We start from the raw sequence: 144,179 nt of genomic DNA, 5'->3' as shown, positions 1-144,179 counted from the left end.
CTGAAGTCGATGAGTTAGAAAAGGTAAAACAATGAGGGGCTAAGTTAAAGTAATGAACTGGCAAACAAAACAAGTCTTTTTAAAGCACCAAAAGAGAAACAGAATTCCAAAATCTTTGTTGCAGTGAGGGCCCCACAAAGGCTGGGTACAGCTGAGTTCTCTTAGTTCTGATTGACTTGACCTTTTGCAGAAGTGCTGATTGCTGTAAGTGAAAAAGAGTGGCAGTAGTAAGTGCTGATAATGCATTGTCACCTGTCGTCCATAGCAGATAATTAAGTGGGTCTTCACAAATATATGTTCCTTATATCTTATATCTTCCTATTTATCCCTTATTGATATTTCAAAGGTATTTTTGAACTGATTGGTTTTTTTTGTATTGATAATAACACAGTCAACTGCAATCTTTAGGGTTGTATGGAGCCCCAAAAATTCAGTTTGCTGCCATTTGGTAAAATTGTGGCACAAGAGCCAGAAATCGCTGGAAATTTTATTTCAATTTGGTCCTAATTCCTCCTTGACCTCAATACCAGTAATCATTTCACATTATAGTATATTAAATACATTTTTCAGAAGAAATAAGAAAATAAGATATTATTTTATAATAGGCTTAAATGGGAAATATGGGAGCAGAACATTTTAGGATTTTTTTCATTTAAGATGTTTTTGTTTCGTAAAAACAATGTCACATATAAAAATAATTTTGAGGTTTAGTGCTTTAAAAGAAAAATATCACAGAGAACAAAATTTATTTGTGAAATTCTGAAAAAAATAAAGAATTGGTCTAGGGTCTGAATACTTTGCAAGGCGCTGTAAACATATTTCTAGCATAATATGTTCCGTTTACTAATCCGGGTGAGACTGTAAACATTGTTGTCAGGTTTTACTGTTAACAGGTCATCCTAATTATCTTAGTTTAAGGACTGACTTCACAGTTGTTCTACTGTTTCAAAACAAAAGTGAGCTCTAGCTCCGCAGACACAATTGAGATGCAATAGATGCACTGCTAGCTGAACCACAGGAAGCTTTACATTTCCTTTGTAATAGCATCCTTATCTAGTATAGTACAAATCCTGCTGAAACAGGATTGAATAGTCTAAATTGAAATTGTATAAATGTCCCAAGGTCTTGAAATGATAATATCTTCTCCCCATATTCTCGTTTTACAAAGATTTATTATTTGATTACTGTGCGGAAACAGTGGCTCTAAACAGAGCACTATTCACATAGGAAAACCACTGAGTATTACATCTGATACTCAGAGTTTATCATTTTCAGCAATAACACAAGCAGTACATTCTATTTAAATTGAAATCAGTGGCAGGGACTACAACATATTGGAAATTATACATAACAATTAGCACTGTGGGTAGACTAAAAGGATCAGGTTATATGTAAGGCATGATAATATATAGGGAAAATATTATTAGGCCAGAAGATCATTTTTTGCTGAATTTATTCACAAATCTTTCCTATTTATACAGGAAAACTTTAAAAAGACTTATTGAGGGCTATAAAATAGTTGTTTATAATGTCAGTTCCTTCAATTTTTTATTACTGACATTTTTACACTTACATGTCTAGTACCGAAGTCCAATATGCAATTTGATCTCGACTAGAGAATCAGTCCAATTCTGCCAAAATTCAAAACCCTGCAAAATTGTTTGTTCATCTATAGCAGTGGTTCTCAAACCTGGTCCTCAGGACGCTTAACAGTGCATGTTTTCCAAATCTCCTTGCTTTAGCACAGGAGCATTCATTACTGACTGACATATTGTAACAGATCCACAGGTGGTAGAATTATTTCCCTTGTCGTCTGGAAAACCTGCACTGTTAGGGGTCCCGAGGACATTGATCTATAGTAATATTATTTTCTTGCATGTGTCAAACGGTGTCTCAGATAAATGGCTTAACATGTTAGGCTGGAATTCATTGGTTATAAGATTTAACCAAAGCATGTTTGCCAAAACTTTAGTTAAATTTGGTTGTTCTTCTATTTGTGTACTACTGCTTGGAATGGCAAAGAATTGTCAGATTAAGAAGTTTCGTATTCCGATGCCTCTGTAATGTCATCTAGCCCCAGTGAAGGCAGTTGAGGTCACTAGTAGGGCTGTTGAAGGAGGGAGGCATTGTGTAATCAGGCTCTGTTGACGTGAGCTATCTTTAATCGGACTGTTGCCTCATGATAGACACAGCCCTGACTTCACTTCTGTATATAAGTGATAGTATGCACAATAAGTATGTTATTATCTGCATTTATTAGTTTACATCTATGTATTTGCTGTTTTTTGATTTAGTAAATGTTATTTCTATATAGATTATATCTGAGTTTTTATTTAAAATGATAATGGCTTAAGAAAATCATGAATAAAGTTAAGAGATTGCTTTTATCTTTCACATGTTAAATTACTTTACAGTACAGCATTAATTCAACTTTCACACATGGAACACATTACCTATAACTCATTAAAAACTAACACAGACACATGACATGGATGCAAACTGGTCACAGCATTTGTTGATTAAATCAATATACTGTATAAAGCAGCATATATTATCTGACTTAATTGACCTAATTCCAAGTATTTTCTCATCCATCCCAAACCAAGTGCTCCAAGTATGTGGAGACTCTGAAGGTCAATAATCATCACCATAAACTGTTGCACATACCGAATGCCTGGATTCCACCTGGGCCTCCTCCCTTTCGGAGCCTGTCTGTGGTCCACAGATGCTCCCAAATGATCTCCACTGAGAGAGCTCCAAATGCTGCCCTAAACCCACCTGGGGGTGACAGATTGAGGTACTCCAGCAGCCTTAACCATCTAGCATGTGGTGAGGGATCCACCTGACTTGACCAGCTGACATCATGTAAAGCTCTGTAGCATGGTCTGAAGCCACCCTACATCTCATTCAAGTGAAGTAAACCTTAGCTGACAAGCCATAGTTGACCAAATGCTAGTGCCCCCAGTTGTTGCAAAATAATCGCTACCATCACTACGCTCCTTCACCAGCACCTGGAACTGCTTACTTCTGAATGTGAGTGGCTGCTGCAATATGCAATATGCTGGCAGTAGGGAAATCCTGTATCCTTTCCCTTTAACTAGTCCATATTATTATTATTATTATTATTATCGTTTATTTGTAGGGCGCCACAAGGTTTCTGCAGCGCCGCACACAGTACAAACAAAAGACTATACAGTAGACTATACAGGGTAGAACAGTACAGAACAATAAACACAAAGTACCAGTACTTCAGAAACTCCGGGCGGGCAAATACAGTAGAGATGGAGCAGAAGAACAGGTATGTAGACAGGAAAGCTCTGTCCACACACTGCCAGGTTCAAGAGCAGCTCAAGCCTCTCTCCACCATGCACCACTAAGTCTAGGCTGGGTAATGTATCTTTAAATCTCTGACCCAAAGTATCTTCCAGGAGACCTGCTCCTGGATCTAGAACCCTAAACTGGCTCCAGAGTGATGGTAGCCAGACCCCGGGGTAGCAGTTTTCCTCATAGCTCTTTCTGCTCTGCTTTGTAGATTTGCTCCCAGGAGCATCCAGGGGGCAATGCACCAACAGGATTCATTAGAATAAATTTTTACCCGTTTACTAAGGCTTGTATTGGGCACAAATAGAATTATTTGTAAGTCATAGATAGTAATGTACAATAATGTGCAATAAAGCAATTCTCTTTTTAAATGTGAATCCAACCACCATATAATTGTTGCTTGAAAGCACAGCTTTTAGTTAATGTAATACAACACTTTACGGTCACATTATTGCTGGGTTGTGGTTAAACTATTTACTCCTGATAATGGTAGATTGCACTTAATAATTTCCTCTAAGTAATGTGTAGTTTGCATGCAGCTATTGAAGTGGATACAGTTTCCTTAATGTAATAGTATTAAAATCACTGAAATAAAACAGATGTAATTGTAAAAAAAAAGTGAGCAGATATTTCACTAAAAAAAAATCGCTGCGTAGTGTCTCACAGCTGTTCCAGGACAAAACGTATTCTGGTGAAACGAGGTATTAATATCATCTCAACCAGTCTACACCTCGTTTCTCACAAACTGTGGACTATAAAATCATATACTTTTTCTAGCCCTCTGGTTTCCAATATTTGTCAATCATATTTAAACTTGTATATATATTCTATTTGTTAAAATGTCGACAGCATGGTTTTCTTATCTTGCAGACTAGTCCATTGTTTCAGCCTAGGAAAAAGGATTATTGTCCATCAGTCCTATATGAATGTGCATCACACCAGGAGGTCTCATGTATTAAGATAGGGAAAAGGTCCACAGACAGAGCTCTATATTTAATTACAGAGGACTGCATTGTGTATTTACATGTAATGTGTCTGGATTGTTACCTCACTTACTTAAACAACTTCTGCTGTATAGCCACAGAACAATACCTATCCTTAATTATATCAAGAGTGTCTCATCTGCTATCCCTATGTCTGCATGTTTACCTGTGAAAAGGTAAACACAGAAAAGGACCAATTGGGCAGGTCCTGAAACTCCTAAGGGGGTCATTTTTGCCTTTAAAAACCAGCTCCAAAAACAGCAAAGGGGATTCAACTACCAAGTGATAGCTGAAGTCAAGCTGGCATTGAGATCTAGATCTCTGCACCTAACAGGAAAAGGACAATCGGTCCGTGTAGTACTGACTTGGACCTTATCTATCTCTCCAGGTTCTGGGAAGCTGTGTGTCCGCCAAAAGCGGAGTGACAGTGACTCAGGACCACTGACTTACTGGTAGCCTCAAAGGAGAGAGGAGGAGAAGCATGGATGGATACACTGCAGTCCCTGAAAGTGACAAGGATACTGGTGATGTGCTTTAAACCCTGTACGTTTTCTGTGCCAGATTGTATTTATTAAATAAACTTATTTATTTTATTTTGGATATTTGTCTGAGTGATTTTGAACCTTTGATAGGTACCAGGTATAGCAGCTGTGCGGCGCAGAAGGTTACATTAAACCCGGTATCATCACACATATAAACGGAACATCAGGACTAATTGATTCTTCCCCATTGTGTGGTGTCCATTGCAAACTGTAAATGGAAGTATAAGTATACCAGAACTAATTGCCAATGCTGCTCCTTCTATTCCCCAGGGCATATATTTTTCCCAAAGAGAGAGCAGAAACCACAATCATTGAGATTACCACTCCTTATTTGTCGACTCACAAAATCCTCCGCCGCCATTTTAACCTGGTGAACTTAAAAGTGGTGCCTGTTATTTATTACAGAAATTGAGGACTCAATGTTTCCTTCCCCTCCCAGGAGCCCTTGGGGCTGCTTCATGTATCTGTATTTCCAGTGGCTCCAGGGAGGGGAAGGAGCAGTTGATAAACATTGAAAGTGTAGATGTGTGTATAGAAAGATTGGAGTGACAATTTTCAGGAGTGGAACATAATATGTTTACATAGTATACCATGCATAACAATAATGCAGAACGGAGAACCAGAACTTCCCAGCATGCCTAGCCAACAGCCTCATTTAATGCCAGGCTCTGATAGTTCATACATTTACATCCTTCCCCTCAAGGTAAAGATAATGGGTTAAGCATAAAGTGTCAGAGGGGTAGGATATGGCAGCAAGCTAATGGGAGAAAAGGCCATGGAAGAATTACCACTAGGTTACAAAGTCCTGGAATTTCGGGTTAGGCTTAGACACCTGACCAGACCTTGTGATGATAGGAAGCGTCACTGGTTGATAGTTTCCCAAAAGTCCACCTGAGCATTCAGGCATCTCAAGTGATAGTCTAGAGTCTGAAGGTATGGTTGTGGGCCCATCATATCTTGACTCCTGTGAAGAGTGAATGAGTTCTGGGTCTACCATAGATGAATTGGTTGCTGGTGGAACTTCCTCAAACACACTCAGCAGGTAGCGACGGTTACACTCATACGTTTGACCCTTGGCTTGTACCACGCAACTGTTGGGACAAGTAGATTCTGGGAGGATGATGACAGGTCTATCATAGCCACAAGGAGTTTCTATTCGGGTAGCTTGGCCTGAAACCAGATGTGGAAGATGATGTGCTGCTCAGTCATAACTTCTTTTGTTGAACATCCACTTTGAGGTAAGTACTGTTTGTACTCGTGTTTGTACTTGCTGTTGCAATTGCTGCTTTGTAACATGGATGAGCGCCCTGGTGCAGCATATCAATTACCGCTGGCAGGTGATGTTAAACCATCTTGTGGTGTGTTTTTGAGGTTAAGCAAAGCTGCACAGATGTCAGTATTATCAAGTGTGCATTTTTCCATCAGGTGTTTGGCTGAGAGGATAGCTCTATCTGCTAGTCCATTGGATTGAGAATAGTGGTCGGAGTGTTAAAAGTCCCAAGTATTTGCAAACTCTCTGAACTCTCTACTCATGAATTACATGGCATTGTCCATGATGACCTATTGTGGAATGCCATCTGTAGCAAAGTGTCTCTTGTTAACATGTCTCTTAATTTTGTAACTGCAGCCTGCTGTGGCTTTTGCCAGCACCATTCTGTATCTTGGTGTAGGAGCTGTCTTAGTGGTGCAGTTGTCTCGCTGTAGTTAGGAAGAGATTTCGACAAGAAGTTTGTCATTCCCAGGAATTGTTGAAGATTGAACTTATCCTCAGGGAACAGCATTTGCGGAATGTCCGCCTCTTTTTCAGGGTCTTGTTTGATCCCCTTGTCAGTGAGGAGGTAGCCCACATATAGAACTTCCGACACCCGGAACTTGCATTTGTCTGGGTTCATTATATGTTGGCTGTGAAAAAGTCCTCAAAGAGGGGAAAAACGCGTATATTATCAACAGTTCTACCTGTGAAGTAGACGAACCTCTTTTATTAGAAAGAATTTTGCTGGATTGAATAGACATTGTATCCAAGCGGAACATTTGTTGGATACTTTTGCTGCTATCTGGAATCCTGAGAGGTGCGCACTTCATCTTCCACGGGGTACTCAGCTGAGAGAAGCAGAGACGGAGCAAGGAGTTTGACACTCCCTACATGGAATTCGAAAATGCAAGTATTTTGATAACATCCACAGATTCATGTTTAAAAGCTGAATGGCAGTGGAGAAGGAGATATGGCTGGATATTGACTTTTGGAGATTGTAAGTGAGAACTGCTTGCTAATACTCCTGTCTAGCAGTTATTGCAGTGGAGTGGTCACCTTAGACTTGCTGATATTATATAAGATTGATTTCCCCGGAATAGTATTACTCTATGAATCAAAAACATATCCATTGACTTTATATGATATGTGTATTACTAACTTTTGGATCCAAATGTTCTGATTATACTTAGCCATCATATTAGATCTGTCCTACAAGGTCAATACCAATATTATCATCAATTGGTGTCAACATTTTTATGCAATTCTTATCTGTGCAATTAATTATGTATATATATATCATTTTTTTTGTTTGTTTGTATTTAATTGTTTTTATGTTTTTATTGATTAAATATTTATAGATGTTTTTGCAATCGCTATGGATCTGGCATCCTGATTATCTCTCCACCTAGTTATCCTCTTCCCTATACTTTTTTACCCCCTGTGTGCCTCTCTTCTGCGCTATATATATCTTTATGTGTGGTTGTCAGTTTTTGGGAGAGTGACACTATCCCAATACAGAAGCATCTAGAGCCACTACAGAGGGGGATTATATTTATGCCAGGTAATTTTTCCTTATTTATGTCATTTTTAGGGTTTGGCATTGACTCTCTTGTCAGTGAGGAGGTAGCCCACAAATAGAACTTCCGACACCCGGAACTTGCATTTGTCTGGGTTGAGCTTTCATTTTATGGATTCTTTCCAACACCTGACGGAGACACTCATGTGTTCTTGCATGTTGCAACCCCAGATGAGGATGTCATTGATACTGATTTCACACGGATACCCTGCAAACAGCTCTTCCATGCATCGTAGGAAAACTTCTCTGCCGGTGGTCAGGCCATAAGGCATACGCAAAAAGGCATATCATCCAGCAGGTGTCAGAAACGGAGTGAGTCTGGACGACTCTTTGTCCAAAGATATCTGTCAAAATTCACATTCAGCATCTAGGGTGCTGAAGATTTTTGCCTCATGCATATCAGCAATAACTTGTTTGACCATTCTTAATGGGTGTCGAGGCCTCAGCAGTGCTTTGTTTAGGTGCACGGAATCTATTCATATTCTGACTGATCTGTCTTTTTCCACTGCAGGTACCAGGGCTGAGACCAACTATGTTGCTTCCTCCATTAGGGTAATTATACCAAACCTTGTCATGGAGTCTAGTTCAGCAAGAACTTCATGGCAATAGGGATGCACTGAGATGCACAGATTGTGAGGACAATTGATTCACCCAGTTACATGTGGTAAATGACAGGGAGTTTACTAATGGTATCACAGTCAAACAGATCTTTGAATTCCTTGAGTTCTGGACTTTCTGGATGTACCATATGGACTTCAACTCCCAGGTGTATCAAGCCCAGTTTAACGCTATCAGGCAGTCCTAATAGTGGTCTGACGTCACGATCAACAATGTGAAACTGTAATGACGCACATGTACAGGAGAGTCTTTGACATGATGTTGCAATTGGCACCATCGTCAAATTTTTATTTTCAGTATGTTTCCGTTGTGTTTGACACAGAGGCTAGTAAAGATTTCTCCATATCTACACTCTCACAATATATTGCATTGACGGGTTTTGACATGGAATCAGTCTCCACATTATTGACTCTATGCAACTGGCTTTTCCTCAGTGTTTCACGTGGCATGCTAGTCGCCATTGTGTATTTGGATCTGCAGCATTTTGCAAAATGGTTTCATCCATTACAGAAGTTTCAGCGTTTATTAAAAGCCGGGCACTTTTACCAGTTAGGTGGGTGGTGCCCACCACAGTTTTTGCATTGCATGTATTGCTGTAGTGTGCTCTGTATAATACATACTTCTGCCTCCTTCCTTAATTCCCTTGTACTTCTCTCAGACTGTTCATTAAGCATGCAGATGTGACTGGCAGTTTATAAAGTCAAATTCTTCTCACTTAACAACTGCATACAGTATCATTATAACTATCACAAACAATTCTGTGTCTGATTAGTTCATTGGTGATGGTGACAAAATCACATTTCTTGCTAGTATCTTTAATGTTGAGACATATGAATGCACATTTTCATCACGCTTTTGGTTTGTGGTATTAAATTTATGTCTGTCCATTATTATATTCTTTACGGGTAAACATATCTCCTCAACATTTTTTGAAGCACTTAGTGGACCTCATTATCCTCATAGACAAATGTGACTGCTTTATCTACTGCCAGAGTTAGCAAAGTATATGCTTGTACCTTTTTTGACTTCTCAGATAGCCCAGAGATGCAGTACACTTTCCATTTTTTCCAGAGACCTTCAGCCATGTCTGATAACTTCTGACCCAATGTAGTTGTGGGTGTAGAAAGACTGGAGTGACAATTCTTAGAAGTGAAACATTACATGTTTGCTCAGGATAACATACATAACAAGGATGCAGAACAGAGAATTGGAACTTCCCAGCATGCCTAGTCACCAACCTCACTTCCTGCCAGGCTCTGGCAGGTCATACATTTACAGAAAGATTAGGTAGTAATGTACCTTTAAATAAGGGTATACATTTTATAAACTATATCCTCCTTACTGCCTCATACAATTGAGTTACTTATAGTGAGCAACACTATTTGAGTGATCCAGATAGCCAATGACAGCTCCAGGTTCTAGTGGTATGGCCAGGAAGTTTTGTATGTTTCCAGTCTACTCTCTCTATCTTTATCGTACATGGCAAATACAGAAAATCATATTGCTTCATTCCTACATATGTTGCTTGAAATAGGGAAATCATAATAAGGCAAATTCATTACTGAATACAGACATTAATTGTTGGGGTATAATACAAGTTGTGCAATTTCCATTTTTTTAAGTCACATGTAATACACGGCACCTGTGACTACACAACACAGATTTCTAACATCTTTCTATGCAACCTTTAATGTTTGTTACCCACAGACAGGCAGGCTCCACAGTTATGCTGATGCATCCCAGCTTGAAGTTTGTGAGAGACACAGGCAGTTTAATTTTTTGACTGGCCCAAACCACAGATCACACATCTCTTAACAAATACATTAAGTAAGCCATCATTATAAGTCAATTGCTATATCAGCACAAATTTATAATCAACCACATAAGTGTGTAAAAGTAGCCAGGAATCTGTTTCCTGTTCGAAAGTGTCACTCTTATTTCATTCCTTCCTGGCTGGTTTTCTATATTTGAATGGGGAAGAGGAGAGGTGTAATTTGAACAAAGACAATATGGCTGCCATTAGACACATGTGGTTGGCGGAGAGGAGAGGTGTTATTTACATATCTAGGTAAAAGTCCTTTAACATTGTTTATCTAGATGCACCAATAATCTGTATTCTATGATAGTACACTGTTCGGATTACAGTGTAGCTGCCATCTGTACACAATGGAGGTATCAGTTTTGTGAGTTGACCCAGTGTACAGCCTATCATTTTGCTATGAAATAGTGACATCACTGAGGCACTGCCTGACTAATATTTATGAGGCCTGACTTATAATTATGAGGTACTGATTAAATGATAGGCTACATGCTCATAAATTCTAGTTTAGCCAACATAATGACTACCCCAAGTAAGTAGGTGACAGGTCCACAATAATGGCTTTGTGTGTATTCCAAAAGCTAAATAAAACAGGACTTTTCCATTAAAACGTGGACATTTGGTGGCATCTGGCACATCAAATTTAAATTCTATCAGTGGATTTATTAACAGGAAGTATAAAGTAAATTCAGATTTGACCTACCAGTAAGAAAAAAATGGAGGTCAGTAGCAATCCGGATCTTTTTTTCGCTCCCTTAATTCGAGTGGCAGCTCTCCTTAATTGCACCCCAAAATTCAATAGATTCAAGATTATGTTACTGATAGGGTAAAATCCTGGTTTTAGTGAAATCCTTGGATTTAGTCATCCAACTGGGGTCCAAAACTTTGAAAGGCGCCGGAAATGTCTCAAAATCAATCTTAGGTTTGCTAATAAAACTAATGAGAGATGGTAGAAGGTCAAATTAAATAAAGAGAATTCTGAATAGGAGAAAAAAATATGCTTTTAAGAGGATAATGATATTGGTTTAGAGAGAATATTCCGTAATGAAATAGATTTGTGAACTTTAATAAGTTGAATAGCGAGGGGGATTTTTTTTTATCACCAAACCCATTTATAGGCAAAACAGATCTATTACAGGAAAGGGTGAGGGTAGCACATCCCCTAAAACTGAGCAAAACAGGCATAGATCCAGGTCTCCAAAATTAAATCATTAGGAAATTCTACTGGAATCAGCACACAGGGTGGTTTTTATCTTATCTAGTCATGTGGTATTCAAAGCAGGAACAATATTTATTTAATAAAGGATCATAATTTGCTCTTACTAGTAAACTAAATGCATTTCAAATGTTTATTAACTTGAATAAATGTATTAGAAAACTCACACTTAAAAGGCATTTTTTAAGCCATATTTAGGGAATACTCCTGCTTATACTTTTTCCTCCAAATTGGGTTTAAAACCTACGTCTAAGTTTTACTCAATGAATCAAAAAGTAGCTTCATTGATATTTTCTATGAGAAAGTAGAAAAGCATCTGTGTGTTATTAATCATGGCTTGAATATTAGAGAGAAATGAAATTTAACTACTCTACAAAAAACTTAAGAAATTTGATAAAAATTGACAAAGGAGTTATTAAACATGGTGAAAAATAGGAGTTTGTCTTGCTTGACAAATAAGATTATTTAAAGGAGGATGTTGGCGGATGAATAAACTCTCTTATGGACTATGTATTTCGTCTTCAGGTAAGTCTTAAAATCGAGACGCATAGTTTGGTTTGGGAGAGGATTTCTTACTATGCACGGATGAAGATTGATGACATGCGATCAGAGCAATTGGTGGTCAGTGGAAAGCAACAGGCAGTGAATCATAAGGCTTCCTGTTGCTGCATGGATTCTCACAATGATGTGCACTCGGACAGGAGGGTTTTACTTCCTGTCTGTCTGATCTGAGCAGTGAGGAGCGGTGCTGCAGAATGGCGCCGGCAGCCGCAAGGTAAGTGAGAGGCTGCACATATAAAACTATAGTGAGGGGGCCTTAGTGAGAAGTCTAGGGGGCGTCTGCAATGAGAGCTAGACAGCAACAATGATAGACATGAAGAGGGGCAAATGAAGAGTAATGGAGAGGTGCAAAAGGAGAGACGTGTCATGGGGGGTCAATGGGAGAGAGACTGGGGTGGCAATGGGAGAGAGACGGAGGGGGCAATGGGAGAGACATGAAGGGGGCAATGGGAGAGATATGGAGGGGGCAATGAGAGAGATATGGAGGGGGCAATGAGATAGATATATATATATATATATATATATATATATATATATATATATATATATATGAATAACATTTTTCCTCTTTCTTTTTTTGGGAATTTTTTCCAGGGCCCCTGTTCCTTTCTCACTGACTGTCAGGAAGACGTCATCACGTCCAGCCTTTTTTAATAAAGAGCGGTACAGATAAGAGTCTGAAGTTAAGTTTGAAGAAAAAAAAAAAACAAACAGAAGAAGGCAAAGTAAAAAGGTAAGTTAAGAAACGGAGGGGCAGTATGATAAAGGGAATCTGATGAAGGAGAAACAGTATGATGCTGAAGGGGCACAGTGTGATACGGAAGGGGCACAGTGTGATACGGAAGGGGCACAGTGTGATACGGAAGGGGCACACAGTGATTCTGAAGGGGAACAAAATGTTATTGAAATAAAAGAAAGTTTTGTTATGGGGAAGAGTGGATTGTTCATAGCTTTATGTTATATATTTATATTTCTTATCTTGAAATTTGAAGTAAACAATACAAGAAAATACCATATGTTTTTTTTGTGTGTGTGTGTGTAGGGGGGGGGGGGGGCAAAGTAAATGTATGCACCTGGGCTCACAACATGCTAATTCTGCCTCTGAGTAAGGCTATATTGCTAAAATGTTTTATTATATTAGATTATTTTTTCTATTAGTTTAGCGCCAACAGTAGGTTTGTTGTTTGGTTCCATTATTAGAACAAGGGAGGGTTGATCCCCTGTTTCCTAGTGAGGTTGCTTTATGTGGAGTTGAGGACCTGAGGTTTGTTTAGTTTTTTTGCAACATCTATGGTATATTTATTAGAATACATTTGCGGTTAAAAATATGTTGCTTTGATTCAATGTAATTTAAATAAAAAAAACATATTAGAAGCTTTAAAAATTGAAAAATATAGAGTGTTTTCCCATTCATGGTACTCCCAGGCTATCAAACATATGATTATGTGGGACAGAGGTGGTGACTTAGAGAATAGGCTTTTGGTAAGCTGTTGTTCCACGAATAAGGTATATAGTAAAATAGCAAAATAATATTTCTGGTAAGTATTTATCCCTTGTGTAAAATCATGATAATCTATATGCAGGATAATTATAAAAGTAAGCATTTAGATTTTAGCTCTTACAGAAACATTGGAGCTGATCCACAGTTGGCCGCAATTGCGCCGTAAATCGGAGAAGCATATTGCATATTGCATTCACATTTGTTTTGTTTGCAAAATACATTTTCACAACTAGGCATTAATACAACTTCAAACACCTCTCTAAAACAGGAGAAAGAACTCCCTGTCTCGCATATGTACAAAAATAAAGACATTTGCGTAAACACGCACACAAAAGAAGAAAGCATCAATCAGTGTCAGCAGAGCATTTGCAAGTAGCCAATCACAAGCGGTTCTGCTGGTGATCATCATCATCATCTATTATTTGCACCTGTCCATGGTCACCTGTAAATAATGTGGCTTGGGCAGGCATATATGATTATGTGTCTCGGTATGCATCTGTTTACAATTGTGCGAACATGCCCTTACTGTAGTCAGTCAAAGTTAGAATGCCTCTTTCCTCCCTGATCCCACCACTCCAGGCACAAGGTGTAGATTCCAGAATCTGCATAGGTGCATATATATGCGGTCCTTTTCCTGGCAGGTGCAGATTGATATTATTTACTGTGCACCATTATGTAGTGCCTCACAAATACATAGTAGCAAAAGTGGTGACCTTATTGTAGCAATGAATGATTAAATATAAATTATTGCAAATAGAGTTACATTTAATGACTTGTATATTGATTTTGCATATATAGAAAGAACTGTGTTTTACTATAGAGTTGTACCACTAATGGCAGTGCAGGAGTTAAGTAAGGATTGCCTGTGCATATTTTCAGGTGGACACGAACCCCCTATACAATGGTATTGAGCTCTCCACTGAGCCTCCTCTCACAATCAATAAGAAGAAGCAGCTTGCGACATGGAGGGTTCAAAGTGAGCGGAAATTAGTTAGAAGAGGGAAATGTAATAATGGCTTACAAAGCAAACAATGTAAAACTATTTAATTGTAGGGGCAAATCCTTTTGGTACATTGTTGCAGTTCCACATCTTGCTTCTTGGAAACAAAGTGTGGGTCCTGGTATCCTGGCATCCTTCCCACTTAACACCTGTATGAGTGATGAGCACTGATATGGGCCTCCACCTGGGTACCAAGAAGAAGAACTTTCTGTGGTTCACCTCCACAAACACCATACAGCTGTTTGGTCTTGTTCCTTAATCAATGCAGCTTGCACCTGTGAATGAGAAAACCTTAATACATGTGATCAGGGTCTTGTAATAATTCAGGATCAGTCCATTGAAGGTCATAGCTAGGAGAAAGGTATAGGGGAGATGATGGCAATTTCATTGGTCTTCCCCCTTACTATTTCATGTGTGCAAAATCTACTCTTTCTGTTGGTAATAGATCTCAAGAGTGTAAGTGGGAGTACATTAAGGTCACTTAACTGTAACTGCAACTTTTGTTTTTCAAGAATCAGTTCTGTCTTTCTTCCTAACCAGAAAAGTGTTGATTTGTGAGTACAGTGTAATTTTTGTTTTATGCCCAACACCTTACACATTTCTTTTGTTGCCTGGCCAGAAAAATGGGTACCTCATTCTAAGTTGCTGATCAAAGGTATAGCAAACCATATAATAATATCAACTTTTGACTGTGAATAATAGTGCACACATGAAAATAATGTTGAGGAACAGAATTTGGGGCAAACCAATCCTGGTTAACCGATTAAATAATCCCTCCTTTATTCCCATGTGCTATTAGATGTCTACACCAGACAGAGACATAAGCTAAATGGCCACATTCAATTACTTCATACTGTGAACAGACAGCATATCCTGCAACTAATGACTCTGTGTCAGATAAGACTATAAAAGTGAAATAACTGATTGTCCAATCCTGAACCACAATCCAAAAGTGTCAAACGTTTTATTAAAAAAATAGAAGCCCAACATATAAATTGCACAATGCCACTGGTCTCAGTTCATAGGAACATCTAAAAGAGCGCTCACTACCTCATCTCAGAGATCAGGTCTTTCTAAAGAAAAATGAATACATACACATACAGTTTGTGATACACCACTACATCAGTAATACATTAAACATCTCAGGCGCTAGTATTATTGGTGTCATCACAGGACTGAGATAAGTGTATCGCATAAAAACACCCTGACGTTCACATTTATTAATTAGGGACATTATAAAATCCTATACTCTATCATCTTTGCTACAGTACGACTATCAGGAGGAATCCTATCACACATTTGGTCAGAAATACACTCTCCGTCCTCATGTTGCTCAATTTGCTGCCCCCTTTCATAAAGAGACATTCACCGTCAAGTGCACCATTAATATACTTTATGATAGATTGCTACAAGAAATGCAACTTAGAGTAACGTATTACAATCCATAAATTATTTTCTCAATTTGAATCTGGATAGTCAGACCAAACAAAAGTCATATATATTTAAATATAAATAACTACCTCTAAACACACCCACACACCACACACCTCCGCAACTGTGTAAATTAGCAGGATTTGGCATTTAAAGGCATTCAAAAGTTATACAAAAGGATCAAAGCTGTGGCTGTAATACATCAATTATATTTTTTGCTGTGTCTATAAAGCTATTTATTATAGGATAAGCGTATGAGTTTAGAGTGTAAAACAAAAATATGTTTAAATGAATTCTTTCAAAACATGCATCTTATATGCTGCAGGGATGTCATGCCTACTGTATATTTAATATATTTTTCTATACAATTTCTTAAAATAACATGGCACACTGTGAATAAGTATATGATAAAGATGAAGTATGTATTCAACATATGTTTCCAGCATTCATGTGAATTTATGTATACAATTTAAATGTATTAAATGTCAAGTACTGCTTTCTGACTTTGTCAGCATAATCCTCCCACATTCATCTGTTCTCTGTGTCCATGTGACATACAGGTGGTTTTGCTGTAAGTAACAACAGAGGAGAAGGACCAGCAGCTGCAGCAAAGATTCAGGATGAGGCACAAGGGACGCACACATAGGCAAAGCATAAGACTCTTTGGTATTTGTGGCACAGAGGTGATAAACCGATTCATGCTACCACCTCATGTCATCCTGAAAACTCTGAAGATTGTGCAGTGATCTTGAGCCTTTGATAAACATCCACATTACATTTTTGGCTGTGCTACATTTCTGTGCATCTGGGTCATTCTAGGACAAGTAATGCTAGGTACACACTACAGGTTTTTCACCCGATTATTGTGCCAATCACACGATAAATGACTGTTATGTCCGATAGTGCATCAGTGTTAATGCTCCAAAGATTATGTTTTATCATTCCAAAGCACATTTTTGTCGTTTTATTTGATTTTATAACCAGACTAAAAATCTCTATAAACGATGGAATGATGTTGGGTAAATTTTGAAGTGTGTACATACTCATGACCATATGTCCGACAATTTTGCCATATTTCCTCCAACAGCGATGCCTCTCTGGGCCTGCCTATTTCAATTTATGATGTTGTCTCTTACGTCTCCCACGTGCTGTGTTGTCTAAACGGGAAGCACATGGAAATAGTGATCTTTTCATAGCGAATCAATAATAAAGGTTTTTACATATTCAATTGTTAGCGTTACACTGAAAAGTAACGCGTAGGGCACACTATTACCGTCATTACGGTAATAGTGCGCATAAATACCATTATTACGGTACCTTTCACGCTGGATTTCAGCTCGTGGCTCAGGGAGCTGCGAGCTGAAATCCGGCTTAGTATTACCATAATAACGGTAATACTTTTAACACTGCGGGGAATTCAAACAATTGAATTTGCCCCTATATGTCATTTATATGTTCCGATATGCAGGTGTACACAACATGAATCTTTAACACATGTGAAAATATATATTCTATATTATCTACCTATATTTAATTCTCCTGCTACAGGTGTAAAATAAATATATATATATATATATATATATATATATATATATATATATATATATATATATAGCTTTATTTTGTACCTCTTAGATGTGGAGGTAATTAAACGTGCCAGAAATACTCCCTGTCCGTTAGATGGTAAGTCGATATTTTCAAGTTGTCGCTGTTATAATCATCTGTATTTTTTCATCATGGTAAAGTGTGCCGGCATTGTGAGTGCCGAGTAAATAACTACCACCGCAGCAGATGTGGCTGGTGTCTCACTGTCATTTTCACCCATTCCCTAAATTTGGCCAAGATGGATATAAGCCATTGCAGACATTTTTACAGGTGTGGGTCCTGATTCATCAAGGGATATAAATGGTGATTTTATGCTTATAATCCGCAAAATCACTCTGCGCAAGTGCAGAACCGAAGCATTTGCCACAGAATGCAGCCAGGTTCAATTCCTCTTCAGAAGCAAAGCACACTTACTAGAGCCTATATTTCAGGGAAGGAATAGGGTAGGGAAGGGACATTTGCTAGTAGTCAATGTACAGTAGGGGGGTGTCAATCGCGAGCGTACGCAGCAGTGTCAGATTCAAGCTCTGGGCATCTCTCATATACTTGTTTTTCAGTCGTATCTCTTGCTCCAGCTACAGGGCCCGTCTAAGTCTTGATTATTAGTGATGACAGTCGTGTATGCATGCTATAACATGTGTTTGCAACCAGGAGCAACTGTAAAAATGTATATTATGTTCAGTAAATATTATGAACACCCTAATAAATGTATTTTGTGGAAAAATCAATTTAAAGAAACATTTTTTTTTATTTTTTTTTTAACTTTTATTATTAATCCTATATTATAAACAGGTGACATTAATTTAATTATTTTGCAAATTTATATTCCACATAGATATTGGACGTATCCTGCAGTGTCTTGTGTAGTAGAGCAGAGCAGACCTACTTGGGAATTCATCAACGCACGTATTTTAGATCTTTAGATCTGCTCCTTGTTTATTTCGGTCATGCGTATGTCTGAATTCCGCGCCTTTTAAACCAAGCGCAGCTTGCGTTCAATGTGCCTTGATGAATCAGGCCCATAGTGTTTCTAAATACCACAGATTTTTCGGCATTAAATCCCTATAGTCAGGCATTCCTATGTAAACAAACAATTTCATGTAGGTCTACACATATGTTATTTCTGCTAGACTTGATCTCTGTGATCTTACACATTCTTTATTGTTAAGCTGAAAATGTTCCTATATTGCACTATATTGTTGATGGCCTTGTGATATTGCATTATCACAAGGTCAACTATAAAGGTCAACCCTTAACTCCATTTCAAAAAGTTTTAAAACTAATAGTTCAACATTCTTTTTTTATTATAAAGTTAGGCTCACAGGAATTTAGCATACACATCTCTTGCATCAATTCTGACTTAGTACACATTATCACAGGTACAGTCTTTGTGCTTGTTGAAGAACTTCGTTTCCGCATCAGCCCTGTTACACAAGCATTTTGACATCATCACACGCTCCATCAACAAGTGTGAACCGTGTGCACTTAGGACAATGAGGAGGAGACTAGCAGGAGGTATGCAAGACATACTTTCATATCAATAGTGATGATTGCTGTTCACCAGTTATAAAAAAAAATGTTCTCATAAAACACATGCTAATTGTTACTTTATTAAAAACAAATCATATTATAATGAAGAAATAATAGAATTTTGGATGACACATGGATAATGAATATAAATGTAATATTGAATTTGAAATTGGGGTGAAAGTTTACATTAGTTTATGTATAAAAAGCTTACAGAATGTAAGGAACTAATTTTATAAACTATATAACATATGACATGAAATGTTAAATTGTTTTTATATTATGTTACAAAGAACCACTAGTCAGAGAATATACCGCAGACGAGGCAGCAGCTCTGGAGGAGATGTAGGGTGTACAGCTAGCGGGGGTGAATTAGGAGGCAGATTTGATGGAGGAGGTGGAAGTTGTGGAGGTTGAGGTGGATATGAGGAGTTGAAAGAGGAGGAGCCGGTAGCAGGGGATGACATCAAACTTGCCATCTTTAAAAATCTTCCGTAGCTAAATAGTTAATTCTTCTCATTCTGTTATCTAAAGAGTTAATCCCACCAAGCAATCTGTCTCTTCTAAACAGGCAATGGATTAGTTTAGAGCAATAAGGACAGAACTATTAAATTTTAGATTTAATATACAAAAAGTACAATGCTTACAGATAATAAAAACAATTACATAAAGCTTTGACATACAAATTAAAAAAAATGGCAAACAGTTATAAAAACAAAAGAGATAACAGTACAGAGCATAACTCACTTATAATCTGTATGCCTGGGGCAGGCAGAGAAGATGGACAGTCCTTTAATTAGATTGATTCCCCAAGAAGCTGACAGTTTGTTCCTTCAGAAAACAGGTTTTTAAGCAAAATGAAATGGGATGGTCTTCACAGGGGCAGGGTTTAATGCTAATAGGGAGTTGTGGCCTGTGACACTTTTTTAATGACCATTTGCATGTTGCCTGATTTACTAACCAATCCTACTATGTGATATAACTTTTTTGTACAGCGTGACATCGATCCCATTTTATCATAAATAAATCCCTTATGACTCTGTCCATCTTTTGATACCAAACATGATGACCTTTGACAATGTGACAAACCTTTTTGAAAGATACGTGATTTCAGCTGGTCACAGATACCGCCTGTACCTTTCATTCCCAACCCTGGTGTGATTTCTGCTCCTCAGTATGTAGTGGCACCCAGATTTCACAAAATATGAAACATGAATTAATTTCCTTTTAAGTTCATATTTCTATATAGCTGCATAAAGACCATAAAGGTTTTATACAAGAGTCTCCAAGATTCTCACCTAGGCATATGGCTCTCCAAGTTACACCTAGTGGTTAGTTTGTGTTTACAACCCTATTGAAAGAAAGCCAATTAGCTATGGAAATACATGATCAAATACAATGGATGTCTGTGATCTGCATATCTTCAGCTGGTCTCTTCACAAAGGGTTTGCCTAACTTAATTACCTCCTACTGGGCTCATTGTTTCATTTTAAAAATAAGACATTTAGTCACACATTTGAAGATCAGGTTCATTTGTATGTATCAGGTTCATTTGTATGTAGCCTTGCAAAGTTTTATTTGGGCCCTGACATTCAATATTCTATTTCATCATATCAGATTTATGCTCTCATCCTGACATGACAATAGATTCAATATAATAAAATGCTTATTTAAAATTGAATCAATAATCTGATCAAATTAGATTGCAACTTTCATACAAAAGAATAAGAGTGTTCACTATAATTGTCCAATTGAAGTGTAAAAACGTACAACCAGTGGTGGAAGTGGGCTGGTATACGGTGGTATGCCATAATTCTCTTACTGCCAAATTCCATTCACTTACACTTTCCATACTGCCACTTCTAAACTTACATACTGCCACTGATAAATTTCCACTTTGACCACTACCTACCACTGTATTGCATTGTGAATGCTCCAATGGGGCAGGGACTGATGTGAGCGAGTTCTCTGTACAGTGCTGCGGAATTAGTGGTGCTATATAAATAGCTGATGATGTTGATGATGATGATGATGATGAACGCACTGCAAATGTATTTCTGCTCTGCCATATCAAAATGTTGATGTGTGTGAAATAATCACTTGTTTTTTGTGGGCAGCTTAATTCTCAGTCTGTAACTTCCCACTTGCCATCATTCACCTCCTCAAATCACGACACGCCCCTACTACATTCAGCCCTTTCCTTACTAATACCCTTTTCTCACCAAAATCCTGGGTCAGACACAGGGTTCTGTACATGAATTCAACCCACGTTGTAGCTCTTCACAGTGCACTTTGGTCCCGGATAGATCACACTGGACCAATGTCTGCCCTGCATTATCAAGTTAAGTCATTAAAAGGGGACAGCAGAGGCTCCTATAGATGATGTAGCAGATGCTCTTATAGATGAGTCATAAAAAGTGGGTAGTGACTGCATAGCTTAAATCATGGCTGACGAGAGATATCAGCAGCTACTGTGCAGTATGGAGTTCCTGCATTATTGTGGATTCCCTATGTTTCTGGATGCAAATGACAGCTTAATGCAGCTAGATACTGTCTGTAATCTGGCACAGTTTTAGTTCTGGAGGAGAAGGGAGGACTTTGTGGCTGAAAGGGCTAAAACTCGTTGCCAATACTTACACAGGAGGAGAGCTTTTATGTTGTCCACAATTGGAACCATAGTCAAATTCAGCACTGCAACAAAGAAGAATGTGGGTCAGAGAACAGCGTCATGGATAAGCTTTCCGGTCTATTGGAAGGTTTTGATGGCGAGCAGAGTATGGCACACTGTCGCATATCGTGTACAACATTTGACTATTTGCTAGAACTCATCACCCCTGTTCTAGCAAAATAAACGACAAACTACAGAAAACCCATTGAACCATGTAGGAAAATAGCCATTGTGTTGTGGCGGTATACAACCCCGGGAGAATACCACACAATTTTATGTTCAGAGTAGGGATATCCACAGTGTGCTGGTGCCTTAGATGGGACACACATCCCAATTATAGTTCCCACAGACAACCCGGCAGACTACTACAACCAAAAAGGCTGACATTCAGTTATTCTACAGGCTGTAGTTCACCACAATTTCTGGTAAGGAAAATATGTTCTTGATGTTTTGGTAAAAAAATAGCTAATATGTAATATATCTCCTCTACTTTTATATATTATGTATACTAACTAAAATGAATTATTTTCAGTTTCAACGTTGTTTACATTGGCTGACCTGGTCATGCACATGATGCCAAAATTCTTTCCAATTCTGACTTCTTCCAAACTGCAGAGCAGCAACACGATTGGTGGCTTTTCCCCAGACATGTAAGAATTTATATTTTGTTTAAAAAGATCTGAAACTGAAAGTATTGGATGCTTCACGTTATATTTAACCTACACTGCTGGTCATGAAAATGTAGTATTTTTAGTCCTACTAGTTTTAGAATTTAACAACACGGATGGTGTCATGGTTACAGCGCTAAAGTCTTCTATTTAGACATCAAAAGCAACTGTGTTGTGATTGTATATTCCCCCGGTGCTTGCAAGGAATCTCTACAGATGCTACGGCTAGTAATAATTGTGTACACAGATAATGCAGTGTTTTCCAGTGCATATTTTGGACAAACACATTCCCATATTTGTACCTTCTTTACTGTTTTATTAAAACTGTTTCATTGCTTTTCAGAAATCCAAGATGATCCAGGGACTGGAGATCCTAGTCCATATTATTGGCGATGCTGCGCATCCATTGAGGCGATGGTTAATGAAGGGATATAACCAGCATCATCAACTTTCACCTGACCAGATTCACCTAACGCATACCTTTAACTCTGCCAGGACGGTGGTTGAAAATACATTTGGATGACGAAAAGGCGTTGGTGTTGTTTGTTAAAAAGGAATGACATTGACATCAACCATTGTAGTTGATGATTGTTGTATTGTACATAATATATGTGAAATACAAAAAGAACAGTTTTTTCCAGAGTGGACTATAGAGGAGCCTGAACTGCCTGACAGTCAGGTAGATGCAGTCATCTATGAGAGAGAGTGACCTAACAGTGCTGAACTCATCCGGAAGATCATTCTGCCAATATAAAAGAAATGCTAGACACATAGACACCATTAGGAATGATTGTATTAAAGACACATTGTTTAGAATTTGCTTTTTTAATTTTAATTGCAATCTAGTCACACCTGTGCAAAATTGTTCTTCACGTTGGTATTAACCATTTAGAGTAACAAATGTTACTTGAAAAACAGTAACAGTAATGTTTTCAAATGTAAATATGGTTCCATATACAATAGCCTGTGTGCCTTGTGTTTCAAGTAAAGAAAAGTTTTTAAAAAACAAAACATTTGTCATGATTTTAGCAATAACAAACCAATAATATTTTTAAAAAAACACAACTAGAATGTAAACAAACAATACAACTATTGCAACTGCCTGTACATCTTTAATGCAGAATTAGGAGAAGTGTCCATTGTGCTGGGTTCAAAATAAGTTGGACCTCCATCGTAATTGGAATAATTTCCCACAGAATAGTGTTGGGAAGGGTGTGGATGTGGTGCGGGGCCTTGCAATCTAGTAATCAAATGATCTAGGATAGACATCTGACTCTCTCGATTTTCTCTGCTGATACGCTCATGCATGGTCATAAAACTGCTTTTTTACTCCCATTCATTCTCCAAGAACGCGTCTGTATTGCCGAATCCATCTCCCTCAGCTGCTCCACCAATATGGTAGACATGGCTTTAGTGGCTTGTTTCATCTTTGTTTTCTTCTTTTTCCTTGGTGAAACAGTATAAACTATAAAAAAAATGAAAACAGAAGTAATATTAATAACAATAACACATACAAATTTGCAATAAGGCTAGGGAGGCATGGGCAGAGTAAGGTTTCAGGCCTCCAAAATACGTTGGACGCAACTTGCAGGGACAGCTGCTAACACTGATAAGTTTTTTTCATTATGAAAATATCCAGTTCAAAACATATCGCAAGTAAAGTGCAGCAGTGAAGAAATGATTGACACATAGGCCCCAAAGGTAGTTAACTTACTGTTTGACTTAAACATAAAGACTGAGTACCAGTCTGGTCCGCTGCTTCTTCTATGCTACTTCCTAGGTCTTCATTAATAGATGAATCATAATTGCTATTGGCTGCCGTGTCTTCAGCCACCATCTGTGACGAGGGCGAGCCAGAGTGGCTGCTTTCAGGGGTAAATTATTGTTAGCACAGCTTGAAAAAGAAAGACGAATGGGGTTGGCACAGCTTATTTCCAGCTTCCAGCATTGAAGCATGACAATGTTTGGATCTCAGATTGAAGATTAGGAATTATGGAATCCAAAAACAACTGGCTAATCTTGACCTTTTTTACACTGTGCTGAATCCCTTCAGTCCTCATTTTGGAACTACAAATGATAGAATACCATATGGCTCTCATGTTTTCCGTATGCAGGATATGGCTTCAGTTGATGCCTGTAGAAAGGAAGTGCAAGTGGAAAATATGAGAGGATGAAAGAGTTAAATGGTATGTTTTTCTTTTCTTCTTATAATTCTAAAAGTGTACCGCAGCGGAGTATTGAAATGATTTTGCCTAATAATACTCAAGTGCCTATCAAATCAGGTTCAACACTGGAGTGAAAGCCTTCTTAATAAAATTAATTAATGTGGCTGTTGAAAGTTATATAAATGTATAAATAGTTAATCCTAAAAACAAACAGAAAGCAAAATGAAATGTTAACATTTATTTATTTATTTTATTAATTATTTAATTTTCACAATTAACTATAAAATGGAAACTGTCAAAAATACCACTCATTAGATTTACAGTATATGACGTCATTGAGTTTAGCAAACAATTTACAAAATGCTGTAGTTAAAGTAGACAAATATAGCAAATTGCTGAGAAATGATGTAAAAGGACGATTAGGTTCCATGGGAAAATATTGCTAAAGATAAAATAGCTGCAGTTTATTGATTTTATCACTTTGGGAACTCTTAGAAATAAAAGTTTACATTTGATTAGATTTTTTGCCATTCTAATTCATAGGGGTATGCACCGGGCACTTTTAGTGTTTTGGGTTTTGGGTTCTGATTAGCTTGAGGTTTTGGGTTCTGATTTGTTTTGCCAAAACACCTGACGAAAGGTTTTGGTTCTGATTTAGGGTTTTGGGTTCTGATTTATTTTTAAAAAAGCATAAAAAGCGCTAAAATCCATTTTTTGTTTTTTTTTACACTCCTACGCTATTATTAATCTCAATAACATTCAATAACAATCATTTCCACTAATTTCCAGTCTATTCTGAACACCTCACACCTCACAATATTCTTTTTAGTCCAAAACGTTGCACCGAGGTAGCTTTCTGGACTGCGTAGTGGAGTGGGCCCGGTACCCAATTTGGTACCGGGGCCACAATATATCACCCTCAACTGGTCTGAATTCCACTGCACAGCTGCCTGCTCCTCCATCCTCTGCAGCATATAGAGGGTGTAGTTCGAGCACGTCAATACCTCTTGTTTTTGACGATGACAGGTCATTTTCATTAACTTTGGATTTGCCCCCAACACTGAATGTAGTTTAATATCTGATACGCATCTATCTGGACTGCGTAGTGCAGTGGCCCCGGTACCCAATTTTGTACCTGGGCCACAATATATCACCCTCAACTGGTCTGAATTCCACTGCACAGCTGCCTGCTCCTACATCCTCTGCAGCATATACAGGGTGTAGTTCGAGCGCGTCAATACCTCTTGTTTTTGACGATGACAGGTCATTTTCATTAATTTTGGATTTGGCCCCAACACTGAATGTAGTTGATACGCATCTATCTGGACTGCGTAGTGGAGTGGGCCCGGTACCCAATTTGGTACCGGGGCCACAATATATCACCCTCAACTGGTCTGAATTCCACTGCACAGATAAAAACAAAGAACATAGTATTAAAAATGGCAGTTCCCCTTTTTTGGAACTACAGAAACAAAGAACGTAGTAATAGAAATGGCAGTTCCTCTTTTTTGGAACTATAAAAACAAAGAACATAGTAATAGAAATGGCAGTTCCCCTTTTTTGGAACTACAGAAACAAAGAACGTAGTAATAGAAATGGCAGCTCCTCTTTTTTGGAACTATAAAAACAAAGAACATAGTAATAGAACTGGCAGTTCCCCTTTTTTGGAACTACACAAACAATGACCGTAGTAATAGAACTGGCAGTTCCTATTTTTTGGAACTACACAAACAATGACCGTAGTAATAGAACTGGCAGTTCCTATTTTTTGGAACTACACAAACAATAACCGTAGTAATAGAACTGGCAGTTCCTATTTTTTGGAACTACACAAACAATGACCGTAGTAATAGAACTGGCAGTTCCTATTTTTTGGAACTACACAAACAATGACCGTAGTAATAGAACTGGCAGTTCCTATTTTTTGGAACTACACAAACAATGACCGTAGTAATAGAACTGGCAGTTCCTATTTTTTGGAACTACACAAACAATGACCGTAGTAATAGAACTGGCAGTTCCTATTTTTTGGAACTACACAAACAATGACCGTAGTAATAGAACTGGCAGTTCCTATTTTTTGGAACTACACAAACAATGACTGTAGTAATAGAACTGGCAGTTCCTATTTTTTGGAACTACACAAACAATGACCGTAGTAATAGAACTGGCAGCTCCTATTTTTTGGAACTACACAAACAATGACCGTAGTAATAGAACTGGCAGTTCCTATTTTTTGGAACTACACAATGACTGTAGTAATAGAAGTGGCAGTTCCTATTTTTTGGAACTACAGAAATAATGAACAGTATATAAATAAATAAATAGTAAATAGCAGTACCTATTATTTTTGGTACAGCAGCAACAGTGAACGTAGTTTGACTTTTAAATAGCAGTACCTATTATTTTTTGGTACAGCCGCAACAGTAAACATAGTTTGATTTTAAATAGCAGTACCTAGTATTTTTTAACTAATTTTCTTATCTTTTTTTTCAATTATTTTTTTATAATTTTTTTATAATTTTTTTTAATTATTTTTGTATAAGTTTTTTTAAATTTTTTTTTTTATAACTTTTGAATAATTTATAAATGACAATGCCCTTAGCAGAACAGAGCACAGGACACAGGCAGCACCACTGGACTCAGCAGGACAGAGCACAGGACACAGCACCACTGGATTCAGCAGGACAGAGCACAGGACAAAAGCACCACTGCACTCAGCAGGACAGAGCACTGGAAAAAATAACCACTGGACTGATCAGCAGGACAGAGCACAGGACCAAGTAACCACTGGATATTAAGCAGGACAGAGTGACAGGACACAGGACGGAGCACCACTAAACCTATAACCTCCCTCTTCAATGATCTGAGCCCGACTGAAGATGCCGGGAGCGAGCGGGGAATTTATGCAATCCGAGTCTCGCGAGGTCCAACGCGAGACTAGGACGTCAGAGCCTCGGTTTCATTTTTTTTGGCGCCGGAAATACCCGAACAGTGCTCGGATCCCGTTGGATCCGCACTGTTCGGGTGGGCTCGGATTAGAGAAATCCGAGCCCGCTCATCCTTACTAATTCACAGATATTTTTACTTTTATAATATTTATTAATATGCTCTGAAATGTTGAAGGAGCAATTCTTATTGGAGGTAAATCATTTAAATAATGCACATATTTAGGTTTTATTTGATGGTGTGTTCTGCTCTCATAGGTCTCATTCTTGTAAATGAAACCTTTAGCTGAACCTAAGATTCACTAAATCTATATCAGCTGAACCTTATCATAGATAATAAAAACATAAATCAGTTTCAAAATGATAATACCCTTTTTATTGTAGATATGTTCTTCACCATTAAATATTCAGTTTTAGCAATTTTTACTCACTCATTCATCCAGCTAGAAAGCCCTGTATTCTCATTTGTCATGTGCCTATTACCAAGTAGTGAAAAGCACTGAATCACTTGGTTTAAATTGATCAATGAATGCCAAAGTCTGCTTTTTATGACATTCACTGATCAGCGAATGACATAAAAAGCAGGCTTTCTCCCAGGTTGTCAGTTGCTTGCACTGAGAGGCAAGGGAGACTGTCATTGTCTTTGAGGTGCATATATAAGTGTTTGACTATCTTATTCTATTACATTTTCAATGCCATCAGTTTTGAAGTGGGAAGAGATATAACTAGAGATGCTCACTGACCCCCGTGAACTGGTTTTGGTTTTGGTTTTGGATCTGGATTAGCTTCGTGTTTTGGTTTTGGCAAAACCACCCTCGTGTGTTTTGGTTTTGGTTTTGGATTTTTTAGGAAAAATCTTAAAATATGCTAAAATCACATATTTTTGCTATTTTTTTTTGCTCCTACATTATTATTAACCTCAATAACACTAATTTCAAGTCATTTGCAGTTAATTTTGACCACCTCACAGGTCACAATATTATTTTCATACACTTTCAGACAAATACTGCAGTGACCTGGCTGGATGCTAAGCGACAGAGCAATAACACAAACACATAGTAGTTCCTAGCACATCTAGGGCACATTGGCACACAGCAGTGGCAGAAAAGAAAAATTGTGCAAGATGGAATTGTCCTTGGGCCCGCCCTCCCTCCCAGGAATTGTCCTTGGGCCTGACCTCCCTCCCATCTCCTGCTATGTTGGATTTTAAAAAGGAATTCAAAACGCGCGAGATCCGACGACGTAACTATGACATTTCGCCTCGTTTTCTATTCCGAGGGCGCGCGAGAGTACCGAGTCGGCTCGGTATTCGGATCCCCTAGATTCTGGTGTGTTCGGTTCTCGAGGAACAGAGCCTAAGCATTTCTAAAGCATTTCAAAACAACTTGTTCCTAGGTACATGTTTTAATGTTTGTTTCAGAGCTTTTATTTATTGGTGTTATAGCTATTATTTTACCATGCATTATGAAGTCATAAATCATAAGCCAAAGATCCAAATGTGAGCTTCTTTATGCAGGCAGGCAAGCATGAGTGTAGCATTCTAATAAGAATCTAAACAATAAGGAATGCATTTACACAGTCTTATATACCTTTCTTGCTACTGGGCAGATTTTAGTAACACACCCTGGGCCTGATTCATTAAGGATCTTAAATGAAGAGGATCCTTATTTCAGTCTCCTGGACAAAACCATGTTACATTGCAAGGGGTGCAAATGAGTGTTCTGTTTTGCACATAAGTTAAATACTGCCTGTTTTTTAATGTAGCACACAAATATCAACTTTAAATTTCAGTGTACAAATAAGCTATCAAGTATTTGTGTGCTACATGAAAAAACAGGCAGTATTTAACTTATGTGCAAAACAGAATACTCATTTATACCCCTTGCAACGTAACATGGTTTTGTCCAGGAGACTGAAATAAGGATCCTCTTCATTTAAGATCCTTAATGAATCAGGCCCCCTGTCTGGATTCCCCCCCCCCCCCCCCATACAGTTTGAATTTGCAGGGTTCCACTGTGCATCTGGTTTTATCTGGTTTCTTTTGTAACTTGGTACGATCAGGTACAGGAATGTGTCTTGTCTCCCTATTTATTAGACACCAGCTTGAGCAGACTATTCCTTCAGCAGGCTATTAGCTTGTATTGACTCTTAAAGCATAAGCATATGTACACATTTATTATTTGAATTCAACGAAGTTCCATAACATTCATAACATTGGGATTTTGGAATCAAGCCTCTCTTCCTAGTCCAGGACATTTGTATAGGTGCCAGGCCAGAATAAAATGTGGTCAGTTACAGTACTGTTAGGGTCCCAATACATGGCATTTTTTATATTTCCTATGTGGGAAACGTAATTTCTAATAAAAAATATTGTACAGCTTGCTTACATTAACAGCAGAACAGGTTTGAAAGGGGAGAGCTGTAGCCACCAACCTTGTGCTTCATCTGGAAGACAATCATTACCATGCTGTAGTCTCCAGCACCCCTTTCCAGGCCAGTCAGTGTCAAATGCAGCAGTCATATGTTACCACAGGGAAATAGATAATCCCTTTAATGTTATGTTTCCTAAAAGAATGTGCACATAAATTGAAAGGAATCCTTCAGAAAGTTTTGCATTTGTTGTATCTATTTCCAATGCAAGAAAATGTTCTACACTCATCACAACTACAATTGTTCAAATAAAGGACCATCTATCTCAACAAATGTTGCATACAATTTCTAAATGTTGCATACAATTTATATTTACACATTGTTTCTAACCTATTGATTTGAAGATTTTTGACCTAGAGTAATGATGGTTTAAGGATTTCTAGAAATTAGGAAGGTGCGCCAGTGCATTGGGAGGTTCACAAATTGAATTTTAATTAGCTTTAGAAGTCAATAGCAAGGGAACAAAAGAATACAAATGTGTAAACGTCAATAATGTATCTTCTTCCTCAGGCCATGGTAAACTGCAAATAAATTACCATTACACCAAACATTCCAGGATTCCATTTACAGCTGCTTATTATCAATGTTGTTCTTTTACCCATAAGTTAATTTGAATTATTCGTCTCTAACATCTGGAGAATTTACTGCATCTCTTATACATTATTTGGATGCCAATGTTTCTGAAATACGAGTAATAGCTATACTTTGAGCAGTACAAATAATTTGAAATATATTCTGTTTGCTGACATCTATCTTGCTTTTGTTTTAAAAAAAAATTATGTAAAAACCATAGGTACATACAGGGACAGAACTAGACATTTTTGGGCCTTATTGCAAAATTTAGAAGGAGACGTCAAATTTCTAGGGACGGACCCCCAGCCCTCACGCTGCCTGGCTGTCTGCCCACCTATTTGTCCTATCTGCCACTCCACTGTGCACAGCCCTGCATATGCTGCACAGAGAACAAGAGAACATCAGAGTTCCCACTGAGCAGAATTTAATTTTCGGGCCTAACAGTGATGGTGGTCACAATGTAGGGAGTTAATTAAGCTCCAGTTGATCGAGGACACCATGCTATTCTACCTATTCTACTATTTACGCCTTGTTTATAACACCTTGCACATACCTGATCATTGACGGGCCTGCAATAGTTTTATTCTTCAAAGAGAATGCTCTAGCTATGGGAATAATCTTGCAAAACATTTTATATATATATATATATATATATATATAATATATTTATTCAAATATCCTACATATAACATATATAAATATCTCTCATTAGAAAAAAGAAGATTTCAGTTGCTCACCAATACAACTATATAATGGTGTAATGTATCAAAAACTGCATGGAAAATTACACAAAAAGATGGCATTTTTGTAGATGTGATTCTCATTGGCGAGATTGGCTAAAACGCATATGTTTTGTATAAGATGCCTAGAAAGAGGTGCCTAGTTTACAGTTAAATAGTTGATTGCTAAAATGAGGCCACAAAGTAGCCACAATAATACATTTAGAAACAAATCTTATGTTAGGTACAACTTTATATATAGCATACAGGTGCATCCAAACACAGATGTGACAGTCATCACCATTAATATCTTACCTTGCACCAGCCCTACGGGACAAAAAAGATACGTTCCCTAGGAGGAGATTTGCAACTTTTAAAACCTCAACACATTGGATATGATTTTATGCAAACTACAAATTAAATCTGTGGCTACATTTGTGGGCTAACGAGGGCTTGCTTGCTACTGTCCTTGGATCACAACTTTGTCAATTCAAACTTTTCCATGCTGCTCATTTTAGTACAATTTATGTTTTAAATTAATTGTGCGGAGCCTGTTATCAGATCCGTTGAAGTGCACTCATATATTATCTGCACAACTGGAAGGTGCAAAATACATCCTACTCTAAGTATAGGGAGGAGATCAATCTTCTGGGACCTCAGCTCTGTGCTCTCCCTTAACAAAGGAAATGCCCCTAAAAATGTGCCCTCTCCACTCCTTTATCTTATTGAAATAAGCACATTCCACAAATTTAAATATAGTTTCTGCATAAATGAGATCTAATTTTCTGCAAACTAGTCATATTCATGTGTCTAATCTGCTCTTAGAAAGGAACACCCAAATTCTTCTACATATCGGTGCAAATTTTTGCATCCCTAGAGATGCCACAATCTTGACCCAAGAATCCATGCATTTCTCCTATTGGGTCTTGTAGTTCCAAAGCTCTCTGCGTCTTCCACATGCATTCACTTGATCACTCCCTTGTACTTGAAGGTGGGCTGTTGCCAGCTCCCAACCTCTCCTGGCACTTGCATATCCCCAGCTCTAAAACACGGTTACTCACAGCACCAGACATATTGTAGCTCAGATTTTCAATTTGGCTTGAATTCTCAGTGAGCTCATCTCTCTCCAAGATCTAGTAGGGTGGTCTCTATCTCTGACCTGCCACTTGTCTCTTTGCTTCTGCCTCTTAAACAGGCAGAATTCTCTATGCACCCATGCTGCTGCTGACAGTGCCCCCCATATCTTTATTAAGAGCCCTGACCCTCTCACTTGACTAGAATGAGCCTCAGTGTGTGAGCCTCATTCTAGTCTTCACCCTCCTGCTGTCATCCACCCTAAAGTTATCAGGGGTGTGACCTTACAAACACTCCTGGAAGTACACATGACACACTTTCCCCACTAGCTTACTGCATTCAAACAACAATAGGAAGGCCTTTCATTAATCATTCAAACCATTTAATCATTCAAACCATTTAATAATTCTACCTGTGCGTTTCACCATTTGAATGCTTCCGCAAAATGGTGAAGCCATCAAATGGTGAAATGTGTACTATGATGATGAAAGACACTTAACATTTGAACATTTCAAAACACATCCAAAGTAAACCAGATACTGATCATGGCTACGATCGTGGCTGCAAGTGCGAACACAGTGGGATTACGTGACCACTGTAAACACAAGATACCGAGAGAGCAGCCCGGGACTGCAGAAGCGGCTTTTTCTGAACGGTATCAAAAGAAACGTTTGCCTTTATGAGAACATCAAACTTGGAAAGGATCTTTGGTCATAACAAAAACTATCCAGGAGAAAACAAGATTTATTGGGAATTGTAAGTACTGACATTATAAGAGTGGTACAGAACAAGAAAACTACCAATCACATGTGATACTATATACTGAGATGCTGATATAATCAAATTTGGACACACAAAATCACTGTTAAGCGGTTAATATCAGTTCAGAACTGAGAACTGTTTAACACACACAAGGGGGTAAATGTATCAAGCTGAGAGTTTTCCAGCGGGTTTGAAAACCCAATCAGATTCTAGCTATCATTTATTTAGTACAGTCTACAAAATGAAAGCTAGAATCTGATTGGTTGCTATAGGCAACATCTCCACTTTTCAAACCCGCCGGAAAACTCTCAGCTTGATACATTTACCCCCAGGTTTTCTAGGATCTAAGTAAGATCTGTGGATATATATTGTTTTAAATTGTTTTATAATGTATTTTTGATATTTACATGCATGTGTGCTTAAAATGCTGACAAAAACTATATACTCTATTATTTAAATAACTGAAATAAGTTTGAAAAAGTTTGAAAAATAAGTGGTGCCAGGGGCACTGTTAAACTGTATATTTCGGTTTAGTATAGCATTTTTGCCACCACAAAAGCTTTTGGAAAACCAAAGTCTTCGGGTTCAGGAGGGAGTAAAGTAGCAAAACTGAAACGTAAAGAATTTTACGGAAGGGCACTTCAAGAATCAAAGCCTGTGGATTAATTTGACTCAACAGGGAAAACCATTAGGTCAAATTTTATCAAATGTCCTCAAAATAATCAAGTTACTGCTGCTAAAGGTGGTGTTACAAGCTACTGAATCACACGGTACTTTTTCACACACTATCTCTTCTTGTTAACTTAATTTTGGTTGAATAAATAATAGCAAAGTAAAACATTTTCTTATATGAAATATAGGATTTGGGGGGCATATTTATCCATATATGCGGCAATATGTATGTATGATTTTTTATTGTAGCAATAAAAAACACTTATCACCACAATTTATCAATAAAATATTACTGTGGCAGCTAAGCAATAGTGGCCCAGAGTGATAAACGTTGATTTACCGCTTTGCCAAGCCAGTCTCAGGGCATATGGTCACACGTGACTTGGGCTACATCGTAAAAAAAAATAGATTCAGAATTTAAAGAGAAAACCCTTTCAACATTCAACAAATAAAGCATTTTTCCCTGATTTTCTTCTGTTATCACCATCCAAAAATGGCGATAATAGAACAAACATAGATTGACATTAATTATATGATATGAATAGATGATATAAATATTTCTAACACTGTCCATAACACAGACATGAGTGATGAACACTTAAAAGTGCATTTTAACTGCACTAAACCTTTAAACTCTATGATATTATTTTTTCAATTCAACCAAGTATTTTGTTTCTTTTAGAGCACACTTTTGCATTTCACATGATTAAAAATCCTTACTGTAAATTACTGTGCAAGAGGATAATGTAATTGGTATGTTTAAGGTAACGCCTGCAATTAGCCCCGCCTTTTTAAAGATCAGTACTATGATAATCCTGAGGATTTATTCAAATTGATATAATCCAATTATGTCTTTATTATGGTTGCATGAAAAATTTCTGTAAAATTGCTAATCATTATATGTTATACATATTGCATATTGCGTCATACACAATCACACACACATACACGAAAGAGGTCACCGTGACGTGGTAGGTGGGCATCCACAGTTTTCTCAAAATGTGCACTAAGAAACTCGTGTTTATTCTAGAAGCTATATTATAGAGTTTATATTACTGCAGAGTTACACATATATCTGTCTTTAATTATCTACAAATATGGTTTTAGTGCTTAAAGAGTGCACCTGCATCTTGGATTGTGTATTGTACTTTCAATCACAGCATTGTAGCACCTTTAATATATTTGTAAAATAGGGAAATTAGTGTGTGCAGACCATCCCCCCATGGAATGTTGTATATTTTCTGGCCCAGCACCCTACCTATCTAACCATTGGTGTTTTTAACCAGAACAGTCTCGTTCCTACCAATATTCCTTGTAGTTTAGAGGTAAATCCCATATTATAAAATTAAAATTGTAAGTGTATGTACCCATCTGAAAGAGGTCACCTTGACGTAGTAGATGGGAATCCACAGTTAGATCAGTTAGTCAGTTTGAAAGTTATATAATACTGCAGAGTTTAACATCTGTCTTTATTATGTACAAATATGGAAGGGGTATATTTACAAAACTGCGGGTTTGAGAAAGTGGAGATCTTACCTATAGCAACCAATCAGATTCTAGCTTTCATATATTTAGTGCATTCTACAAAATTACAGCTAGAAACATCTCCATTTTTCAAACCTGCAGTGTAGTAAATATACTCTTAGGACTTCATTTAGAGTCGGACGCAAAGTCCGTTTTAGGCGCATCGACCACAAAACCACTATCACGCATGTGCAGCAAGCACCATATCCGCCTGCATCTTGGACGCAATTTACACTTGTGACAGCTTGCGGCTTACTACGAGGGAAACGGCGGATCGCTGAATGGGGAAGACGTGTATAGTATAGACACAGGGGGTGTGACCCTGTAGGTAAATCCTGGACGCAGACGCAACACACGTCAATAAAGGGCTAAAACTGTGTGGCAGGAATTAGGTGGTGCAATATATATACATATATATATATATATATATATATATATTATTTTGACCCTGAATTGTATGACTCCATACAACATTCAATTTCAATTTGTCTGGAGGATGTGAATTAATGCCCAAATATATTTCTGAATTCTGATTATTTAATTTCTAGTAAAGTCATGTTAGATGTCTTTCACTTATCTACACGCCCTCAGAGGAGAGGTTATTTTGTGGATTGACCCAATATTTATAAGAATACAACCTGTCAATTCATTAGAACTCTGTGACATCACTAAGAGACTAATAGTATGCTACCAACAGAAAGGCCTTAGTGACATCACATTCTCTAATGAACTGGTAGGCTGCATTCTCAAGAATATCATTCAATCCACAAAACGTCTGCCTCCACTGTGAGTCCATGACAGGTGCATTGTATATATGTAACTCAGTATGATATATAATGGTTTTATTATTCAGCCATCTTTAGGCATGTTTATTATAACGGCTAACTTAATGTTACAGAAGAGGAGTCCAGTATATCTAATTGTGGTATCTAAATCTGGTCAGACACATTGCAATACAGCCATGTGGCCCTACCACATTGCCAGATAAAGATCCATGTGTGAAGACAGCTCTTGAATGTACTAACAGGATGTAATGAAGTTAAAAAAAATTAACCAATGCATGTGGTCAAATAGAATCTCATGCTAGGTTCTCAGGTCGAGCATCATGTTCATTGCTTGAATTTACTTAATTGTTCCAAGCATAGAGTAATGTTTATGTTAGACTTAGTTTTATGTCATGCTTCTGTGCAGGCTGTGACCAAAGTAAGGTGGTTGTGTCTGCGACCCAGGCCTGAGGTCTGTCATATTGTTGGTCCTTTGTGGCCGTGATCACACCCCTGTGACATCACTTACTAGCATCATCATAAGAACTAAGTAAAGTCCTATGACAAAAATATTTTATACATTGAACCCCTAATATTAACTTAAAATGAATACAAAAGGAATATAATAACATAGGGTTAAATTACATTTAAGTGATGAGGTATATACAGATAGAGCAATAGGTATGCCAAAGTATTTGTATTTACTTTGTTTTTTTGTGCAATCGGTTTTTTTTGTCGGAATTGTGGTCATCGGTAATAGGATTACCAGGGATGCCAAAATATTACAGTTCTTTCTAACATATGTTAATCTAATTAACACCTGAGAGTTTTGCAAATGGTTCAAAGGTCAACTTTCCTGAATAGCCTCTAAAATCATTTTAGGAGAAATCATAATCTACCTTTAAGATGGTATACACAGAAATATTCCTAAAATATAGTTACTTTAAGTAGTGGGTAGAATGAAACACAGATGAATGCATTCATTCAGATCAAAATTCATTTTTTTTATAATCTCATGTTATGTACAATATTTTATTTTATTTTTTTAACAAATAGTGCAGCACCTTCATATTCAAACAGAAAAAAAAAAAACTATTAGGTGCTAATTGGTAAATATTACAGGAATATAAAGCTGCTACTTAAAGGGATTCTGGGGAAAGAAAGACGCACTATAACAATCCTATATTAAAAGTTATTAGCATAGAAATCAATTCATATATTTAGCATTATAAAGTATTTATTAAAATTATGAGTATTAAATAAATATTTATCTGAAAATCCCAGGGTACCTTATACCATGAAATCATCACAAACAGATCTATGGCGGAGTAGAAGTAATATACACCTGTAGAAACATCTGGCATAGGTTGAGAAAGTGAAACCCTGATTTGTTTTTTAAAAGGATTTATGTTGGTGTTATATATGTACATCCACTATGCGCTTAAAGATTACATCAATAAACAAGTGATAAGTTTGCTTTATTTTGAATAAGATTTAGGTGTATTATTTATTAATTTGTTCAATTTATTATTGTAGCATTACTAATCATTAAGACTAAATATTATTTGATGATCTGCTGTTAGCTCCAAAACCTTCATATTTACATATCTATATATTTTTTATTATTCATTTATATTAGACAGAGAATGTGAAATGAAATACAGGTATTTATGAATGGGGCTATTCAACATCTTCATGGTGCAGTGTAAGTTAACAAGTTCGATATTGCAGGGTTAAACTGTATGGCAAGAATTATAAGAATGCCATCTTTGCAAGATGCCAAACAATGAATGTTAGAAGTCTACAGTATCTTTGTTTAATGGCTAATGAAGAAAACAAAATCTTGTGGTCATGTACAATATATATCATGGTACCATAGCAGCACAGGTGTATTACGGGGCACAAAGGACTTAGCTGTAATGTTGAGTTAGTTAGGTAATATATCCCCTCATTTGCTAGATGAGTTACTCTGAATTTCTGAATTGCATTGACATCTGTCTCATTAGAACGTTCATTATAGCATGTTTCACAGTCTAGCTAGTAATGTATTTATGAAACAAGTGGCAGTGCAAAATTAAGCTTGTATAGTTTGTGATTTCATTAACATTGACAGTAGGAAAAATATTATAAAGTAAGTGTGTGGCCAGACATGGAACAATTCCGGAGGCGGCACAAAAAAAAAAGTAATCACTATTTTAAATTCAGCAAAAGCACAATCTCAAATGAATGGTTTGAGTATTGTATTGAAAAAAAAAAGAAGAAAATACTTACCTTGCGGTCAGCTGGCGATCCGGCTCCCTCTATGGTCTCCTCCTCCGTGGGGCGCTCGCAGTGCATGTCGGGCGTGACATCATCACGCCCGCCCGACATCCATTGCGGAGCGCGATGGAGGGGGAGACCATGGAGGGAGCCGGATCGTCAGCTGACCGCAAGGTAAGTATTTTCTTCTTTTTTTTTTTCAGGTTTATTTTTTTTTTGTGCTGCCTCCGACGGGCCCCCCTAGGCTGCAGGGCCCATATATATATATAATCATTTTTTTTATTTATATATACATATATATATATATATATATATATATGTATATATAGGGGCCCCGGTACACTGCTTTGCCCGGGGGCTCAAAATGTTGATAAGAGGGCCCTGTGCTGGATAACCTGTTGCTCTGACAAGCAATTCCTATATAGGAAGGGGAAGTTCAAATTCCCAGCTGGAGATCACACGACCACCAGAGTCGCACAGCCGGAAGTCCCCGCGTGGCAGACAGGACGGAAACAGGAGCGTGGAGCAGGTAAGATTCAAAGTTTATTGTTGATTTTGTTACTTATTCAAATAGTAATGAATATAATTTAAAATGCAAACCTTATTACGAATCACAGTTTAATTATTTGGATATGGTTCTCTCAGCTGAAAGTGGTAATATAGTAAAGGAAACCTCTCAGAAAAATGTATACTGCAATAATGATCTTCATTATGATAGCAATCATTATAAATCTTGAAAACTAACATCAATACGGGACAATTGATAAGGATCAGAAGGACTTGCTCACCAAGGTAGCATCTCATAGACGAGCTACTAATATTCGCTATGTCTTTGATTGAGGACATAGCTATTATGTTATGAGTTGCTGCAGTCCCCCAAGCTGCAGCAGTTGTTTCCCTCTGAGCATCCTGGCCGTCGCTAAGACGACCGGGATATCACTTCCTCCATGTTCCGGCCATCTCCTAGGCAACGACTAGGACGCTCTGAGTAGAAGCGATGCGTCCCAGCAATAGGGGCAGCCAGGCACGTGCGCAAGATTTTTATTAAGTTAATTTTTCATTAACCTATATGGGGGGAACAGCACATTAATTATTCAGCCTCCTGAATAATTAATGTAAATAATTAATTGCAGGGCGACACTCTGATTGGGCCATGTTACTATTTAATGCAGGGAGGGCTTAGCCTGCCTGCTTTTAGCGCTCAGTGTATGACACGAATTGCTGACCAGCTACCCTGTACCTCTGGATACTTCTTGGCTATCTGTGGCCTGATTTTTCTGATGTGACCTTGGCTAGTTTTCTGGACCCTGCTTGTATTCCTGTGCCCTTTTGACCCTTGCCTGTTTCCTGGATTTTTCGTGTTTGCTACCTGCCCTGACCTTCGGCCTGTACCTTGATCTTCCTGCTTGCTATGGACCCACGACCTAAGCCTGTCCTCGATTTCTGCCTCTAGTATTCTGGTTTCTTTACCTTGTGCTGCAGTTATTCTGATAAGTTTCTACTACCATAGAGTTAAGTCCTGGGGCACCCGAGTACCTCTGTACACGTCTAGTGCTACGGGAAAGGTGGCTACTAAAGGTGAAGACCTCTACTAGTCCAGTTCTAGAAGCTTATCAAATAGCTGCGGCCCTAACATATCATAGGCCTCTTCTACAGAAATATTTAGTGAGAGTAGATAAAAAGACCCTTGTTTTACCTAGGCCTAAACAAGTAGTAAACATGAGTCCAGATAGGTCTACCTCTTTTGTTTTTAAATATAATACTTTTTTGCTTTATGTTAAAAGGATAATTACGGTAATACAAAATTTCCAGTACTGAAATTAGATAATACAATACTCAAACCATTCATTTGAGATTGGGCTTTTGCTGAATTTAAAATAGTGATTACTTTAAGAAATCATTTGGTGCCTAGTATTTTTAGAAATAAGATAAAATCTGCAGATACTTTTCATCTGAATTCAACTTGGTGGCCACCAAAACCTACAGGATGTTTTAGGTGTGGTATAACATCCTGTCTTCTATAGGAGGTGATTTTCTATTAAATATTAAACAAATATTACTCTGTCTAAGTTTTTAATTAACTGTTTCATTAATTGTCACACTATCCTATGTTATTTATTAGTGTAAATGTAACCTTCAGTCCATGTCCATTGAAGACTCAAAGTCTCGAGCACAGAAGAAGTAATATTGATAAAGTGTCTTTACACAGCTTTTAAAGTCATTTCTCTGTGCGTTACATTAGTGACCCATAGAGACTGTCAGTTACAGCTATCAAACATGTAAAGGAAACGGTTAGAGGTGATGACAGGTTTTCTTACCTGTTCTGTGGAAAAACTCCAGAAGGCTGGACGATAACATAGAACTCAATAGTATACGAGTGCTCTTGTTGGTTAATGCATTATTTGTTTTATTCTCTCCATTTTTCATTAGCAGATCAGTTGACCATTAGGTATGTTTTATTAAATAATACAGGTTGTGTATTAGGTAAACATACAGTCATGGCCAACAATATTCTATAATTATTTATCTGTTAATATACAGAACTTTTGCTTTTCATAGTGTGTGTCATTTTAAATCAGAAAATTAAAATAAATGGCATTGACAACATGATTGACACCCTAGACTAGGCCCTAGAATATTTGGTAGCACAGCCTTTGGTCAAAATAACTACAATCAACCTCTTTCTATAGGCATGGATGAGCTTTGAGCACCTCTCTACTGGCAGTGTGATCCACTTTTCTTGTGCAAACTGCTTTAGATCTCCCAGATTTTAAGGGTTCTTTCTCCCAACTGCTGTTCTCAGATCTTTCAATGGAATTCTATGGGATTTAGATCTAAACTCATTGCTGGCCACTGAAAGTCAGCTTGAATTTGTTTGACAGTTCATCAAGGTGCTATCTTCACAAATTAAACAATCCTATACTGCAATCTTCAAGCAAGTTATCTCTTTCCAGGGACGATAGCTACAGTGTCATGGACCTTAAACTTCATACTAATATTACGTATGGTGGAAACAGGAACATCATTGTCTCTCGAGATTTATTTGTAGCCTTCAGATTGTCCATGCTTGGCTACAATCTTCTTTCTGACTTTCTCAGACACTTCTCTGGCTCTCTTTTCTCCATGCTCATTGCAGTGCACGCAGTGGCACAAAACAGGTAAACAAGTCCCTTTGTCAATTCAAGCTCATTTAATCAGTACCTGCTACTCACCACAGGTGTGTTCATAATGAAGGAGAATCAATTGCTTCAAACCTAAGTATTTCTAACTACTTATAAAAGGTTGCAATAATTTTGCCTGGCCCATTTAAGAATTGATGTGTTTAATAATCTATTCCCTAATACGTTTTTCTGTTGTATTCCACTGCAAATCAAAGAAATACAACTGTACATTATGTATCTCTCAGTATATACTTACCTTTACAATGCTGTTACAAACAATGTACAGTAGATGGTTTGTTCATTTACACATATATTATATATTATATTATCTTTCAATATATATTTATTTTAGAGTTTATTAAATGTTATAGATTTATATATTTTTAGCTTACATACATTTGACAACTGCTTTGGGATTTTTTATTTATAATTACTTTTACAATATTTATGCTAATGATTTGGCAAGATGGTATGAATAAATATGGGTTAATTTTAGTTTTTTTAGGTTTCATTATTCTGATTATATAGAGCACACTTCTGATGAAACACATGCGAACAACTTTTTGCTTTTTACTTTGTTTTAATGTCAGGATGGTAAAGCACTTGACAATATAAAGATTCCATTCAGATTCTTGGGACCCTAAACACTAAATAAACAAAGACCTGCTCTCTAGACACCAGCCAGCTTATTTAGCATCGGTCACACTGAACAATTAAAAAAACAGGTTTTTATATCTGACACTCCTCCCACATCCCCAGCTTGATGGGCAGGTGGAACTGCCCCCTTCCCTTTAAAAAGGAGTTCTCATCAGCTGCTCTGTTTGCTCTGACTGCAGATACCACCCCGTCAGTCAGCTGTGGGAAAAGACACTCTCAAACCATGTAAGTTAAATCAGACTTTATACTATTATTTTGTCACAAATTTGTCCTCCACCTGTTTATCTTTAACCTAGGTGTACTGCTGCTCAAATTATTTAACACTGTTTTTTTTTTCTATGCGGACAGCCAGCTAAAAACCTCCTTTTGCTACTATAATATATATATATAAAAATAGAACTATTAACTGTTATTATGTTTGTTAAATACTGATTTATTAAAATAATTAGCAGAATATAATTCATTGGTTTAACATAAGAATTTTTTTGTTTGTGAATATGCTATTTGAGCGTTATGTGTGCTGAGATTGTAAGGCTTGCTCAATTCTGGTGCCAATTAATTAAAAAGTATCTGTGATAGGTTTACTTTTCTATATAATGTTGGAGCTGAAGTCAAAGCAGTTACTTCCTTCTGATTAAAGTGTAAAAGGACAATGATACACAGCAAGAATTAAAGATTTTACACTACATCCATCTTATATGTTACCCACACACAGAAACCAGCTGAATAGCAAAGCGGTGATTCATCTTGCTACATGGACGGTATTGCATTGAAGCAGACTCAGAGTGAGTCTTTATATTGAAACCACCAATTGAGAAGTGTACTCTTCACAAGATTCATGGTACAGCGGTGAGACTATCCCTTACATACATTCAGTGCTGTGAATTACATCTGAGACCTTATATCAATATACAGTCATGACCAAAGGTTTTGAAAATTACATATATTATTTTTCACAAAGTCTGCTGCCTCAGTTTTTATGATGGCAATTTGCATATACTCCAGAATGTCATGAAGAGTGATCAGATGAATTGCAATTAATTTCAAAGCCCCTATTTGCCATGACAATAAACTTTATCCCAAAAACAACATTTCCACTGCATTTCAGCAGTGCCACAACAAGGACCAGCTGACATCAAGTCAGTGTTTCTCTTGTTAACACAGGTGAGAGTGTTGACGAGGACAAGGCTGGAGATCACTCTGTCATGCTGATTGAGTTAGAATAACAGACTGGAAGATTTAAAAGGAGGGTGGTGCTTGAAATCATTGTTCTTCCTTTGTTAACCATGGTTACCTGCAAGGAAACACATGCAGTCATCATTGCTTTGCACAAAAAGGGCTTCACAGGTTAGGATATTGCTGCTAGTCTTGTCTGAAGAGGAGTTAGAAGATAGCAGTGTCACTTGTGGCAGCATTAAATGCCCCTGCAGTGAGCTATTTCCTGGCCTAGGATGGAGTTTTGACACCTGAATAGACTTTTAGTAACCACTCAGCATGGTGTCTGGCTCAAGTAGACCATGTGCTGACTTGGCTATATTTTATATAGACAAAAATAATTCAGTTTCAAATAGGCCACTTAAAATCAATAAAAGTAGTGATCAACTACATATTCCTCAATAGCATGTTGAAGGGCAGCTCATATGTCAAATTAAGAATTCTGCCACACAGAGAAGTTGAAGAAATTAGTATAAGCTCAACTGATACCCTGTACCTAGGCCTGTTTGGTATCAATAGATGGGTAAATTCATAGGGGATCTATTAATAATAAAATTGGGTCTGTGTGACACTCCACAGAAAAGTTAGGTCACATAGTAGAAATGAGTAGTAAATCAGGCAACATGGAAATGGTGATTGTAAAAACTGTCACAGACCACATCCCCCCTGGAGGTGGTGAAAGGTGTAAAAGTGTCTTTAAAAAGCTGAGACCAGTTACAACAAGTTATCAGCTTCTTGGGGATCAATCTAATTTAAGGACTGTCCATCTTTTCTGACCACCCTCAGGCCTACAGATTATTTATATGTAAGTGATGCTCTGTACTTTCATCCCATTTGTTTTTATAACTGTTTGCAATTTTTTATTTGTATGTCAAATCTTTATCTAATTGTTGTTATTATCTGTAAGCATTGTACCTTTTGTATATTAAATCTAATAATTTAATAGTTCTGACCTTATTGCTCTAAACAAATCCATTGCCTGTTTTGAAGAGAGAGATTGCTTGGCTGGGGTTAACTCTTTAGAAACCAGAGCGTGAAGGGTAACTGTTTAGCTACCAGAGCACCAAGGGTGCACAATTCGATAATTGAGTCATAGGTTTGCTACGGGTCTTATACGTAGTTGGTGGCAGTTGGCGGAGAGGTGTTGAAGCAGGTGTCTGTGTTTGGAAAGGGACCAGCAAAATCTGTAGCCTGAAAGAGAGGTGAGTGTGGCGTTTAGGCTGGAATCCTGTGTGTTCCCTTACAGTAAGCTTCCAAGTTACAATTGTGCAGAGAGCGGTCTTTGACAGATAAAGAGGTTCAGGAGCAGTTTTCTGACAAAATAGAGGTGATACTGTATATTGTATGACTGTTGGAATATATGATAAGATATCTAATCAGGGAGTAGCTAGAGAGGCTTATCCCTGACAATGTCAAATATGTGTTGGAGGTGTTGTATTAAGGAGTTGACTTATTACAACAACTGTGATGTGAACTGTATTGCTACACCTGCAATATACAACACCCAATCTGATTTACAAGTTTGCATGTACTTTCAACATTCTGACTCACAGCACCGAGGTAATTAATGTGACTGAGCTAGCCTAGAGGAATCCTACACTTGTCACTTACACCAGTGAGAAAGGGGCTGCTTTGAATTTTATATTTACTCACCTGCGTAGAAAGGCTGCTCCAACCGAAGTTGAGTCACAGGGCAGGAGAAGTCTTGCTGCTTTGAGTGCTGGAGACTACATTTTCCAGCATGTCAGGGAAATGAAGGAGAAAACAAGGTCGTAACCCACAAGATGCAGGTAGTTTTATATCAAAGAGAGGTAAGAAGGAGAACTGCTAGAGCATGGACAGCGAGGAGGTAGGCACAATCTTATAAGAATTACTGCTTCGCCACGAGAGACACGAGAATGAGGAGAGCAGTTCAGCTAAACCCACTGTAGATCCTTTAGGGGAGCTGCAAGTCTTAAAGAGAAAGTTGTAAGTCTGGCAGAGAGAGAGACCAACCTCACAAGGAAAGCTGCCAGTTTTGCCAAAAGTCCTGTCAATTTTACAGGGAGAGCCACCAGGCTAAGAGTGCTGTCAATCCCAAAGAAGAGTCTCCCAGAAAGTAAGCTAAGATCCTTTACAAGCTGCAGAGGTACAGAGGGAGTCAATAAGTCCAGTGGGAGTTCAGGTCCAGAGGGAATCCAAAATTATTCCAGTTGTTTGCAGACTATCATATTCAATTCCAATTCTATACTAATGCTACATTACCGTCTATAGAGTAGAGCCACTGAAGATTCAATCAGTCCTTTGATCCACATTTCAAGAACTCTCCAGGTTTCCAGAACTGCTCAGTGTCTATGGCATGTTTGAGTAGCCTGTTATATACTGTACCACATCATCCACATTGGCTAATCCCCAGCCCAACTAAGCAAGAGCTTTGACCTTGAACTGGCTGGGACTATTTTTCAGCTTATTTATTGTACTTATATGTGTTTAATTGTGTGCAGGAATTTAATGCCCTCGATAGTATGCTTTTACCAAACATTAAATATATTGGGACCTGTGATGTGCAGTCCCTGACTTGCTCTGCTATGTGGGTCTCATATGCTCTGAGCCCTCGCTGTTGGCATGCAGGGGTCACCAGGTAAAGTCACACCTCTTTTCTGGCTGATCTGCTGTTGCCGACACAGGGTTTCTCATGCTACCAATGCACAGGAGAAGCCTGGTGATGTCCAGGACTAGAACTGTGAAGTCTGAGCTGCAATTCTGCTGGCAATGACCTGTAAAACCTGATGCCCATTATTTCAACTTTAGGCTTATATAAGCAACTACCTGTGAGCACCTCACTGCCAGTTTCTTGAACTTATCTCTATGTATAAGTGTTTCTAAACAAGTACTCCTGTTACTCCTGAATGTTTACCGGTGTTTTGACCTTTGGCTTGTACCCTTTCCACTCTCCACTATGGAAAACACCATTAAACCTAAAGGTAATAAGTTTATAGTCTCCTGCAAATTGGAATTCACTGGTTAAAACTATACCATCATAAAGTCTTTTTGACATTACACTGTGACTACTACTCACATTATTGTCTTCATCCACATAAGTGCTATTATTGGGTTTGTAACACCCAGTATAACTGTCTTTGACTTCAAAGAGACACTTATAATCCCCACTGACTTCAGTACCAAGATACTTACCATTATTCTACATCATTATAGTTGTTGAAGAGACTTCTTAACGCCATATGTTGCTACCTCATTTATGTGTACTGTGTAAGATAATAGTGAGATCTGGGCATATGCTGTCCATTCTAGACCCAGCCCAATGATTTAAGTCTGGAGTGTAATTGTGATGATTATGTACTATTGTTATTTTCCCTTAATATTCAGGTGTAGCAATGTATATTGTATGAACCTTGTAATACAATCTCAACGTGTGCTTTGCTAAATGACATGGGTCTGAACCTCTGCAAGTGTCAATAATCTTTTGAAATTAGCCAGACTCAGTAATAGATAAGCATCTCTGAAGAGTTTTTTGTATGCAGAGGATGTGGACCGGACAAGTCATGCAGATTGAGCAGAGGTGAGAACTCAGGCCCTGTGAGCATTCCAGATCTCAGGACATTCATAACTCACTTCGAAAAGCTCTGTGTCATTTTGGGGATCAATCTGACTTAAATGAAGGGGGTGAAGAGGCCTGTAAGAAGGGTTTAAAATCTTCTACTTTAGACATTGATTTGTACATTTTCATGAGGTGGTCTATCAAGACTGAAATGTCCTATATTTTTCAATTGTGTTCCCTCACACACGCCAAGTCTTAACTAGTAAGTAGTGACTCTGATTTTAGTTCCTAATTAATTTCTGAAACTTATTTGTGCAACTTACTGAATGTCTTGTTATTAACGTTTTTGCAACTAAACCTTGAAAACATTTTTCAGATTAACTAAGTTTAATTTAGTGTATTCTCTGTGATTCTTTGTGAACTTACGAAGCCCAGGGAGAGTCATGCTACATGTGTATGTGATTTAAGTGTGAAATATTAATAAGTGGTTTTGGTGAACATAAGGACACCATAGTAAATCCTTCAGGGTGACAGGAAAGGTGTATTCATTGCTAAGTGACTAAGGTGACGCCAATCACGGCCAGCTGTTCAGAATGCTGTATCTGAGACAGGCTGGGCGTTCGTGACAGTAATGCTTAACATGGTACTGTTATACAGTCACATTCTAGAAAGACTGGAACAACGTTCACAGTTTAGTGAATAAAGACACTAAAAGATGATTATATGGAATCTGCAAATTCATCAATACTATCACTGCATGTTGATGGCAGTGGCGGAACTACCATTGGTGCAGCAGGTGCCGTGCACCGTGGGCCATGGAAATAATGGGGCCTGTTGCATGGCAGATGCAGAGGGTTGGGGGCCCCGATTTCCTCCTCCCACCTCCCTGCACTGGGGCCCACAGCTTTTTATTTTTACACTTAGGTGCAATGTTATATTTATGTCCTTTCTTTACAGTTTAAACAATTTAGAAATATGAAAGGCAAAGGTGAAATTCCCTTGTGAAAATTTTACATACTGCAACAGCAGCTCTGAAATATAAGCTGGCTGTGATTGGCCTGCTTGTGAATGACCAGAATCAGAACTTAAACCGGGTCAGCTGTCTGACAAATAGATCATGAGGTTGGAGCCTGCTGCATACACATACAGGAATCCACCTTCCTCTTTGAGCATTCTCACATGTAATATGACTTGATGACGGTAAACTTAACCCAGGAATATTGAGCTGATCTTCTTTATACTGCGTAGTAACCCTTAACTGTGATGTTGATATTGCCAGTGCCCTTTTTATTGTTTCTACATGGGTCCAATCCAAAGCTACAAAATGAACATATCTTTGTGCTGTCACTAACCATGCTGTTACCAGCCAACAGTTTGTATTTACTTACCACAAGCTTCTCTTCTTGTTCATCAGTGGAGATGGAGTTGTGAAGCAACAAAGTAGTAGATAGAGAGATAATATATAGATTAAAAGCCATTCCCCATGCAAATACATACAAGTCTTCAAGACTGATAACATGTGCAGAAACAAGTATACATATAAAAAATAATTTCACTCATGGACAATTTTGTGTATTCTGAAATAGCTACTATTACCAGCTAAAAAGTTTTCAACTTCTTTTAAAAGTTGTATGGTTCCTTATATATAGCTGATGTGTGATTTGTTATTTTTAGGCATTGTAAAATAGAAGATAACACATAGCTAGAATTTTCCCTAATATAAGTTTTAGCTACAGGTTGTCAGCAAATGACAGACCCTCAAAACAGCTGTAAAATGAATTAGATACATGAAAAATACAGGATCTAAATCATGATGCTAAAGTAATTAGACTTCATGAATGTAACTTTTAATGGAAAATCGAGAAATCGCCTCTTAGGGGAGAATTCAATTGACAGTGTACTAACAATAATAGTGTGCGGACCATTTACTCTCACGCGTTACACTGTCAATTGAATTCCCCCCTTAGAGTAGATAAACCTGGCCACACTAGTGTTAGATATCAATGCAAGAATTAATTCCAATCTCTTTTTATTCTACATTACACTGGGTTTATCTAACAACCACAAAATTACAAAGTAAATCTAATGAGTTGCTGAACTTTTATTTTGAGTTACCGCTATTATTGGTACTCGTATTATTCCAAAGTTCATTCTTTGGGGAGTATTCAATTGTTAGCGTTAACGGAAAAAGACGAGCGCTCCAAAAATCTTAGCGTTAATACGGTAATTACTCGTGGAATTTCAGCTCGCAGCTCCCTGAGCGGCGAGCTGAAATTCCGCTAGTAAACTACCGTATTAACGCTTTTCGCGCGCAATATTACCGTATAAATGGTAATATTTTTTGAGCGCTCGTTTTTTTACGTTAACGCTAACAATTGAATACCCCCCTTTGTATTAGTGAGACTTTATTACATTTGACATGGGTTCATAGAACTCACATAAGAGGAAATATATAAAATACATTTACATTTATTTTACAACAGATGGCTGACTTTATAACGCCAAAGATCTTTCAGAACGAGGCCAATTGCTTAAAGCGTTCAGATTCCCACCACTGTAAACAGATGCGACTCCTCAACCTGCTCATTCACAGGCACCTAGCACAGAGGCCAAATTCTGATTATCACTATTTTAGCTCTGCTCTAAATTCTTGCATTATGTTCTCTACCAGCCTTCGCTAAACCATTAGTCTTGGATTACTTTACTGTTACTATTGTGCAAAGGACATTTGAAGTTTTTAAAAATTAACACAGTAATGGATGGTATCATGGATAAGTCTACTTACAGTACTGTTACCCATCACCTAACCTCCCCAACACTTTTCTGAAACCCTCTGAGATCTCACCCACTTATTGACAAGAATTTTACATTCTACTATTCTTTGAAGTGAAAAATACAAAAACTGTTGTGTGGACGTCACTATGGGCCTGAGTCATTAAGGCACGCATACTGAGCGCTTCGTGCATTTGTTTATACCCGCACGTAAATCAGCTCTGCATAACAACTCAACGAGGAACAAATCTAAAGATACGTGTGGTGTTGACTACGGGTGTAGGTTTACTCTGCTCTTCTAGGCCAAACACTGCAGGATACGTGCAATAGATATGTATTATTACGCAATTAAAGTTATCTGTCTATAATATAATTATTTATGAGTATACCTGGAAATTTTTCAAAAACTGTTTTTTTATATATATTTTTTTCCCTTGGAAAAACATTTATTAGGCTGCTCTTAATGTCTACTGTAGATAAAAATACATTTTTACAGTTGCCTCTGATTGCAAACACATGTTATAGCATGGATATGATACTGACATAACTAGGACGCAGGGCTTAGACTAGACCTATAGCTGGTGCAAGAGATATGGCAGAAAAACAAGAAATTTTGAGATGCCCAGAGCTTGGCACGCCCTTACTGTAAATTGACTACTGCCAAGAGCCCCTTTCCAGCCCCATTCCCTCCCCGAAATCATGGGCTGTAGTAAGTGTCCTTTGCGTAGGAAGATGGAGCAGACAGGGCTGCGTTTTCTGATATATGGGTCGGTTCTGGGCATGCACAGACTGATTTTCCATTTGATACGCTCAGAATCAGCAGATATGTGCCTTAATGATTCAGGCCCTATGTGTCTCCCTTCTTTACTTCTACCATCTCCCGCTTTGTAAGCCCGGCATGTAGGAGAACAGACACATTACAGAACGGTTACAACAGACAGAACACTGTGGGCCTGAGTCATTAAGGAAAGTAAGGCACAAAAAGGAAGTAAATGTTCTCTGGGACAAACCATGTTATGATGCAAGCGGTGCAAAGTAGCTTATTATTTTACACATAAGTCAAATACTGGCTGTTTTTTCATCTAGCACACAAATACTTAATAACTTTATTTTTACACTGAAATTTAAAGTTGATCTAGGACATGCCCTATCCCAAATATAAATCTGTCTCCACATTTTAAATGTACCTCCCCTCCAATGCAACAGGGTTTTGCCCAGGTGCAAGGTTACTCCTTTTTTATGCTTTGCTCTCTTTAATGACTCAGGCCCCGAGACACCAACAGAAGACATATGGAGCGTGAACACAATTATACATAAGAACACCTAAGAAAATATCTGATTAAGGTAATTGGGCACAAAACACAGAAGCGTAGGAGAAAGAAAATGAGACAATCATTCTGACCTTTCCAATTGTACACTTTGCATTCCTCTCACTACACGTAGAATGGACTTGCTACCTTTTTATGTATGCTGTAAGATGAGAACTGTGGGTTTACAGTCTGTATATATCCCAATACAATATTTACATTAATATTTACATTTATATAATCAAATGCACCATTACTATTCATGAATCATCTGATTCACTACAATCACCATCCAACGTTCACATTGCCCTTAAAGATAATTGATTAACAGCAAACAGGGACAACACCATACTTAGGAGCACTGAGTAAGTCCCTTAAATTATTGAGCTTCTTCCATTTCTCCATGGTCCAGTTCTGGAGCTAATATGCCCATGTAGTTGCTTTCGGTGGTGGACAGGGGTCAACCATAGCACAGCAAGTTGTGTGTTTTGACACCTTTCTATCATAGCCAGCATAAGCTTTTTCATCAGTTTGTCCTACAGTAGCTCTTCTGTGGGACTAGACCAAAATATGTTCACCATATGCATTAATCAGCCTTGGGCACCCATGAACCTGTCACTAGTTTACTGGTTGTCTTTCCTTGGACCCCTTTTGGTAGGTATCAAACACTGCATAACAGGAACACCCCACAAGGCCTGCCACTTTGGAGATGCCCAACCCAGTCATCCAGCCATCACGATTTGGCCCTTGTCAAAGTCACTCAGATCCTAATCCTTGCCATTTTTCCTGCTTCTGGCACATCAATCTCAAAAACTGACTATTCACTTGCTGCCTAATATATCCCACCCCTTCACAGGGGTCATTGTAACAAGATAATCAATGTTATTCACTTCACTTGCCAGTGGTTGTAGCTGATTGGTGAGAGAGAGGCAGACCGATATCAATTGATACTATTTTTTACATTAAACTCAAAATGATGTAATGGTGGTAAATCATTATGTTACTTGATCCAACATGTTCCTTCTTATTAATAAAGGAGATGACTACACATGAAACAAGTTTGGTATATTCATTTGCAAGAAATATTGTCCTGAGTTAGGCCCATGGGAAAAAGTTTAATTTTTATCATTATTGATATGTCGAAAACTTACATTTAAACTCCCAAAAAAGTAGCTTACTCAGATTTTTTTTCAAAGAAAACTCAAAATAATTAGGCAGATAAAATTGAATGTAATATTCTCTCATTTTACTATATGAAGAGTTACCATACAAGGCAGGAGAACAGCAAGTGGAACGAGAGGATGAGCCACTAATGATGCCAATCTTCTCTCCAGGTACTGGTCCAGCACATCCGCCTGCTGGAAATAAAAGAAGATGAGCAAGATACGAGACACCTGCTGACTTCAATCGATAAAACCCTACAGGAGATGAAGGACCAGCAATGTTATGGCTTCCCAGTGCTACTGGGAACTAGATAAGCTCGTAAAACAAAGCAGATAGAGGTCTTCACTGATAGCAAACCACCTTTCCCTTAGAGCATGATATGCTCACAGGGACTCGGAAGCCCCCGGTCTTGTACTCAGAGTTGAAGGAGCTTATCTTAGTAACCAGGAAGCGATGGGTATGGAGGCTATGATTAGTAGTACACCAGGATAACCAGAATCGGTGCAAACGGTCAAGGACAGGCAGCAAATAGGAGTGTCAAAGGCCAGGGTGGCCAGCAAGCAAGAATGGTCCAAACCCAAAGCTAAAGGGTTGAGATGGACAGTAAACTGTTATGGCTAATGTCCCAAACATGAACTCCTAGAACAGGCAGTAGAGGTCTTCGCCTATAACCTTTCCCATAGAGCTGATTTTGCTCACAGGTACTCGGGTGCCCCCAGGTCTTAATCCTAAGTAGTAGGAGCTTATGTTTGGAGACTGTAGCAAGTGTGGTAGGAGAAGTACCAGGAGAAAGTACTAACTTGGAATGGTCCAACATACAAGCCGAGGTCTGAGACAACTGGTAAACAGGCGGGGTCCGGTGATCAGGCAGAGGTCAGGGCAACAAGCAAACAGGCAAGGTCCACTGTTCAGCCAGAGGTCAGGGCAACAGGAAAACAGGCAAAGTCCAGTATTTAGGCAGAGGTCACAAGAGGAGTCAGTCAATGTGAGCAGAATGTGCACCGGACAACCTGGAGCTGGACAGCAAAGTGGTGAACTGAAGCTATAACCGGCAAGGAGGCTAAGATCTCCCTGCCTTAAATAATTCTGTCAGCCAATAGAAAGACAGCCAGGGAGCACCTAGGAATTTGTCAAGGCGGCAAATAATTAACATGCCCCGCCTGAACAACGCCCAGCACACTGCCCAGATGCTGGCATACGGCAAGTCTGACAGGAATGTTCCAGCTGTTGCCCAGGTAACCAGGACACCCTGGGCAGATGTGACATCCTGGCTGCCTGACAGGCAGCTGGGACGCGAACAGAAACAGCACAGTCTGTTGGTCTTTTTCAATAAATTATACATAGGTAATAGATTAAAGCATACTATATATTGTTTTTTATTATTAGATGTAATTATAATTTAGATGTTTTAGTTGCAAAGAGAAGATGTGTTTTTAGTTTGCACTTACAACTAAAGTATTGTTGAATAACATAATCTTGAAAGATCTATTTTTTTTCCCATGGGAAGAGGGTCCAGTTCATGATCATCAGGATTCTCCACAATAATATCCAACTACTCCGCAAAAGGCAACACATTTCTAATTGTGATGTTATGAAATATGACACACAACATCCAGCGCATACATGAGGATGAGACTGGGCAAGGCAACAAAAACAGGCTTTGAAAAGCCCAAACATCTCTTCAATGACCAACCTAGAGGAGGCATGTGTGGAATTATATGTGATTTGTTGGTCTGTGGCTGGTTTTCAAATGGAACTGAGGAGCTAAGTTCAGAAAGAGTTGCTGTTAGCTGAAAATAAAGCAAATACACTTAAAAAAAAGCCTGTCTGTGTGGTTCAAGAGTATGTTACTACAGATATTTTAAAGTCTTACAAATTTTTATGTTCAATATATTTAAAAGAAAAATTAGTCTAAAAAAGTTATCTGCATTGTAAAAATGAGATTGAAAAACATTTTGCATTGTGGCAACTATAGTGCTCTATGGCCATTAAGACTTACATTACAAAGTCATGTTCGCTAATTAAAAAAAGATATATTACCTAATAGCCATGTGTCTTCATTTGCATCTGTGATAATATCTGCCATATGAATAATTGCCTCATAACGAAGGAGTCATGTGTAATCCCTATAAATCTGACAACACTGCTATGAATAGGGAGAGCTACATTGCCTATAGCCTGGTGGAATGGAATGAAAATGTTTCAGAATCCAAAAAATGGATTACTTCTTCCTGCTGCTATGTGAGTACCATCCACGGCCTCTATGACATTGAAATTGAGTAATGTTATAAAAATGTTGCTTTACCATAAGAAGAGCTTCCTCATCCAATGGCAAAGGAATAAACTGCTTTATGAGTCACTGCCTCATTCGCAATTACGTGAACGTGCAGCTACTGTACTTGGCCTATGTTAGACCACCCCATTCTCGTTCTGCCTCTCCAAACATAAGGAGGTGCAAGTGTCAGATGTGAGAAAACCTGCATGTGCACATATGTATGGGCTCCCATGTGCAGTGACAACTCGCATATTTTATGCTGTGCAAACAGACATCTATCCCACTCTGCACCTGCCCCTTAATGTTTGCTATAAACACTTCATTTTTGATTGCAAAAACCCCTGATCTGTCTTCTTAACCTATTTTCTGAGTTCCAACCATTTGGTCGGACGTCAGGTTTGAAAATAAACGACAGTAAGTCTGAGGCACTGAACATCATCTAAACAGCACAGCCTCAAAAATGTTTACAGCTTGAATTTGGTCGCAAATGCAACACAAATCTGTTTCTAATAATGCTTTGAGCTCTCAGAGTTATTGTGCTTATTGTTTACTGTACTGTGCTGTCTCTCCTCGTATTGTAATTTCGTTTGTCCCTGTACGGCGCTACGGACATTTAGTAGCGCCCTATAAATAAAAATTAATAATAAAATTAATAATAATTCGGCAATCAAACTTATGCCTTAATTTTAGTGAACAAACTTTCCTTTCTTCCTATCAAACAGAGCCTCCACAACTGATCTAGTTACTTCATTGAATGGATTGGTCAAAATGTCATAAAAAAAAGTCCTACGTTTATTTTGTCCTACCTATTCCTGTCCTGCACTCAGATGTCATGGACCTACCTCCAGAAACATATTATGCATTTTATCTTGAGTGATCATCCCCTGCAGATTATATGGGGCATACTAATTGTCTCTGACCAGACAGAGGTCTTGCAGCTCTTTGGCTACCTGGATACCTCAAAGCAATGCAACTCACCCAGCTTAGTTACCTAGATAAGACCTCTGCTTTCTGCCAATGAGTCTTGAGAATTCAATAATTACAATGGAGTGTAAACTTCAGCTGCTTCCTTTGGCAGGGCTCAAGGCAGCCTCTTGAGACTCTTTACTGTTCTCTGAAAATTGTCTGCTCTTAGGACAGTTCTTAATATCGTTGAACCCATTTCAGTTTCTCTTTTCTCTGGCACAGCAATTCACTCCTGAACTGCAACTGATGGATCAACCATTGCTTCCTGCAGATCAGACACCTGTTACATATTGGCCAAAGATTAACTTTTTTTGACCTCCAAGAGCAGTTAAAGATTATTAACCTGGAGCCTTCCTATATATGCAATTAGATAATTTTACCCATATAGCCCCAAACTTTGTAAATATTATAGAACATGTATTATAATCCCTCAGCAAATGCCCTTATTCAAAAGCTCTTAATTTAACTATTTATGCTCTGGTTTTGCCATATAAATTAGATACCTAAAAGCTACATGCATAATTGGGAATCATGACTCAATAACTCATTGTATACCCTCGCAGAGGATGGATACAGAGTACTTATGGACTGGTATCTCAATCACATAAAATTGATCATGCCTTACCATAATCCCACATCCTTGACTAGCACTGTTTAACCAAAAAACGCAATATACCTCATATAACTGGGATCATTATGAAGTAACGGTAATTTCCCTCATCTCACTCTCTCTATATTTTTCTTTATTTTTTTATTCTATTCCTTTTTCTCTTGTTACCCTATCACTTCAACGTCTAGCCTAATGCAATATAATGTGTATGGCTTCTTACTGATCTCTACTACTTGACAAATTTATGTATATTATGCTCATTTTATTATTTTGCTCACCCTCTAAGAAGGTTATCATACTGTTGCCATTGTTTAATCTATATTCCTGTATTGTTATTTTTACAGGTTTGAATAAAGTTGCATGCTCTGCAAGCACAGTGTCTTCCACCTAGTCAACCTAATAAAAAGTAAAGAAATAATAATAAACTATGTAAAATATTCAGCGCTAAGTATGAAAATAGCTCATGGCAGCTCGCTGTGGAGGTCCTGCAAAATGCAAACCCCTATCAAAGTAGATGAACAAACATATATACCAATAAAAGTAGTACTGTTCATTGCCATGGAGCTATGGGTGGAATTTCTGGATGTCCTGGATATGAAAATCCAGAGTAGTGTGACACAGGACTTCGGGATCCGTAGGTGGTTCAGGAGGAGAATGGTGTATTTGTTAAGTGATATTTAAGTACAACAATAAACACAAGGCAACTAACAAAAGATGAAATAATAAATAAATCTTGGAGAGACTGTGGATGAGAGAATGGTGTACAATTTAGATAGATGTTTGATGTGATGTGGGGAAAAGATGGGAAAAAGAAAAGGAGAGATGAAAATAAAAATAAAAATAAAATAATTAGATAACATATACTTGTAAGAGATATGGTGTAGGTAAGAGTTGGTGAATAATGTTAGTTAAGTTAGGTACGGTGTGGTCAGGGACGGTGCTAGGGTTCTCAGCACCCTAGGCAAAATTTCAAAATTAAATACCATCCCCAACATTTTTTTTTACTCCACACTTGGGCTTTGGGTACCCCATTTTTTAGAAAATAAAATTAATAATACCCCCAAAAAAATAAAATTAAATATACTTACCGTTTTTGATGATGAGGGATGGTCAGATGCAGGGAGGCTCTTCCTTAATGGCTGCCCACCGCTCCTCGTCTTCTTTACAGCAAAGGAGAGGGGTGGAGCAGCCGGTGCATGCTGGGAAGGGAGGGGGGCGCTGGGTAAACTTTACTCACACTGTCTGTCAGTGACAGGCAGTGTGATAATGCATCACATGGGGCACAGCAGGCGCCGCCGGGTAAACACATGTCACCTGATCACGTGTCAGTGATCAGGTGTGCAGCCCAGGCGCATCTGAAAAAAATGACAGTGGCAGCGGCGGACATTGAAAAAACAGCGGCGGCGCACCTCTCTCCCACTTCTCTCCGCTGACTAGATTTTCAAATCTAGTCAGCAGCAGCGGCGCCCTGCAGGACCCAGCGCCCTAGGCAACTGCCTAAGGTTGCCTAATGGGAGCGCCAGGCCTGGGTGTGGTAGTAAAGAGTGTGTATGAGTTAGACATTGAATTAAATGATGTTAGGATTACCATTAGTCCAGATGGGAGGATTGGCTGGGGAGAGGGAAATATGTCTTAAAGGATGAAATGGAAGGTAGTATGTGTTTTAAGGGTGAAGTATAGAGTAGGGTAGTGGAAGAGTGTGAATAGCGAGTTGGGTATCATTAATCAGGTAAGGTGTTAAGATGGTGTGATGTGTAGTGGTATGGTACAAATAATTAGGGCAAGATATTAATTGAAGAGCGTGACTGTAGCTATAGCTGTGAAAGTGTATTTAGTAAATTGTTAGTGGATAGTAGTTAAATTCAAAGTTCCTGCAGATACACCTACAAAGAAGGCTTGCTGCATGGTGGAGATATCGGTATCCCTTTCTCTCCTTTGAAGGACTCCTTGTACATAAATGACTGCTTTACTCTGTCCATTTTGGAGCCCCAGGTGAAGTGGTAGCCTGTCAGCAAGGGGTTTCTTTACTTGGGCCTGGACCAGGGGCAGGCTGGCCCGGGTGGCAGGGGGGGAACCGGAAGACCGGCCGGCCGCCCCTCGGTTACAAAATCTATTGATTTTGACCGGCGGCTGCATCTCATGACATGGGATTCGGCCGCGTCAGCGCACAGGCTGTCGCATCACATGACACACGATGCGGCCGCATCATTGGACGCTGCCGCATCGCGTGTAATGTGATGCGGCCGCCTGTGCGCCCCCCCCGGGCTGATATATGCCAGCCCGCGTCTGGCCTGGACCTGCAGAATGGGAAGTGTTTTCTATTCAATGGTGAGGTCTCTGAGGCTCCACAATCCGATCATTTGTTTTACAGAATGCTGATTATTCTACTGCTAAGAGTTTTTTTGGTATTCTTCTATTTCCCCCTCTGCATGCTTTGATTTTCCTTATTGTATTTGTGCTGGAGATAGATGTTGTAATCCTGTCGTGTGTACTAATGAAAATGTAAACTGAAAAGTGGTCCAGTGTGAATGAATTGAATCACTAATCAAGCATAAAAAGTATGGCTGGCTTGAGTACTGCCAACGGCTGATAATTGTTTTAATCTGTCATTGCACATACACATATTTAAAGGGTCAATGACAAGTCATCATCATCAGAAGCTTGTATAGTGGCAGCTCTGCTTAGTTCATTGGTTAAATGGTTACAGCACAAGGAATAATTGACATTTAGGACAACAGGTACTTAACAATAAATTATATTAAATTTATTAATAAGTTAGTAGCACATGAAAACAAGGTGACCTAACAGTGAAGTGATATATTTACCAGTTAAAAGGCTTCCGACATGTGACAGCAAAGTAAACTTTGCAATGGAGTATATTTAATCTGTTTAGTTTACAGTAGATGTTAAACGTTAACAGTAAGGCTTTGTTATATATATGTATTGGATACACACAGCTAACAGCAACGTAAATCAATTGCATCGGCCACTTAAACATTTTTTCATGATTTTTGCATCATGTATCCATACAAATATTGACCTAGTACTCCTTAAAGAAGGGGCAGGCTGGGCCGGTCCCATAGTCAGCTACCTTGGGCTGGGTCACTGGGCCACCATAATTTTATTTCATTTAAAGTAGGCTGATTAGTCGAGTCTTGCCCCCCGGGCTAAAGTTTGCCAGCCCTCCCCTGCCTTAAAGTGTGTAATTTCTGAAAAATACCCATTAATGAGTATTAATGTATCTGAAATAACTCTATTTAGTTAAATGTAGGGCTGTGCCTTTGTTGTCATTGTACTGTTTGCCTGTAATGTTTTGCCCTGTTCGTCCATGTTATGCCTTACTGTATATCCTCAGTACAGCGTAGTAGACCCCATGTGGCACCTTATAAATGAAGGATAATAATAATAATAATGTACAAAATATACCCACAGTTGGTTTTGTACAAGTTCTATTATGTATTAATACATTACATTGTTATTGAGTGAGTTTCATTCAACAGGCGAGTACAGTTGAATGGTCTCAGGTGCCCTGGAGTAATCAAGCCACTTAAATGTTATATTGTTTGCCAAACAGTATGTATAAATTCTGTAGAAAACATGTAGCTATCATTGTCTAACAGGCAGTGGTATCATTATAACCTTCTAGTAGTGTTTCAGGAAAGCAGCAATTGATTAGTAATTCAGCTTTGTCTGATATCCCCCTCTGAGCACTTTGTTTTATCTCCCAAACAATTGAGTTTCTGACGAATTTCATCTCCGAATTTTCAGAATCTCACATCCACTTTCCATCCCACCTTAATGTACAGTATATTTTCTGAGTTAACATTTAACCCCTCTGGTGTCAGATGGCAGAAATGCAATACACAAGGTAGAATCATACCGATCGGATACAAGTCACGGAACAAATAAATCCAAAACAAATAGGAAATAAATAGGACAACAGATAAACAATATGTCTACATTATAATGACTGGGCTGTGGGACAAGATAATAACTTCATATTTCCTTTAATGCAAGATGCTTATGCAAAATTAATGCTGCAGCACAACAATTATATTATCGTATTGCTGCAGTCTGCATTTTTCATAAGCATAGTGCAGTAAAATAGATTTATGGACATTATTCATTTGGAATTATAGTTCTGTCCATGTGCCAAGCAATCAAACGTGTACCATGTACAGCCACATGTAAAGACTCATTCGCATTGATTTCGCCTTATTGAAATACACAGCAGGGCAAAGGGTTAATAGAGAATACTAGGAAATCATAATAGTAATATTTATCCACCCCTTCTTTGTTTATGCAGGTTAAAACCCCCGATCTAGCTGGATGCTATCCCTTTAAGCAGATCTCTAGAGACTAGTACCGAGGATCATGTGATTACTGATTGATTGCAACACTGTTGGGAACTGGTAAAAACAGCAAAAGCAGAGTAAGCAGAGGTATATCCAGGAGAGGAATGTGTGCATTTTGGATGACACCCTACACTGCAGTGTACTGGGACAGCGCAGGGAGACACTGCAGGACCTCTTCAAGGGCAACAGGGGTGATGCTCTGCACTAGAGATAATGCAGTATATGCAAGATATTGAAGATGCAGAATTGGATTGCCACACAGACATGGTAAGTATCTATTAAACGTTTTGCTGATGCATTTAATCTATGCAAGGTATTTAAACCCTGCATAATGAAGCGCTGAGTCCACGGCATATACTGATTGCTGAACACGTTGCATATAGATTCATTAATATGTACATTGCACACCTCGGGATGGCAAGTGTCCTTATCTCATTCGCAAAAGCAGCTGTGTCCAATATATAAACATGACATTATTTAATGTAAACTGTAGATTATGTCATTAAAACAGATGAGACAAAACATATGTCACAGTAGTAAGCGCTCTATTGTTCTGGCAAATGTTAGACTGCATGCCATGCTGAGGTACACTTTACCCTGAGAAGTTGTACTGTATGTATAACAGGCTTAACATGAAGTTGCATTGATCATTCGCAAAGCATGTACTGTAAACTGTCTATCACCGTAAGTCATTTTACCGAGGGTTTTCTTATTAGCATATGAACACTGTATTGTCCTTAATATATGTTTTTACATCCGTAGAGGTACTGTATAATATGTGAGCCTTTGTTGAACTAAAGGGGTTTTCAAGCAGGTATATGGGCACAGACAGTGGGTGAATTGCACAGTGCAGAGGAGGCACGATGACCCCTGCTGTGCACAGGACAGATATGTGAAGTATGCGATAATATAGTCAGTGACAGCACAGATCGAGGTGGGAGCGTGTGAGAACATTAAATAACACATCCTTTCTGCAGTTCTTCATATAGATTAGATTATTACACTGACGTCACTGCAACCTGTATAGAAACTGAACGGTCATTGACTGTCTGATAATGGAATCTAATTGCCTTTAATTTAGTGTAGTTAGTTGTGTCCTGGAATGCCCTCATAACTGATTATATATATATATATATATATATATATATATATATATATATATATATATATATATATAAAACACACACACACAGTTGGGTGCAGAATATGGAAAAATAATGTCCAAAGCAAAAAATAACTGGTCTCCAAAACCATGCAGATAAAAATTAGATTTATTCTGTGTATAATCCAACATCCCCTTCCCCCACTGGGACCTTATTCATCCAATTTATATTATTATTACATCATAGATATGTTGTTACAATGTTAGTTGCTTGCTTATTGGTGTGCCTAATATTTCATTATACAGTGCAGTAAAAAGGGCAAGTCTGAAAATAATACCGGTCAAAGTTAATGTAATGTTGTTGTCCTGACATGCATAGCAGCAATAGCTCCCTGGCACTTAAAAAAGGATATAATTTTATAGATAGTAAGGGGAAATCTAAATTAATTTTTTTTAAAAACTCTCTCACTCTCTCCCCCCTCTCTCTCTCCCCACCCCTCTCTTTCTCTCTCTCTCTCTCTCTCTCTCTCTCTCTCTCTCTCTCTCTCTCTCTCTCTCAGCCACGTTGACTTTAATAAGAGTTGAAAATTGATTATAGATAGTAAGGGGAAATCTAAATGAATTTTTTTTAAAAAAACTCTCTCTCTCTCTCTCTCTCCCCCCCCCCCCTCTCTCTCTCTCTCTCTCTCTCTCTCTCCCCCTCTCTCTCTCCCCCCCTCTCTTTCTCCTCACTCAGCCATGTTGACTTCAATAAGAGTTGAAAATTGATTATTACAGTTATACTGGATTAAATTGACACACCATCTAAGCATTTCAAGTCAATTAACACAAACCTTTTTATGCTGTTAAAAAATGAAACTGGAAAAAGATAGAATACACCATTTACAGAAGAAATATATGGTATTACTCAAACCAAATCAGATTTGGCCCCTACTTCCGTTTTTCAATTTAACAAAATGTCACATGTTCTATAGCATATGATATACCATTCCTCATCAAGTGCAAAACACAAGCATCATATTGCTATATTTAAGTACATTTGCTAATGTATCTAAATGCTCCCAAGTTATTAGTGTCTAGCAGTCGACAGGAAATCACAAACCTTGAGCACAAAAGGGAACATTAATTGCCCATTAACATTAGTGTTTTGTTCACCAATAAAACCTTAGTAAATATGTGAATGTTAAGGAATGTATATGTAAGTATGTTTGCAAATCATTCACAACCACATTGGTGCATGAATTAATAACAGTATGAGTTTGTATTGTAGTGGTATGGGGATTTCTTAGGTCGGTTGGATATATAGGAACGCGTCATTGACAGCCTTTGTGGCCATTGTTGGGTGTTTGATTACACACACACTTTATACCCCTTGATTGTCCAGACTATGTATTTCTCTTTCACTTCCCTTTCTTATTCTCTCTACCCCCATATTCTCTAAGAGTGAATCACTGTTTTTATCCTTTGCTTACATCAGTCTTGGCTGTCATGAGTCCTTTCCTCGTCACCATACCTTATTAATGCTTTATCTCATCCTCAGCCTAGCCTTACCTCTCCTGGTATATACTTTCTTCACTTAACTTTTCTTTATGTTCTTCTGAGTTATATGAAAAGGACCCTCTATAATTGAATATTTCTATCTACTAAGGATATATCAATTATTTCAGTTATATTATTTGCATTGTTATAGAGACAGTCACCCTTTTTAGTAACGTATAGCACTTTCTTATAGACTGCAAATAGATAGCTCTGATGGTACACCTATTCCTGAATTATGGTTATAGTCAGACTAAAACTTGCCTATATATTACATTTTACATGATATATTACTCTTCATCTAAAAGAATGAATACAACTAAATTAACTCAGGAGGAAAACCAATTCATATCTAATTTTACACCGCTGAAATTATGTGTACTGATAACCGTTTCCTTTATCAGTACCAGAGAAGGCAGGGGCGTAACACACAGCCACCATGCAAAAGATAAACTTAAGTCTCTTAGAATTATTTGTGTTTTGCACTGTTAGCATCTCAGAAGCAGTAAGTCACAGACAGCCCATCCATGCACCATATACTATATGACCATCTACTAATTTATTAATGGCCACAGATTCTATGAGAACTTCAACAAACTATAATTGCAATCTATCTCTATTTGTACCTTGCAATCTCCCTATATTGTAATAATGACCAAACTACACAGCACAATTCATTTTTGTTTTTATTGTATTGTATGTTTACATTTATTGAGTAAATGTAAATAAATACAAAAATAAATAAAACTACATGTCTAGTAAGCGTTTGGTGTGTAGTGCCCCATGGTCAACATACTGTACATATATATATATATATATATATATATATATATATATATATATATACATACATACATATATATACTTACATTTATCTGTCCATGTACAATGATATTCAAATGTTGTCAAATATAACAGAATATAAGATGTAAAAGAAAATGTGGACAGCTGTGACCTGGACTACACAAAGTAAAGTTAGAAATACTGTATCTTTTAATATGCTTCACTACAAGTTTCCCTAGTGTGTATAACATTTGACTCAATTTACAATCAGTGGGTCCCATAATTTTAAAACACAATACTGGGACATGTGAGTGAAATAAACGTTGTTTAGTCCAAAAAGACACCTCTTGTTGACTTTGGAGTGCCAGATACTATAAACAACTATAGGGAGCTTTTATCATTAATTATGTTAATCTGTGCTTATGACGCATATAAAGTCTATGCAGGTAAGTGTTCAGGGGCACCAAGCATGTGTGTGTCCTGTGCGCTGTCCTGCTGAGTCCAGTGGTGCTTTGTCCAGTGCTCTGTCCTGCTGAGTCCAGTGGTGCTGTGTGTATCCTGTGCTCTGTCCTGCTGAGTCCAGTGGTGCTTTGTCCAGTGCTCTGTCCTGCTGAGTCCAGTGGTGCTGTGTGTATCCTGTGCTCTGTCCTGCTGAGTCCCAGGGCCATCTTTTCCATTGGGCACAATGGGCAGGTGCCTGGGGGCCCCATGGGCAAGGGGGCCCCATATGCAGGGCTCTTAATTAGAATAAATAATCCTGCAAAAGAAAAATCCTGCAAAAAAAACCTTCAAGGGTCACTGAGCAAGTACATCTATCTATCTCTATCTCTATATATCTAGATCTATATCTGTATCTCTATACACATATATCAATATATATATATATCTATATATGTAGGGGCCCCGGTGCACTGCTTTGCCCTGGGGCCCATAATGTTGTTAAGATGGCCCTGGCACCAAGTTCCAGCAAGAAAAACAGGACATACTGGGAAAATTGGGACATTTTGGAGCTACATTTACAATGAACATTTCTATATATTTAAAACTCTATTTCAACATTGTAAAATATTATGACAATGTTTCAATGATTTACTGTACCGTAACATGATGTTCTCATTTCCAGGTTCAGGATTAATGACCCCTCTTTGCACTGAAGCAGAATGGGCACCTCAGTCTCGCTAGCTGTCTACATTGTCATCGAAGTGCTGATAGCCTTGGTTTCTGTGCTTGGTAATATTCTGGTGATATGGGCTGTGATTGTGAACCAGGCACTTCGAGACACAACTTTCTTTTTCATTGTGTCGCTTGCGGTGGCTGATATTGCAGTAGGAGCACTGGCCATTCCTTTGGCTATTCTAGTTAGCATTGGACTGGAGACTGAGTTTTATAGCTGCCTTATGGTGGCCTGTATCATGCTAATCCTGACACAGAGCTCCATACTTGCTTTGCTAGCCATTGCTGTGGACAGGTATCTGCGCGTCAAGATCCCAACAAGGTTAGTGCTTGAATTTATAACATTAAAGTAGCAATCCCACACAGGTTTATTTTTTTCTTTAAAATGCAGTTTAAGTACCTTTTAAGATGCATCTGTTTTTTCCTAGCTATCCTCCTATAAATGTTTATTTCCTTTTCAAAATCTCTCTGGAGGACACAAAATATGGCTGCCAGTCACACATACACACACACACACACACACACACACACGCTGCCAGCATGCCATATGAAGGCAGAGTGGAGAGAAGGAAGGGGGTACACAGTGCAGACAGGGTATTCCAAATCCTTTCTATGCTCACCACATCATGTGCCACGGGACTGTTAATTAATTTAACAGCATTCACTGAACTACAGCATCCAATCAGCAATTAACTTTTATCTGTGAAGTGCAAGTCAGACAATGAAGGTAAGTGTTTGATTGGTTGCTGTGGTTCAATGCTAATTGTGCATCTAACTGCAATGTTAATAGATGGGCCATAGTAATATGTAAATTTAACTAACTCTAGCAAACTATTGGCTTATCCCCTTTGTGTTCACTAAAAGATTATGGGCAAATAATGAATTTTGCCACTCTCCCAGCATACACCCTGACTGCTGGGTTTTACAGCGATCAGGCTGCAGGAGCATTGAAAGTGGCGGTGATGTGTCATGAGGAAGGCGGCACGTGGTAAGCAGCACCATTGGTCTAATCACATACCTCTTTAAATTCTTCACAGCCTTGTCCACAAAGTGAATACACTTTTAAAGTGTACCTGCTAGCTTTAATAACTATGCTGTGACTTAATAGTACCAAGTTCCATCTGTATAACATGTTAGTTATTTGCCTTAGAATCATATAACGCATATAGAATTTGAGGTATATTTGTTTTGTTTGATTTTATTCCTTTTTTGTTTTTTCCAAAAAGTGTTAACTATAGCCATATGATTTCCTATGTATTCTTTAATTCTTGTACTTTATGTATCCCAAGACAACTGCTGGGAGACTATCCCATGGATAGCACATAAGTTAAATACTGCCTGTTTTTTTCATGTAGCACACAAATACTTGATAGCTTATTTGTACACTGAAATTTAAAGTTGATATTTGTGTGCTACATGAAAAAACAGTCAGTATTTAACTTATGTGCAAAACAGAATACTAATTTGCACCCCTTGCATTGTAACATGGTTTTGTCCAGGAGACTGAAATAAGAAGTTTCTCAAGTTAAGATCCTTAATGAATCAGGCCCAAAATCTTTAATGGCTAGTCAATTTAATTTAGTGATAGACCTTGCTGGTAGAGGTTTGTGTAGAACGTCATAACTGAGTAGCGGTGCCCTTGATTAGTGTTCTAAGTTTCTGCCAAGAGCAGAATAACTTTGAGGCGCTCAATGTTACATAGAGGTTAATATAAATGGTAAGACCATTGCGATATCCATTGGCAAGTGTAGCAGTCAGTACTCCGTTAGATTAAAGAACAACCCTGAGGCTGTGAATGCCCTTTTCCACTGCTTCACATGTTGTCTGACTCTAGGCATTAGTCTTTATGGATTTGTGAATGCTTAATCTTCTCTTCACCCAATCTGTTACAGTTTCACTAGAAAAAAAGAAGAACCAGCACTTTTTTTTCTTGATAGGTCCAGTGTTTCTAAATTTCACTAAACGGCATTAAAGTAGGATAATGCTGAAAAATACGTATTATTACCTATTTGCTTTGTAGATCACTTAAATCTGGGTAACAGTTATTGCAATTTTGTATTGCTTATGCTGTCCATAAAAACACAAATTAAATAAATACTTCATTTTCTTTTGGTCACTTCTATGCTACTTAATTCATTGCTGTCTATGTGGTCAGCATAAGTGGAATGATTTAGAGATCGACCGATCTTTAATTGGCTGTGTTTTACTAGTTTGAAAGGCAATGCTAATACTCCCTGAACAAGTCCTACTTAAATTTAATGTTTTTCCCTTTTAAATGCTGGTGGTCCAATTACCTGCCTAACCCACATATTGCCACAATGTCTCATGGTATTTTAGGACAGAGAATTCAAAAAAGGAATCTAGTAACTCCATGATCTCTTGGGATCATAGCTTACTGTAAATTATTTTAATATGTATCCAATTTTCCCTGAGTGATGTTTTTTTTGCAATGCAATCAGATAAGGTCATGGGAAGCAGAGGTTTCATGTAGTCAACAAGCAAAAATATTTCAAATACTCTTAAAAACTACACTAGTCAGTTGTCCAGTTCTGAAATTAGAACTAGACAACGTGTAAGACTGGTGTTAATATTGTTTCTCATGTTTGAGTTGTTTTCTTTACAAACATCAAAGATTTTGTCAATATAAGGTAAAAATAAGTTTCTCAAGAGAAAGCAAGAGATTGCTTAATTTTTTTAAAAAAAAATAGTGGAAGGCTATTACATTTTAAAGGCTAAATGCACCGTCCAACTCCACTTTCTTCAAGCACCACAAGAATGTAGAGGAACAGTATCTCAGGGACGGAACCCCCAAAATTCAGGTACAAGTGTAACATGCATCAAATTTTCTTTTAACACTGGGTGATTCAGCCACCATAGCGTAATCCATGTAGTACAATTTCTGCTTGTGTCCTCTTAACATTAAGCACCTAAACATTGATCAGTTTTACTTGTCATACAATGGCAAGCCACATGATTTGCTGGTGAATCATTGTAAATATACAAGATCTCGGTGAGAACCAAAGTTTACACTGAATCACAAGCAAACGCGGCTGAATAGCAGAGAACTGCAAGATGCTGCACTATACAATATAAATGATTAACACATATTAAATACACCTAAATTGCATAAATTATTCCTCAAAACTTTCATTCACCATTTTATTAAATATAATTATTTTTTTTTTTTTTTTATGATTTGTTGATCCGTCTTACACCAACTTTGAAAATAAAATCATATCTTCTGCCTTGGTCTGTTTTCTTTTGCAAAGTATACTTTGTATGGGTAGTGTTTTGTCTCAATAAAAGTATAGGACCAGACCCAAAATCAGGTACTTTTAGCGGAGATAAAACACTTCCCTAACACAGTTCACTGTGTAACAAAATAGGAATTAATATCCCCTTCTACTAAAATCACACACTGTTGAATATATAATGACAAAATAAAATGTGCTATGTGTTTGAGTTTACTTTCTTTTTCACATGGATAGATAGATAGGCTGTGCATGTAACCATACAGAAATGGTATTAAGAGGCCCAATGTGTGCCAAGAAAACATTTCGCACATGATTGTATCACCAGCCTCCACCAGTGACAGAAAGCAGGATAGATCCATGGAGTCATGTTGGTTACGCCCAAATTCTGACCCTACCTTCTGCATGTTGTAGCAGAAATCAAGATTTGTCAGACCAAGCAACGTTTTTCCAAACTTCACCTGTCTAGTTTTGGTGAGCTTGTGCCCACTGCAGTTCAGTTTCCTGTTCTTAGTTGACAAGAGCAGAACCAGCTGAGGTCCTCTGCTGTTATAGCAGTTTTCCTCTGCATACCACTTTTGTACCGCATGATTATTTAAGTTACTAACATTGTCTTGTCAGCTTAAACCAATCTGGCCATTCTACTTTGACCTCTCTCAATAACAAGGCGTTTTCACCTACATAACTACCGAGTAATGGATTTTTTTCTTTTGCGCACAATTCTCTGTAAACTCTAGAGACTGCGCAAAAATCCCAGAAAATCAGCAGTTTCTGACATACTTAGACCCCTTCTGGCACAAAAAATCATTCCACAGCCAAAGTCACTCAGATCACATTTCTTCCCCATTATGATGATTGGTCCAAACATCAAGCTGAACCTCTTGACCATGTCTGTATGCATGCTTTTATGCATTAAGTTGCTATCACATGATTGGTTGGTTCGAGATTACTGAACTGGAGTACATGTGTATATATACATCTATATAGTTGGTCCTCACTTTGTAGCAATAACAGCTTTTACTCTTCTTGGAAGGCTTTCCACAAGATGTTGCAGTGTTTCTGTGGGAAACTTACAGTTGACTATGGAATTTCCAGTGATGAAATTTCACGAACCATCTTATTGCAAAGGTGGAATCCTATCACAGTACCACGCTTCAAGTCACTGAGCTCTTCAGAACGACCCATTTTGTATCACAAATTTTTGCAAATGGAGACTGCATGGCTGGGCCTGCCCCCGCTACATAATGACGCAAACGGGGCCAAATGCCGCGATTCTCAGGGAATCCCAGCCTTTTGGCTCTAATTTTGCCCACTTCCTAGTGAAGTTGGCAGATGCGGGAGGCTGCCATACTCTCCCGGGAATCCGAGAGACCTACCCGAAATTCGGGATTCTCCCGGACAGGGAGAGTTGGCATGTATGGGCATAAGAAGTACTTGACTGTATTACCAGAATCTTGCACCTTTGAAAAAATGTTCTGCACCAAAGTTAGAATTGCCACCTCTGACTGCTAAGGGGTTGCACTGGTCATGCATCTGTGTCTTCTGTTTTCTGAGATAAAAATGACACTGATACTACCACTTCTCATGGAGATACTATGAGAAGTAGGACACAGATACAAATGAACTCGAAAAATGTTTTAAAAAATGAAATAGTTTGTTTTATAGTATTGAATTTGGAATCGTCAATTCATAGTCACAATCACATGAATACGTTAAGTGAACTGAGAAGTGAAACATAATCTTATTAGCAGTTGTATATCCATCACAAATCTGGCTTTTAACGCCTGTCATTATATTATATAGTTGTCAGGAATTAAGCTCTTGCCCAGTGTCTTTATATTGTATATGTTTTAGGGCTAGATTTACTAAAGTGATGGTTTGGAAAAGTGGGATGTTGCCTATAGCAACCAATCAGATTCTAGCTTTCATTTATTTTAATGCATTCTACAAAATGACAGCTAGAATCTGATTGGTTGCTATAAGCAACATCTCCACTTTTTCAAACCCGCAATTTAGTGAAGCTTTGTCTTTGGTTCTGTGGATTAATGCTAGTTTTTATGAACTATCTATGAGAATCTAAATCAGATTCCAATCAGATTCTAGCTATCATTTGTAGAATGTACTAAATAAATGATAACTAGACTCTGATTGGTTGCTATAGGCAACATCTCCACTTTTTCAAACCCGCAGTTTAGTAAATATACCCTTAATACCCCATTCATACTGCACCAAAAACCCGGGTTTTTGCAGAGGCACGCTGAAAAACCCGGGTCTTGGTGCAGTATGAATGGTCGAACCACAAAATCCCGGGTCTAAAATCCCGGGACTTAGACCCGGGATTTTGCGAGGGGTAATTCCCGGGTTGGACCCCGCTCGCCTGCAGTATGAATGGTGCAACCCGTGTAATTCCCGGGTCTCACCATTCATACTGTAAAAAAAAAAAATGGGGAAGTAAAAAAAAAAAGATTTAAATTAATAAAAAATACATAACAAATGTTTACTTAACTTATTTTCAGCCAGCGGTGTCTCCGGCTGTCAGGGGGACCTCTGGGTACTAAAATGACGTAATTTCTAATGGACTAGAAATGACATCATTTAGTACCCAGAGGTCCCCCTGACAGTCGGCAACGCACCGGAGACACCGCTGGCTGAAAATAAGTTAAGTAAACATTTGTTATGTATTTTTTTTTAATTAAAACATTTTTTTCCACTTTTTTTTTTCTAAAACCCGGGTCGGGCAGGTGCAGTATGAACCCGCCCGACCCGGGAATCTTCTTATCTATACTGCCCTGTGCCCCGGCAATATCCCGGGTTAACAACCCGGGGTGGCAGTATGAAAGTGGTATTAGTCTATGATTGATATTGGCGAATCTTGCTGTGATCATATTTCCGCTCTGATATCTACTTTAGATGCAACCTCTTGTCCTTTGTTAAGCTCGGAATGTCTCCAGCTTGTTAGAGATTTATCAAAGCAGACTCCTGCTGGAAACCTATGGCTATTTTTCTGCTATAAATAGAAAGGTCTTTATATAGTATGTGATCCTCACACTGACACTCAAAATATTTAATTCCCAGAAGAGAGAAAAATGCAAAAGGCGAAAAACATGAGCAAAAACTAAAATATAAAATATCAATGCACAAGATTGTGTCACAGTAATGTCTTCTGATGTAGAAGTCAATTCACCAATCTGTTGTAATTAAGATATTTTCTAGCTTGTATATGTCTGCATCCTAATGTGCAGAGGTCTGAGATACTATTGTTACAAAGCAAATATTTCAGTAATCTTATCTATACTGCTGATATTCCACATTATATATCTAACTTAAAAATAGGCCGTGACCCAAAATGCCTAAAAAGAACTGCCCCCAGACTGGTGTTATCCTAGTGTACTTGTGCGGGAGCTGTTTAAAAAAATCTAACACTAGTAGTGTAGTCTGTGTAAAAGCCTATTTGAAACGTAAAATTGGTAATACATATACCATTGTTGAGAAAAATCAAGTATAAAATCTATGGTATAATAGCTTTAGGCATTAACTCAATAAGCTGTTTGCAAGGGCAGCCGCTCCTGTGACACTGAGCTCATGTGATTATTCATAGTCAAGGTACTGTTGGCAGGCAGCTGTATTATACTACTTGAGGTTCCCACAGTAAATGTGAGCATATGTTTAGTTATGTGTTGTCTGTTGGTAAATATGTTTACCATGCAGCTATGTGTAGGCTGCCCTTAATACAGTAATCTGGCAACATCCTGTTGGCTATCATTAAAAAGTACAAGTAATTTTTAAATAAAATATTTAATTATCACAATAAATAAAATGTTGGGTAGTAATGGAAAAAACAACATTCTATATATATATATATATATATATATATATATATATATATATATATATATATATCATCATCATCATTTATTTATATAGCTCCAACATATTCCGTACCGCTTTACAATTGGGGACAAACATAGTAAACTAATAAACAAACTGGGTAAAACAGACAAAGAGGAGAGAAGGCCCTGCTCGCAAGCTTACAATCTAATGGACAAATGGGAGTTTGACACATGAGGTTAAGTCTACATTTGCAGTCGGCCCAGCCAGACTGCAAAGGTAAAAGTGACTCATAAGCTAAATGATCCCGCACACAACAGGATATATATAAATAAAACAAATGGAACTGAAATCTCAAATCTGGGCTTTAGAATGCATTTTACACGCACAAGCCAGCAAACCGGCTCACACATCCGCATAATGCATAGCCTTGACCAGTGTATCAGTAAATTAACACTCACCCACTCCAGGCCAAGTGCCAGCAGGGCAAGTGAGAAACAAATAATAAATCATTCTGTTCACCTCAATGAGGCAATTAATAATACATAGCCCCTTCTCTCTTATAACAGTGCTCATGAAATAGCTTTTAGTTGCAATGAATGAAAACCTTAAAAATAATAGTGCTGGGTACATCTTAATATACACAAATTAGATATTCTGGCATAGCAGTAGTTGAAGTAAGTTATAGAAATGCGTGTATTGTAGTAGAGCATGTTTGATCCACCCTGTTGTGCCTGACAACTTGGCAGAAGTTAACACTGGTCTTTTGCATTCCAGACAGAGTACATGTTGCTTTTGTCAGGATTATCAGTAAGTATATCACAAGTGGAGTCAAAGATGTGTGAAAATGTAAAATCATTTATTACACTTCAAAAACATACAAGCATGATCAATGGTTTGGAGTCATTAGACCGGAGGTCAGGATAGCACATGGGTGGCAGAGTGTAAGGAACTCAGGATTGCACATAGGAGGAGAGTGTCAGGATTTTAGGATTGCACATGGGTAGTAGAATCATCATAATCATTTATTTATATAGCGCCAACATATTCCGTAGGAGAACACAGATAGCAGAGTGTCGGGGACTCAGAACTGCACACAGGTGTGCCAGGAAATCACAAATTCACATGAGTAACAGAGTGCCACGAGTTTAGGATCGCACATGGGTAGTCGAGTGCCAGGCACTCATGATCACACACTGGTAGCAGGGTGTCAGGAATTTGGGATTGAACACTGGTAACATGATATCTGAAACTGAGGATAGCATACTGGTAGTAGAGTGTCAAGAAATCAGGATAGCACACTGGTAGAAGGGCATCAGAGACTCAGAGTATCACCCTGATAGTAGTGCATCAGGAACTCATCATTGCATACTGGTAGCAGAGGCACAGGAACTGGGGATAGCACACTGGTAGCAGAGGCACAGGAACTGGGGATAGCACACTGTTAGCAGAGGCACAGGAACTGGGGATAGCACACTGGTAGCAGAGGCACAGGAAGTGCGGATAGCACACTGGTAGCAGAGGCACAGGAAACAGGATAGTAAGATCAGGTTAAAGACTGGATCACAGAAACTGTAACTGTGTGACAGAATAAGCTCACACATGATCTGACCATAATGGGGAGAGTCAGAGTTTTAAAGGCAATAAGTATAGCTTGTTACCTGCTGGAAAATGAAGGGGAATTGATTAACTGCTGCACGGCTGGAACACCAGAAATCTAAGCTACAACAGCACCTCTTGTTGGAGTATGGTAGTATAACTACAAAAAGAGAGCGCCCATGTATGTGACTATTTTCTCTATACATAGTATAACTACAAAGTCAACAGCCTACAGTGACCAAAGCTTCCATCACTAACAGTAATAATATGTGTTTTGTGTGCATGCTCCAGAGATATCATTATTTTGTATTTAACCTTTGTGCCCCATGTATACTGTGCCTGGAATTCAGTGCAGAATCACACTCATATAAAGTGCACTAATGCAGCTATAGGCAAGCAAATAAATAGTTGTACTACTTAAAAACATTCTTGTAGAAAACCAAAAATAGGGTTCTGAGAATCCTTAATACACCTAAATTAACAGTTTGAGAACAGACACCTATAACTATATTACTACATTACTACATTTGGCAGACAGTAGGAAGCAATGGGCTAAGTAAACTCTATGTGACATCAGTGTGTTGACCCATGATTCCACATACACTTCAGAATATTTCTATTTAGTTTTTGGTTTTTTTTTTTGGGGGGGGGGGGGGATTGGTTGGCATTAACACAATTCTGCATCACATATTTCATATAGTTAAATATATAAGTTAACAAGTAATGCCCACTGATTAATGTTTCTCACTGAAGGAGATAGAGATGCATTAGTTGTATGTGGTACTACAAATGTGCTTCTACTTACAATTATAAAATCAAAGCTTAACAAATTTCAGGAATATTGACATAACACATTTCAAGTTATCTACTAATAAAAAATGAAAATGTATACTGTGCTATGTTTTAAATAGAGATGAGCGGGCTCGGATTGCGCTAATCCGAGCCCACCCGAACAGTGCGGATCCGACGGGATCCGAGCACTGTTCGGGTATTTCCGGCGGCCAAAAGAAATGAAAACGAGGCTATGACGTCCAAGTCTCGCGTCGGGTCTCGCGAGACTCGGATTGCATAAATTCCTTGCTTGCAGCTGCCATCTTCAGTCGGGCTCAGATCATTGAAGAGGGAGGTTGTAGTTTTGTGCTTCTGTGTCCTGTGTCCTGTGCTCTGTCCTGCTTAATCCAGTGGTTACTTAGTCCTGTGCTCTATCCTGCTGATCAGTCCAGTGGTGCTTTGTCCAGTGCTCTGTCCTGCTGAGTCCAGTGGTGCTTTGTTCAGTGCTCTGTCCTGCTGAGTCCAGTGGTGCTGTGTGTGTCCTGTGCTCTGTCCTGCTGAGTCCAGTGGTGCTGTGTGTGTCCTGTGCTCTGTCCTGCTGAGTCCAGTGGTGCTGTGTGTGTCCTGTGCTCTGTCCTGCTGAGTCCAGTGGTGCTGTGTGTGTCCAGTGCTCTGTCCTGCTGAGTCCAGTGGTGCTGTGTGTGTCCAGTGCTCTGTCCTGCTGAGTCCAGTGGTGCTGTGTGTGTCCAGTGCTCTGTCCTGCTGAGTCCAGTGGTGCTGTGTGTGTCCTGTGCTCTGTCCTGCTGAGTCCAGTGGTGCTGTGTGTGTCCTGTGCTCTGTTCTGCTAAGGCCATTGTTATTTAAAAATTATTAAAAAGTTATAAAAAAATAAAAAAAAAATATCAAAAAATTATACTAAAATAATTAAAAAAAATTATAAAAGAAAGTATACAGAAATAATTAAAAAAATTATAAAAAAAGTATATAAAAATTTCTACTGCAATATATAAATACGTTCACTGTTCCTGCAGTCAAGAAATATTAGTACTGCAATATATAAATACGTTCACTGTTCCTGCAGTCAAGAAATATTAGTACTGCAATATTTTACTACGTTCACTGTTCCTGCAGTCCAGAAATATTAGTACCAGAGATTAAACTACGTTCACTGTTCCTGCAGTCCAGAAATATTAGTACCAGAGATTAAACTACGTTCACTGTTCCTGCAGTCCAGAAATATTAGTACCAGAGATTAAACTACGTTCACTGTTCCTGCAGTCCAGAAATATTAGTACCAGAGATTAAACTACGTTCACTGTTCCTGCAGTCCAGAAATATTAGTACCAGAGATTAAACTACGTTCACTGTTCCTGATTGGTTTGTTAAAGTGCGAATGTCCTATTTCAACAACATCAGGGTGGGTGGGAGGGCCCAAGGACAATTCCATCTTGCACCTCTAGCAAACTCTTGCAAACTGCCATCCTGTCTGCCACTGCAGTGCCACTCCTAGATGGGCCACGTGTTTGTGCCGCCCACTTGTGTCGCTTAGCTTAGACATCCAGCTACCTCGGTGCAACCTTTTGGACTAAAAACAATATTGTGAGGTGTGAGGTGTTCAGAATAGACTGGAAATTAGTGGAATGAATGTTATTGAGGTTAATAATAGTGTAGGAGTGAAAAAAAATAAAAAAATATGAATTTTAGCACTTTTTATGCTTTTTTTAAAAAAATCAGAACCCAAAACCTCAAGCTAATCAGAACCCAAAACCCAAAACACCAAAAGCGGCCGGTGTACACACCTAGTTTTAAACTACCATATTCTATAGTTACAGAATTTTCTAAAAATAAGATTAGAAATGAATGCAAAGTGTGCATTAATTTCTTCCTATAAAGTTTACTGACAAAATCAACGCACTTGAATCAAGGCAGGAAACACACATAGGCTAATGTCTCTACAAAATGCATTGACATGTTATAAAATTTTCTCATATGGTAACCCTCTTTCAGTAGGACAGTGTATGCCTTGGTTTTGAACTTATGCTCCTAGATAGTCTCTCCATCCCACGTTTCACTCTCAGCAGATACCTCCGTAAACTAGAAATATTTGGTAGGAGATGGAAAGTCCAACCTCCTAGTACTTTAGAAATATCCTACTCAATAAATTAAGCTTTTCCATTTAAATATTGCTTGGTTTAGCCATGTCAAGAGAGGTGGTATTGGAACTGTCTCTGTTACACATGGCACTTTTCTGTGTTGGAAGCTTTTTATATACAATAGGAAAAGTACAAGTGAAGTTCAAGTGAAAGGTGAAACGTTTGTTCTATTAAAAGTATATCACAAGATCTCTGTCTCTGTCAGATTGGATCTGGTGCAAAATTGAAGTCCTTTTGCAGAGTGAAAATGGATATGTACACTTCCATACAGCAAAGAATATAATTATTTATCTAATTTCAATTATCTCTGTCTACAAAATGAAATCTCATTTTCACATTGCTCTGCAAACCTAGATGCAATAGAGCACCTACTCAGTTTAGCAAGCAACAATGTCACTCCGCTCTATTCCTCCAATTGCACCAAATATTGGCATCTTGAGCTGCAAACTATGTCATTTGGTGAAAATGACACCAAAGAGGTTTTTGAGCTGTACATGGGCTGTTTTGCATTTCATAAATTATCTCTTCTTTCTTTTCCTGAGCAGTTTCTTCTATACAATCAAACACTAATCTATAAATACGATTGGTCTGTGCTACATAATTGGAGTAGGTAGATAGATTGCACACTTTGATTAAACCACCAATAGCTGCATTCTAATGAATTCCAGTCCTAATGAATGGTGCAGCCCAAGCACAATACCAAAGTGTCATATGTCTGAATCTGAGCTTCTCTTAACCGTACAAATGATAATCAGTTGTGGGCCCTTTCTTCCTTTAATTTGCAGACTATTATGTAGCACACAAGACAAGTCAGAATATGTAATTTTCTTAATCATATGTTTAAAGGTATGAATGACAGAAAGAGAAAACTGAATCAATTTTGTGAGAAATATAACATCAATGGTAATCAATATTCAAGTATATGGCTTAACCATATGTATTGACATATAGTGTTGGAAAAAAATGGTTAGTAAGGATAAATATACTCAAATGTTCCAATTGCGCTGTCCTTGCATGCAATCCTGTAAAGACTTTATGTTCGGAGTGTGTCTAAAATTGTCCAACTTCATATATGTAATGTCCGTTGGAATATGCAAATTTTCATATGCCAACGGACTCTTCATTGCGGGACATTACATATATGAAGTTGGACAACACTACATGGCAGTACATATGGTTACGCCATATTCTTGAATATTGATTACCATTGATGTTATATTTCTCACAAAATTGATTCAGTTCTCTCTTTCTGTCATTCATACCTTTTTGCAATTGGCTGTGTGCTGTAGTGCTGTTGCTATTGTACTTCTTATGTGTGAAAGAAAATAAAGTCACTTATGACATCAGTGGATGCATATAATGACACTCAGAAATACAGTTTTTACTTGTGCATTACTCCTTCAAAGCTCTAGTACCACACTTAACACAGAAGTGTAGAAGCCATTCTTGTCATGTGATATAATGTATATAGCAATAGGCTTATGCAGCATGTGTTACTTTTCTACTGAATGTGTATATCTTGCTGTTCTTATTCTAGGCTAGGCTGAGTCTTGAGTTTATGTACGCAGTAGCTGGTTTCTGTTTTATTTCTTTTTTTGGCCTGCTTACATTACTATGATTACTATCTTATTTAAATTTCTAGCGCATGTAACATTTTGAAATTAATGGCGTAAATATAACCTATTTCCAGAAAGCAGTGAGCCTTCGCTCTCCTGGTGCCAGGACCCATCCATGCCTCCAGGACGCCATTTCACTGTCAGAATTTTAATAGTTTAACGGGTTGTAAAAGATTTAGTATATAGGCAATGAAACAGGCATCTAGCCTTATCTTCAAATTCCTTCCATATATTGTGTTATCAGAATGGATGCATGTTTCATTAAAAATTAAAGAAATTTGCAAATAACCACGTACTTTACAAAAACACTAAATAATAAGTGTTGATCTTCACGAGTGAAGGATAAGATAAAATAGTAGCTGAAATACAACTTCAATAACAACTTTATTAAAGGAATATAGATAAAATTAACAAACTTCAGGGGGAAGTATTGTTCGTTATAAATAGGTGCTATTCTCTAAAATGTACTCTGAGGAAAAAGAAGTAAAGATTTTTCTTTAAAGCAACATTGCCACCCACCTCTTCACTAAATTTTTCTCACTCGCTCCTTTAACTCCACAGAAGTCAAAGGGCTGTTCCATGCAGATGCTATCCCTGAGTCTCATCCATTTTTGTAATATAGAGACTGTAAAAATGTTAAGTTCGGAAATAACTGTGGAAGGTTTAAATGAAAGACCATTCACAAGGCAAAATCTATGGGATCTTGGCTTCTGATTGGTCCTCCTGCTTATACCCCCCTCTGCAGAGTCATAGAGCTTCAGTTGTCTGCCAGCACCGTGTGTTGGACCATGGAGCCTGGGAAAAATGAGTAAAAAAGGAAAAGCCACTTGGCACATTTATTAAATGTCTAGGTAACTGAAGGGCCAACAAGTTAGTAAATAAGGAGTAAGAGGAAATGACTCTGTCCTAGACAAAGATATAGTGGTTGAGATAACTGTAGCTATGTAAATAACATGTGATAAGACAATACTACAATATCAGTGCAAAAGATTAGCTGAACAATCAGTAATGGCAATAAGTACAGTGGCATAAAATCAGCAATGGCAGTGATAATCAAATAAGACACTTCTCATGAGGTAGGTAGCACTACTATGTTAAATGCCTCACTCTCTAAAAATTCACATGTGGATGTGGGCTTAATGTGGTCAGTATTTACATATAGACCTACTGGCACACACCCCTATTTCACTAAATGGAAAAATCTAGAACTGGGAGAATAAAACTCTTGGTATAAACCCGTTCAGTGACGCCACAACTAGTATCACATAAGCACAATGACAAATAGATACATTGAGTTCCTTTCTAATAAGAACATTGAAGAATGAGTGCCCTGCTCTCTCAAAGATGATGGGGGCTGTAGTTCCAACTATAGTACATATGGTTAATTAAAATATAATGATGTGAGCAGTAGTCCCAGAAACTACAATAATAGGTAATAGGAAGCAGAGATTGATGTGCATAGTAGCCCCTATAACAAGAATAAGTATGGATGTGTGCGAGTGATGAGGGGAGGAGTAGTCCCAGCTGGCCAGACCTGAAGCAGTACTGGTGATTAGTCCCTTATATGCTGCTGTGCAGTATGTGGCGGGTTACTCATACTTGCCATGGGCACTGACCAGTTTTGTAAACCTAGTAGGCTCTTTAAATAAAGATCAAAAGCCTGTATGGGTCTCTGGTGGCTCTCCTCTATGGAATATAGAAGTGGTATCAAAACCAGGCACCTGTAACAGGTCAAGGCACTCTGCAACGATTCTGAATGATTTTGAAATCCCTCTGAACTCGACCTGGACTCCCTCTTTACCTCTGGATGCTTACACTCCATATTTGATAGCTTACTCACTGTCATTGGCATACTCCCCTCTATAATTGGCATGACCCTCTGTGATTCTGGCAGCCCTCTCTAGTAACATAGCAACTTTCCCAGTTAAATTTGTAGCTCTTTCGGAAAAACAGGCAGCTTTTTTTTTTAAAGCTGGTAGCATTCTTTGTAAGATTTGCAGCTTTCTCTGTAAGAGTGGCAGCTCTCTATAAGGGGTTTGCAGCTCTCCTTATCATATTCACTGTAATGTCATCGCCCTCTCTGACTTTGCCTTTCTTTTTCACTACAGTATGCACTCTTACGCTCTCTGGCAGGTTGAATGAGTTTGGCTGCAATGCTTCTCTCTTTCCATCAGCTTCACTTGGTATGGTTGTGCCTCCTCCTTCCTTGCCTCTACACTCTGGGGATTGCATACACAAACACTGATGATTCCTCATTAAATAATAAAATATTTTTTATTTTATTTTTTTTATTTTTTCCCATAACATACATTTAAATATTTTTAGTAAATAAATGGAAAATGCCTTCTTTTCCACCACTTTCCAGAAACTACTGTGCTTTCTAGTCTTGGATTATAAAGAAGCCCAATACTAATCCCAGTATTTTCTGAAAAAATGTTGACTAGTGTGAATACTGCACAGAGAAATTACTGATATTGAAGTAGCAAAGTGATGACCTCAAAAGTGCCAAAATAGGTGCTGTATTGGGATAATAAAGTGTCTTAGCAAAGAAGGGGTTAAGTCATACATTAGCCTGTTTAGGCAGCAACATATTTTTCTACCCAAAAAAAATACTCATCTTCATTTTTATTTACTCAGTCTATTTTACTGAGTAGAAAATCAATGCCATTCACCAGCCAATTAATGCATCTGCACTCTTTTCACTTGTAGAGCTGTTATATCCTGATTCCATTTAAGTTGTAATAATGCTGCTGGGAAAAAAATAATGGATCAGCATGTGCAATAGGAAAGTATTTAAATGTATGTTATGGGGAAAAAAACAAAAAAAAAGACAATTTTCTTTTATTTTTTAATGTTTGTTATTAATTACTATACTATTAACATGTGACATTAATTGATTTTTTTTTGTCTGCGTATTCTTTTGTGGCTTCCACGTATATTGTGATATTAAACATGTATTGTATGTATCCTGCAGTGTCTTGCCCAGAGCCGTAACTTAGAATTCTAGCGCCCGGGGCGAGAAAGACAAATGCCGCCCCCTAGCCCCCAATTTTAACCAAATTAACCTAAAATATTCCTAAATTGCACCCCCCTTCAGCGTTGCGCCCTGGGCGGTTGCCCCTGCCGCACAGCCCTGTTTACGGCCCTGGTCTTGCCTGTTAGAGCAGACTGGACATAGTTAATTTTTCATTGGTTAATGAAATTTGCCAACTGTGTCCTGCTAGCGCATTTCAAGGTGCATGACAGTCTTTTCAATAAATCTATGCCTAGCTGATATACAGATATTGCAGATATACCTGCATATGGTGGAAAAACCAGTTCAAATTCAATTGTACTAACACTTTAGGAGCACCCCTTTCATTTAGTTCAACTTTTTCTTCTAGAAAAACCATTGACTTTGCTTTATTTAGGTTTTAAATTAATCATGAGAGTAAGGAACATAAGTATTACATATGTCACTTTTGTGTGCTTAAAGATTTTTATTACATTGCTCAAAGTGTGTCTAAAAATACTTCCCAATAAAAATATAAGTTGAAAGTCCCCAATCTCTGGTTTCTCCAAGGTGGTGGAAAAATTATGTATTTTTGTGGCGAGATAAAGGCTTTATGCGCTCCTATAAATCAGAGAAATTTCCCTGTAAATATGCCTTCCCAATACCTTTATACCACTTAAATAATCTATGGTCACAAATCATAATTTTATATGTTGGATGTTGGTGCACAAGTAGTGACACTCATGCAACTTTCTGTGCTCAGCAAGGAAAGCCACCAATCCATCCAACTCCTCTCACTGTATTGTGAAAACTTTTGTAATTCCGCAGATGGCACCATCTTGCGTCCCAAATCCATGTATTCAAGCTGTGTGACAGCACAAACGATACTCAAGACCTTGACTCAGGCCCTGTCACTTGCCTGGCCTTCCTGCAGCCTCCTGCCTTCCATCATCCATCCTACCTTCTTTCCATTAGCTGGTGCCCTCTCTGGTCTGGATCCTTATTTGGCGCTTTAACTATACTCAAGGTGGAAGCTTCAACCCTGTCACCTGCCTATCCATCCTACAGCCTCTAGTCTAGTCCCAGGATCCATGTCATTGCCTCATCCTGGTATCTCCCCCTGGTGCCTGCTCCCATCTGGATCCTGATCTGGTATACTTCTTGGTCATCAAATCCTCCTGCCAATCCATTTCTATTTGCTTCCTTTGGTCTTCCAGCCCTCGGACTTCCACTGATGCTTTCCTCTGGCATCATCCAGTCTCTGGCTGCCTCCTGATGTTCACCTCCTGTGCCCTAGTCCTGCTGCCTCTTGTCTTTCTTCTAATCCTAGCCTCCTGTCCACTTGTAATGCCTCCATGACTTCAGCATCCTGTTCCCTCCTAATTCTAACCTCCTGCAGCCTCCATCCTCTGGCATTCTCTTGATGCCTGCCTTCTGTAGCCTCCATGCCAGCTTCATGTAGCGTCCATCCTCCATCTGATGTCAGCCTCCATCATCTGGCTTTCTCATGATGCCTTCTTCCCCAGTCTTCCCCTTATGTTATCCTCCCATCCTCTAATGATGCTGTCCTCTTCAGATGACCCTGGATAACGTACACCTATGGTCCCTGGCCATCTGCCCACTTCAATCCCTGTCTAACTTCAAAATGTTCCTAACCTCTGGAACTCCTGACATTGGTCCTCGGGACCTCTTTTGGACAACACATCCCTTTGGTCCTCTGTACTTCACTCTACTGTCGTCTAGTTCCTATGCCTCTATTTGCTTTTGTTATTACCTATACTGCATTACTATTCCCATTGCTATCATATCATTGAGTTGGCATTGGTATCCTTACCTGTACCACCATTGCATAATGCCATTGCTTTTCTACCACTACTTTTTGCAAAAGCTTTCATTGCTTGTATTATGTCTACTTTTATTTTCATGGCTCTGGCTTGGCCTTATTGCTACTGGCCTATCATTCTACCATTGTACTTCCATCATTGGATCACCTGCTGTTGCCTGACTCGTCACTATCCCACCTCTATCCCTCCATGCTGACTACCTTGTGATCAGACTACCTCTTCTCCTTCACTCTCCTCCCCTTATCCTGGCCATACTGCCCCCAACATTTCAGTCCCCCAACCCCTACAACTTTACACTGACCCTTTTTTCCTCTCCCTCCTTGCGCCCCTGGTTTCCTTCCTTTACTCTGCCAATCTCACCCTCTCTAGCACTCCGTTGCTTTCTCTCCTATCTCATGCACACATACATCTATAACACACACATTTCATCCCATCTCCTCGCTCCTTGCCTGTCCCCCTCCAAGCAGTGTAAGCATCCTTCTTTCCCCCTCCTGCATTCGGATCATCCCCCCAAACCCCTCCCTCTCCTAATCTAATTCAATTTTCCAAACTTTTTACCTTCATGTTCTGCTTATCTATTTCCCCCCTCACCCTCTTTGGTCCCATTGCCCCAGTTCTTAGATAACTTCAATGCCTGGCTTCCCCACTTTCTCTCTATTAACCCACATCTTGGTCAACAATGCCCTGATTGACTCGGCTACCTCTAACTTATTCTCTCTCGTCATCTTTTGGCTCCTCTCAATGGACCTCCTCACTCTATCACTTCAGTGCCTACTCCCTTAATCTAGTTATAACTCATCACAGTTAAACCTCTGATTATACAAGCTCACCACTTCACTCCACAGAAACTGCCCTAATTTCTCTTTCCTCTTGGATCTCTCTGCTGCCTTTGACACAATAGACCACCCTCTCCTCCTGCAAATCATTCACACCTTTGGTCTGCATGACACTGTCCTCTCCTGGCTGTTCTCAAACCTTTTCCAACTGCTCCTTCCTCTGACTCCAACTCCCTTATTTCCTCTACCCTTCAGCGTCCCTCAAGGCTTCGTTCTTGGCCCTCTTATTTTCTCACTATATTCCCTTGGTGATCTCTTCAATTGTTTCAGCCTTCAATACTCTATATCTATATAATCTAGGGATGTGCACCGGCGACTTTTGAGGTCTCGTGTTTTGTGTTTTGGATCCGGATTTTCGTTATTTTTGAGGTTCGGATTTGTCTCGCAAAACACTTGACGAAAGGTCTCGGTTCGGATTTAAGGTATTGGATTCGGATTTTTTTTTAAAAAAACATAAAAAGTTTAAAAATCAAGTTTTTGGGCTTATTTTCACTCCTAGGCTATTATTAACCTCAATAACATTCAATAACAAGCATTTCCACTAATTTACAGTGTATTCTGAACACCTCACAATAGTTATTAGTCCAAAACGTTGCAACAAGGTATCTTTCTGGACTGCGTAGAGGAGTGGGTCACCACAATATATATTAAAAACCCTGAACTTTTATGATTCGCACCAATAAATGTACCTGGACTGCGTAGAGGAGTGGGTCACCACAATATATATTAAAAACCCTGAACTTTTATGATTCGCACCAATAAATGTACCTGGACTGCGTAGAGGAGTGGGTCACCACAATATCTTAAAAACCCTGAACTTTTATGATTCGCACCAATAATTGTACCTGGACTGCGTAGAGGAGTGGGTCACCACAATATCTTAAAAACCCTGAACTTTTATGATTCGCACCAATAATTGTACCTGGACTGCGTAGAGGAGTGGGTCACCACAATATATTAAAAACCCTGAACTTTTATGATTCGCACCAATAATTGTACCTGGACTGCGTAGAGGAGTGGGTCACCACAATATCTTAAAAACCCTGAACTTTTATGATTCGCACCAATAATTGTACCTGGACTGCGTAGAGGAGTGGGTCACCACAATATATTAAAAACCCTGAACTTTTATGATTCGCACCAATAATTGTACCTGGACTGCGTAGAGGAGTGGGTCACCACAATATCTTAAAAACCCTGAACTTTTATGATTCGCACCAATAATTGTACCTGGACTGCGTAGAGGAGTGGGTCACCACAATATATTAAAAACCCTGAACTTTTATGATTCGCACCAATAATTGTACCTGGACTGCGTAGAGGAGTGGGTCACCACAATATCTTAAAAACCCTGAACTTTTATGATTCGCACCAATAATTGTACCTGGACTGCGTAGAGGAGTGGGTCACCACAATATATTAAAAACCCTGAACTTTTATGATTCGCACCAATAATTGTACCTGGACTGCGTAGAGGAGTGGGTCACCACAATATATTAAAAACCCTGAACTTTTATGATTCGCACCAATAATTGTACCTGGACTGCGTAGAGGAGTGGGTCACCACAATATATTAAAAACCCTGAACTTTTATGATTCGCACCAATAATTGTACCTGGACTGCGTAGAGGAGTGGGTCACCACAATATCTTAAAAACCCTGAACTTTTATGATTCGCACCAATAATTGTACCTGGACTGCGTAGAGGAGTGGGTCACCACAATATCTTAAAAACCCTGAACTTTTATGATTCGCACCAATAATTGTACCTGGACTGCGTAGAGGAGTGGGTCACCACAATATATTAAAAACCCTGAACTTTTATGATTCGCACCAATAATTGTACCTGGACTGCGTAGAGGAGTGGGTCACCACAATATCTTAAAAACCCTGAACTTTTATGATTCGCACCAATAATTGTACCTGGACTGCGTAGAGGAGTGGGTCACCACAATATATTAAAAACCCTGAACTTTTATGATTCGCACCAATAATTGTACCTGGACTACGTAGAGGAGTGGGTCACCACAATATCTTAAAAACCCTGAACTTTTATGATTCGCACCAATAATTGTACCTGGACTGCGTAGAGGAGTGGGTCACCACAATATATTAAAAACCCTGAACTTTTATGATTCGCACCAATAATTGTACCTGGACTGCGTAGAGGAGTGGGTCACCACAATATATTAAAAACCCTGAACTTTTATGATTCGCACCAATAATTGTACCTGGACTGCGTAGAGGAGTGGGTCACCACAATATATTAAAAACCCTGAACTTTTATGATTCGCACCAATAATTGTACCTGGACTGCGTAGAGGAGTGGGTCACCACAATATCTTAAAAACCCTGAACTTTTATGATTCGCACCAATAATTGTACCTGGACTGCGTAGAGGAGTGGGTCACCACAATATCTTAAAAACCCTGAACTTTTATGATTCGCACCAATAATTGTACCTGGACTGCGTAGAGGAGTGGGTCACCACAATATATTAAAAACCCTGAACTTTTATGATTCGCACCAATAATTGTACCTGGACTGCGTAGAGGAGTGGGTCACCACAATATCTTAAAAACCCTGAACTTTTATGATTCGCACCAATAATTGTACCTGGACTGCGTAGAGGAGTGGGTCACCACAATATATTAAAAACCCTGAACTTTTATGATTCGCACCAATAATTGTACCTGGACTACGTAGAGGAGTGGGTCACCACAATATCTTAAAAACCCTGAACTTTTATGATTCGCACCAATAATTGTACCTGGACTGCGTAGAGGAGTGGGTCACCACAATATATTAAAAACCCTGAACTTTTATGATTCGCACCAATAATTGTACCTGGACTGCGTAGAGGAGTGGGTCACCACAATATATTAAAAATAAAAACCCTGAACTTTTATGATTCGCACCAATAATTGTACCTGGACTGCGTAGAGGAGTGGGTCACCACAATATATTAAAAACCCTGAACTTTTATGATTCGCACCAATAATTGTACCTGGACTGCGTAGAGGAGTGGGTCACCACAATATATTAAAAACCCTGAACTTTTATGATTCGCACCAATAATTGTACCTGGACTGCGTAGAGGAGTGGGTCACCACAATATATTAAAAACCCTGAACTTTTATGATTCGCACCAATAATTGTACCTGGACTGCGTAGAGGAGTGGGCACTGGGCACCACAATAAAATATATAAAAAACCTTCAACAGATCTGCATTACACTACACATACGGCTGCTCCTCCATCCTCTCCATCATATACATGTTGGAGTTTTAGCGTGTGACAACCTCTTGTTTTTGATAATGTCAGTGCATTTTGAATATTTTTCGATTTGCCCCACACCACTGAATGTACTTTATCTATGATACGCAATACGCATCTATCTATCTTGACTGCGTAGTGTGGTGGCCCCGGTACACAATTTGGTACCGAGGCCACAATATAATTAAAAAACCCTCCACGTGTCTGAATTCCACCAAACAAGTATCTGGACTGCATAGTGGGGTGGCCCCGGAGCCCAATTTGATACCGGGGCCACAATACCTCCTCCAAACATGGTACAGACAATTCGTCATTGAGATCCCAGACAGACAGGGTCAAAGTGTTATTGTTTGACTTTGTAAACCCAAAAAACTGTCCCTGTTGCACATAGTCGTGCAATGAAGACTGACTTTTTCATTTAAAGGCACGATCTTTCAAGTGTAGTGTTTGTAAGTCTAAGTCATATTATACTTTTGGTAAAATTGGTTTATTTTGTTCCTCTTTATGGTAATTAATTAGTAATAGAATTAAAGTATGAAATAGAATTAAAGTATGAAATAGAATTAAAGTATGAAATAGAATTAAAGTATGAAATAGAATTAAAGTATGAAATAGAGTGGTATAGAGTTGTAGTGTGGTATAGATAGAGTGGTCCACACAATATAATAATAATAAAACCCTCCACGTGTCAGAATTCCACCAAACAAGTATCTGGACTGCATAGTGGGGTGGCCCCGGTACCCAATTTGATACCGGGGCCACAATACCTCCTCCAAACATGGTACAGACAATTCGTCATTGAGATCCCAGACAGACAGGGTCAAAGTGTTATTGTTTGACTTTGTAAACCCAAAAAACTGTCCCTGTTGCACATAGTCGTGCAATGAAGACTGACTTTTTCATTTAAAGGCACGATCTTTCAAGTGTAGTGTTTGTAAGTCTAAGTCATATTATACTTTTGGTAAAATTGGTTTATTTTGTTCCTCTTTATGGTAATTAATTAGTAATAGAATTAAAGTATGAAATAGAATTAAAGTATGAAATAGAATTAAAGTATGAAATAGAATTAAAGTATGAAATAGAGTGGTATAGAGTTGTAGTGTGGTATAGATAGAGTGGTCCACACAATATAATAATAATAAAACCCTCCACGTGTCAGAATTCCACCAAACAAGTATCTGGACTGCGTAGTGTGGTGGCCCCGGTACACAATTTGGTACCGAGGCCACAATATAATTAAAAAATTGGGCATCAACTGTCACCGTTGTTTAATATCTGATACACCTAAATATGGACTGCACAGTGGAGTGGCCCCGGTAGTAAATTTGGTGCCGGGGCCACAATACCTCCTCCAACTTCCAAGTGTAGTGTTTATAAAGACAGACAGCGTCGAAGTGTTATTAGTTGACTTTCTTAACCCTAAAATTGTCCCTGTTGCAAATATTCGTGCAATGGACAGTTACTTTTCTATTGAAAGACTCAAGCTTTCAAGTGTAGTGTTTATAAAATATAAACAACAATACAGTAGTTTTAGAGCACGTCAATACCTCTTGTTTTAAATTATGACACGGCATTTTACTTTTGGTTTAATTTCTTGAATTTTTTTACATTTGGTTTTACTTTTTGAACATGGCAAACGACTGTTGATTGGTCATATAATGCAAAAAAAAAAGTTCCAAGATGGAATTGTCCTTGGGCCCTCACACCCACCCTTATGTTGTTGAAATAGGACATGCACACTTTAACAAACCAATCATTTCAGCGACAGGGCCTACCAAACAACTTTGGCTGAAATGATTGGTTTGTTTGGGCCCCCACACCAAAAAAGCTATTCATCTCTCCCTGTACAGACTAAACAGGCTCTACTGAGGCAAGATGTCGTCCTCATCCTCAACCTCTGATTCCTCTCCCCCTACAGTGTGTACTTCCTCCTCATCACACATTATCAATTCGTCCCCGCTGGACTCCACAACCACAGGTCCCTCTGTAGTATCTGGAGGGCAGTGCTGTACTTCATTGAGGAATTGATTATTCATTTTTATAAACATCATTTTTTCAACGTTGTGAGGAAGCAACCTCCTTCGCCGCTCACTGACCAGGTTCCCCGCTGCACTAAAAACTCTTTCCGAGTACACACTGGAGGGGGGACAACTCAGGTAAAATAGAGCCAGTTTGTACAGGGGCTTCCAAACTGCCTTTTTTTCCTGCCAGTAACAATATGGACTGTCTGACATGTCTACTTGGATGGTGTCAGCAAAGTAATCATCCACAATTTTTTCTATTGTGACAGCATCCAATGCAGCGAGAGTAGACATGTCTGCAATGGTTGGCAGGTCCTTCAGTCCGGACCAGATGTTATCAGCATCCCCGCCAGTGCCTCTTTTGGGAAAACTGAGCTTTTTCCTCGCAGCCATAGATGTGGAAGAAAATGAGGGTGGAGCTGTTGGCATGTCACGGTCCTCTTCAGAGGACAATCTCCTGACCAGCAGGTCTTTGCACCGCTGTAGACTTGTGTCCGCCGGAAACAGAGACACAACATACGCTTTAAACCGAGGATCGAGCACGGTGGCCAGAATGTATTCCTCTGACTTTAAAAGAGTGACCACCCTCGGATCCTGGCAAAGCGTACGAAGGGCTACATCCACAAGAGCTACATGCTTGGTGTAATCGCAATGGCTTACCAGCTCCTCCCTCACTTTCTCCAGCTGCTTCTGCAACAGCCTGATCAGGGGAATGACCTGACTCAAGCTGGCAGTGTCGGAACTGACTTCTCGTGTGGCAAGTTCAAATGGCTGCAGAACCTTGCACAACACGGAAATCAGTCTCCACTGCGCTTGACTGAGGCGCATCCCCACTCCTTTGCCTATGTCGTAGGTGGCTGTGTAGGCCTGAATGGCCTTTTGCTGCTCCTCCATCCTCTGCAGCATATAGAGGGTGGAGTTCCAGCGCGTCACAACCTCTTGTTTGAGGTGATGGCAGGGCAGGTTCATGCTTTTTTGATGTGCCTCTAGTCTGCGGTAGGCACTGGCTTAATGCCGAAAGTGTCCCGCAATTTTGCGCGCCACCGCAAGCATCTCCTGCACACCCCTGTCACTCTTGAGGTAATGCTGCACCACCAAATTAATGGCGTGGGCAAAACATGGGACGTGCTGGAAATTGCCCATATTTAATGCCCGCACAATGTTACTGGCATTGTCTGACACCACAAATCCCCATGAGAGTCTAAGTGGGGTAAGCCACTGGGAGATAATTTCCCTCATTTTCTCTAATATGTTGTCAGCGTTGTGCCTCTTATTAAAGCCTGTAATGCACAATGTTGCCTGCCTTTGCATGAGCAGCCATTTTGTAGATGCTGCTACTGATGCAGCTGTTGCTGTTGCTGCGGAAGGGGATGCATCTACCCAGTGGGCTGTCACAGTCATATAGTCCTTCGTTTGCCCAGAACCACTTGTCCACATGTCCGTGGTTAAGTGGACAGTGGGTACAACCGCATTTTTAAGAGCACTGAGGACACTTGATCGTACTTCTCTGTACATTTTTGGTATCGCCTGCCTAGTGAAGTGGAATCTCGAGGGGATTTGGTACCGGGGACACAATACCTCCATCAACCCTCTAAATCCCACTCCACTGATGGCGGACACCGGGCGCACGTCTAACACCAACATTGCAGTTACAGCCGCAGTTATACGCTTTGCAATAGGGTGACTACTATCGTATTTTGTGGTCATGGCAAACGACTGTTGGACGGTCAATTGTTTTGTGAAAGACTTAGCGGTCTTACGACTTCCCCTCTGGGAAGATGACCGACTAACAGCAGCAACAGCAGCAGTGGCAGTAGTAGGCGTACCGCTGCAGGATTCCTCGGATGAATCCCGTATTGAGGAGGACTCAGTCTGGCTGCTGACTTGGGCTGCAGGACTGAATCTGATGGAGATTGTGGAGGAAGTTGACGAGGAGGGTGTTGCTGGTGTGTATCCAACTGGACCACGGGATTTAGGTGTCCCTGTACCGATGAGGGTCCTAGCCCCAGTTCCTGAACTAACCACTGAACTATGAAGGTTATTCAGGTGACGTATAAGGGAGGATGTTCCTAGGTGGGCAAGATCCTTACCCCTGCTTATTTGAGCTTTACATAAGCTACATATGGCCATACATTGGTTGTCTGGATTTGGATAAAAATAACTCCAGACCGAAGAGGTGCATTTTTTGGTCTTCTGACCAGGCATGACGATGGGCTTTTTCATCACATGGACATCAGCTGTTTCCCCCCCTGGTGCCTCATTTACAATAACCACATCACCATCCTCATCATCAAGTTCCTCCACAGCGCCAGCTACATCATCAATAGCCTCCTCCCGAGCCACCTCTTCCCGTACAGTGATGGGAAGGTCAGGCTTGACAACCACCAACACCCTTGGACTCGCCTTGGGGATTTGTGATAATTTCTCTTTAGAAGGCAGAGTTGTTTGCTGTTTTGTTGCTGACAGCATAACTCTCTTCAATTTTTTGTAGGGGGGGGGAGGAGGAGGAGGGCTAAGATCCGTGGGTGAAGCTGAACCACTAGTCATGAACACGGGCCAGGGCCTAAGCCGTTCCTTGCCACTCCGTGTCGTAAATGGCATATTGGCAACTTTACGTTTCTCCTCAGATGATTTAAAGTTTCTCTTTTTGCTACTTTTTCTTAACTTGGGCTTTTTGGATTTTACATGCCCGGTACTACGAGATTGGGCATCGGGCTTGGAAGACGACGTTGATGGCATTTCATCGTCTATGTCATGACTAGTGGCAGCAGCTTCAGCATTAGGAGGAAGTGGGTCTTGATCTTTCCCTACTTTATCCTCCAAATTTTTGGTCTCCATTATATGTAGCACAAGATACTGCAGAATGTGTGAACTTGGTAATATTGCAGTACTAATGGACTTATACTGCTGGATTGGTTTTGCAAATTTGGTTATAATTATTATATATTTTTTTTTTTAAAAAAAAAATTTATTTTTTTTTACTTTTTTTTTATTTTTAAAAAACTTGGGAATAGTGGGGAAATAACTATGCCCTTAGAAGCACAGAGCACAGGACACAGCACCACTGGACTGAACAGGACACGGCACAGGACCCAGCAGCACTACGGAACTCAGCAGGACAGAGCACAGGACACAGCACCACTGGACTGATACTGCAGAATGTGTGAACTTGGTAATATTGCAGTACCAATGGACTTATACTGCTGGATTGGTTTTGCAAATTTGGTTATAATTATTATATTTATTTTTTTTTAAAAAAAAATTTTTATTTTTTTTTACTTTTTTTTTATTTTTTAAAAACTTGGGAATAATGGGGAAATAACTATGCCCTTAGAAGCACAGAGCACAGGACACAGCACCACTGGACTGAACAGGACACGGCACAGGACCCAGCAGCACTACGGAACTCAGCAGGACAGAGCACAGGACACAGCACCACTGGACTGATACTGCAGAATGTGTAAACTTTGTAATATTGCAGTACCACTGGACTTTTACTGCTGAATGTGTGAACTTGGTAATATTGCAGTACCAATGGGCTTATACTGCAGGATTGGTTGTGCAAATTTTGTTGTTAATTAAAAAAAATTAAAGTAGTTTTTGGTATTTTTTAAAAAAACTTTTTTTTATTTTTTTAAACACAGGGGAATATTGGGGAAATAACTATGCCCTTAGAAGCACAGAGCACAGGACACAGCACCACTGGACTGAACAGGACACAGCACAGGACCCAGCAGCACCACTGACCTCAGAAGGACAGAGCACAGCACACAGCACCACTGGACTGATACTGCAGAACACAGCACAGCACAGCACAGCACTAAACAGCACTAAACAGCACAGCACAGCACTAAACAGCACAGCACTAAACAGCACAGAACTAAACAGCACAGAGGACCACCTAACACACCCTCCCTCTACCCTGATCAATGCCCGAGTGAAGATGGCGGCGACTAGCGGGGAATTTATAGGATCCGAGTATCGCGAGATCCGACAACGGGATTATGAGTCAGAGCCTCAGTTTCACTTTTGAATTTGGCGCCAATACCCGGATCTGTCTCGGATCCGACTCGGATCCGCAACGTTCGGGTGGGCTCGGATTTCACAAATCCGAGTGCGCTCATCCCTAATATAATCTATATGCTTTTGACACACAGATCTACCCTGACATCTCTCTCTCTTTTTGCTATTCTTGGATGTCCCAGCACTTCCTTAAACTTAATTTGTCTATAGCTGAACTCATCGTATTACTGCCCTCCTGAGTCCATTCCCCTCCACCTATCTCTCTATGCATTGACACACATTACCTTTTCCTTAGTCCCACAATTTTGCATGCCACTTCCACCTTTGAAACATCTCCAGGATCAGACAGTTTCTCATCCTGGAGGCAACCAAGACACTTATCCACTTCCTTGTCATCTCTCATCTGGACTACTGTAACCTTCTTTCTAGCCGTCCTGCCTCTATCAACTCCTATCCATTCTAAACAGTGCTGCTCATCTTATTTTCTATTCCCATTGCTCTGCATCTGCTTCCGCTCTCTGCTAGTCGCTACACTGTCTTCCTTTTTGCCACTTCAAACTCCTTACCCTCACCTATAAAGTCCTCCCCCAATCCCTCCCCACCACAATCTCCAGCTTCCTCTCCCTCCACACTCATGATTGCCCTCTCCGTTCTGCCAATATCCGCCGCCTCTCTACATAGCTTATTACCTCCTCTCACTCCTGCTGCCAAGACTTCTTCCATGCTGCTCCCATCCTTTGGAATTCACTCGCAATCAGGCTTTCCACCTCCCTCCAAGGCTTCAAATGTGCTCTCAAAACCTATTTCTTCATCAAAGCCTTCAAACTCTCCTCCTAACCCACCCCTACTCTCGTCTTTACAATCTTATTCCTTCTGTGTCACCATGTCTCTCCCCCCTAGATTATAAGCTTTTAGAAGCAGGGCTCTCTTCACTCATGTCCTCCTCCTCTCATTACTTAAACCACCAGCTCATTAACAGTGGATTTGTTTGCTGTGCCCACACTCCTGGGTACAGGCTGATATTGTTCTAATTTGCTCCATCATCTCTAGTCCCTGTAAGGGACTATTCCCCGCCGAGAATTTCCTGCTGTTTTTGCTATTTATTTGCTGTGTATTCCACTGTTTTGCCTATTTTATAGTATGCTGCTTTTGCCTTTATTGTAATGTACTGTTTTTGCCTTGTACTGTTTCACTGTATGTTCGGTGCTGCAGGCCCTTTGTAGCACTTTAAAAATAAATGATAATAATAATAATAATAAGAAGAAGAAGAAGAAGAAGAAGAATAGTTGTAAGTGATGCATTACCTTGTGCTTTCAGTTTGTCTAGCATCAGAACCAAGTGAGTTTTGTAAAATTTTGTTTACATTTAATATCAGTGTTCTGAATTTTATACAGTACACATACCTCTCAAAATTCCAAAAGGCCAAACAAAAACAATTAAAATGTGTTTTGAAAACATCAATGTGTTCAAAGACACACATGCATCTCCTCACACTTGCCGATGCATATTATCTGCTTAGTATAAATACTAAAATATACCACCAAATATTATAATGATGATATTAATATTCAGCACCGTCTCCCAAGTGTGAGCACAGTGGCCTCATGTGGCCATTATAGGGTTTACTGCAGATTCCAAAATAATTAATTGAATAGTATACTGTTCAAATAGACATTGCATAGTTTTTCAACTAATATTTGATCTGTATAACAGAGATCACTGTGAACTGCCCACTTAAGGATCCTATGTATCTTGATTTTCCAAGGACAGTCACCGGTTTTCTAATAGAAATCATATATTTAAGTCACAATGCTCCATTTTCCATCATTCAGACTCCACATACACTTTTATTAACCTAAGTGGCATAGCTTACTATAATTTTGTATATTACCTTGCCCTAAAATCGGAGTATGGGTATATTTTATGATCTGAGTAAAAGTCAGGGCAAATAGCTGCCAAGCTTCCATTTCTTAATGATCTAATATGCCTTTTAGCGTGGTGGTGAGCGGAAAAGAGGCATAGCTTACGAAATAGGAATGTGCTCTAAAAACAGACATTTATAATATTATTAAATGTTACTATGGTTGTTCTTTGTGTCATAGCTGTGCTGGGAGTTAATAGGCAGGGAATTTCTCATGCAGCCCCTGAGGACCTGATAGGAACTTCCCTGATTCGCTATACAAGGGAAAAAAATATGTATTGGGCTGCAAGAACTGCAAGAGTAGGTAACACAGATTTATAAATGAATAACTCATACACACACAAGGTAATAACAATCCAGGTCTGTACACAATATTACAGTGATATAACAGAGAAGCTCAGATAACTCTAGGTACAAAACCTCTTGTTCATGCACTAGTCAAAATGCAAGATGATTTAAATAGAAGCTCAACTAGCTCAGGTGCTAATTTAAATGTAGCATGTTTTAATTGGAGGCTTGACTGATGCCATGGGCATGTGCTTATAAGTGGGCACTTAATTAAAAGGGACAGTAAAGCAAACGACTACCCAAGCACAAATTTTATACTACGCAAAATGCATTTTTTTCTTAGACTCATTTTTGCGTCCATACATTGTGTCCTACACTACATCAGGCCCTATGTCTATAAATTTCCAGGGCAACCATCAGAGATCAGCAGCCACAGATCTGTATATTTCAAACCCATAAAATTGGAAGGCACGATCAACTGGGTAAATTTGCCCAATAGGGGGCTTTTGGGCAGGTATACTTTATACCGTACTTGTCCACTCTTGCAGAAAGTCTGGGAGACTCTCGAATTCTGGGTAGGTCTCCTGGACTCCCGAGAGAGGAGGCCATTCTCCAGCATCCTGCCTACTTCCTAGTAAAGTGGGCAGGATGGGACGGTCCATGGCGCAGTTAGTGTCATTTTGTCTCCGTCCCCATGGCAGAATGACACTTTTGCTTCATTGTGTCGCAGGTGCTGTGTCAGTATGACGCGATTGGCCGTGCCCCTTCTCTCTCCATCCCACTCCGTCCGTACACTGTACCTCACCTCCAGGGTCTCCCGGAGAGGAACATTGAAAAGTTGGTAAGTATGCTTAATACAGGTATGTTAAATATAGAATGTCCAGTTAAGCACTTTTTTACTTGACACCAGTGGTTGAAGTTGGGGTGTATACAGTGGTATGCCATACTTCTACTACTGCCTTCATTGTAAAACTCTCAAATTCAATTAACTTACATTTTATATATCCACTAGTTGACACCTACTGTAAATAAAACAATTGATTAGTTTGCAGTTTATATATTTATTTATATAGCATTGGAACTATTTCAACATCATTGTGTTATCTCTATCATTAGAAATCCCAGAGCTTCTACAATATGCTGCATGCTCTCACACTACCTCTTCCTCTACATAATGATATTTAAATATAGTGTAAATTGTTTGCAAAACTTGATCTCGCATTTGAAATTAAAATAGCTGTAGATCAACAGACTCAGCAATCTCCGTTCAGCTTTGATGTTTCTGTGCAGACTGGTTGAGTGAAGAAAATGAAAATAAACAGCAGACGTTTCCATGGGAACAGTCTTCTGCACACCATGAGCCGAACCAATAAATCTGTGCAATCTGCAAGTATTAAGGTGACCTGGCTTGCTCTTGACAATGCATGACAGACATGGAAGTAATCATTATTCTGAATATCCTGGATTTTAAAATGCTAATTTATGCCAGTGTAATGAATGATCAAATACGAAACACAGTAATGTAAACGGTGGTTGTGCCTATGATGTGACATAAGAGATGTAGATACCTCAAGATCAAGCAATATTTTTGGACCAGCCTCAGACCTGGTCATAATGACATGTCACACTGGTGTTTTGATGGCCGCTGCAGGAGTTTTTCCAGAAAGCCACCAACCAGACTGTTGTTTGCAGTTTTCTATTTGTTACAAGTTTCTGACCTTTGTCTTAATGCTAGATTTTAATTGGTGAAAGGATATATCAACTTCATCATAAGCTACTACAAATTAAAAATCAGCGCTGAGACACCAAACACCACTCGGAATAATTGAATCCACGTGTTAGATAAAATACAAGTAAATTATTATACTAAACACATAATATATAAAACAATATGTTTGTTTAAATTATCAGTGCACTGATAAAACCATGACCACTTTAAAACCATTCATTCTAAACAAGAATATAATGTGTTGTCAATCTTGAACGAAATAAATGGGTATATAAATTCTGTTTCAATCGGCACATATATATCACCAAAAAAATGGATGAATGAAAAAAGACCAGTCACATAGAATCAGATTGAAAGATTCCAAAGTATATATATAAATCGAGAATCTTTATATGTGCGTGTCTCATTAAATGCACCAACAGCGTACAAATCCCTTATGTGAATAATACTGTTTTTCTTAGACGGTATTAGTCCTCCTCATTCCAATAGAATAATATTTTAATGTCATGATAAGGGTCATTATAATCGCTCTCTGCGAGAGGTCCACTCTGAATGACAGCGGTATCACTTATATAGAAAGTCCGTGCTCATTAGCAATTGTTACCAATGCATTAGTTGTAAAATAAATAAGCCGTTACTTTCCTGGACCTCCGTCAGTGATGTGTTGATACACGTCTCGAGGATCCATCTTGCAGTCTTATGTTTCAATCTCCTGATAGATCGTGAGATGATACAGTGTTCACTGTGTGGAATATATCTGAGATTTCTTTCAATTAGTGACTTTTCAATCATCCGTTCTCCAAGTGGTAGTTCTTCTGTGCTAAATCGTTTCTGACGCGTTTCATCACAGACGTGATTTCATCAGAGAAAGTAGAATCGTAAGCTATTTATATTGTGCCAATAATTCCACAGCGCTCACTCAGATCAGTCCCTTCCCCATTGGCGCTTACAGTATAAATTCCATAACATACACACACAGACCAAGAGAGAGTAAGGTCAATTTGATAGCAGACAATTAGTATGTTTTTGAAGTGTTGGAGGAATCCAGAGCACCCAGAGGAAACCCACAAAAACACAGGGAGAACATACAAACTCAACACAGATAAGACCATGATTGGGAATTGAACTCATGACCCCAGTGCTGTGAGGCAAAAGTGCTAACCACTAAGCCATCGTACTGCTTGCATTTCTACTCTGAACTAAGCTTTGATTACTTCATGCATCTGTCACTTCAAATGAGTGAAATATTTCATCATGATGCATTTCACTTGTTCTCCCTTGTTACCCCCTTATTTCCCAGTTGAATTTACCTGACTTGAATAACTGTAAGCAATTTTTGTTGAGAAATTAGTGTGAAACATGGGATCAGCCAATGTGCCTGGGGTCAAAGGTCATGTGAAAGAAAAATGCTACCACTGATATATTTTGTCAGGTACTTTATTCAATACCACAATCACCAAAACAGGACCATTCCGAAGAATACGAAACCAATATTGAGTTCCCATAAACAATGTTATAATCTTAATCATTATTTTTGGGGCTTATTTATGAAAGGGGCACAGTCCGATTGCCGGCGAAAATGTTTTTATCATCGGCAAAAGGACTTATTTCCACTAGCACAGCTGCCAGATGAGATATTGGTGACTTTGAAGGGAGGGTGATTGTTGGGGTGCTCAACTTGTTAATGTTTCACAAGCATGTTGTCTAATTTCAGCATGGAAGACAAAGAGAAAAACAACATCATAAATGGGCAACAGTGGATGATAGGCATATTCCACGATTGTGATATGTGTGCAATAATGTAATGTACAAGGCAAAGCAGGCAAACAGTTTCAGATCAATTAACTGCAAATCTCAACCTGTGGCACAAGCATCCCCTTTAGTCCGGTTTATTCAGAAACATTATGATAAGTGCTCCACAACAAAGGACCAGAGGATACCATAGGTTGGTTGCAGTGCATAAAGCGTTTGTTACACCTTTGCACATTTGTAGGTTCAGTGTTACAAAGAGCACAAGTAACGGACTACTGAGCAGAAGAAGAAGGTGATATGGTTACATGAATCATTCTTCACCATGTTATCAACAATGGATGAGTACACCTGTGGCAGCAACCTAAATAAATCTATATTCCTGAGTGCTTGCTTCCAACAGTGAGGGGTTCTAGTGGTTCCATATTGTGGAGTGCATTTTCCTTGTATGCTTTTAGTGCAAGTCAAAGTGAATGTTAATCGCTATTTGTGATTATATTTGCCCCATGTTGCAGCATTTCTTATGTGGCGGGAGGATGTCCGCCACAGACATGTGCAGTCATCCAATGATTTGATTAGCATCACATGCATGTTATTCATATGTGATGTCCTTCTCAGTGACCAGATCTGTACACAAGTTTAGACAATGGGCCCACTTTTCACCTTATTCTGTCTGCAATTCTCAATGTTTCTTCATTATTCAGGTAGTAGTAGTGCAATTACCTGGAATGCACTACGCATATCATGCAGAGATGTGTCTGCCCACCAGCAAGGGATCACATAGGTTTCTTTTTAAATGTATGGAAATGTCCTTTAAATAATGCACCTGTACATATATAATGAAGGGGGTCAGTCCACTGGGATCATTGTGTGTGGGGAGTGCCTGAGGAGACTCAATGTATAGAGTATAGTGCAGCAAAACAGTCTGTCACTCCCACTTTGACAAAGCGACAAAGTCAGCACTTCACTTCAAAGTCCCAATCATGTTACATTGCTAAGTTGAAGTGGGGGCTTATGTGGTGGGGGGCAAACCTGAAATCACTCCACTACTCTAAGCTCTGCACATTAGGTCATCCTCATTTGTAGAGATTGATTTCTATAGAGGTTATCTCTGCTGTAGAAGAATGAAGACCCAGAGAGGGACTCCCATTGTGCATTTACAAGAGGAAGAAATTATTCTTTAAAGGACATTTCTGTTATGGCAACCAGTGCAACATAAACTTGTAGAACTTAGCAGAAGAAGTCTTCACATATAGCAGCCGCCTTTCCTGTAGAGACTGGTTATGCTCACAGGTACTCGGATGCCCCTAGGATTTACACTCAGTGTAGTACAAGTTTATGGTCACACGGCAACACTCAGGTACGGGAGGTAATACACGGAGTAGGGACAGGCCAGAGGTCTGCGGACTGGACACAAATGATAATTTTTGACTGGCCTGACAGAGCACAGGTGGAGATGTCTGGTACAAGCTGTATCAGGGCCACAGGCTTTTTGACAGCTGGCCGGGCGTGGCGACAGGGAACCTCAAGCGTCCCGGTTGTTGCCTAGGCAACCGGGACGAGGGAGTTGGAAGTGATGTCCCGGTCGTCATAGAGGCAGCCGGGATGCCAGCAAGAGAAAGTAGAGTGTTGCGGTGGTGCCCGCGGCCGCCGCGACTACTAACAATTCCCTAGCGTGGTTTACTTGTGTTGCTTTCCAGATAAGACCAAGATGCTAAAAATCACTTGCAAAATGCTGCAGACTGGGTTCCTACTTATCAAGAGAGCCACGAACCTTGTTCACTTATAGACAAAATTTACCAAAAGATATTTCTGGAGGGGCTGAGAAATACTCAACTGTTTTGACGATACTGGTCCGGAGTGGTAAGGGTTGGTTTTTAAGTTCCACTGGTTAAAAATAAATGCATCTTTTATTTTAATCTATTTTTACACTTCTTATCTAAGATAACAATAGAAAAACAGGTATTGCAGAGGGACAAGTAGCGCCACAATATTTGTTATTTAGCTGGCGAAGCTTACTGTCGGCAGGGGTTATTGCCAGGGATACGAGTGAGATAACCTGGAGGGAACCTTTTGATGTATAAGGCAGGACATAAAAAGCCCTATCGCCACCCAAAACTGTTTTTATAGTTGTATGGCAATAGGGCTTTTCAATAAATCAGTCCCTTCGATCCCTATATCCAAGAGACATAGGCAGTTCACACAGTCAACATTGAAATATGTGGGACTAGGAAAATTACTAGCAAATGATGTCTACATCCTGTGTCTTAAAAAGTGTTCAAGTGAACACAGCCTAGCTTTGGGGTCTATTTAACAATCAGTTTTTTCATCAAAATAGCTGCATTTTTAAGTATAGTTAACATTTATTAATGTTGCAGCAGATGTCGTTTGTATTTATCAAAATTAATAGCAGTCCCCATACATGTCTATAGGGACTGCTATGTAACAAGTAATGAAAAGGTATTTACACATACAGTAATGTATGCCAGGTCAGCTGTCGTTCATTACCGTATGTGTAATTTTTCAGGTCTGCTCTACGGCATCTTACTGCTCTCCCCTCCGGTCACTATCGCAAAGGTCACCTTGCGATAGTGACCATAGGAAATATAGGAGAGGGATTTTCGCAGGAACAGCAGTTTTTCGTGACTGCTGTCTCTGTTGAAGTTTTTTTTAATGAAAATACATGATCTTTCAATACTTATCTTTGTGATAAGGATTGAAAGGGATCATGCTAAAAATGCAGTCATTTTTATATATGCCCCATTGTGAGTTGGAAAAAACCCACTACCTTGATGTGATGGTATTTATGCAGTGTACCGTTGTAGCTACACTTCTGATCTGTTTACTACAATGCTCTCATTTCTCCTTGTCTCAGTGTTAGAACTAGTGCAGCTGACAGTAGGTAGCCAGATATGTGGCTGCTGGTTTCTTTAGTTGCAGCTTGTTTGTATCCTGGAATGTTGAGGGTCCTATTTGGAAAAAATAATGGATACATTTAGAAAACACCAGCCATCCCCGCCATTAAATCAACAGCACCCATATTTAATAAATAGGCCTCTCTCCAGCCCCAACATTAAAGTAATAGTACTCACATTTGATAAATAGATCTATTTCCCTCCAACCGACCCCAACATTAAATTAATACTATTCCCATTTAATAAATAAACCTATTACCCTCCCTCCAAACAGCCCCAGCAATAAATTAATAGCATTTACGTTTAATACATCCATTTCCCACCCCAGCATTAAATTAAAGGTCCCATCACCCCCTCCCTATAGTGTTCTCTGTACAGCCCCCCTCCCTATAGTTTAGCAAAGGCAGCCCCCTCTAATTATAGTTTAGCATAGGCAGCCCCCCTCACTATAGTTTAGCATAGATAGGCAGCCCCCCTATGCCACATAGTAGTGCCCCCAAAACAATATTATGCCACACAGTAGTGCCCCAAAAATGTTATGCCACACAGTAGTGCCCCAAACAATGTTACTCCACACAGTAGTGCCCCAAACAATGTTATGCCACACAGTAGTACCCGAAATTCACATATGCCACGTAATACTATCCCAATTCATATTATGCTTACAATAGTGTCCCCAATTCACATATGCAATGAAATAGTGCTCTCAATTTGCGCACATATGTATATATATATATTCTCTGCAGTCAGCCTCTGCTTACCCAGTAGCTAGAGCACAGATGGAGGATATATATATAAGATAATTCTGTATCAAGTGAAAGTCCTGGAATTTGGAGGAAATTAAAAGACATATCCAATAATATTAAATAAAAATAAGAAAATCTACTTACCCATATTTTGATTGATGCAGCCTCTGCTCCTTAGTCCTTCAGCGGCTGCGGGAGCATAAGACAGTCAGCTGACAGGAGGAGGAGGGGGCAGGTCACATGATCGCAGCTGCGATCGCATTTGAAAGATGACTGGCTGTCACTGACAGCTAGTCATCTGTAGTAGCAGGGACGCCGACCACCAGGTGAGCTGTTTCCCCCCCCCCCCCCTTTGATCCAGAACGTGGCTGCCGGCTGGATGACAGGATACGTATGTTCAGCAGCCATTCATTAATTCCTGGTTTAAGTTAAATATTCTATGAGTATTCCCTTTATTATTCCGCTCACGCTCAGACAGTTTGTGTGTAACACACTTACTGACCAGAAGTCTGATGTGCGTAGGGGGAACTATTCCCTGTGGTCAAACTCTTATCTGGAAATATCTGACAATAATCCCTGGACCTGGTCTCCCAGCAGGCACACGCTCCTCTGTCTAACACGCTGGCAGGATATGGGCACATGTACTGCGTGTAACACGGGTGATATCAGGATGGTGATTGGGGAACTCTCTACACATCAGGCCGGCAGTGAGAATGATTACAAAGGTTCATAACAAGCAGACGAGATGAACTCTGTATACACAGCAGCAGGGACGCCGAGGAGGGCAGCGGGGATACCGAACATGTGAGCTGAATGGGCTCCTCCCACTTCTAGAAGGGGGTGTGGCCATAAGGCAGCGGGGCCTACCGGTGATTTTTCTGGTAGCCCTGTGGGCCACTCCGACACTGTGCAAATTTCAACTCTCCAGAGAAAATCGCACCTTGATACATTTACCCCTAGGACTATGAGGCCCATATATCCAAAAAATATATATTAAACCCAAGCGTCAAAAAGATCCAGATGTAGGTTAAGCCCTAATAGTTAGCATACCTATACAGCTCAAATGATCTAATTGGTGGTCCTAGGCACAAGGAGCAAAGTGGAAACATTACCTGTCAAGTGAAAGGATTCTATGAGTTGTCCTTCAGCTCAATATTAACTCCATATCTTCCCCTGGACGTGGAAATGTGGAAATAGTCTTCTGGCAAAGTGTGTTCATGTCACTGCAACTTAGCTTATATAATTTTGCGGCAGATAAATGCAGTCAAGTCCATAAATATTGGTACATCGACACAATTCTCATAGTTTGGGCTCTATACACCACCACAATGGATTTGAAATGAAACAAACAAGATGTGCTTTAACTGCAGACTTTCAGCTTTAATTTGAGGGAATTTACATCCAAATCAGGTGAACGGTGTAGGAATTACAACAGTTTCTATATGTGCCTCCCACTTTTTCACAAATCCCTTGTGGTGGTGTATAGAGCCCAAAATATGAGAATTGTGTCGATGTTCCAATATTTATGGACTTGACTGTATATGTTGTTATGTAGAATTGTAGCAGTTGTCTTAAACCTAAACTCCTGCCTGTCACAATTTCCTGTTCATAACTTTAAAATATCCCTGTTTTTTCATGTTAACCAGTTGCAGAGTACTGTTTCTGTCCCTCTGTATTTGGATTTTATTCTCATATTCAGTGGTAACCTCTACGGAGAGGGTGGAGGGGGGCGTAGATAGTGTGTTAGGCATAACTCCTAAATTGTCGAACCCTTGGATCTCAGTCTCACCCACCTGAGGTCCTGTGAGTTAAATACATCAAATGTGCTACATAGCAGTAGATCTGGTGTGATGCTGTAGGTGTATAGGTGCACAGTTAACTATAATTAAATAAATGGGTGCCATGGGGCCTATTTATTAAACATAGAAAAGCCCTATCTCTGACGAAAATGGGCGTTTTTGCCAGACATAAGGCTTTTCCATAAATATATATCAAAGCCTACTGTTGTACTAACGCTGGTGGCAGGCCTTGCCGGCGAGCAGGGGAAACCTGTTTAACAAGGATGTCAGTAGTACATGTACCGCCACAATCCTCCTTTCCATATCGCCATCTCAGGATGGCAAGAGCAGGAGATAATGATTAAAAAAAAACTGTATTATTAAAATATTTTTTTTGAAAGCGAAATATTTTAAAATAGTTTATTTTTTATTTCTACTTAATTTCCATTTTATTCTGATAGAATTATTCCGATAGAATCTGTGCCGCAGATTAATAAACAGGTGCCGATGTCATGTTAGTAGGACAAAGTAAACAAGGTAACTTTACTTAATGTACAATCACTTATTTCTCTTTTCTCCAGCACAGTAACTTAGTTGCAATAAGATTCCACTTTAAGGGGTCTTTTTATCAAATAGTGAAATATTTCCTATTACTGCTTATTGCTGTGATAGAAATGTTTCTCAGTTCCTTTTATTAATATATTTTCGCGGGGGCAGGTGAGCGACGTTCCGATCCCCGATGATACTGGATGGCACCGGAAAGGCTGAACGTTCCGGTTTACCAGGCCAGTGGGGAAGTCATTTCACTTTCCATGAAAAATACATTTTTAAAAAATGTTAAAAAAAAAATAGTACAAAATAGAAACAAAATCTTGTCATATATTTCATTTCTGAAAAATGTTTTATTTTAATAATAAAACATTTTTTTCATGTGTAGAGAGTCTGCTACCACCATACTAAGAGAGCAGTAGCGATAGGAGTACAGAGTCAGTACTTGTATCACTGCTGTAAATGATAAATAGGCTTCGCCATGCTTTGCTGGAGGGTGCTGGGGAAGGCATTGATAAATAGAGAGAAGCCCTAAATCCGTCAAACTCCTGTTTTTCCCAATTTAGCGCATTTATCCTTTTGATAAATTGATCCCTAGGGATATATTTACTGAACTGCGGGTTTGAAAAAGTGGAAATGTTGCCTATAGCAACCAATCACATGCTAGCTGTCATTTTGTAGAATGCACTAAATAAACATTAACTAGAATCTGATTGGTTGCTGTAAGCAACATCTCCACTTTTTCAAACCCACAATTTAGTAAATATACCCCTAATCTCATCTCATTACTAGTATCACAACAGTACTCTGTGGAATTCACATGCTTTCACATTTCAACTCTCCCTTATCTCTCTCTCGACTGCAGTCAGGATGTATACAAATGCAAAAAAAATTCAGGTACATGTTCAGATTTGAATCAGATTCAAAACTAGATGGATGCCCCTGGGTACACACTAGTCATACATTGTAATCAATCGGATCCAATCAATCCTTACGCCACCTCCCCATGGGGAGTCACTCCCCCATTACACCTCAGGGCATGTTACATAATTATTTTTCTGCATGCTATAAAAAGTTAAAACAAATGTAAAATATAATAATTTAAAAAAATAACAGGATTATTTTATTATTGTGTTCTGTGCTCATGATATGTTCATTGGTCCCAAATTGTCAATACCAGATTCTTAAGAGTTGGCCATGGATGTTTTTGACCCTGGAAATATCCTTATATAAAACAAATTTCAGTTTTTTGTTTTGTATTCTGTATATAATGCACTGTATAATAAATGGTATTTTGAATACAATCCTTTGGTGACAAGTGATGTCCAAAAGTGACAAAGATAATAATATATTTCACTACAGTGCAGATTTTACATCATACAGCATCCATGATAGAAATGGACAAAATTAACAATAATTTTTACAGTTACCCAGTGTACAAACAATACCTACAGCTTCTCTGCTGTATTCCACACGTTTCCTCACTTGCTATAACCAGAGATTACAACGCTCACAATAGACCAAACGGGTCGTCCTAATAAGTATCGGCACTCACCCAGCCGCAGTCATGCCCCCTTTGCAGAAGCTGTAACAGCTTTGTGACAGCCTTCTATTCTCTCATTTAAAACAAAATAAATTGTTATGCAAAAACAAAACTTTATTGTAGGGTGGAATCTAATAACCCTTCTGGATTTCACTAAAATCATCCCTCAAGGCAGGCGCGGGCAGGGAGATGACAGCCCGGGGGTCGCATCCCATGACACGGGAAGCGGCCACGTCATTGATGACGCGGCCGCATCCTGTGTCATGTGGTGCGGCCGCCTGTGCACTGACGCGGCCGCATATCGCGTCATCAGATGCGGGCGCGGGTAAAAATCCTGTAAAATTGAATCCGCAGTGCGGCCGGCCCTAATAGCGGTGAGTCTGAGCGGCCCGGGGGGGCGATGCCTCCCTGCCCCCTGGCCCAGCCCGCCCCTGCCTCAAGGGAATTAAGACTGTGCTGCAGAAAGATTACAAGTCATGGGCCATAAGGAAGCAAGACCTAATGAGGTAACAGAACATAAGAAGAGCCGAAGGGTCAGAAGTTGAGGTGCTGGCGTATAACAAATAGAGATGTTCACTGACCCCCGTGTTCTGGTTTTGGTTTTGGTTTTGGATCTGGATTAACTTTCTGTTTTGGTTTTGGCAAAACCGCCCTTGCGTGTTTTGGTTTTGGTTTTGTATCCCTATTTTTTTTTTAAAATCCCTATTGCTAAAATCACATAATTTTGCTTTTATTTCCCCCTACATTATTAACCTCAATACCACTAATTTCAAGTTGTTTGCAGTCAATTTGACCACCTTACAGGTCACAATATTATTTTCATACACTTTCAAACAAAGACTGCAGCAGTTCTTGCTAGTGATAAGAAGAAGGTCATTGTCATGCCTGGGAACAAGACCAAAAAATCCACCTCTTATGTGTGGAATTATTTTTACCCAAATCCTGACAACAGTTGTCTAGCCATTAGCATTGTAAAGCCACAGTCAGTAGAGGTAGGGACCTTAACCATCTAGAAACCTCATTCATGTTACGCCATTTGAAGCAAGTTCATGGAAAGCTTTTGTGAAAATCAGAAACTTATGCTAAAAAATAACAACAAGCAGTCCAGCGTCAGCTACCTCCCTTCTCTCAGCTAGATCCCAGCACCTGCAATCTACACCCCCAACACCTTCATCATCAATATCCTCACAAGTGATCGGAGTTAGTCCTGCATCCAAGTTTCTAAGGCGAGATGACTCCTCCCCTATCCAGGACTCCTCAGGGTTAGGCCCACTCCTGCTGTTGTGGGTGGATTTTCAACCCAGAAGCAGACCAAGAAGAAGACTACTAGTAGTTTACAACAATTGACTGTTAAACAATCCTTTGCAAGAGGAAGCAAGTATGAAAGCTGTCACCCAGTGGCAAAGCAGATCACAGACGCCATGGCGACTATGCTAGTATTAGATCTGCGTCCAATATCCACTATTAATGCAGCTGGTTTTAAACAGTTATTTGAGGTTTTCTGTCCCCGTTACCAAACTCCATCATGACATCATTTTACTAGAAAAGCTATTCCTCACCTATACCAGAAGGTTCATAAAAATGTAATTATTGGGCTACAAAATGCCATTCTACCCACTGTACACTTAACCACAGATATGTGGACAAGCGGAAATGGGCAAACTAAAGATTATATGATTGTAACAGCCCACTGGGTTGGTGATTCGCCTTCACCAGCAGCGACGGCAGCAGCATGTACCCAAGAACGTCCAATTTGTCAGAGGCAGGCTACTCTGTGTAACATCTGCTTCACTAAGAGGCATATTATTATTATTATTATTATTATTATCATCATAGATTTGTAAGGCACCATAGTGCTCCACAGCGCCGTACAGTAGGGAAGACAAGGACATACATAAAACAAGAACAGAGAAGGCAGACAAAATGAATGGAGACATGAAAACAAAGGGTATGGAGGACCCTGCTCATTAGAGAGCTTACATTCTAAAGGGAAGAGGGCACAGCTGAAACAAGAGGAACGAGTGTGGCTCAGAGTGGAGATTGGGATAGTTGTGAGGGTGCATTAGTGTAAATAGTGATATCGAGGATAAGGTCACCTCTAAAAAAGGGATGGGTTTTCTTAGAGAATCTAAAGATTTGAAGGCTGTGTTAAAGTCTGATTGAGCGTGGTAGGGAATTCTATAAGTGGGGAGCAGCACGGGAGAAGTCTGCAAGGCAGGAGTGAGAGGTGGTTATCCGAGATGAGACAAGGCGTAGGTCAGAGGTATTACCGCTGACAAACTGTTTGAAAAACTAAGGAATGTCATTGCAACATACATGGCTTATCCTGCTTGGACTCTATGTGATTTCTGATAATCACATATCAGAAATCACATTGTTAGAGCATTACAGCGTGGGGAATTCCACAATCAACTTGGTGGTACAGAACTTTTTAAAAAATGACAATGACATGCAGGAGATTCTGTGTGTGTCCCGAAATATTTAGGGTCATTTTCGGGATTCTGCAACATGCAGGAGAATGTAGCAGCGGCAAGAAGAATAGAATTTAGGGGGAATGTACAGCGCAATGGAGAATACTTTTCATGTTGTGCAAGGTGCTGAAATCACTCGAAGTAGTCTCCTGTCAAGAGAGTGCAGACACTGTTAGCTTGAGTCAAGTGATTACCCTAATTAGACTTTTTGAAAAGCAGCAAGAGAAATTGACGGAGGAAATGAAACAAAGCAATTCCGCTAATTATGTTGGGCTTGTAGTTTAAGTACTTTACTTACTTCGCTAGGATCCAAGAGTTATCAACATCTTGAAATCGGATCATTACTGTCAGGCCGTAGGCCTAGGGGCACAGGAGTAGAATAAACACTAACCGGTATTGGCACAACTGGTCTAACAGGCGCGGGTCCAACGTACCCCTGGTGTTCACCAGGGACCCCTGCAAGGAGGTTTGGACTTCGCTGCACAGGGCACGCAGGTCACGGTTCTATTAGCCAGTTACCAGTGTAGTGTAGAGAGGTCAGACGGTTCCGGGTCACAGCAATCAGGAATATCAGGTACAGAAGAGTAATCCAGAAGAGTAGTTGCCAAGCCGAAGTCACAGTACTGAAGGGGTCACACAGAAGAGTAGAATGGTCGCCAAGCCGGGTCACAACAGGAAGACAGTAAGCAGGATGCTCATAAGTATAGATACAACGGAAGCCAGGAACACTGGTGGTGAACCTGTTACTCTGGCACCCTAATGGCGCCAGAGGCAGGTTTAAATAGGATCCAGACTGTGGTGATTGGTGGAGAGCGGAGGGCGGCAGCGGATAATGAAGCAGCGTCCCGTTGCCTAGCATCGGGACTGAGACCAGGGTGCATGCGCCCGATATCCGGAAGTCCGCGGCAGCCGACGGAAGGATCAGACGTCCGTTCCCCGTCTGACAGGGAATCAGCGGGGACGGCGTCTAACAATTACATTTTGGCAACTGTGCTTGATCCTAGGTGTAAGAGCTATGTCTTTACTTTCTTTCCAACTGACCCAGATCTGAAGAGATGCAATGAGCTCCTGGTCAGCAAGCTGACAGCTCAAGTGGTACATGACCCAATGACGTTTCCTCCTTCAGTTTTCCTGGAAATTGCTGCTTGGAAGAAACTTAGCTCTCCCAAGACACCCAGAGGTGATGCAGATGAGTCTGTACAACATTTTGACATTTGGTCTGGTCTAAAAGAATTGCCCAAAAATCGTGACAGCTGTTCCGTAAAATGAACTACAAATTCCGTGAGGAAGGCTATTACCGGCAATTACATGAAAGTACACAGACTTCTGTGATGGTGGATTCCAGCGGGGATGAATTAGTTTGAGGATGATGTATATACTGATGAGGGCGAATATGATGACAGTGTAGATTGCAGGTGCTGAGATCTAGCTGAGAGAAGGGAGCTAGCTGATGGTGGTATGCTTGGTAATATTTTGGGTAGAATGTTGGCAATTTTATGTTTTTCTACAGTAAACTTTCACCTTTATTAGAGAGGTGTTTTTTTCTTTAAAAAGGTACAAGCTTTTTATTTACATTTTTGTTTCCCTGACTTAAAACCGCTATGCACTTGAACATAGACTTTAGCACATGAGGTAGAGGGATTAGTATCATCATGACTGAGACTGGAGAGTGACAAGAACAATGCCACCCCTCCTGTTTCTGTATGAGCTATGGCACAGTAGAATGTCACTGGAGACTTTTTAGAACACTGACAGCACTATTATTACAATTTCTGTTTCAGCACTGAATCCTGCAACCTCTCCTGTTTCTGAGTGAGCTATGGTACAGTAAAATGTAAATGCAGATTTAGGCCAAGACTGCCAGCCCTATTATGTCTATGTCAGCAATGACAACTAGCAATGGAGCAATGGAGCTCTCTTCTTTGTGTTTTACCTATATAACACAGTACAATGTGACTGCAAATTTAGAAGACCAAGCCTGCCAGACCTATTAATTCTATTTCAGCAATGACAATTAACAATGGAGCTCTTCTGAATGTCACTGGAGACTTTGAAGAACACTGCTCTTTCTTTTCTACCTATGACGCTGCCCAACTGCACTGGAGACTGCCAAGAACTATGCTACCTCTTCTGTGTCCCTCTGTGAAATGAGGCTGGATCGGCATGGAGGGCGATGCTTATAGAATCCAAAACTTGCAAGATCCAACGACGTAACAATGACGTTTTGCCTCGTTTTCAAGGGCGCTCGGTACTCGGATCTGCTAAGTTCGGGTGTGTTCGGTTCTCGAGGAACCGAGCCTGAGCATCTCTAATAGCAAATGAAATCGGGATAGAAAGCCATGACTAAATTCAGGAAAAGAACATTGTTTAAGATCATTTTGCTCAGAATAATAACTTGTTGCAAAGGTAATTATTTGTGATACTGACGTGTGTAAATTTCCTGGGTACTTTAGAGCTACTATAGAACAGATTACTGAAGAACTGTGGCTGATCTGTAAGACCACTGCCTTAGGACAGTGAGAAGTTTAAACAGAGGAAGAAATAAATAACAAATACATGATCATTAGAGGATGAATAACGGTGTGACAGTAACATGGCAAAAACAGCAGCCAGTATGAAACAGTCAGGGTGGTGAGCTTAGCAACCCATAATAGTGTATAGCATGTTATCTGACACATCAGCAAAATATCCCAGGAAATCATTTTGTAATGTAATGTTTTCTAATCTAATGTTTCTCCTTAATGGATAGCGTAATATAATTGTCCAATTCTGATTTCAGAAAAATGTTAATTTTAGCCTTTAGTGCAAAGGAAAGAGATGTGCGTTAAGTATATTTTAAGGCTACCTACCCTATAGTGCAATAAAATATACAATATAGAGAGCATTCTAGTAACCTTTATTAAAAAAAAAGAAAACATGGTGCAGTCTATTGACCACTGTACAATGTCAATATTATGCTTGAGGCCACTATACAATGCAGACCCACAAATCTATGATAGCATTGCAATTCAGATTGCTGACTTTACAGTGCAGGAACACTATCCACCAATAAGAGTGCTCTACTAGGTGAAGAAAGTTGTCTTATATGGTGTCTGTGACAGGATGGACCGCCTATGCCACCCTGTCTGTTGTCGCTGGAAACCGGCTGGACTTACTTTGCCACCGTTCCCTTTCGTTATCCAAAAAGCGCCCTCTTTCCGCAGTAGGAGGGGCTTACAAAGACTGCCACCACTGGACTCCTTACCGGCATCCAGTACCAGGTTTCTTCTGGGTAAATGACGCTGCTAGCGTAGCTCGTTGCTGGTGTACCTGGCTGGTAAATCCGGACCTCTTACTATGGATCCAAGTTGCTGTGAATGGATCCCCTCTGGCCTATCACACTAACCAGGGCTGCTGGGTAGCAGGCAAAGCGTTGGTACTGGAATAGCTTGGGTCCAAACCGCAGAGACAGCCGGAGAACGGATTAGATTTTAGGATCTAATCTGTAGATCACAGGAAAACAGCAATATTGAAGATGATTCCAAACAGGTCTTTGAAGCAAGATGGTTTATTTGCTCACACACACTGGTGGAAGGTACCAGTGTGATCAGGTCAGATTACAATTCAGAAGAACACATTTCAGTGTACAAGTCAGAGCATTTATACCTTTCAGACACATGCTATTTTTAGCATCAGGATATACTCTATTTACACAAACATAAATTTACATACATTGCAAAGCCACTAATATTTATACTTAGCTTTGAAATTCTTAAAAACCTTGCTGTGATATCCTGCATCTTTGAGATGCAGGAAATGTTGCAGCACATTTTAAATGAAATCTTCCTGTCTCCAAGTTAAACCTCACACATCAAAAGATTTAATTAACACGTGGCCTTTCATATTCACACAGAACAACAAAAGGTCCCACAACAAGCTAGTTTCCCAAACCACAATACACTAAAGGCTTGGTAAACACAGGCTCATTGTAACAGATATATGCATCAGAAAAAGGCATATCCTATAGCAAGGGTAGACAAGAGACAAATTTCTTCCCTGGTCTCAGAAATAACGATTACCTATCTTACACTAACAAAAATAAGTGCCTATGCAATTATATAAATGTGCACCCTGCGCTATTACCTTTAAATAAATTTTTACCAAAAGTTATTTAATAGTGATCCAGTCACTGTGTCACACTCCGTTCCCCGAGTACCTCTACCGGAGCCTCTAAACACTGACTGTCACTTTAATTCCTGGTTCTAGTGCAGATTACTAGTCATAGTCTGCACCTGTGTTTACTACACCTGTGTGCTGGTCAGTTCTACCATTGGTCAGCCTCCCTTTATAAGGTCCCTCCTTTCATTCTCGTATTGCTGGTTCTTCAAGTCATATCGGTTACTCTGATGTTTCTGTTGGGATGAATACTCGTGGAAACCTGCTTGGTCTGCATTGCTGACTACTGTTACCTGTTCCACAATCCGTTTTAAGCTGTTATTCATCGCTCTCATGTGGTCATCACTGCTGTATGTTGGACTTTCTCGATCTCTGCATACTTGTTCCACTGCTCGTGGTAAACGCTATGATCTACACCTGTTACCTACTCGGCCTGCATTGCTGACTTCTGTTACCTGTTCCACAATCTGTGGTAGGCTGTGGGAAAGCCTTATTGGGTATGGTAGGGAATTCCATTGGGAAGCAGCATGGGAGAAGTTTTGTAGGCGCGAGTAAGAGGTGGTTTTCAGAAATGAGACGAGGCACAGGGCAGAGATAGATCTAAGAGGGCAGGAGGAAGAGTGTTTTCAGTACAATGTACCTTCAGGGAAAATGCCCTGCTATCTTTGTCAGCTTACCTCTAAGAAAAAGCATGTAAATGCACTCTTTCTACCCTTTAGCCTTCTAATTTTTGCATATGGGTGCAATTCGTACACATACATGTGCCCAGCCCACATTACTTAGGAACTTCTCGATCACCAGAAGATACAAAAATGTCCCACCGGCCCCACCCCAATCCCCAGACACAGCCATCTTTTTGTGCATATTTATGTGCTTCCCATAAAAACATTGAATTTGCGATGTCACAAAACTGCATTTTTGCTGTCTGGGGCATTTTAGAATGTGGATAAATGACCCATTATCTGCTTTTACTACATTCATTTATGCCATACTTACCAACTTTTTTAAGTAGGTGTCTGGGAGACTCTCTGTAGCAGGTGGGCGTGCGGGGGGCGGGGCTCCAAAATTGTGTCATTTTGGCCCCGCCCCCGTGACGTAATGGCGTATATCGCATCATTTGACATCAGGGGGGCGGGGCTAAACGCAGCAATTCACCGGGAATCGCAGCGTTTGGGATCTAATTCTGCCCACTTCACTAGGAAGTGGGGCACTTCCTAGTGAAGTGGGCAGAATTCGGGAGATTGCCACACTCGCCCGGGAGTCAGGGAGACTCTCGCAAAATGCGGGAGTCTCCCGGACATTCCGGGAGAGTTGGCAAGTATGATTTATGCACAACCATATAAGTCTTGTGGAAGCAAATATACAATATCCCACAAATAGATCAAAAATCAGCTTTGAGCATTCTTATAGAAGTTTGACTAAAGGCACAAATAGCTGCACTTTTGCACACATACAAGTAATCTATGTTATCCTATAATTTTATTTATCTAGTGAATCAGTGTTAATAAAATGTTTTATATGAAAGAGGGACATTATAGGTGCACCGTTAACCTGAAGTGGTTTTTTTTCAAAAAAAGAAAAAAACAACAACAATGACTAAAGTGCATTTGACCTGAAGTTCCTAAGTGATGCCACTTGTTTCTAGTAAATTGATAGGCTGTAACCTCATGAATATTGGTGTAGCACACAAAATGGTTGCCTCCATTGTTCGAATATTACAGGTGCACTTTAAATCTTTTTCCTTTACCTTAAAATGTGGCTTTATTCCATTCAAAATAAATACTTAGGGCCTGATTCATTAAGGATCTTAACTTAAGAAACTTCTTATTTCAGTCTCCTAGACAAAACCATGTTACAATGCAAGGGGTGCAAATTAGTACATTTTGCTACATGAAAAAACAGTCAGTATTTAACTTATGTACAAAACAGAATACTAATTTGCACCCCTTGCATTGTAACATGGTTTTGTCCAGGAGACTGAAATAAGAAGTTTCTTAAGTTAAGATCCTTAATGAATCAGGCCCCTAGAGTTTAACAATCCGGAAGACCAGCCAACTCATACTGTCCAACCATTCATCAAATGGTGAGAGATGCAAATTCTATCTTGTGATAAGGTCCACCGGGAAAAATATTCTAGAGCACCACTTATGAAGCAATCTTAGTGCTGTAACCAGTGACAGTGCAGGCTTATTCCTACTTGTTTCTGAGAATGTACTATTGAGTACTCTGACTAGACATACGTCTCCATGTGGTGGACATTGGACTGTATTTGCTGAACACGAAACTGCATGGTCTGCATGAGGTGTTTTTTGAATATGAGGCTAAGTGTATGTGGTGTGCTAGCATACGTTCCAACATTGTTCCTGGCAAAATACAGAGAAAATAAGTCAATCTGTGCAAAACAGACCCCCATTTTATCCAATTCTGCCCAAGGATGCCCTCTTTGTGACAAAGCCCCATCAGTTTCCTTCTAACCCCCTCTTCATTCAGGGTCCATAAATCGCAGCATTCCCCCTGGAAATAGTGACTATTGTGCCTATGACTGTATGTGGAGGGCATTGGCCTCTAAATGCTTGGAGTTGTGCTGGAACCATAGGATGGATACTATGCTGAAGATGAAACTCTATAATAACCTGGATAAGTAGGCCAGGTATTAGTATTTGCTTTCTTATCATACCTTAGCAGGGACACCGTGAGGGGATCTACAAAGTCCCCAAGCATTAGGTGCACAGTGGTTTTGATAATGATGGGGACAGATGGGGCTCATATCAATGGCCCAGATGGCTTGGATGTGGGCAGGCAATGACTGCAGTTACACCCCAGCTAGGCTGCACACACAGCACCAGCTCTTGTCGATGCAGTCAAGGTGGGTCCTCAAGAACACACCCCTGTAGGCTACGTGAGAAGTACTGGTTATTGCCAAGGCAGCACACACAGCATGGGGGGGGGGGCAAGAAGCGACCACAAGGTAGTTCTCTGCGGTCCTCTGGCTAACTATATTTTTCTCATATTCCTGTGCTCACTAGTCAGTCTTAATTGCACTCTGATTGATTACACAAACAAATAACGGAAAGCCTATAGACTGCTGGTGTCATTCATTTAGTATGTGTTACAATACTAATATGTATATTCAGGTTGTTTGTAAATTAGGTCAGATGAAGACACTTGGGGAAGAAGAACTCAGCAACAGTATTTAGTATACACAGGATACCTTTAACAGCATGAGTTGTCTGTAACACATCTAAACAAAGCAATAACAAGAAAACATAAGGGAACATACCCACTGGTGTTTGAGATGTGTTTTTTGAGATGTGCAATTGAAATGCAAATGTGTTTGATATGCATTTGATTTTACTAGCTTTTCAGAGCTGTTTGGTGTATTTCAATGCATTAGAAAGCATATGAGTGCAAAGTAATGGAACAATTAGTGTTTGCAAAATTGTTACCAAAATGCAAACAACTGTTATTACTCATGTTGCAAGTGAATGTAACACATGCAAAAATGCAAATCAGAAAGTGTAAAAATGCATGACACATGCATAATTACATTAACACAGGTATATTAACACAGGTATACCAGACACATGAACTTACATAGCCTAGCAACCATTTCCCTCCACCTATATGTATTACACTTTAGGTGCTTGAGAATAAACTCTGCCTCTTGTAAATCTAACACCCTGTGTTATTCACTACAAAGGAAGCAAGTATCACCTCCAAACTGTCCTCAGGACTGTCTGGCAGCCCCGCAGTCAGCACATTTGTCCTGACTTTCAGGAAGATTGGCGGTGTGCAGGGGCAGGCTGGGCTGGGGCGCAGGGGGGTATCTGCCCAAGCCCCCCCCCCCCCCATAGCGGTCCCATAGTGAGCTAACATGGGCTAGGTCCCTGGGCCAACTGCATTTGACTCCAGTGCATGCAGCTAATCAAAGGTGATTTTAAGAGAGGGATAGATGAAGGTCCTAGCACTTCAGAAGCTCTAGACACATCCCAGGCGGCATGACATAACCATTGTGGCATGGCCGCACCCATAATGGGAGGCATTCAAGCACTATTTTTGGAGGAGGCGTGGACATGTCCCGGCTTGGACACTTTAAATGTTGGAAGATTAATATTGCACAAATCAGCATAATGTGAGGAAGGACTAAATGAAGCATCTTCAGCAAATTATAAACAGTTAAGTGCACAGGAAGTCATACAAAAACAACTTACAATCATTGTCAAAAAAGCAGACAATTCTCCCGGATAAGTCTATATTGTATATTGTGCATGGAGAGCTGGAATAAAAGTGCTCCTATTTTTTTTACTTTAGCTGCTGCTGAGACACAGCCAGCCATTAACTGCACAGAATTGGAAGGAACAGAAAATGATAGCACAACATATCTGTTACCAAATAAACATGAAGGCCATTACAGTAGGAAAGAACAGCTCACACAACAGAATTTACCTGCTGAAAGGTGGGTGGGGATGTGCCGCAATGGTGCATATTGCATTATAAAGCCCAACCCAGCTCAGGGAACACTAAGGGCCTAATGTAGAGTGGGAAGCATTTTACGTAAAATGTAGTTAAAAAAAATAGTCACAATCATGGGGTTATGCTGAGCTGCATGTATGTTAAGATAAGTGCGATTCAGTGCACTACATCAATCATTTATGCTGGAGGACAAAATATTTAAAGCGTTTCATACGCTTTAAGAGTACCGTGTGGTAATGAGCCCTCCTAATATCACTCTTATACATTTACTGAGCCTATAAATTGGAATTTTTAATCTGGAGTAAATTAGCAGTGTTATGATTACTAGTGAATTCAGGAAGAGGCAAAAGTATAAGAACCAAGTGTCTTTATTTAGGCAAAATATGTGAAGGACAACATGGTCGTTGTACCGTGCTTTGGGGAGCAATTGATATGGATGTGGGATGTCTGGAGTTGTTGATGCGGGATTCTGTGTAAGGGAGCGGTCTTCTGCCCCAACCAGCCCCCACCCCCCCGTTCTGTATGCCCACCCCACCCTCATTTGCATCTGATCTTTAGTTCTATAACCATATGGAGGGGATGGGGTGATGGATACACTTCCATCCGCTATACTATATACTAGGGAGCTGTCCAAGGTCGCCTGCCTGTTACTGTTGGTTAAAGCCAGTATTATTTTATGTTATGTACGTTATTGAATTTAAGATAACACGATATAAAAGATATTAAGTGAGCAGTCATTGACATTTATTGAATGTAAACAAATTACTGTACAACCTTCTGTAACATATTCTTGCCAGTGAATGTTTATCGTTTGGATATTGTCTTACTTACTGTATCCTGTATGTGAAAAATTTCTAATAAAAAGTGTTATAACAAAAAAAAAAAAAAATATGTGAAGGATTGAGTTTGTGGAATATGCAGATTTCAGGTAGCAGAATAAACAGGTATACCCCAATGCACAAATATGAACAGGTGTGATGAATTGCCGGAATAGTCCACAGAAGCAACAGGTTCCAAGCAATGACAGATACAGTTTAAATGCAGGAACAAGTATATTGAGTTACTCAATTGCCAGGAAGCACGGGGCTCCAGACTAAGGAGGCAGGGATCAGGATTCCAGATTGCCAGAGGCACAAGGCAGTCCAGTGAAGCAATTGGACTAGCTGAGTCCAGTGAACAGGCAGAGGTCAGGGCAACAAGAGTTCAAGCAGAATCCAGTAGCCCGGAAAAGGTCAGGGTCACAAGCAAACAAGCATAATCCAGTAATCAGGCAGTGGTCACAACATGAGATCAGACAACAGCAAAGCAAAACTGGAACATGGATAAACGGGAGACAAGCAGCAGCCATATACGATGAACTACACCGAACACAGATTGAGGCAGGTACATGAAGCTGTGAGACAGGTACAGTACTAATCAGGTAAGGAGATTAACTCATACACAAGGTATAAAGTTCAGGGGCAAAACAGCGGAACCTCTGGTGGAATTGAGGTACTGCAGCCACATACAAAATACAGGCAAAGTCCTAACAAGCAATAAATATCATATTTAATGGTTGATATATTTTACCTTTCACATTCTGTTTCCCATGATCTTCAGCTAATTACTTTATAGAACATCTGCTTTTTTATTGTTACAAATAGTAATTTCTTGGAATTTTCATTCTTTCATTTAAAATGCAGTGCTATTTGCATGTAGAGAATGGAAAAAAATTGTACTCTTCAAAATGCATTTTCTAGTGGTTACACATTGAGACCTTTTATTACCAGCAGCAAGGTCATAATCCTTTTTCCTGTAATAGATTCTCTTTCTGCAAGTGAGTACTCTGCTTTGGGTAGGTGACGTAGTGATACAAATGATTCTGATGCGTTTTCATTTGCCTTACCAGCAGAAAGGTAATATTTCTATAGATTAGAAAAGATGAATGGAAGTGAGAATGTATGAATAATGGATGGCACTATTTACTAGATTTGTGATGGTACTATCCGCTAGACTTTTAAAGCTCTGTCATGCAAGTCTTGTGAGTCTGTGCTAAGATAGGCATAAGTAGTAATGTCTTTGAAATCATATATTTTCTATGGGGCACAAGCCCAGGAAAGTGCTTTCAGATATTTAGGGAATAAATGAAACCTCAACATCAGCATCATGAATATATATTTTGTTTGCATACAAAGTCACTGAACTGTGACACAAACATGAGCATGGGCAGAGGGACTCATTATTATTATTATTATTATTATTATTATTATTAATAGTAATATTTTTTAAAATGCCCTAATTTAACTAATTAATTAATTAATTTTTCGGTCCTTTATGTTGAAACCAATAGTTACATTTTGGTGCTGCCTCAGTTTCACCCAGTTTTTTTTTATGTCAAAGTAAAAATATTGTGAAGATAGAAGATAGAGGCTTTCTTCTGGCAACATATTGGGATAATATATTTTATGGGCTCTACATGGAGAAAAATGGGTAAAAAAACAAAAAAACTTTTCTATGATTCTTCCCAAAATCACTTTTTAGATTGTTGTTGCAACTTCAAAAATGTATCCCAAAATGTAATCCTCTCGTTCTGCGTCTGAGTATAGACAAATATGTCTACTTTGTCCAACGTCTGATGGAATTACAGGGACCAATAGAAAATCATTATTTTTTCTTTTGAAGTTATATACTGCAAGATATGAGTAAGTGTGGATATGGCCCAAGAATGTGCAACTTAGAGTGATGATGCTTCTTATGTAGTTTGGGGGTCACATAAACCCTGTGTGGCAATCGTGCAGTTTTGCACAGTATGTCCGTGTCACAGAGAATAAGTGACATTATTTTAGAGGTCTGATATGGGATTATGGGGGAAGATGAAGCCTATAGTTTAAACCTTTTTTGTAACATGTATATTGGGGGAAAGGACATGTCACCTGTAACATTGATCTAATACAAACTGATATATCAGTTAGCAATAGATCACTATTAAAAGTATTCAGCATTCTTCTGCTCGGATATGGCTGACTTCACCAAATCCTGTTTCCTTATTTATTTCCTTATAGTATTTATATAGAATGTTACATTGCTTGCCGGACCGTTAACCAAATTTAATGGTTAAAAAGCACAGAGCTGGAATTGGAGGCTGTCACTAACAACCTGGTTCCAGTGCTAGACAGAGAGTGGCCCTGATTTGCTGCTATCTTTATGCACCTCTTAGATTGGCAGCTCAGGCTTCAGAGACGTTTGAGCCAACATTTAAAGCACTAACTTGCTAGCAAACATATAAAATGTATTATTTTAGGCATGTGCCAGCAGAAGCAGCTTTAGATAAGGTGGTACGTTGGGCAGAGATCAAGCTTGGGGCCCCCTATTACTAGAACTGCCCAGCCTTAGTCCCATATTCAAAACATACAGCCTTGTGCCCACCATGTCTCCTGTCCAACTCATTCAGCCATTCTGAGTCACATTTAGTAACTCTTGTCTCAGATTTTTCTATTAGAGTGTAAGCTCTCTCATGAGTAGAGCATACTTGCCTACTCTTCCGAATTCCGGGTAGTTCTCCCAGACTCCCAGGAGAGAAGGCAATGTCCCTCGGCCTGCCCACGATGAGCCTCAATGATGCAATTCAACACAAATTGTGTCATTTTGGACCCGCCCCGTGACAAAATATCGCTTGCATCGCCAAAATTATGCGATTCGCCCATCACCTTCTGCTCTCCCACCAAACCCCCACGTCCTGTATCTCCCAGAGGGCTAGAACACAAAGTCGGCAAGTATGGAATAGGGCCTTCCCAAACCTTTAGTTCCCCTCTGCATTTATTTTGTTTACCTTGCATATACCTTTGTTACTCTTTTCCCCACAGTCCAGCTTGCGAAGCACTGTGAATAATAATAATAATTTGATAAAGTCTTTTTTATTAATCTCTGTTTCTTCATTGTGTGTGTGGCCTGGAACATCGGTTGGTAACGCACCTCTTTCCTTTGTGCCCTCCTCTGCCCTGGCTGGCTCTTGGATGTGGGTATAGGTGACCAAAGGGAGTACCGCTCATGTGGGTCTTATAACACTGTCTTTTTGTGTAGAAAATGAGTCTGTAGGGAGGTGCAGTGCAACAGGTGTAAAATTAAATTGGGTGCCAGCGCATCTCTCATATGCAAATAAAGGTACTTTATTTACATTCCTTCAGTTTCCACTACAGCACAGGACTTGAGTTACTATGATTAAATAACTATGCACATCTCCTTTCCTACACATGGCTTACATTACACTAATCACATCACAGATAGTCCTTCTTCTCTCTCCTGTACAGTTCTTAAGTTACAGTCCAAACAATAGACAAAGTATTCCTCATAGCTTAGATGCACAGTCTCAATAAAGTGAACAATAGAAATACCCTCTCAGTTGTTGCCTCACAACCTTGACAATATCCTGCCCACTTAGCAGCAATATAATTTACATCATACTTTTCTTCACCTCTTTTTAATATTTTTCTCTCGCTATTTTTAAAAGCAGATAATTGAAGGTAAAAAAATTTGTATTTTCTTTCATGATATCATCATAAAATGCATAGTTCCACCCACATTAAGAGAGAGACCACTGCAACAACTTAGCTTTAAGTAAAGGCTGAAAATTGTGTCAACAGCTGTAAATTACTATATTCTGCATTGAAGTTTTCTATAAAACATTAGTAAGTTAATAGTTTAATTTTGCAGTTTTCTGATCTTTCTATTTGGTGTCAGAGATACTGTAGCTTACAAAAATGTAACATTTGTAAGCTGAATATTTATAGATGACATGACTTTGCAGTACTGACAGATGGCCAACGATACACAGAGGACTTAAGCCAGTCTGACGATGTCTACTGAGCTCACAGAAAACACAGCCAAGTGCATGTGACACGTATGGGTTAGTTGTTCTACGAGTGATTGTTATAGCAACAGTCACCATTGTAATGTGTCTGGAAGGGTTCAATGATATCTATTGTTGTCCATGTGCCATAGATGTTTATTCTAATACTATTGAGAAGAAGCAGAACACTGTGGCACCTTACAAATCAACAACAACAACAATAATAATAACATTATTTGGCAACAGAGCTGAGAATTGTATAACAAATCCTCTTTGTCTTACACACTTATGTTCTTTAAAATGTATCTACAATTTATATTTAGAGTATTTTTATAAATAAGAACCGTAAAATCCCCAGGAATGTAAAGTGAGAAGTATAATACTGTCAGATATATTAAACTTCAAATTTTACCTGCCCTAGAAACTGTGTGTTGTGTATACCATGTAATGAATGCAGTGCACACAAGACCAGTGGTGGATCCAGGGTGGGGCAATTGGGGCAGCCCCCCCCCCCCTTTCATTAGCAGCACAAGCATACCTTTAGGTTGCAGCCAAGACGCCAATCAAAATGGAGGAGGGCGGAGACAATCAGGGGCAGGGCCAACTAGATCCAGTCAATCAGAATGAAGGACGGTTGTGACCATGTTAAATCGACCCCCCCTAAAAATAAAATCTCGGTTCACCCCTGTACAAGACATACTACATGCACATGAAAAGCAGTCATGTGTGAGCTAGAAGTAGTTCACATCAGTAATGCCTTCTTTGTGTAATATGGTAGTGTCAAAATGATTTTATTATTATTTTTTCTTCTTATCGATGGATGCAAGTTTTACTTACATTTTACTGACATTTAGTGATATTTAAACGTCTCCTCTTTGCGTACCTGGTCCCGAGAATTCCGATGTGCAAGAGTGTATTTTGACCATCTCTTGGCTAAAAACACATTTTTGCAAAAGCAGTTGATGCTCAGGGACTTGGTAAATAAAGAGATACAGCAGATGATCAGAACTGTTGCAGTGAAACTACTTTTGCACTAATTGTACCATTGTCATGGCTTTATATACGAAAATAAAACATTTACTGTACTTTTTACTTCTTCATTTTTTTTTCATGATGTCTGTTTGATTAGTATCTTGATAACACATGTTGTTGTCACTCTTATTGAATGTTGCTTGACTAACTTGTCTACCTTTTGCGTTTCAGTTACAGAAGCGTTGTCACAGCCAAAAGAGCCGTGATTGCAATCACAGGATGCTGGGTCCTCTCTTTCATTGTCGGTTTGGTTCCCATGTTTGGTTGGAACAACATAAACAACTTGAGAAAACAACATAACTCCAGTTATGGTGAAATAATTATCACTTGTGAGTTTGAAACCGTAATCAGTATGGAATATATGGTCTACTTTAATTTCTTTGTCTGGGTGCTTCCTCCACTTTTCCTGATGTTAGTTATTTATTTGGAAGTATTCAATCTAATTCAAAGACAACTTAATAAAAAGGTATCTTCCAGCTCTAAAGACCCACAAAAATACTATGGGAAAGAACTGAAAATTGCAAAGTCCTTGGCTTTAATCCTATTATTATTTGCTTTAAGCTGGCTACCTCTTCACACACTAAACTGCATAACTTTGTTCTGTCAAACATGCGAAGCGCCAATGATCATCACTTATATCGCCATCTTCTTGACCCACGGAAACTCTGCCATGAACCCAATTGTCTACGCGTTTCGCATTGAAAAATTCCGATCTACGTTTTTGTACATATGGAAAAAATATTTCTGCTGCAAAAGCGGAAGAAAACTTAACAGAGCAAATACTTCGAACATTGAGAGGTCATGTTCAAAACATGTGATCTGAAATATATAGGTTTTGTTTTGTATACCATATCATTCCAAATAAACCAATAGCCACTTTCTGTTCAAATTACCATTTTAACAATAAATTGCTGTTTATTAAAATGTATAAGTTGGTTTCGGTATTAATATTGTATTAAATTGCCATTATTATTATATGCATTTATATATTTTTAATATAACTACAATGCAAATTATATAAAAAGATATTCTTTTTATTTTATTTATATATTTATATGTGAACAGACTTATCTAAATAATACATGTATAGGCACAAAGCAGTAAATAAATATAAGAATGAATAAATTCTGATAATAATATTGGTAAAAAATATTCAGAATTGATGTCTAATGTATACAGTGATAGTGCCACTATGTGTTCATAGCCAATAGGTTTATTTCTGTATTTTCTTTTTTTACTGAAATCATTGCACATGAATGATATTCAGCTAAATTGCTTAAGTTATCTAAACAAGCAGATACCATGGAGTGCAATTTCATGGATTTTACTTGGCAATTCCTTCACATCTAAGGAAGAATATGGAAGGTGCATGGTTGAGGTCAGCCCCTGGCAGGGCTGAATTAACTATGTAGCTCATGGAACTGCAGTTCTGGGTCTCTCACAGAATTAACCCACCAGATACTACAAGAGACATAGGATGTAACAACACAACTAGATAAAGTATTTTTGCAATAGTTGTAAGTGAATTAACGTACTGGTTATTGTAAATTGAAATTAGTAGGAGTGGTGGTTTATTGTGATGAAATCACCTTAAAGTTATCCTTTAATATGATTAGAATATGTTTTAATTCTATTGGGTGGCTGCATTATTTTTAGAAAAATAGACCACAAGCACCCACCATAAATAGAGTGGGACACATTTTTAGGTGTTAATCCACAGGTCATTTCTGCAACTGAAAACTTGGAATAAAGTTATTTCCGTTACAGGAAAGTAGTAGATTTGGGCTCTTCATTCCGTGGATTCATTCTGACAAAAGAATGAGGACATATCTTGCTGTCTCAGAACTTGCGTTGGACATTTATGAAAACTATGAAAAAGGTGTTGAAACACACAGCAACCAATCAGATTCCCTGTCATTTTTCTAGTACAGTTTAGACAATGAAAGTAAGCATCTGATTGGTTGATATGTGTCACAGTACCTCCTTTGCACATTTATATGGGCACTGTTTTTTATACATACCTGAATGATACACACATCTAGAAGTTTCACTAAATGCCACTTCAAGATGCTGGTCTGGGATAGGAAAATAGAGATCCTCTTGGCACAGGTCCATAGCGTTTGAGCAGTCAGCTTCACAAACATTTCCTTGCATGCTATTTGCTAAGCGCTGACATTTGACATGCACTGTACTGAATACAAGGCCGATCTGTTTTTATAAAGAAAGTCACAGAACTTGTCAGACAGGCCGATTTCCGATGTTGACTGCTGTGAGTCGAAATCAGTTACCGCAATCTATTAAGCTAGGAATTGGCAGAACTGTGTAGTGATATTCACTTATTCTACATGGTAATTGTTATGCGCATATAGTGATTCCTGTACCCAAAGCGGTTTGAGCAGAGGTGGAGTAAACATTCAAGGTACAGCGGACCAAATTCTTGAGAAGATAGAGTAAAGGTTCATTGACACTTGTCAATCACCAGCACCAAGCTGGACACTGAGCAGACCATTGTCCATCTTGCTACAAAGCCCCCACTTTCCTCTCCCATCCACACTAGTAAGTCAGTTTAATCAGTTTTGTTTTTTTTACAAACACTCACACGGAAGAGGATTGATATTAAAGTGTGTTGTATGCTTGTGTGTGTACTCACTTCATGGTCCTCTAGATGCGGTGCCTCCAAGTCTTCTTCAGCTGTTCTGAGGGTATATGGATGTTGACCACTGGGGTGATTTGGGACACCCACTGTACCAACACAGCCATTGTAACAAACACTGTGCAGGCACAAGCTTGCTGCAGCAACCACCACATGTGTTTACTAATTGACAGGTAAAATAACCAAAAGTAGTAGCAGATGTACATTGATACTGTATAGCCAATGGATGCAAACAACTAACAATTGGCAATAAATAAGTTAGAATAAACAACAACAGTGGTAGGATAACTAGTATTACAGCTATCAGTACATGAATTTTCACATAGTTAATGACTGTGGTGGGAAAAAATTAAGTATGGATAATGTAACAGTTAAAACATTAATAACAGTTAGAAAGGCATAAATATAAGAATGGGTATAATATAATTCAAGTGACACAACCCAGTCACACAATATAATCATAACTCTAGGTAGGTAAATTAGCTTTCTATGCTAAGCAGTACTGCAGAATTATCCCTAACATACTGCACGTTTACAGTTGAATGGTACCCCTGCTAAATTTTTGCTAATGCAGCATAACTTGAATTTAAGTGTCTTAAGGCAAAAATACTTACGAAGCTTAGGTGGTAGCTTTCGGGATGAACAAGTAATAAGTATTACTCCTTTAAGACACTTTAAATGCATACTTGCCAACTTTTCCTCGTTGGCTTCAGGGAAGTGGGCGTGCAGGGGCAGGACTTGATGAATCACATCATTTTGGCCCCACCCCCTAAATGATTGTCACAATTTAGACCAATTCCAGCAGGGGCTTAGATGTAATTTTTTTTGTCATTAAGCCCCACCCCATCACTTATCTATTGCGGGAGCTAGAACCGGGAGGCTGCCCTGCTCTCCCCGGAGGTCTCCCAGAAATGCGGGAGTCTCCCGGACATTCCAGGAGAGTAGGCAACTATGCATTAAAGAAAAGCAGCTAATGAAACTCTAGAGACTAGTGTCTTTTACATTTCTGTCTCCATTACTGAAGTCATGTTGTGTTACCTGTCAGTCTTTGATTAAATCTTTGGTCTCCATGAAAATGGTCACCTCCATAGCCATCAATACATGGACATAGGACACAATTTCTGAACTGTGCCATCATGCCACAGATGGCGAAGCCAACCTCGTCTTGTACTGACTCAGCATCAGGGAGAATGCCAGACTCTTCAGGGAGTGAGGGAGATCGCCCCTATTTCAGGGAATCTACCTGACATTTAAGGAGATTTGGCAAGTGTGTTTAAATGTAAGGCCCAGTCGTTGCTTTTTAATGCAAGATAGGAATAGATAATTCAATACTTAGCTGTCCAGTAAGCTTGGTATAAACAGGAACACTTTAGCTGTGATTTGATTGAAGTTGTCTTCTCTGAAAAGTACAAGCTCAAATGTCTCTCAGAGCATCAGGGATAATCTGACACCGAAATGTCCACTCCACCAATTTGTCACAAGAAGCTTATATATTAGTTTCCACACCAGACTCTGGCTCTTCCTGAGTTAAATAACTAGTAAAACGCTGCTCATACTTGGATACATATACAGGGCATTTATCTCCTTGTTCTGTTCCTTTCTTAGTACTGTTTATATGGCCTTTCTTTGGTGTCTATTTTCTCTGGCCTTGGCCCCAGGTAATCAGGTCTCTAGGCTCTGCTCTTATCTTATAACCTCCTGAGTAGATTCTTATAATTTCCTCCCTCACAAGAAAACTTCTAGCTACTTTCTGTGTCCAATACTCACAAGTCTCTCCTCTCTGTAATATGTACCCCTGCAGAGAGGTGGGCAATGAAATTCCCCACAGAGAAGGATTCTCATTCTGCCCCTACTGTCACAGATTGACGTTCTCGTGCTCATCGCCTTTTTACCTGTCCAAATGACTCCTTTTTTCTTCCTTTCTTTCCTGCCATTTTCTCCCAATTGCCTAGTCACGAGACCCAACAGAATGTCTCATGCATTTGGCAAGAGGTCTCCTAACCGACAGGTATGTTGGGAAATGTAGTCCAATAGCAGGCCTTGTTTAGTCTGGGAGTTAGCGTGTGTAGCATTGTCATCCGGCTGCTGACTCACCAGGGAGATGAAACACTGTCATGACCATAATCAGATGGCTGCTCCAGCTGAAAAGGGGGCTACACATATATCTGATATATATCTGGGATAATACACTCCCTAATGTAAATTATATTGGTATTAGAAATTACCAAGAATTTGTATGCAAATGTTCTAGGCTCTAGATTTTCTTTTTACTTCATCATTCTTATAAATGCCCCTACTCATAGTTTAAGCTGAATTAGCAGTTTTAGGTTTGGTAAAACAACTGCATGGTGCAGTTATCTGTGTGCATGCCAATAGAATGCCTTTGGGAACTTAGCCCAATGATAAATGCAGATTGTAAGCTCTCATGAGCAGGGTCCTCCTCCTTGTCTGCTTCAACCACGTTCATCAATAAGTCTTTGTATCTTGTCTACTGCATGTTCAACTTCTTAATGACACCTGTCCTTTACTTTGCCTGTTTTATGTGCTTGATATATGCTCTAATTCCCACTGTGCTGCAGACTTTTGTGGCAACTTATAAAGAAACTAAATTAATAAAAATAGCAACAATAATAATACATCACTGCACTCACAGAAGAGCAGGAGGCACATAAATATTACTAGCTGTGAGCCAGGTATGGCCTGCTCTTTACTGAGAACATGTATAGCATAGAAATCAATGACCACATTTTCTGTTCTACTGCACTTTAATACATTATAATGTATGCTGTGTGCTCCACCCCCACCTTTACTTCCCCTCCTCTCCTCCTCTGCCTGGTTCCTCTATTAGCTGGGCCTATTTCAGTGTACTATACAGTCCTGGCTGAAGTCAATGTTAGCAGCTACCTTTAAAATGTGCTGGGATAATGTGGTGCACAGTAATATAGGAAGAAGTGCTGAGACCCCTTCTGAATGGCAACAGTCGTGCCTGGTAATGATAGAAAGCTAAATAAAATACCAGTGAAATATCTAAAATTACTATACAAATAAGGGCAAACAGTGTGTGAATTTAAAATAAGCTGTATACACTGATCACCATCTCTCAAATTATTGCGGGGAATTTCATATATGACATATGCACAGTAAATAGATATGGTAGGTATAAAGGTACGTATAATAACGTTAGGGATATATATTCCCTTACATAGCAACTCAATACCTCCAAGTGGCAAAATTGTCTTTTGTATAGTTCCTTGCCTGCAAACCACATACCACGTCTGGTATTAGTAAGCAGGTGTGATCTATATATACAAGTGCAGATCAGAGTAATAGTATTGCTAGTTTGCCTGCTAGTCCATGGTTATCATAGTGAGGATAAAACTGCTGCCTCTGCTGAAGTTAAGTAATACGGGGGGTGAATTGCTGCAACAGGCTAATCCTCTCACTTTCAACCTTATGTTATAGACCTATGATAGAAAGCTACCAGCTCTAGAGGACTGCAAACATCTACAGCATTCACAGTGCTATTGATGGGAATGTTCTACAAAGACAGTGTTTGATTGGATGGCTGCGGTTCCTGTATATTATGGTGTCAAATACACTATAAACCTGCCAATACAGCAGTTTTGAAACTTCCGCTTTTGTTAATGATTCAGCACTTTGATTGCAAGAATACATTATAGAGCAGACCTAATTACAAAGCAATTGTGGTCCAATGGGAGGTACTTCAAATTAATTACTGTACTGGCTGGTAACATACCTGTCTTGACTTCCCCTTTCGTCCCCTGAACTCCCTTGACTCTATTGTACCTTTCATGTTAGTATCACACTCTGCATGTATCTATGACTCTACTCTCCTCCCCCCATGTCTCTGTCTCTATCACCCCATGTCTCTGCCTCTCCCATTGTGTTTGTCCATCACCAATGTTGTATGTTATGTTACATGTACTGTATGTATCTCTCTCGCTCTCTAACTCTGTCTCCCCAAGTGTGCATCTGTCCCTCCTTCCTTTGTGCATGTGCAACTATATTCTTATTATGTGTCTGTCACATTCTTTCTCCACCTTTGTGTGTCTGTCTCTCCCCAATTTCATATTTGTACCATTGTCTCCCCATCTGTCTCTGTATCACTATGTGTGTTTCTCTCTTCCTGTGCCCCCAATTATTTGTGCCTTTGTTGCCACATTATGGGTTGATGACCCTTCTTTTTCCGCTTTGTATGTCCCCCTGTTACCCTATCTCATCTGTTCACCCTCCTTCTTCTACCATCTTCCCCACCTCTCACTTTTCTTTGGCACTACACCTCCTCCCATGGCCCTCATCCTCCAGTTCTCCCCTCTTCACACCTTTCCTTCCCCCTGTTTTGATGGAGTTTACAATGTGGTAGGCAGTGGTCATAGTGGAAATTTAGAAGTGGCGGTATGGAAAATGTAATTGAATAGTATTTGACAATTTTACAATGAAGGCAGTAGAAGAAGTGGTGGTATGGCATATCACTGTATACCAGCCCACCTCGACCACTGGTGTTAGGCAGAACCAGTGCTGGTGGCTGAGAATCAGAAGTGAGTGGACGAAAAGAGGCACAACCGTGTCAAACACCAAACAATGGAACCTAAGGCACTGATGATCAGGGATTCCTGATTGAAGATTTTGCACGCACTAAGGGTCGACTTATTACAAGCACTTTAATAAACTCAGCTTTTTCTTGCTTTTCTTGCATCTAGCTATTACTGGTGTTAACCTCCCACCAGTGTAAAATTGTTGTTACATGGGAAGCCGAGTTTAACAATCCTCTGGGTAGCAATAACAAATGAAAGTTACTGTTATGGCCACCAGTGCGTCATAAACTTGTAGAACTAGTGGAAGAGGTCTTCACCTATAGCAGCAGGCTTTCCCGTAGAGACTGGTTATGCTCACAGGTACTCGGATGCCCCCAGGTCTTACACTCAGTGTAGTACAAGTTTATGGTCACACAGCGGAACACAGGAACGGGAGGTAGTACATGGAGTAGGGACAGGCCAGAGATCTGCGGACTGGACAGAGATGATAATGTCTGACTGGCCTGACAGAGCACAGGCGGGGATGTCTGGTACAAGCAGGGTCAGGGCCACAGGCAAAGGTTCATAGTCCGGGTACAGGCAGAAAGGTCAGGGCAACAGGCAAAGGTTCAGAGTCCAGGAAACAGGAAGAGGTCATGCACAGAAGTCAATCCAAAAGGCTTTCACCAATCACAGCACAGGAGCAGGATAGCTAACAGAAAACTGGACGCTATAACCGGCAGAGAGGCTAATACTTTGATGGGCAAATCAGAAAGGAGGAGGACAGGGCTGACAATCAGTCTCAGGAGGCTGCTAATTAATTACTAGCTTAGAACTAGCATAGGTAATATCATAAACCAGGAACATGTATAAATATATAAATGAACAAATTAAAATCATACGAGAGCTCCCCCTGGAGTTGGAGGATGTCCCTACACCCTCCTTCTCTATGCCACAAATATTAACCTAAAAGAATAATAACATTGCATTGTAACTAATGCACGTGCCCGGTTGCTAGATCACGGCAAGATGCGGCGTACCGTCGCAGCTCGTAACAGTTACTGTAAAAAATTCTTTATTCTTTTAAGGTTTTTAAAAAGCGTAATTTTCTTTTAAATATTTTACATCTATTTTTAACTTTTCTTTTGTTATGGAATCGTGTGCTTGCACCCAGGCTAAATTTTGCCACCAGAAGCACTTGCTGTGGGGGGCTGTCAGACAGAGCTATGGGGCACCATAATGATCTAAGTAAAAGTGACCCACAGCTACCCTGACTGGCATTGTCAGTACACACTGTGACAGTCGAAGTGGTCCTGAATCACTCCAGTACTCAGTGACATCTGAGTCGGTGTCCCCTCAGCCTTTCGACCTAGGCACATGAAGAACTGCCCTAATTATGGCTTCAGTACGAGTCTCTCTTGTTGATATAAAAAAAAGGCAGATGTGTGTCTAAGAGGCATCTTGTTCAGTGTGGTAATTACAAAGATTATCCTAGTTATTTATGTAATTACAGAAACTAAGTGGTTATACTGCAAATTGCTGCAATTTAAAACCCCCAACCCTACTTCACTAAATTGGGACGTCCAGCAATGACATATAATGCAGAAATGTCACAGAGCCATGGATATGATTTTGTCACTTTCACTAAAAGCAGGACCAGTCATGATGTAGAGTAAAAAAATAGTAATATTCATAGGAGACATAATAGAAACATTGTTAAGAACTAGTCAACAATTAAATCATCATATTACAACTAGACATTTGCCTGGACAGAATACTGGAATAAGGGAAAATATGTGACCCATGCATCAATTTCACTTAAAAAGCCAAATTGCCAATGTGCTAATTAAAAAAGAGAACAACACATAATTTCAAATGTAGTTTGAGAACTATTGAGTGTCCTGAATCGGTATAATATTACCGTAGCCATTATATGCCTCACATCTTTTGATCTAAATTCAGCATGAAATATGATTCCAGCAGACTACAAGGTGCCTTCTGCACCATTTATATATGCATGTTCAATGTACTGTCAATAACAAATTTATTATTAAAGGACCATTACTCTTTTGCGAAGCAATACAGAAATACCCTTACCACTTCATAATATATATATATATATATATATATACACACACACACACACATATATATATATACATATATATATATATATATATATATATATATATATATATATTTATATTTATATATATATAAATATATATACATATATATATATATATATATATATATATATATATATATATATATATTTATTACACAGATATATATATATGTATATACACACACACATATATATAAATATATATATATATATATATATATATATATATATATATATATACATACATATGACACCCAAAAAGTTCTTTAAGCTAACCAGCGCTTAGTAAAAGTGACCACAGTGAATCATATAATAAATTTATACTTAAATGTAATAGGTAGCTCCCCAGTCAATCAACACCTGTCTGCAAGTGTTAGACCTAAGAGATAAAATACAAAGAGACAGGGGGCGCCACACATAGTGTATTATCAGTGATGAAAAATATAGAGGTATCTCCAACGATAAGAAAACCCCGTACCAAATATGTGAGAAAATTAAGCAGATATGATGATCAAGCTGACCGTATATGGATCCACCTCAAGTCTGGATAACAGGAATCCACGATCATAGACCAAGTGATAGATGACAATATTGAGCACAATAAAACAAGCTTATCTGTCCGCTGGCACAAACGTGGAAGATAAGGGTAGCAGCCGGCAACACCTCAGAAATCCAGTAATGAGCACAGGGACCAAGAACCTCACCAACGCGTTTCGTCTTGTAGGTAAGACTTTATCAAGGAGTATACATACATATATACATATATGCACACACACATATATATATATATATATACATATATATATGTATATATATATATATATATACACACACACACACATATATATATACATATATATATATATATATATATATATATATATATATATATATATATATACATATATATATACATATATACATATACATATATATATACACACATATATACAAGACACATCATTGTTTACCTTACGGTACGCATGGTATTGCTCTATTTCACGTTGTATATTTGATATATCACTGAGAGGCGCCCTGCTTGTTCTTCTGTTGCAGTAAACCATTCCGTCCGGACTAACCATCTGGCTTCAGGCTATCGAGGCTGCCACTCTTACTAGAGTCAAGTGATTTCTTATAGATTGTAGATACGGGACTCAATTGTCATATATTGTATATGTATACATTTTTCATTTTTAACATTTGAAGTTAGCTACGCTGTGGTGATCAGCGCCGGATATATCCTTTATTTGTTCATATATATATATATATATACATATACATACATATATATATATATACATACATATATATATATATATATATATATATACATATATTATACATAAACATATATATATATATATATATATATATATATATAGGTCTCCCATGGCTGCTAGTGCTTGGGAAAGACTTGCCTTTAAAAGCTGTGTGCAGCTGCCAATGACTGAGATTGGAAGAGGGGGACTATACTACTGATCCTTCAAAGGATTGATTTTATGCCAACTTGAAGAGACCATCTGGTACGCAGTTTATATATATTTTTATACCTGTTTTTGGGTTGGTACACATGGGTGTCCTATACATTATAACTGTTGATCTCTGGGCATATGTGTTTGTGCACGATAAGGAAGTCCCATAGGTGGTATATATCTCACAGGTGGTGTGATTACACATCCTGACAATACTACTCTATGTTGTATTCTGTTTCCTGCATTGTCCATTATTTTACCAACTGGGAGGAACAATTTATGAAGAGGATGCTCCTTATCTGACTAGACGACCTATCAATACCTAATGGTACGCATGATATTACTTCCATTTATACTATACAAGTGGTAATACACATTGAGGCGCCCTGCCTGTCTTCTGTTACAGTGACTTCATTTCCGGATTAACCATCTGGCTACAGGATATCGTGGCTGCCGCTCATACTTGAGCTATTCTACATCTGGAACTTTTCTGCTGTTTACTATATCATCATACTGTGATTACGTTGTGGTTGTGAGCGCCATTTTATATATCTATTTGTTTGTTTTTTCATATATATATATATATATATATATATATATATATATATATATATATATATATAATTATTGGAAAAACTGCACTCACATCTTCAAGTAAATCCTCTTTGGGGTGCTCCACAATAGCCCCCATTTCCAAAGTAGCTAGTACATGTTCAAAAAATAGAGAGGGCACTCACCATTTAAAACAGATAGATTATTCTTTATTTTCAATCCAGTTCCTTTATATTATAGTCGACGTTTCGGTCTTCCATCCATTTCAATTGAACAGCAGACAAGACAAGCATATTTATACATATACACACACATATATAGCAGCAGATAGATAAAAACGTGGCGCTCAAACACAGAATATGTGAGTAGAAATTAATAAATATCCAATATAGGAAAACACTTTCTTCATAAGATAATCATCCACTGATATACTGTTATTCCCTTAATTTTATCTCATTTTATTGATTTATATTTTATTTTTTATATATATTTTTATTACACATTTTTATTATGTGTCATATGGATTATCGTTGCAACTTTATCTACCTCTATATGTTTATATACTACTTGCTTACATAGATAAACCTCTTATGCAGCATATAATTATTTATCTTTTATAATCTGTTAAATTATTGCCTTTATTTTAGTGTGATACTCTAATCACCAAGGTAGAGTGAGCCAGAAATTTCCACCATAGAGACACCCACAATTATTAGTGTGGATGAAAATATAGCATATATGGTGAGGAATCACACAAAGCCACGTATCACTCAGATTGAACAGTGTGCTAAATAGAGACACACAGGTCACACTAGTGCAGGTATATGCGTACCAGAAGACTCTACCTTGGTGATTAGGTTCCTCTTCTGGATTCCTGTTTGGCTCCATTACAATACTGTACTACACTATTGTGCGCCTCCTCCTCCATTTATATATATATATATATATATATATATATATATACATATATATATATATATATATATATATATATATATATACAGTCAAGTCCAAAAATATTGGGACATCGACACAATTCCCATATTTTGGGCACTATACACCACCACAATGGATTTGGAATGAAACAAACAAGATGTGCTTTAACTGCAGACTTTCAGCTTTAATTTGAGGGAATTTACATCCAAATCAGGTGAACGGTGTAGAAATTACAACGGTTTCTATATGTGCCTCCCACTTTTTAAGGGCCCAAAAGTAATGGGACATTCGACTCAAAAGCTATTTCATGGACATGTGTGGGCTATTCCCTCATTAATTCATCCTCAATTAAGCAGGTAAAAGGTCTGGGGCTAGATTTTCTAAGCTGCGGGTTTGAAAAAGTGGGGATGTTGCCTATAGCAACCAATCAGATTCTAGCTTTCATTTATTTAGTGCTTTCTACAAAATGACAGCTAGAATCTGATTGGTTGCTATAGGCCACATTCCCCACTTTTCAAACCTGCAGCTTAGTAAATCTAGCCCCTGGAGTTGATTCTAGGTGTGACATTTGCATTTGGAATCTGTTGCTGTCGACTCTCAATATGAGATCCAAAAAGCTGTCACTATCAGTGAAGCAAGCCATCATTTGGCTAAAAAATCAAAACAAACCTATCAGAGAAATAGCAAAAACATTAGGTGTGGCCAAATCAACTGTTTGGAACATTCTTAAAAAGAAAGAACGCACTGGAGAGCTCAGCAACACCAAAAGACCCGGAAGACCACGGAAAACAATTGTGGTGGATGACAGAACAATTTTTTCCCTGGTGAAGAAAAACCCCTTCACAACAGTTGGCCAAATCAAGAACACTCTCCAGGAGGTAGGTGTATATGTGTCAAAGTCAATAATCAAGAGAAGACTTCACAAGAGTGAATATAGAGGGTTCACCACAAGATGTAAACCATTTGTGAGCCACAAAAACAGGAAGACCAGATTAGAGTTTGGCAAACAACATCTAAAAAAGCCATTACAGTTCTGGAACAACATCCTATGGACAGATGAGGCAAAGATCAACTTGTGCCAGAGTGATGGGAACAGAAGAGTATGGAGAAGGAAGGAACTGCTCATGATCCAAAACATACCACCTCATCAGTGAAGCATGATGGTGGTAGTGTCATGGTGTGGGCATGTATGGCTGCCAATGGAACTGGTTCCCTTGTATTTATTGATGATGTGACTGCTGACAAAAGCAGCAGGATGAATCCTGATGTGTTTCGGGCAATATTATCTGCTCATATTCAGTCAAATGCTTCAGAACTCATTGGACGACGCTTCACAGTGCAGATGGACAATGACCCGAAGCATACTGCAAAAGCAACCAAAGAGTTTCTTAAGGCTAACATGTTTAATGTTATGCAATGGCCAAGTCAATCACCTGACCTGAATCCGATTGAGCATGCATTTCACTCGATGAAGACAAAACTGAAGGGATAATGCCCCAAGAACAAGCAGGAACTGAAGACATTTGCAGTAGAGGCCTGGCAGAGCATCACCAGGGATGAAACCCAGCGTCTTGTGATGTCTATGTATTCCAGACTTCAGGCTGTAATTGACTGCAAAGGATTTGCAACAAAGTATTAAAAGTTAAACTTTGATGTAGGATTGTTTAGTTTGTCCCATTACTTTTGGTCCCTTAAAAAGTGGGAGGCACATATAGAAACCATTGTAATTCCTACACTGTTCACCCTCAAATTAAATCTGAAAGTCTGCAGCTAAAGCACATCTTGTTTGTTTCATTTCAAATCCATTGTGGTGGTGTATAGAGCCCAAAATATGAGAATTGTGTCGATTTCCCAATATTTATGGACTTGACTTTGTATATATATATATATATATATATATATATATATATATATATATATATATATAATATATAAATGTCTAGTGTGGTGTGTTAGTCTGTCTGTGTGTGTGTGTGTGTGTGTGTGTGTGTGTGTGTGTGTGTGTGTGTGTGGAAAAAATAAAACCAACCTGCAGCGCCACCTGCTGGGCGGAGTTATACACTGACCTACTAAATTCTTAGTGTGTGTGGAAAAAAAAATTCATAAAGGGCTGAAATTTGGTATACTAAGATGTTTTTAATTTGTTAATTTAATTTGTTAATTGTTAAAAGTGTTTATAAAGATTTAAAAAATATATATATATTTCTTGAAGGAGAAGTGACAGTTGGGAGTGGTTGGTGGTTGCCGGGGGTGACAGTGGGGAGTGGTTGGTGGTTGAGGCCTGGGCTATGGCCTAAATACATGACAAGAACCTTTTTAACACCTTAAGTAGCTTGATTTGACTAGAATGCATGAGTATCATGCACGGGTTAACTTGTATATATATATATATATATATATATATATATATATATATGCACACATATATATGCACATATATATAAATATATATATACACTTGGGACATCGACACAATTCTCATATTTTGGGCTCTATACACCACCACAATGGATTTGAAATGTATTTACACATATGTATATATATATATATGTATGTATAGATATGTATATGTGTGTGTATGTATATATATATATGTACATGTATATGTGTGTGTATGTGTTTGTGTGTGTGTGTGGATATATTATATACACACACACATATGCATGTATGTAAATATATATATATATATATATATATATATATATATATATATATGTATATAGATATATAGATATATATATATATAAATTTATATATATATATATATATATATATACACACACACACATTTATATATATATATATATATCTATATATATATATATATATATATATATATATATATATATCTATATATACACACATACACCCAAACTTGGGGGATCCAAGTACAGAGCCAAGTCAGCGCGGCACTTTTGCGCTTTTTCGGAATCGAAAACGAGGCGAAACGTCATTGTGTCTTCGCCGGGTCTCGGATCTCATGAGTTTTGGAATCTAAAATACCGCCCTCCGCGGCGATCTAGCGGCATTTGAGAGAGGGACACAGAAGGGGTAGCATAGAGTGTTGAGCAGTTGGGCAGGCAAAGTTATAGAATTAAAAGAGGAGGGTGGTAGCAGTGTTAAGCAAAGTAATCAGTGACATTCAGGAGAGATCCATAGCTCCAGTGTTCAATCTCATTGCAGAAAAATGCTAGTGCTGGCAGGGTTGGTGTCATTCTGCAGTCCAATTCTACTGTGTTATATAGGTAACACACAGAAAGGAGAGCTCCAGTGTTAAATCTCATTGCAGAAAAATCCAAATAATAGTGCTTTCAGGGTTTATGTAATTCTGCAGTCAAATTCAACTGTGTTATATAGGTAACACACAAAAAGGAGAGCTGCATTGGTAATTCTCATTGCAGAAAAATACAAATCCTAGTGCTGTCAGGGTTGGTTTAATTCTGCAGTTAAATTCTACTGTGTTATATAGGCAACGCAAAGATGAGATCTGCGTTGCTAATTGTCATTGCTGAAATACAAATACTAGTCCTTGCAGGCTTTTCTTCTAAATTTGCACCAAAAAGTGTACGGTGTTATATACACCCAAATAGAAGAGCTCCATTGCTGAAATACAAATACTAGTTCTTGCAGGCTTTTCTTCTGAATTTGCAGTCAAAGTGTACAGTGTTTTCAAAATGGATTCACAGTAGTTCACAGAAGAGCAGGAGCACTAAGCAGCTGCTGCCACCAGTCATGATGATAGTAATCCCTCTACATTATCTGGTAAAGCCTATGTAAAAGTACGTAGTGTATTTAAGTCAGGCAAACAAAAATTTTAAAAAAAAACACCTTTTACCTTGCTCAAGAAAAAAAGAGCTGTAATCCAGGCAAACTTATCTGCAGAAAAAAATAAAATTGCCAACATGCCATTCTACACACGGAGTGGCAAAGAAAGAATGAGGCCTTCGCCTTTCTCTATGAGTGCGAGATCTGAAACTGTTACTGTTCTTGTAAGGTCAGTCGTGACCAAGCAAGACCTTGTCATTCGGAATCCAAAAGTGGTGCCCAAATGCTTTTACGTGTAAAAGCAGAGCTGGAAGAAAACAGTAAGTCATTAGAGGAAAATGGATGTTCAGATTCATAAATGACACCGATCCCTGAGGACAGTCAATCCACGAGTGCTATGTGTAATTGTGACCATTCTGATAGTGTACCCATAATGAAGGCCCCTTTCAACATTTCTGCTGATGTGTGCCTAAACAGCCCGAGTGTAGCTAGTGATACACCAATTGAGGATGTCACTTTGGAATTGCAACAGGATGAGGGGGATATTTGTATAGCCAACGAGGGCGCTTATTAGGATGTTCATAACGATGATGTTGTTTGTGTAAGTCCTGCACCAGTGGAAGCAGTTCTTGTCAGTGGTAAGCTCCAGCTCTTATGTGTGGAATTACTTTTACCCTAATCCTGACAACAGTTGTCTAGCCATTTGTAGCGTTTCTAAAGCCACAGTCAGTAGAGGTAGAGACCTTAACCATTTAGAAACCCCATCCATGTTACGCCATTTGAAGAGAGTTCATGGGTAGCTTTTGGGAAAATCTGAAACTTATGCTAAAAAAATAACAACAAGCAGTCCATCATCAGCTAGGTCCCTTCTCTCACCTAGATCCCAGCATCTGCATCCTACCCCCACAACACCATCCTCATTAATATCCTCACTAGCAATTGGAGTTAGTCCTGCATCCAAGTTTCTTAGGTTAGATGACTCCTCCACTATCCAGGATTCCTCAGAAGACTTCTTTGGTGGTATTGCCCATGTTGCTGCTGCTGCTGAGGGTGGATCCTCATCCCAGAAGCAGACCAAAAAGAAGACTGCTAGTAGTTTACAACAATTGACTGTTAAACAATCCTTTGCAAGAGGAAGCAAGTATGAAAGCTATCATCTAGTCGCAAAGCAGATCACAGAAACCATGGCGACTATGCTAGTATTAGATCTGCATCAAATATCCACTATTAAGGCAGCTGGTTTTAGACAGTTAATTGAGGTCTTGTGTCCCTGTTACCAAATTCCCCCTCCTCCTGTTGCAATTCCAAAGTGGCATCCTCAATTTGTGTTTCACCAGCTACACTTGGGCTGCTCGTCCACACATCTGCAGAAATGCTGAAAGGAGGCTTCTTTATGAGTACAGAATCAGAAGGTTAGGCTTACACATAGCACTCGTGGATAGACTTACATCAGGGATTTGTGTCATTTCCAAATCTGAACATATAGTTTCTTCTGCCTTCGGTTTTTCTCCAGCTCGCCTTTTACACTTAAAAGTATCTTGGCACCACATTTTGAGTCTGAATGACAGGTCTTGCATCATCATGACTAACCTTACAAGAAGATGCCTCACTGATAGTTTCAGAACACTCAGGCGAAGGCCTGATTCTTCCCATGCCAATGTGTGTGTAGAATGGTATGTTGGCAATTTTGTTTTTCTGCAGTTAAGTGCATTGATTGCAGATGTTTTTTTCTTTACCAAGGTAAAAGGTGTTTTTTTACATTTTTGTTTCCCTGACTTAAAAACACTATGCACTGTAAAATAGGCTTTGGCAGATGACATAAAAGGATTACTATCATCATGAGGGTGGGGTACGGCATAACGGGGCTGTCTACACCGACAACACTTACTCCGACATCTTCAGTTCAGGCGGCTGCTTCCCGGCGAGGATCCATGACGACTGTTCTGTGAACCAACTTCAATCCATCCCGATGAATGAAGATGCCGGCGTGACTTGATGACATCAGTGACATAGCCGACGCTGTTACCTCTGCTTTTAAGGGGTAATGTAAGTATGCGAGTGTGACTGGATCACTCATAAATAACTTATGTTATGAATTTATTCAAAGGAAATAGTGCAGGGCGCTTATTTATATAATATCGTTATTTCTAAAACCAGGGTAGAAAATTTGTTTTTTCTGTTTAACCTTTCAAAAGCAAATGTCTCATTTTTGATGTATATATCTAACACAATGAGTCTTTGTTTACAAAGTCTTTTGTGTATTGTGATGTGGGAAAATTATTTGTTTGAGGGTTGTACTTTTTCTTTGGGAATGTGTATTCTTTGACTGTCTGAAGTATTCATGCCAGTTAGACCTTTTGACTTGCTAGTAGGTGTCCTGCCTCTGAAATAAGATATCAGAGCAATGTTTTTAAGAATTTCAAAGATAAGTGTAAATATGGTTGGCTTTGCAATGCATGTAAATCCGTGTTTGTGTTAACAGGTTACATCCTGATTCTAAAAATCGCCTGTGTCTGAACTGTATAAAAGGCACTGGCTTGTTGAACACTTGTTCTTCTGATTTCATCTGACTTGAGTGAACACTAGTACCTTCAGCCAGTGTGAGAGCAAATAAAAATCTTGCTTCAAAGACCTGCTTAGAAGTATCTTCAATATTGCTGTATTCCTGTGACCTGCAGATTAGACCCAAAATCTAATCCATTCCTGGCTGTTCTGAGGTTTGGACCCAAGCTTTTCCAGTACCACCGCTCTGCCTGCTACCCAGCAGCCCTGGTCAGTGTGATAGGCCAGGGGGGGATCCATCCACAGCTTTCCTGATCCAAAGTAAGAGGTCAGGAGTACCAGCCCAGGTACACCAGTAATGGGGTACACTCACAGTGTCAGTTACCCAGAAGAAACCCAGTACTGGATGCCGGTAAGGAGTCCGGTGGTGGCAGCTCCTGTAAGCCCCTCCTACTACGGCAAGATGACGCATTTGGGATAACGAAAGGGAACAGTGGCAAAGTAAGCCCAGACGTTTTCTAGCAACAACAGACAGGGTGGCATAGGCGGTCCATCCTGTCACAGCTGGTATGTACAATGTATGTTAGAAAAGGTTGTACATTGTACATAGCCAGTCGTGACTTGATGACTTAGTGAATACAATAGTAAAGTCACTTACGTGACACAAAAACTAGCTAATTCACTGGCAGACGAAGGTGTGAGTATGATATGCATTTGTATTGGTGATTGACAGTGGAACGCACAGACATGCAACTACATTGAATTATAAATAAATTATTAATCCTTAAATTCAGGTTTTATTATCAGATTTATTATCATAATTTTATAATAACCATGCTCATTAACCCTTTCTATGATGCTGTCTGTATGATATTGCATGATATGAAAAAAAATCATGTATGATGATAGTGGGAGAATGGCTGTGTTGCCATATACTGTGTGAGGATAATGGAATAATGACTGTGCTGATACATACTGTGTGGGGATAATAGAATAATGGCTGTGCTGCCATATACTGTATGGGGATAATGGAATAATGGCTGTGCTGCCATATTCTGTGTGAGGACAATGAAATAATGGCTCTGATTACATATACTGTGTGGGGATATTGGAATAATGGCTGTGCTGCCATATACTTTGTGGGGTGTGGGGATAATGGAATAATAGCTGTCCTGCCATATACTGTGTTGGGATAATGAAATAATGGCTGTGCTGCCATATATTGTGTGGGGATAATGGAATAATGGCTGCGCTGCCATATACTGTGCTGACAGTGTACCAGTCCTCGGCTAGCTAGCCTGCTTTCAGATTTCCCTTTCTCTTCGCTATGTTACGCCTAGTGGCTGATCAGAGGGCTGTGACCTGCGTGTTCCCAGCTGTAAAAGTCCATCCTGCCTTGCAGCAGTTCTTGATGAAGACCAGGGGACCCGTTAGACTCCGTGCACATCCCTGTGTGCTGCTCGGCGGATGGAGATTCAGAGACGTGCGGCTGATGCAAGTAATCACATGGGACGGCACCTGTCATGTGGTGCGCGTCCCATGTGATTACTTGCATCGGCCGCACGTCTCTAAATCTCCGTCCCCCAAGCAGCACGCAGGGAGGTGCTGCTGCTCGGGAGGGCATGCAGACGGCTGGATCGTGAAGTGAAGCAGACTGTGCGCTCATGGATATACCAAGCTAAGTGTGTGTGTGGGTGCAGTATTTTAATATAGTGTGTGTGTGGGCACAGTATTTTAATTTAGTGTGTGTGTGTTTGGGGCGCAGTATTTTAATATAGTGTGTGTATGTGTGTGTGTGTGTGGGCGCAGTATTTTAATATAGTGTGTGTGTGTGTGTGTGTGGGCGCAGTATGTTAATATAATATGTGAGGAAAGGGAGACTCTTAATATAGTGTGGGAGGTAGGTTATTTAATGGTGGAGTGAAGGTGGAGACTAATTATTTAAGGTGAGGTGATGGAACCTTTAATTTAATGCTGGGGTGGTTTGGGGCTATTAATTGAACATGGGGCTGATTTTGGGAGGAGGGCTATTTATTAAATGTGAATATGAATTATTTAATTGCTGGTACTGTTTGGAGTGAAGGAGATAGGTTTTGATTAAATGGGAATACTGGTAATTTAATGTTGGGGCTGGTTGGAGGGAAATAGGTCTACTTATTAAATGTGAATATTAGTATTGTTGGGAATGGAGGGTATTATAAAACGTGAGTGCTATTGATTTAACACCGGGGCTGGTTGGAGTTTTCTAAATCTCATCTACCTATTTTTTTTTCAAAATAGGACATTCAACATTCCAGGATCAATACTGAGCTAAATAAACCAGCAGCCACATGTGGTGAAAGTGACAAGACAGGTAGGAGAGAGCAGAACAGTCTACCAACCGTCCTGAATCTGGTGGTACAGTCCTGAATTTGGGTGACTGTCTTGCTTAGTTAGGATTTGGTCCGACTGGAAGGACAG

At 39.1% G+C, this 144,179-nt stretch overlaps 1 protein-coding gene and 1 long non-coding RNA gene across 2 annotated transcripts; both read left to right on the top strand.

Annotated features, from left to right (window-relative positions):
- Positions 1 to 21,670: 21,670 nt before the first annotated feature.
- LOC142140412 (uncharacterized) lies at positions 21,671 to 23,160 on the top strand. Its single transcript, XR_012688461.1, has 3 exons — positions 21,671 to 22,045; positions 22,153 to 22,270; positions 22,632 to 23,160. It is a non-coding gene; the product is annotated as an uncharacterized LOC142140412 (long non-coding RNA).
- Positions 23,161 to 60,180: 37,020 nt separating this feature from the next.
- On the top strand, positions 60,181 to 124,202 carry ADORA1 (adenosine A1 receptor). The gene is made up of 3 exons (XM_075196352.1): positions 60,181 to 60,465; positions 64,743 to 65,114; positions 123,348 to 124,202. Exons 2-3 carry the CDS (start codon positions 64,780 to 64,782, stop codon positions 123,997 to 123,999), a joined length of 987 nt encoding a protein of 328 aa, XP_075052453.1. The 5' UTR covers positions 60,181 to 60,465; positions 64,743 to 64,779; the 3' UTR covers positions 124,000 to 124,202.
- Positions 124,203 to 144,179: the final 19,977 nt, after the last annotated feature.

Source organism: Mixophyes fleayi, chromosome 2, assembly GCF_038048845.1.
Source record: "Mixophyes fleayi isolate aMixFle1 chromosome 2, aMixFle1.hap1, whole genome shotgun sequence".
Classification (NCBI taxonomy): domain Eukaryota; kingdom Metazoa; phylum Chordata; class Amphibia; order Anura; family Limnodynastidae; genus Mixophyes; species Mixophyes fleayi.
The sequence above is the reverse complement of the archived record's forward strand: the minus strand, read 5'-3'. Positions and strand labels throughout refer to the sequence as shown.

Coding starts and splice junctions, on each gene's coding strand:
- ADORA1 (XM_075196352.1), top strand. CDS start 64,780: ATGGGCACCTCAGTCTCGCTAGCTGTCTACATTGTCATCGAAGTGCTG. Junction 65,115..123,347: donor CGCGTCAAGATCCCAACAAG/GTTAGTGCTTGA, acceptor TTTGCGTTTCAG/TTACAGAAGCGTTGTCACAG.